This window comes from Aptenodytes patagonicus, chromosome 7 (genome assembly GCF_965638725.1).
Source record: "Aptenodytes patagonicus chromosome 7, bAptPat1.pri.cur, whole genome shotgun sequence".
Classification (NCBI taxonomy): domain Eukaryota; kingdom Metazoa; phylum Chordata; class Aves; order Sphenisciformes; family Spheniscidae; genus Aptenodytes; species Aptenodytes patagonicus.
This window is the reverse complement of record NC_134955.1, coordinates 59,151,331-59,267,773: the sequence shown is the minus strand read 5'-3', so window position 1 is coordinate 59,267,773 and position 116,443 is coordinate 59,151,331. Positions and strand designations below refer to the sequence as shown.

The window sequence follows — 116,443 nt, the reverse complement described above, 5'->3', positions numbered from 1 at the left end:
TGTAGTCAGTTCTGCGACTGAAATATCTTACGACTTGTTCTTGACATACTCAATAGTCCTGCAGCAAGCGCTTCTTTCAATATATGAGCAAATGTCCCAGCCTGCCCTGGGAGCCAGAGGCATTCAGGAAGGACAGTTTAAATGCTTTATGTTTCAAAATCGTACGGACAGCTTTCTTACAATTTCCTAATTGGATGCATGAAGCTGCTTCTTCCTTCTCACTCTCCAGTTCTCATCCAGAACTAATCTGGGGACTAAATTTCTCCCGCTGCCATTTCTGCACACAGGCATTGTACCCTCACTGGAGTGGAGCATTTAGGGGAACCCCAGCATTTCCACATGCAGTTAAACAAACCCAAGAGCTCCCATCTCAGGGCAGAGCCAGGGTTGCTGCTGCCCCTCGACATCCTCAGGGGCTGCTCTTGCGGTTCTCAGTGATGCCTTGCTCATATTGTACCTTTACTCCCCTTCAGCACAAACCCAAGCCAGTATTCTTGCTGTATCCTGGATCCATTCCTCACCTATCACTTTATTAATCCACAGAAATGACAGGAATTAGTAGAAGCAGGCGAACACTTGTCTCTCAAACCCTGGGATTCAGCTACCAATAGGGTCTGCACATAAAATCATCGTTATGTTGTGCAGAGCAGAGTCAGATGTGCTGAAAGGCCATCCCCAGGCCATCACTGCAGCAGCTAATGTGGACTAATCAGGGATCCTGGCATTCTTGAAGTACAGTATCAGTGTATAGCTAGTTACATTTTATCACAAAATTATACTTAAAAGTTACAAAACCTTATTAATTATGAGATGTTAAACTTGCACGGAATAGATCAGAGAAGCCCAAAGGCTGCAGAGCTGAAAATTAAACCACCATTGATATTATTTTTATTTCAATTTAGAAAGCAGCAGAAGCCTAAGAGAAATCTGTCTCGCAGCAGAGCCCACATCTAAGGAAATTCCACATATGGTCAAATGCCAAGTTGTTTCTTTTGCAAAGGGCAATGTGGCAATCGTATTTCCATTTGGTGAGAAGTTTTTTCCTTCGAGCTGAGCTTTTCAGCAGGGGAAGGGGACGGAGAGAAAGCAAAGTATGCTTTTACTTTCAGCACACATGCATTCAGAAACCCGGCTGCTCATTTTTAAAAGGTTACAGCTCCCTTCCCGGCTCCTCCCCGTGGGCACAGCCTGGCCAGCCACACCTTCACCGCCGGTCCTCCCTTCCTAAGGTCTCTCTTCTTCGGGGAGGCTGCTCGGATTAAAGTGAGCCCTTGGAAAGGCACACACTGCTGGCACTGAAATAACTGAGACTCACATCTACCTATCTAAAGGCAGAGTTTGGCCCGGTACTTTCTTGCCAATTTAATGTTTCTTTTCATCGCTGTTTCCTCAAGAAACAAGATTTGCACAGTCCCTTCGGTAATAAATCCTCAACCCACCGGCTAGTTCCAAGCAACAACGAAGTCTGAAAGGTGTTGAAGTTCCTGCAGTTTCCAGAAAACATCTGGGACTCTGTTAAAGGGGAGAGGTTGGACTCAGGCTGCCTGACTTGAGACAGGCTGGCAACGTGAACCAGAGTCAGTGTGTGTGGCCAGGCTGGCCATGCAGCACACACAGAGCCCCGAAGCTGGCATGCATGTGTCACCTCCATCCCTGCCAGCGGCACAGATGGAGTTATGGGGACATAGAAGGAAGGCAGGGATCCGAGAGGGGAGGCTGGGCTGTGAGTCAGTACTGCAGTGGGGGCTGCTGGAGAGGCAGTGGGGGATTGCTGTGAGGTGGTGGGGATGCTACAGATAACCCAAGGAGAAAATGGGCATCGCTGCAGCTAGAAAAATAAGGCACACAGGGAGGACAAAAAATTCATAGCAAGCCAGCATTCGTTAATGCCGCAGGGTGCAGGGGCTGGTCCCGTCCCGGCAGGCAGCCTGCCCAGGGCCCGCTGCCCACCGACTCCCTGCACCCAGCAGGGCTGTGCTTGGCCTCAAACCCATCCCTGCCGGGCTCAGCCCTTTCAGGAGGAAGCTGAGAATGCATCTGTTTGTTTCTGGAAGTCACCTTCATCACCTTCAACTTCCTCCTTGACCTTCCTGCCTCCACTGCCCACCCGCCCCGTGCCGCTCAGAGGCAGGAGGCGCAGATTTCCCAGCTGCAAATCCTCCTCCCCGGCTGTTTCACTGCTTTGCCAGGTCACCACCAACCTCAGTGGAGAGCCCCCATCTCTCCTTTCCATTTCCCCCGCTCACTGCTATTTATTGCTCAGCGGTATTCAGGGGAGGAATGCAGCCTGTCCCGGGGAAAGGGCTGCTGCCGCCGGGACTCAGCAGGCTAAGTTTAGTTCCTGGCTCTGCCAGGGATCACCTCTGTGACACTAATCCAAAGATTAAATTTCTCCCTGCCTCAGTTTCCTTCTGTAGATAGCAAAGTTTCCCTTTGTAACCTGTCTGGGGCAGGAGCTGGTTTATACTGCTTGTTTATACTGTGCCTATCACTGGAGCTCCTGCCCTGGACGAGAGGTCAGTATACTTCTATAATTAGTATATTCGTGTTGTGTTTTCATTAAAGGTCTTGTTACGCTTTTGATATGAAAGACAAAAATACCAACTAGAGCTGAATTATAATTCTTCATGTTATGCTTTTTTTGTTTTGTATGGAGTTCCATTTAAATTGTAATTAACAAATAAAATGACTCTGGGATTACTTTCACAATTCTAGATATTGATGTGAGAGCTGATGTGGCCACAGACAGTCTGTCAGTCTTAGAGCCCTTCCCGTAGGTTCCCCAGGAAGAAATCAGCCTTTGGAGATGTAACCAGAGCTACCGTCAGTGTTTTGGAAATGAAATGACAAGAGTCTATGAGCAACAAGAAAAGAAAACCCGCTATTTATGGACTGAAGACTTGGTTTGATGCTGTCTCTTTAAAAAATCTCTCGAACAATACATTAAAAAGCAAACCTCTTCTATCACATACATATTTCATCTGCACCTTGGAACTGTAATTAATGGCACAGGAGGCTTCATTTGACAAGCTGTCCTCAGGGCAGACTTTTTACTTCTATCTACATCAACAGCGCTCGCTGCTACTGTTTCCCTCGGCAAAACTCCTCCACCGCTTCACCCCGCTCCTTAGCGGAGAAGCGAGCAGATGTGGGGCTAATCCACGTTTCTCTCTCCATTGATGAATACTTCCCTTAGATACAATAGGACTAAAGAGAATAATTTTTCAAAGGTGGAAGAAGATGCACTGGGACACACACAGCAGGAGGTGAAGAGAAAACTCCTGTTTGTAAAGCCTGCCTGCTGTGTGAAATAACCAATGCTAATTCAAACTGAATACGATCGAAATTAAACACCATGGGCCAAATTAGTCCCTGGTGCAGCACCAGTAAACCAAAGGCAGATGATTTGATTTCACTGAACTTACGCCAGGATTGAACTTGACCCACAGTGTTACATGGCATCTAACAGTACGGCCAGGAAACCTGAAATACATCACACGCATCCAAACACGGGTGTTCTCGTTGTGGCTGGTACTCTAACGCATGCGGCTAGTTCTTAGCTCTTGAGCCCTTGTCATCCCCAGTAAATATTTCTGGTGGTCATTTACCTTCATCTTTATGAAAAGGTTACAGAAGCTCTCAAAAAATATGAGGAACAATAAAGCAATTGGGCTTATGTACCTAATAAATATGGGATAAGCTGTATTTTTTCTAACCAATTCAAATGGGGGGAAAAAAAAAAGAAAAAAGGAAAAAAAAAAGTGGTAACCTTTATGCAAGATCTGCCCGATGTAACACATGCTCATACGATGTGTACTGAATCCATCACAAAGCAAATCAGCTTGCAGCAGGATGGAGATGCACAGACATTAACGCCAGGAAGAACCGAGGTGGTATGAACCATAGGATCCCAAAGGCTTTCAGACACCGAGTTATGGATCTTATGCTATGAGCAGGAAAGAATTTAGGTTTCGCTCCTTCCTTGGGCTTTGTAGCATGTAAAGGCTGAGGCTGCTGAGCCCGGTTTCTCTGTTCGAGGGGAGATGCGGCACTGCGGTGTTACCCAGCAGCTCTCTGCAGGGCCACGTGCCACCTTGGCAGGGAGCGTTTCCAGGCTCGGCGCAGGCTGTTTGCACAGACTCTGCTCCAGCTCGTCCAGGGGCCGGGCAGCCGCACAGCTCCTGCTTCGGCAGCACTGAAGTCAATGGGAACTTTGCCATCAGCTCTCAGGGTACCGGGCCAATACCCAAGAGCAGGTAATACTTACAGCTTGGTTATAGACCTTGTACTTTCCCCTGAGCACTTTTAATACCCAAAAGTAGAATTTCATGTTTGGTGTTCTGGCTCTAAGGTTTACTCTGCTGATCATCTGCATTTGCTCTATATTGAATTATTTCATCTGGAATCTGGCAATAGCTAACACTGCTAGCTCTTCTTATCAGTGATCCAGATACATAAAATCTCAGAGGTGGGATGGCTCTGCAAACTCAATCTATTGGATTAGGTTTTTATAAAACCACAGCCAAAACTTGACTTTTTGTCTGGCTGTGTTTCTAGATTGCATCTGGGTTTTATTTGGCTTTTGGATCTTCCAAACAAGGATTTCATTCTTTCGGGTAATTTATCTACAGCTTGTCATCCACTACCTACATCTCTTTCCCTGTATAATATAATACTGCAAAATACTGCTTCATGCTTATGTCTACAGCTCTAGAAATAGTCCTTTTATGAGTAGCATCATTGAATTTATCAGTATTAAATGTTACAAGATTGGCAATACGCAAGAATGAGGAAAACTATCAAACCTTGACATTCTGAGACTCATATAGATACTTGATGTTTCCAAAATGACTCCCAAAACATGGGCACTAATACAACCAGTGAGGTGGCACAGGTTATTAAATCAGTGATGAAGAAAACATAAAGGAGACAGACACATCAGTATTGGACATGGGGGTCTTACGAAGAGGACAGAGAAGCAAGACAACAGAAAACCATGATTCCAAGATAGAAAAGGCTATTTGGGCTTGGTACCCAAAAGCTGCAAGAGCTAAGGGTTGTCATTCTCCTGGTTAGCCACCTCCTGCTGGCAAGAAAGGAAGATGTAGGAAAATAATGAACTGGAGGCAGTTGCAAGCTGTAAATATTTTCTTAAGGATTCAAAGTCTTACATTTTTATAGATAAGTGGGTGCTGGCTCTGGTCAGCCCAGGGATGCTGGCCTTGCAGCTGGAGAGGCACAGAGGTCCCTTGCATGGCACACAGAGGGAAAGAGGCCCCTTGGACTGGGCTAGAACCTCGAGAGAGCCCCAGCACTGCCATCACCTCCCCAGGGTTGGCACTGTTGAGTGATTTAGGCGCTGGGTCTGCTTCTGGGCAGACTGGAGGTACTCATACCCAGGAGCATGCTGCCCGCTGCAGGCCTCAAGGGAGCTGGGAAGGAGACCCAGCCAAACCAGGTCCTTTTGCCTTGACTGGCCCTTAGGAAGGTGAGTTATCATTTTGCAACCATGCATTAGGATCTGAGCATCTCTGTGAGTCCAGCGTCACCCGTGAAGTCGCCAAAGCCTTGCGAGGATGAAGTGGGTGAGGAAGGGCCAGGACCCACCTTCCCGGGGGCAGCACGGCCCCACGCGACCTTCTGGAGCACGTTCACCATTCAGCCCAACACCGTTGCAGCACACGCTGAAATGTCAGGACAACAGCTGGATCTGCTCGTCTGCTGGGTGCCAGTGATGGTGCCTGTGGATCTGGTGACAGGGCTCAGCTCTCTCCACGTGGGTGCTGGGTTTCTCTCCCCACTCACCCTCGCCTTGCTGCGATCACCCCACCTGCAGCGTACGCCACCACGCACTCCTGCTCGGTCTCTATCACAGCGCTGGAAAAGAAGAACAGCAATGCTGGTGTGATTAAAGATAATGAGCTGCTGATTAGCACTGGAGAACACAACTGAAAACATTTCATTTCAATTGCCTTTCTTGTTGAGTTAATTAAAGTAAAACACAAAGCTTCTCAGCTGAATTACGATGCCTGCTTGGCTCAAAGCACTTTGACTGAACAGGTTTGCAATTAATATTTGTGTTGACTTCCACCTGGCATTAACATAACAAAAGAGACTAATAGCACCTTTCAGATGATTCCCAGTGACGTAGCTGCTATTTGGACTGTTACCAACTTGCTGCCGGGATGCTTGGGCTGCAGGGAAGGTGCAACACAGTCCTTCTTCCACAAGCACCCGCGCAGACTTCCATGCTAATGGGAGATGTCCACTGACCACCTGCTCTACGGTATTTATGTTGAGCTTTATACAGTGCTTTAATATCTGTCAGCTGCTTAATGAGACTTTGTTCAGGAGGTCCCTGCCTTTGAAAATGTTGTGGTTTAACCTCAGTCAGCAACTGAGCACCACACAGCCGCTCGCTCACTCCACCCTCCTCCGTGGGATGGGGGAGAGAATTGGAAGAGCAGAAGTGAGAAAAACTTGTGGGTTGAGATAAAAACAGTTTAATAATTTAAATAGAATAAAAACCTAATAATAATAATGAGAAGAATAAGAATATAGAAAGCAAGTGATGCACAATGCAATTGCTCACCACCTGCCGACTGATGCCCAGCCAGTGCCCGAGCAGCAGCCCCCCCGGCCAGCTTTCCCCCAGTTTCTATACTGAGCATGACGTCCCATGGTATGGAATGTCCCTTTGGCCAGTTTGGGTCAGCTGTCCTGGCTGTGCCCCCTCCCAGCTTCTTGTGCACCCCCAGCCCTCTCAGTCGGTAGAGCATGGGGAGCTGAAAAGTCCTTGGCTAGTGTAAGCACTGCTTAGCAACAACTAAAACATCGGTGCGTTATCAACATTGTTCTCATCCTAAATCCAAAACACAGCACTGTACCAGCTACTAGGAAGGAAATTAACTCTATCCCAGCTGAAACCAGGACAGAAAACTTTGGCTGTAGCATTAGGGAGAGTATTTTTGATCCCAGACTGGTGGTTCAGAAAGTCTGGGGACATGTTTTAGTCTGAGAGCAACACTGCAGTCTGTAAGGCCACGAAAGCAGAAATGTTCATACTGTTAAGATAACCCATTTCTCTATGTACGCTCTTGAGTTTATAAACCGCTTATAAACCCTGTGGACATATATGACTGCCCTCTCCTGGAAGATGATGGAGTTGCTAGTGCATGTATTCTTCCAACCAGATGAACATTAGACCAACGGAAATTACACTTTTTGCTATTTTAGAGTCATATCATATACATTATATGTATATAACCTACATATATAATCTATATACTATGTATATAACACGCAAATATAATCTATATGCTATGTATATAACATACACACGCATACATATATATGAGGCAAAGGCACATATACCTGAATTTTCTGCAGTTCCAAGTGCATGATTATAATTGATTTACCTCTTCTTCATGCAGCAGTTTATAAATATACCTGCTCTTTCTTCGGCTACCAATATTATCATCTTACTAGATTTGCTGAAAAGCATTTTAGTAACCGGTGCAGGTATACCCATCTCTAAGCTACATTCCCTCTCTCACCTATACATTAATCATAGTGATGACTGTGCTGAGTTTAAATGAAGGATACACATAGATTTCTTGTGCTTTTGCAAATTGCCACCTATTTTTTTAGCAGTTTCATGACAAAGCGTAAATAGAATTTGTCTGTCTGTAAAGAATTAAGTAATTGATACAGGGAGTTTTAACCAAAAAACAAATTTAATGTTTTTATAAATGTTAATTGAGTGAAGAAAATTGTATTTGTTTCTGTCTAAATTCATATTTAAAGAGTTCCTTATAGCCAGGTGGTAAGAAATCACCAAGAGCAGCAAAGTCTCGTACTGTTATTACTAAGCATTATTGTTTTGCACAGATACGAGCTTTTCTTCTGGGCAAAGCTCCCACCTGAACATTTCATTTACCAAGGCAGATTTCAAATGCAACCCATAGCACAAAGCTCCGTCCTCGCACAAGTGGCTGCCTGAGCTGCACAAACCTCGCCCAGCAGAGACTCCGTGGGGGCTGCTGCAGCCGGGGGGGGGCTGGCTGCAGGCTCAGGCTCCCGCTTGCCGGTAACCGATGCTGCACTGACCAACATTGCTGCCACCGTGTCGTGCATTACAGTGTCGAGGAACAGACGTAGCAGCTACCCACTGTAAAACAGGACTGCTATTGTGTGGCAGAGGAGCGAGGTAAAAGCCTGGGTGTAACATCTCACAGCAGCACAGCCCACTTACCCACAGCCATGGAGCAGAAAGGTCGGGTTTACGCCTCAGATCAAAATGTCTGGCCTAGTTCTGACTACCCTACGAAAATGTCTGCCATCGCTAATTAGTCTCCGGTGTGGGAAAGAGGATGTGTAGTTAATCATTTAAGAAGCTCATTAGGTTTGCCCCATATTCAGTATTACATTTGCTGAGGTCTTTATGTGCCTGCAAGCGTCTTGCAACATCTCCTACAAACAGGTTGGCATCTCTCAGTAACACTGGGGGAAGTAACAAAACTAATCAAATTCATTATCCCTCCTTTACATTGGTATTACTTCATTAATTTTAACACCCTCCCTTGATATATGCAGGTATAAAGGAATTCTAGACACCTGCGTTGCTATTTCTGGAAGCTGACTTCAATCCAGAAAGGTCAGAAAAGCATCTGTGTGTTTATTTAAGTGTTCTTTCTTTTTTACGCTTCCAAAATTACTTTACAATAACTCATTTTAAGGCATTTTACTGAAGAAATAACCTAAAGCAGATAGATTTGCTTTAACAGCAAAGGAGCGGCATATTTTAAAATTCATACTAGAAAGCACCGAATTCAATGAGAGTTATGGGCCTGCCTGTGTCTTAGGTTTATGCATGGTTTTTAAAAAATTGGCATTGATACTACAGGTACTACCACAAGGACAAATTCACTAAAAGAAGCAGGGATGAGCTGCAATGCTGCCATCATTCATTCCCCATTGGGGAGGTGGGGATGCGGCAACCCATGGGATGGGAGAGCAGATGCAGCCCTTGCCCTGCTTCCATCCACACCATGGCTGTGCCGGGAGAGCCTCTTGGTGATTGATGGTGTGAACATCAGTGAGTTGGGAAGGGGCAGGCCACCACGGTCATGCTCTGAGAGCCTGATGGCTGTGTTACATAGGACTTCTCCCTATTTTACACATCCTCACAGAAAAAAACCCAACTCTCAACTGTGTGGAAATGTTGTAAGTAGAATATTTTAAACAAAAGAGCCCGTGTAACGGTGTCAGCTCATGGGGTCACATCAGGGATGGTTGGTCAAGGTAACAGGGGAGCAATTGCCACAGTCGCCCATGCTGATATCCAGCTTTTCCCTCTGCAGGCCCAGAAAAACTGAAAAATATCTTATGCCCTACCAAGCTGGTAAAAAAGCCAGTGCTGAGTCTCTTGCCAAATCAGGTTAATCTTTCGTGCAGATGCAGCTGGTCGTCAAAACCCAGCATTCTGCTGTGGGTGTGAGGAGCTACTCTGCAAAGAGACGCTGGAGTGAGATGGAAATGGGGCAGTTGCCTCTTCTGGGCAATATCACTGGCATCAGTGGGGAAAAAAGGGAACAACAGGTAGAAATGCACAGCAAGAGCAAAACAAGAGAGCAGACAGACATAAGCTCCATTAGCTCATTAAGGGTGGAGATGTCGGCCTGCTGGGAAATTATTGTCCACTTTATGTCTTGATATTGGAAAGAAATTAACTAAAAGAGCCAAGGCAGTTTTAGCACTTGAGCTACTTAATTATGCCTTTTAAAGTTGTCTTTGAAGCCACAGAGCGAAGGATGAATGAAACGCTCTCTGAAGGTCCTTATTAGTCATTCCCTTCTCTGATGGCAATAATAATTACATCGTCCTACATCGGAAGGAGTGTTCCTAGCGAATCCCCATACTCCTTGATAACATTTCCAGCAGGGCAGGCTGAGATAATGATGTGGGTAATTAGAGCTCTGGCTGCAGGGTACGAGAGCCGCTGAGGTCAGCCATGAACAGAGCATCCCAGCCTGATCTCCAGAGGCTTAGGCCAGATGTGAAAATCCCAGGATTGAGGGAAAGTCCAGCTCAAGTGGTTTGACTCCTGTTCCCCTGTGTGCGGACTCCAAGGGAATTTCCTTCCTTATTGCTGGCCACAGGCAGAATGGTAGGTGAGACCTTTGTTAGATTTTTAACCACTAGAAAACATCATTATCATCCTTCAGTCTATCCTCCTGCATAACGTGCTGCATGACCTACAACACAACCCACTAATACTGAATATCCTGACTCTGTTAAGCCTTGAAACCTATCTAGTAATGGCCCCTGGCAAAAAAGACCCATAAAAAGGCAGTGGTGTCTCAGCAGCACTTTTGTGCCACTGATGTTTCCTCTGGCATTTGGCAAAGCGAAACTGCACAGAAACCACATCCCGCGAGCACCTGCACATGTGGCAGCAGCAGCCCTGGCGAGGCAGCACACAGGCAATGGCAGATTGCAATGGGACTTTCCCCGGCAGCACCTGACACAGGCATGAATAATAAAGGGACTCATTAATCATTTACAGAATTGCTGTTCCTGTGGATTCATCGATATTAGAGACTCACGCTGAAGTCTTTCTCTTTTGATCCCACTGAGCACTTGCTTTTTGTGCTCGGCAAGGTCACGCTGTCCCTAGGATGGGGAAAGTCTCATCAGGGAGAGGGAGGAGGTTTTGCAGCCCACAGCTCAGCCACTTCGGCATCCCTGCCTTAGCTCGCAAATCGCAGCATTTGTCCCAGTACAGACTGGCCGTGAACCCAAAGGGACATGTACTCTTCAAATAACGGGAAGAAATGTGAAAGGAAGTAAAAAAAAGAAAACTCATGTTTAAAAATGTAACTGTCCCTCCACCCATCACCCCTCAGTGCTCCGTCTCCTCAGCGCACCCCCCTCTACTGCCCTCCCAGCACCTCCTGTCCCTTCCTTCCTCCGTCCCCCACCCCTCTTCTCCACCCCCAGGGCAGGGCACGGGTCCCCAGGCCCCGCAGGACCCCCCAGCTCCGCCTCAGCCCTCCTTCACATACAGCCCCCTGTACCGCCCCGGGGCCCAGACCGGCCTCCTGCGCTACCCCCAGCTACCCTGCCTGCCTGCTCTGCCTGTGCCCTGCTTGTTCTGCCCTGCCCGCACTGCTCCGAGCTGCCCTGCCTGTGCTGCCTGCCTGACCTGCTCTGCCTGCACGCCCTGCCCGCGCTGCCCTGCCCGCACTGCTCCGAGCTGCTCTGCCTGTCCTGATGAGAGCTGGGCTGCCCCGGCGGCAGGCGCAGCCCCTGTGCAGGCAGCCCTGCCTGCACCGGCCGATCCCGGCCACAGGAGGGGAACGCTGCAGCACGCAGCAGGCAGCTTCCCCGGTTGCTCCTTAGGGAAGGCGGAGACGGTACCCCCAAGCCCTTCACCGCGGCGCGGGCACGGCAGGAGGCTGCGGCTGCGCCCCCCGGCCCCGGAGCCGCCCCCGGGAAAGGCTCTGCAGGTCGGGTGCGGACCCCCCAGATCCCAAAACCGTGATAGCACACCGGTAAAGATCCTACCAGCTTAATCATGTGTAAATGATGTGAATAAATGCAGGCAACCCACCACTATTATTCCGAGCAAGAAAAGTGTGTGTAATCAGATCAGCGGTGTGTGTCATACATAGCATGAGACTATTAGGGAGTTAAGTGTTTCAGATGCCCAAACATGCAGCAAAGTCAATCACCGCGTCTAGATCTTGCCAGGTTCATGGTAACACATGCAGGACTGGGGAAGGGAAAATGTGCTGTGATTTCATGCTCCTGGAGCATTTGTCCGGCTAAGACTCTTCTCCGTAGTATCTAAAAAAAATTTCCTCATTAATGTAAATAAAAGATGCTTGTCTTTTTTCGTAGGCATCTCTAGTCTAGTTCGAAGATGCTTGGTTTCCATCTACAGTTTTCCATCTACAGTTCAAGCACAGACATAGTGTGTCTGCTCTAATTACTGCCTGGTTATATGCACATATCTTTCAGTAGCCTAAACAAAGGTTGGGAACCACTGCTTGAAGGCAAATATTGGGCTGGATCCGAAAGCTTGCTGAAGTCAATAGGACTCCCACTGGGGTTTTTATCAGGCCTATCATTAATTCCCTAATGAAGTTGGCCATTTATCTTTATTAGACGGACTCTTCAGTGAATTGATTTAATCTAGAAGACTTCTCCATGACAGATTTTCAGAGCCCCGTGTACTCCTGCCTCTGCAAGGAGCCCAGCCTGCCCTCTGCCAAGTGTGCTCCGCTTCCCAAGGAGCTAATCAGCCGGCCCATCTCCTCTCAATCAATAAGCATTTATTCTAATTGAAACCAACATCGACTGGATACCGACCAGGAATGTGAAATGCTCTGTAAATAATGTGCATGAGCCGGAGCCTGAGAGCAGGCGGTGGCAGGACTGTCAATGGGAGCGCTAACAGGGGGACATGCCACCCAGCACTCTGTCACTCTCCCAATGCCCTATTTACAGCTCTCACCAGGGAGCTCCCTGTCTCGCTTTGATGATGAATTAATTTCCTCTGACGGATCAACGTCTCAGTCCCGCATTGCAACACCTTGCAGAATGCATTGCCTAACGAGAATTGCTCATTAACATATAAATCATGATGTATTTCTTTTTGGCACTCCAGGCAAAACAATGGGCTGAGCGCTTCCCCCTCATCTAGCTTTTCCCTGGAGGGAGAACTTTCATTGATTGCTAAATGGAAGGTGGAAAGAATGAAATCATTTAATTGTATGACTCCTCTGATGTGCTACTGCTTAGACTTTAAGTAAGCATATGACTTCCCCAGCGTGTATGCCGTCTTCATGTTTTATTGCAGGATAAGGTATGATTTTTCTCTATCATAACCAGTTACAATAGTACATGTTCAAGTGTTAGTTTACCAACAATATCGGGATCTTCTGAATACCCCACCTGCAATGGGGTTAAAGCCTAAATTAACAGATAAGGTGCAAGACCAGAAATCTGTCATATCTGTCCAATCTTTTGTAGATGGATCTGTTTTCTCCGTGCCACAGGGGATATGCCCAAGCTGCATGGATACAAGGCGGCTCCAAGTCAGGAGCTGAGCAGCCACCACTAGCACCCCTCTGTGCTGAAGTTAATAAAGCCTTTTCATAGTCAGCCTGGGAAACACCAGTAAAAATACCTTCAGGCATTTAGTGTTTTATATCTAGCTCTGCTACAAACTCGGTGGGTGATGGTAGGTGGCTGCCTCAGTTTTTCTGCCTGGCTAGACAAGTTACGATCATCTGAACTAGTAAATTTTCAGTTCCTAGTATTTCGTTCACTATAGCAATTAAAGAAAGTGCCCCAAACTCCCCCCTTTTCTCCTTGGTTGGACTATGCAGAAACTCATTTCTGATCCCAGATTTTCATATGAGTATGTCATGGGCTGATAGCAAGGTAGCAGCTGTATCTGCCAAATCTGACTTGAAAATAAGGATAGGAAGCCCCACTTCATCCACTGAATCAGATGAGGCTTGTCTTGGTGAGAGATACACATTGTAGTTCCACTTCAGGCCTTAATAACATGGTAGGCAATGGACCATGCCGGCACCGCCCTCAGCAGCAGAAGGAAAGAGCTGTTGAGTGCTGGGAGCCTGCAGTGCAGCCCCCTTGGAGCATCTCCTTCCTCCTCCAGAGCTGCACGACAGACAGGGCACGCAGGAGCTGGCAAACCCAATGTCAGCATAGCTTCAGTACCTGAAGAAGTAATGAGCACTATGAGTTAGTTCACTTTGAGGAACGGCAAGGAAATCTGTTGACCAAACAGACTCAACCCATCCTGCATGCTCCTCCGACTTCCACACCAGTGGCACAGCTCATGCAGGAAAGCCTGTTCTGCAGCATCTCCCATTCCCCAGCACGTCTGGTCAATGAACCAAACTTCCAGATGGTGCATTTGGCATGAGGAACCTGTCTGGAGAGCACAGCAGATGGTCTTTGAGGAACAAGATGTGGTTGCTTCCCACAATACCTCATCCCAGACAGTGCAGCACAAAGCCTGTGAGTGTCCACTTTCCATTTCTGCGTATGTACTTTTTACTGGAGTCTCCATGGTTTCAGGGAAGCTGCAGAGAGGGACCTCACATACCTGAAATATTCACCTAGCCCAGGACCTGAGGCCAAGACGAGAAGCATTTCTGAGAGTCTGACCAGCCCCGGGGTGGACCTACGACAGCAATTCCCACCACAGCCTTCCAGCCGGCAATACACCACCCCCTGAGCTCAGGCAGCCCAGCCGCTCCCCAAAGCATCACCAGTGCTGCCCCATCCCCGCCTCTCCTGCCTCCTCCCAGCCCCAGCTGCTGCTCCGCTCTTCCTCTGCAGGCTTCCTCCTACACCACCCTACCTGTGCTCCTCAGGTTGAGGAAAAAATGCAGTTAAATCAGCACAGGTACCATCATCTTTTCCTCTCCTACCTTTTCCAGGTAAATTTCTAATTTCACACTAAAATCCATTGAGAATTTAATTTTTGCCAGTTTTAACAGAAAAAATAAGAACGGTTTCACTGTTGCAAATTTGTCTTTTTGCTGTCCTACCTTCTGTCAATGCTAGGCAGCAGCTTACCTTGCCTACCTTTAAATCGAACACTAAATACAGCCTCCCAAGTTAAACATGCACGAGCCAGCTAACGCTCCCTTCAACCTTCTGTTTACCATCCATTTGCAACGTTAGGCAGGATTTAAAGCAGGGATAATTTTTTTTTCTTGTTTTGTGTTTACATTAGCGAGATTGATATCAGTTTAATTAAATCAGCTTAAAATCAGTTCATAGCAGGCGCTATTTTCCTTGTGTAGACAACAGCAGAGCACAGAGCCAGCGTAGCTCCATCCAGCTCCACCGAGGTGGGGCTGAGCCAGCCAGGCGAGGAGGGGAGCCCACAGCGATGCAGCGCAGGGTGATCACCTCTGCCAGCAGTGCCGGAAGGAGAGCCTGGAAATTCCAGCAAGTCTTCTTGGAAGTTGTCCGAAAAGGTGGCCTTTGTTAACATGAAGGAAACGTTAAAATTTTTCGTCGCCACTGAAAGGAAGCCTGGTGCCATTACTGCAAGGCGGGCTATAAAATAGGAATAGTTTGTTTGCTGAGGCACACAAGGCAAGTTCTTCCTAAACCCCGGTGCCTTTTTGCAGTGTGTGCATCACCAACACCCATTTCTCTCACTTGCATGGAGCGCTATTTTCAGTTTTACAGCTTTTCTGAAGTGCTGTTTGCTTACCATCCAGGTCTTAGCTGGTGCACCAGCATTAGTCCACAGCTGTCCTGGCACCACCCGGTGATCTAGTCCTCCTTTTTTTTTTTCTTTTGTTTTTCAGAAAATACCAGAAGGACCTGGAGTTCTGCCTGTTTAAACTGCTGAATATTTCCTTCACAATTTTTAGCTGTGGGCTTGAGTCATGGCTGTGGATTCTCTTCTACTGACTCAGATGAGGGGAAGAATTCATCTCCGGTAGAAGGCTGGATCACCAAAGTGATTTACACCCGTCATGCATTTATCCCTTTAAAATTTACTGTGCATCACACAGACCCAAACTGCAAATATCTTGCGAGGAAATGAAATCCATTGTGAGTGACTTTGAACTCACCGGTTCTCTGGGGAGGCTTAGCCACCCTCACTCCTGGGACCAGCTTTCAGAAGGAGCCTCACTGTGACAAAGCTGCCCACCAGCTCCCACCAGCTGAGATGACCAAGGAGTGGAAAAAGTCCAAAGGAGGCCTGTGACTGGGGCAGCCAGATGCCTGGCTCTTTCCACCAAGCACAAGGACTTGTGGAGGCCATAGCTCTTGCTCAGAAGAAAGCTTTCGGCAATGCACTGCAATGCCGGTGCATGAAGCATCCAAGGGCACATCAGATCTCCTCCAGGGCCTCACCAAGGACAGTGCCCCTTCCCCAGCAGCCATCACCTCACCCTGGCAGAGCCCCTGCACAGCTGGGGAAGCTGAGGAAGAGCATCTCTGCTGCTGTTGTGGAAGAGCAGATTGTTGCCATCAGTAACCAGGCCACGAGTGATTACAGAAAAGATGCACGCAACCCCTTATAGCTGGGGTCATGCAAAATATTTAGCACTTCCATCATCCTGGCCTTCCTCACGGGGCTTTCAAAATACAAGTTAATGGGTCTGCAGAATCCCTTTGTGCAGTATTATATCTAGTGATTTTGGGTTTTCTGAGGCTGAGAGTTTTACTAGTAGCCACCTGAATAGCGCAAGCACAATAGCTAAGCATCCCTAACCAGGTGTTTCATCTGGTGTGCTTTCCCAGTCCCTCCTGCACGCCTGGTTGCTGGCACTGATGCTTATCTGACCATGGGGTAAGTCAGCTCAGGAAACTAAACTGGCAGAAAACTGACCTGGCAAAAAAAGAGAATTGCTTTCTGCCAGGTAAGCTCCTGCGCTGGCTCATTGCAGGGTCAGGGAGATGGGAGTGCCCCTCAGGGCGTGGAGGAGGTATCTTCATTCAGGGAGAGGGTGACTATACTAGCACTTACTGAGGTCATTTTAAAGTGATGTGGCAGCAGGCTCTGTTGCCCCACCATATAAAGGGACAACTAGACACCAGAGTCCATGCATTGTGATGAAATGGAGTAACCCACATGTTAAAATTTGAGGTCTTCCCTAAAATTCCTTGTAGAAGAGAGCTTGCATGTACACTTGTGTTGTTCACATTATGTTTGTGAATAGGTTTCCCAGGGAGGTTGTGGAGCCTCCCTCCTTGGAGATATTCAAAAACCATCTAGACATGGTTCTGTGCAAGTGGCTGTAGGTGGCCATGCTTGAGCTGGGAGGTTGGACAAGATGACCTCCAAAGGTCCCTTCCAACCTCAACCATTCTGTGATTCTGTGATTCTGTGTTGAAGTCCCATTAAATATAGTTCAGAAGGAGCTGTAAGCACAGGAGCCTCAGGGTGGAAGGCCCCAGCTGCCAGGGTGGAGAGCCAGAGTGCAGTTTCTTAATTAATGTGAGTCAGCGTCAGTCTGCACTGGTGATTGATGAAAAAGTGGGGTTTGTGGAGCTCCCTGGTTCTCAGCCGTGTTCTCACTGCCTCCCTGGCCTCCTGACCACACTCATGCAACCACATGCTCCACATCAGGGAGCTCCCCTGACTTAAAACTAATATATTTTTCAGGTTGGTTTCTGGCTCTCTAATGCCTGTTGATCTGGCTGACTGTGGAGCAGCCCCGTTGTAGGTGATGGTGCAAGGGAAGTGGTGGGAAAGCTTTTCCAGAAACATGGATTTGCATTTGCTTAAGTAGAGCATGAAACCACGCAGGCAATGGTGCTGTACCATGGTGCCCTGAGCCACCCTTGCTGCAGCTCTGCCCTTCCTCCTGTCCTTTCCATGTCCTCCTGCCCCTTCTCCAGCCTTTCTTTGCTAATATATGCTAACTCCTCAGCAACCTCCCCCCTCCTCTGGCACTTATCCAGCCAGCTTTTGCTCACTAACCTGGCATACTTATTTTCATTTCTTTGCTCAGAAAGTTTTCTGCCATTTTAGTGGGTGAAATTGGTTTTCCAGGTAGCAGGAGCTCCAGGTACCTGGCAGAAGCACAGAGGCAGGGACAGGGAAGGAGATCGTGAGACCCTTTTGGCAGTGGTGAGACGCTGCTTTGGCTTGGCAGAGCCAGAGTCAGACGCTCCTGTTTGTTCTCACTCTCCAATTTAATTATTTGCATTCTTTCCTGCACTTTACTGATAAAAATGGAGGTTTTTAAAAGGGTATGTGAACGGTGCTTGTAAGTGTAATCACATATATTTTTTTTCCCAGCCACTGAACCAATCCATTTAACAGCTCAGTAGCCCAAAAGGAAAGCTATTATATGGCTGGAGTGTGGATAAATAGTGAGTTGATAGCAGGGCTGAGATGCAAATCTACAGATAACATTTGACTTCAGGGGAGCCGGTTGAGGGGAAGAGGCTCTCAGAAGTCCTAACACCCTGCTGCACCGTACCTCAGGAGCAACCCTGGAAGAGCAGAGAGAAGAGCCAGCAGGCTAACAGGCAGCCCCTTCCCATCCCTGTCCTCATGTTTAAATGCAAATAAATGCTGAGAACAGAAAACAGAGAATTATTAAAATATATATATTCCTGCCATTCCTTGCATGTGATTAATCCTCTTTTCCTCTACCAGAGAATACATTAGTGAGAGTGGGCTCATAATACAGAGGCATCTGGCTGAGGGTAGAAAGAGCAGCATGCTTATGCATTATTAATGCTTTAGAAAAAAACAGACTTCCGTGGCCTGACAGTATATATTGAATAAGTATGGAATGGCCTTTATAGGATAATTAGCACTGATAACTGGCCCATTTTGCTTATCTTTTGCAATAGAATAATCTCCAGGATGAGGCATGTTTATTTTGTCCAACAGCAAAAGAGATTATGATTTGAAATAGCTTTTAATGAGCAGTTAGTGCCCAACACTACTTCATTCTTAAAAGAGAGAACGTGATCTGGGAAGCAGCACAGGGCGAGCATAATAGGGAAAATGCAAATCTCCACCTTAGCAACCCTGTAATCATAAACGGGGTCTTTAGGGATCCTTGGTTATCTGGGAACAACAGCGGTGCTGCAGTTTTGCCAGTGAAACAGGAAACATTTGAGGGAAACACAAAACTTTTTGGCACAGAGGAGCTGCATTTCTTTAACTGGTTTATGTCTTGACAAATATAATACGACATAAGAAGGCTAAAAACCCAAAGCCAGTGCAGTAAGGCAGGGGACCATGGGGGCTGCCCAGGTATGAGACACAATAATCAGGTTTATCTTCCTGCTTTGTCTCCCAATGATTTATCCGTTGGAAGGTAGTTAAATCAGCAAGAAACTGGAGGAGGCCCTGATCTCGGGAAGATAGAGCTACATTCATTCGTGCACTGCTCCTTTTCAAAGGATGAAGTGACTCCGTGAGTATCTAGCTCATAAATCAGGGGGGGCGAGGAGACAGCCCATCTCCCTCTCCCTAGCCTCTGACATGAAGGTTCAGCAGAAGGATAGAGTCACATTTCCAGCAGCACAGGGAGTGCACCAGCCATATCTCTTAGTTTACACGGCCGAGTATTGGCACAAGGCTCCTTAAGTAGGATTCATTTCACATGTCTGTGTCTGAACTGGTCACCCTGAGCTGCTTCTACAGTCAATAGGCACTCTGAGGATGTAATTCATCCTGTGCAGGAGTAGATCTCTAACAGAGGTCAAATGCATTGCCCCAGAAAGGGCCTGTTTCTCTCTGTTGATTACAAAGAGAGCCGAAACAGCTGCCTCCATTGTAGCTGCCCATGAAACGCTGGATGGGACCCCACCCCTGTGGCAGAGGTGGCTGGGCACAGCATCCCATGTGCCGGTGGCTTGGCACTGCTGCAGCACAGGGCCATGGCCGCACAGCTGTGGAGAGCAGCAGCTCCATAGCGGAGGTGGCAGCTCCCCGGGGTACGGCGTGGTGGCACCCCAGCAAATGCCCCTTGCCAAGCAGGCTCATGAGAGCACCACGGCGGGCTGCCTCGGGGCCGGGGTGCACGTGGTGCCTTGGGGCAGGGTGTTTTTTCAGGGAACCTACTGTCTGGGTGCACAGGTAGTCAAAACATATCCAAGGCATCATGAAATCCCAGCCAAAACTGGGGCTCTGCTGAAGCAATAGGAGAACATGCATGAAATAGGATTTCTTGACTAGGTTGCAGCATGACGCACCTTTCCAGCACAAATTGCTACCTGGCCAGCTTAAGGAAAAGCCTCCTCCAGAGATGACAAATGCACAGGCACCAATCTGTCATGCACAGCCCCGGCAGGTTGATGCGGCGTGGAGCTGCTGTGCTCGTCCAAGGGATGTGCAGGTGTGCAGTGACTCCAGCCAGGCTGGGGACGGGCTGGGGTGGCTGTGCAGGCATCGACTTGCTCCCAGGACCATATGGGGCAGCTCTGCCACACTCCATGGTGGAGCTAAAATCTGGCCAAATCTTTGTCTTTTGGAAAGACGTGTCTTTCTGGAAAGCCATGAAACAACAGTAAAACAAGTTAGTCAGAAGCCTGCCACTTTTCAAGCCCCCGGGCGTGGTGCAGCTTGACAGTGGCTCACAGGCAGAGCCAAGCAGTCGCATCCACCATGCTGAGCCCCCTGGGGAAGGCACAAGACCCCACCGTAGCTGCGGAAAGCATTGAGGCAAAAACGCCATGGTGCAAGATTCACGCCCAGCGTGTGAGACTTGACGGGTCTGTCACTTCACAGAGCCAGGCTCTGTCCCCCGGCAAATACGGATGACAAAAGGATAGATGCTGCCAGACTGTTTGGCCTTGCTGTCACTGCAATGGCAATGACACTCGCCTCGAAACCCAGCAGCTCTGGAAGAGGAGTCCCAGTTCTTTGTCCTGCCCACAGGATGCAGCTCTCCCCAAAATGCACGAGACCATCTGGGTTTCTCAATATTTCCTGTCCCAAGGGAAAGGAGAAGCCCCAGAAATCCTCTTTTCACAACGCATTTGAGACAAGTTAGCACCTCTCTGGTTGGGAGAGTCTGAATATTTGGGTCACGCTTCTGAAGTGTTTTGACCCCCCTCTCAGCTGGCGTGGTCCTACCCGCCTCCTTCCCCCCGCTTCAGAGCCCTCTTTTTCTCGGAGGGGGCAAGGAAAGCAGTTTGCCTTGGCAAATAGCTTGCTATGAAAATGATGAATTCAAAAGCACGTGGAGCTTGTGGTTGAAAAGAAACCGTCTGATCAGCAGAACTCTTCTCCCTCAGCTTGTAAGGGCAGATTCAGTCTCAAAGCCAAGCTGCCATGTGGTTATAAAATAGAAGCAGGCCTTGTAAGAACCGATCTAACTTTCTTCAATTGTCTGTGCTTCTTTAATTATGTTCACCACTTGAAAAGCAGCGGAGCTGGCAGCTGATAATTAGGCTGAGCCTGCAGCAGCATGGCCAGTGGCCAGATCACATGGCTCCTTTCATCTGCATATTTATGCATTTAAAGGAGAGGAAAACTTTCATAACATTTTAATAACTAGGTTCTTCTGAATCCATAAATCCAGTCCTCCGGGCTTAGCCTACACTCTCTTTCTGATCTTACATAAGTGGAAGAGGGTGGGGTGTTTTGTTTGTTCTCCCCATTCTTTTCCTGTGCATGAACGTGCAAAGCCCATCCTCTCAAGTTCAGGGTCCTCCGGAGGATGGGAGGGTCAGGCAAGGTAAAACTGCACTTCTAAGGATGAAGGTACAACTTTGATTTGGTTCCTGGCATAGGAACAATTCCCCTTTCCCAAGATAGCTCATCTACAGACTGGCAGGACTGAAGCTCCTTTGCTAAACAATGGCTCCAAACAAAGAATCCGTGATATCTGTATTCAAAACAGAAGCTACAGTGCACGTTGGCCGTTGCACTTCTTAGCAAAGCACCATCAGATCCAGCCCTAGGTCGGCAATGCTTCAGACCATGGGCTGAAAGATGTCAAAACGCGGAGAGCTAGTCCCAGTCTGGGTCTGTGGGTGCTGGAGCTCTGCCTCCGCGCACGCTGCCAGAGACAGCGATGGGTGGGCAGCCTCCCTCCATGCAGTGCCTCCAACCTCCTCTCACGGGCAGACACAGTCCAGCAGTGCCCGACCGCTGCCAGCCTGCTGCACAGCTCTGCACTGGTCACTGGCCACCAGCCACTGGCCACTGCCCCAGCCACCGCCTTATCTCCTGGTGGGGCAGTGTCAGGGTGATGCTGTGAGGGGCTGTGACAAGGGGGACGCTGTTTCCATCTCCCCCGCCTATGGGTGGCAGCTCCCTTGACAGCCTTGGTGACATCCTGCAGGGTCCTTCTCAGTGAGGCTTTGCATACCATCCTCCCTCTCCGTGCAGCATCACCCGGCATGTGCATGTGGGCTTTTCCATAAGCGCTGAATGACAGCTGCAATCAGCAGGAAAACAGAGAAGGTGAGGATGAGAGCCTGATCGTTATGCTCCCATGTTATCTTAGTAAGACGGAGGAAGCACTGTTAAAATAACACGTCACATTTCTTTCAAAGATGAAGCACTTGGTTAAAATAAAATAAAAACTATTTAATGAAATGCAGTCCTTAAACACTATTACTTTTTTTTTAAATGAAAAGTTATTCTGTGCTGGAAGCGGCTTCTACCTAAAATACCCTGGGTGGAGCAAAGAATATTTCGCTGATTCGTAAGGGTCTTGGTAGACTCTTTAATTGTTGTTACCATATAGCAAGCAACCAAACAAGCCAATTGCAATGACTAGGCAATTTCCAGAGTAGGTCTTGAACTGGCCTTCAGCTGCGCCAGTAAAACTTTGGGGTTTGCCACTGCTCTAGAGTACGAGTGAATTCATGCTGGTGCAGCTGCTTGGTTTCAGAGGTAGTTAATGATCGTAGTCATGTAACAATAGTTTTTCTAGACAAAGTGAAATAGTCAAGCCTTGAGAAATGCAAACCATGGCATTAACTTCACTGGGAGGGACTGTGAATTGTTTCTTGTGTATTTAAAGAATCAGAAGAAACAAACAAAGGCGAGATTAATTAGGAGTAGGAGTTCATGACTCCCTCTCCAAATGAATGAGGAAGAGCACTGGACAAGATACAGCAGCAATGCTGAAATGTTTCTTGGCATTTTCCATCTGAGGTCTGAGAGAATTTCCTTTGCACCCAAGTGTCCCCAAGACATTCATAAACCGGCTCTCTGGCTACCCAATGTGATGATTAACTTGTGTCCCCAGGTTTCATTATCAAGTTTTTAATCTAAGCCTGAACTCTCTGATCTGTCATCTGAAGCAGTGAGGGAATTTGCAGCAGGGTTTTTCCCAGCAGAGAAAAACAATTCACTTGCTAAAAACATTATGTGGGAGATATAACTTACAGATACAAGAATTTGGAAATTTGGGTGTTTATTTTGTAGCTTTGGGGGTGGCTGATTTTTTACTTCATTTTGAGGCTGGATCTTACATTTCCAGTACTGTAAGTAAGGCAACAGATTTCAGCCAAAAAGTCTGCGAGAGACTCCCATTGATTTTGATGGCATTTCAGGATAAATACTGATAAACGTAACATAATGTAGGAATTTGCATTTTCTTAAGCCTTGTCTAGACTTGGATTTGGAAGGTGTGACGCACCATGTAAATAACACAACGTAGTTAAGGCATTGTGGTTCTAATGCACAGCTTTAACCCTGGTTGTTTGCAGGAGGCTATTAGTACATTGTATTTAGCACTTGCTAATCTAGAAATCTTCTTCGATGGTAAATGAAAAGAGAGGTTACAAATCAAAGGCAGGCTGATCTTGCGGTTACACCTTTCAGATGTGGCCTCCTGCTACACACAGGACTATTTCGCCTCTGGTGGTATAGAAATAAGGGCTCCCCAGCTGCACCACCACCTGTGTGTTGGCTGCGAGGGTAAGAGGCTGTGGGGCTGTGCGTGAATGTTGAGGGGGGGGTCTGCAGGGGTATAAGGAGTAGGTGGACTGGGATGGCACATGGGGAGTGTGGGGTGAGTAAATGACAGGAGGGCGAGACCTGAGCATGCAGCCGTCAGGTGTAGATTTGGGGCTGGGGAAGGATAATGGTTATGGTAGTTGGGAGTGAGTGAGGATAGGGCAGCTGTGGTAGTGGGTGCAGTGCAGGGACATAACTTGGTGCCCAGAAAGGCCAAGTATATATTTCTTATAAAAATCCATCATCATCTCTATCATCTCCTCCGAAGCTGCGTTGAGAAGTCTCCCCTACCAACAAACAGAGCACTTTTGTCAACTGGGCTGGCCAGTCAGGGAGGACTGAGGGTCCAAAGGCTCCAAAGCTCAAGCTGTTGCCTGGAGCTCTCAGAGCCAGGAGCTGAATTTGAAGCAGAGGAGTTTGGCAGCCGTTCCCTCCGGCTATCACCCCTCCTTGCTGCACCCAGACCTGTTTGATGTAATCTGATACATTTTCCCATTAGCCAAGAACTATGATTTAGGGCAAATCCACCACCCTGGACTAAGCATATGCTATAGAGGAGGCAGAGGGGCTCATGATTGCCTCTCATATAAAATTCTCTTCTGTGAATTCTCCTTCACCACCACCATCTCCACACTGCTGTTGGTGGCACTTTGGTGCACTGGGACAATGGAACCAAGGAGAAAGATTGCTGCAAGTGCTATAGTAATGGGGGAAGATTCACTGTGAAGTCCTACCAAGCCATCGTGATGGGCTATTCTGGATACTGTAGTTACACTTCACTAATTCCTCAAACAGGACTTCAAACCAGCTCTTTCAACCCAGTAGGACCAAAGTGCTCTGACGTCTAGCCACGAACATCAGTGCTTGGTACATGAATTTATAGGAGAACTTACAGAAATTAATGTTAACCCAGATGTGCGATTTGGGCCTACAGCTGCCTGTGATAAATTCCTGTTTCTATCAAATGCTCCAAACCAACTTGAAAGTCCATCTATTTGAATGCTGCTTAGAGCATCACTGAAGTTTGCAAAATATGTCATGTAAGAATACAGGCTTGACTTTCACTGTTATTTGAACCTTGTCTGATGCACCAGGAGTTGCTTTTTCTTTATTGGGCTCTGTCCCCCTCGCTCCGCTCCTCAATCTGTCATGAAGTCACCAGTCATGTAAACGCCTGTGCAAACATGAGTCATGCGGCATCTGTTGCTATTTATTAAACTGTGGTTTATATCTTTGGAGTACATGGTATTATCCTTTATGGATGTGGCTTTATCTCTGTTATTACAATATGGAACTAATTAAGAATATTAAAGTTTGTGTTTAAAAAAATGATATTCCTAACTTTTATCTATGGAGGCAACATTTTCATATCCATTCTCTTCTAATGGCAGCATCCTTTGGGAAGATGTGATAGACACATTTAGGTAAATATTATTCCTCCAGCACACATGGTTTCCATTGCAATCGATCCCCTGCTGTTTCCTTCCAAGCACTTTCCTCTGTTACATATTCCACAATGGTGGCTGAAATACTGATCAGCGATAGCAGAGACAAATTGACTCCAGCAACTGGGAGTTTTAAGGGCAACAAATGTTTATACCTGAGTTTTGCATGTACCGTAGTTAACTGAAATACAGTTTTCAGGTGTGCACTGAAATTTTCTCTGGCATTGAAAGTCTAAAGCTGCTTGAGGCAGTTATAATTTAATAAAAGGACGGAATGAATAAAGACTGACTGAGTGAGATGGGACATAAAGATAGTGCACTACAAAACAGCCACATGGGCCCAAAAGCTGTGGAGAAGATGCTTGCTCCCATAGCCTCCCCTTCAGGTTGTGAGCAGCCTGGGTGCGCCACACAGTCCTGGCACAGAAGCTGCACCTGAGCCACTTGCGAGCTGCCTGAAGCTTAGGGGTCACAAGCTGCCTACTGCAGGCTAGCAGAGAATTAATTCTACGTGCTTTTAAACTGGCACGGCCACTGGAAAAGGTTTCTTAGCAGATCATAACAGCAAGAAGCTGGGAAAAAGCAGGGTGGGAACCGCTTTTTCCAGTGACTTTGTTTCCTCAAAGGCATAGATGCAGCGGGGTGATAAAACATTTTCCCTCCCTGTGCCTCACCCAGCATTCACTGGGCACCATTGGACTGCAGTGGGATGTCACCCCAAATCAGACTGAAGGCGGCATGCCCACCAGGTGTTACCTGCCGTGGGGAGCTGCACAGAGGTATGAGGAAAATCGGTGCATACACTTTTACCAGTGTATTTGCGGCATCTTCTAAGTCTCTAGCACACAAACAGAGTTGGACATGAATGTGTGCCTGTGCCCTAGCTATTTGTCTGTGCTAGCGTGATGAATGTGCCCACGGGGATCCAGGCTCTAAGGATGCACCTTCTCATTTGCAGGGGGTGGACTACATGTCCTACAAAAGCCACTCGCTGTGGCAACAGCAGATTGAGCATTGGGATTCTTTGAAGCCTGACTTCCATTTTATTGATTTTTTTTAATTATTATTATTTGTTAAGCACTGTGTGGTCAAAACTTTCAAGGCAGGACGAGATGGTCTCTGCTCCCAGGCTCTAACTGCAGGTTTGATGCTGGAACCTACATTTATCCAAGCGACACTGCCATACCCTGCACCATCTGCTGAGGGGCTGGACCTGACTGCCTGGCAGGCAATCATACAATGAAAGCTTCATGGAAAAATCTGTAACGTGAGAGGAGCATCGCATGACTAAAATACACAATATTTTTTTACCAGGAGAGATTTTTAGGATGGGAAGATCTTTCTAACACTAACTGGAATCGCTTCAACTTTTGCATTCTCTGTTTCTTCCTCTCTGAAATGACCCTGGGCTGGCCCTTGCCCTTGCTTTGGGGAATGTACTTCCGATTTGTATCTCAGGAGGCTGAGATATACGGAATAAACTCTCATTACTTCTTGCTAATGTAAAGCACCACACAGCAGATGCCTGAAGCCCGGCTCAGTGGGGTCGATGTAAAACAATAGCGGACCCCTGGCAGGACCTTTCCTTTAATTTCCACAGGACCCACTGTAATGGAGAGAGCAGTCTGTGGCTGTCCATTTAAAAAGCCTTGCCTTCACAAAGCCTGCAGTGATGTGGCCATCACTAAGAAGAGCCTTCTTGTTGTGCTAACTAGGAATTCTCATTAATTGATATCACTATCAGAGTCCCCCAGCCCCAGTGTAAGCGCATGAGAAAGCCCCCATGCAATGGCATTGCTGTGGGTTAATAGAGTACTAACGAGCTGAAAGGTGAGATCCTGCACTAGGAAACACAAGACCAGATCATGAAAAACACAGCACAACCCCAGGCAAGAGCTCAGGCATCTTTAGCCTGGGGGGGGGAGTACCCCAGCTGCTACAGATGCCCACATGGAAATAGCCACGCTGTGGTAGGCTACAAGGAGCCAATGGCAATGCCGTAGGCTACAAGGAGTCAATGGCAATGTCCCGAGAGCTGTTGTTCCCACCCAGCAGTGTGGGCTAAGTGGAAAACTCAATGCGGCACCGCACAGAGGCTGCAGCGTGGCTCTCCTGCTCAAGGCCAGGGACCTTCCCCTGCGGGGCGTGAGGTCAGTGGTGATTTGGGCTTTCCCGACCGTACTACAGAAGAAGAGGTACCGTATGGTCACTGCTTCCAGGCACTCCTGGGAGTGGCACGTTACGTTGCCATCTTTTACAGCCTGAAATTATACTAACCCCCACCTATTTTTCAGAGGCCACATCTACATTTTTAGCAAAGGGCAAATGCAGGAGGCTCTTGAGACCAGACTGTCTCTTCTATGCCTGTGAGCCTGCAAGTGCAGCCACAAAGCATCCTCCAAGATCTAAGTGTCCAAGGGGCCTGGGCACATTCGTACACTCCTGAGCACACTCACAGGTTGTCCTCAGGAATGGGTGATGATGCTAGGTGAGCTGAAGGTGGGGAACACTTGCATTTGTTCATTTGGTTGCAGTAAAGACTTAGACAATTAAAGAGAAAAACTTTTCACAGCATGTTTAGAATAAACATAGTCATTCTTTATCACACAGAGTAATGCCTTATACATAAATAATTTTAATGTCTCGCTCTTTCACGGAAAGTAACAGAGAAAAACCTTCAAGGTTGATACATGGGAGCTGGCATTACAAATCGCACAGGGTCAAATGCAAATCCTGCATCCAAACATCCAGACATTTGGTTCGAGTTGACCTATACACCACCTCCTTCCCCTGCCCTGGACGGAACTGAATCAGGACCCTCCTTGGAAGACCACCCCCATCATCAACCTCTGGTTATGGATCCCAACCCTGCAACCTCGACCCATCGCTGAAATCCAGTCCTTTACATTTGCAGTGGTACGAAATCCTGGTCGGCAGCTGCAGAAGGAGCCACTGCCTTCTCCAAGGTGTGTTATCAATAGGTTTTTGGAGGTGACTGAACTAACTAAGCCTACCCAAGCTGGATCCCTTGCAGCTATTTCTATTTCTTGGCTGACAAGCTGGTTACCAAAGCAGCAAGGCTAGGTATTGCACAGTCTAGTGACATTTGACTAAAACTGGGAGCATTTATGCGGAACAGCAGTGTGGGAACAGATAAAGAAGCTAGCAGGGCTGCAATGAGAAATCTGAGCTTTGATCAAGGAGACAGCAGCATTTGACTCTATCTGAGCTGGCAAGGAGATCCCATCCCAAAGCTAAATAAAATATGTCATTCTTTTCAGCGGATGACATTCTTCCCAGTGGTTTGTTCCTCCCAGGATCATATTATGTGATCTCATTGTCTTTAAAGTCTTTCCCCAGAGGAAGCCGATCGTTTAATATAGACTACAGCGTTAGCATCCGGTATTAAATCAGTTGGGCTACTCTGAAATGAGGCGAGTGGGCGTCCTGGAAAGGAAATGAAAATGCAAGTTTAATAGAGGAGATGATAGGCTCACCTTGACCCATGCTATTTATTGCAAGAGACACAGGAACACACTGCTTGCTCAACGGAGGGTCACTCCACCCTACCATAGATGTGTTTTACACTCCCAGTAAACTCCAGATGCTCTCCAAGTGTGCACAAGGAATGCAAAATCGGGCCCCAGAGGCTTTTACATCTTGCTTTGCTTTACAGAGTTGTCTTAAGAGGGACCAGCATGTTCCCACAGCTCTCATTAATCCAGACGGCAAAGTTAGGCACTCTGCATTTCAGCCACACACTTTTGGCATCTTTGGCTGCAAAGATGCGCTGTAAAAATGTGAGGAAGAAAAATGTCAGCACAGGAAACATTAACAGACCGCAGGCACGGTGCGGGATGGCGGGGATCAGCATCCGAGCCAGGTGCTCCAGAAAGGGTCTTCTGTCCCACATGCTGCTTCTTCTGCATCCCCACCGCTGTTTTAAGCGGGGTTCCTTCCAGCCAGGCAGCGAACACAGCAACTAACAGCCGCCCCGTGAGGAAGCCAGATGTGATGCGTTAGGCACAACTCACACAATCCATTGCTGGTGTGAAACCGGCTCGAAGAGATTTATGTTGCATCAGTGTAAGCGCTCTTATGTCACTAGTTTGCCACATGCCAATTGCACACAAACCCACGGAAGAGCTGCATTTTTGGTAGTTTTGGGATTTTTTTTTTTATATGTCATGTGAGCCAACAAGACATGATTCTTAAACACTATTGCTGAAAACACGCATTTACCTCATTTAGCGTTTCACTTTATAAGTAACAATTCAGCCCATGATTGAAGTGTCGGCTAAATGAGGTAATTTATAATAATTCTGAAAACATGCTAACCGTAAGAGGCTATAATCAGAGCTAATTACAGGGACATTTTGGAAATCCATTGGTTTGGGGCTTTAGTTTTGATAAAGGGAATAACAACTTGTAAGCTATGATTCTTTTAAAAATAGTAACCACCTTCTTTTACATAGCTTCTTTCATCTCTAAAAACCCCACAGCTTTTTGCAAACTATACATACCACAGGAATTGTTTAGCCTAACACCAAAGTGAAGCCATATCTGCATGAAATAAGTAACTGTTTAACAATATCTAGCAGTCCTGTGCAAAATTTGTAGAGGAAAGAATCTGCAGAAGGAGAATATAATTTCCCTTGTCTGTCCTAACAAATACTCAGGGGATCCTTGGATGCCCACCGCAGCAGCCATCTGATCTTGAGAATAGGAAAGACAGCTTTTATATGCGCCCGTAGACTCAAGGCACTACGGAGGAGGGCAGCAGCAGCATCCCCACTCGCGACTGAGGAAGCAGGGGCACCACGTGGCAGCATCCTGCCACATTTGCCCAGGCTCACCTGTCCACGTCCTCCGCTGGGTGACGATAAAACTTTGACACTGCGATTGGGAGTTACAAATTGTGGCGGCTTCCTCAGCGCTGTGAACAGAGAGCAGGCATCCCAGGTGGCTGTAGGAGGGCCAGCACTTGTAGTCTTCTCCTTCCACCATTCGGAAGCCCTTTAGGGAGATGTAGTCTGGGAACAGAAAGAGGGTATTTAGGGAAACTCTTTAAGTGCACTTTCAGAGACTAGTTACAATATACACGCGGTATTTCACACCAGTGAAACTCTTAAAGAACTGTGATAGTGGTAGATTGAACTGACCTGCTTAGATGGAGTGGGTGGAGCTGCAAAGTTAAAAGAAACCCAAATCCTGGCTTTTAGCTCTGCAGGACAGCAACTCCTCCACAGATGTAAGAGAGGGGGCAGAGCTCTCAAGGGTGAAGGGACAGGAGAGTGACCACAGGGGTGGGTGAGAGGGGGAGGCTGCTGTGCAGACCCACCTTTCTAGCACGGCTCCGGAGAAGCCAACCTCACAACGGCCTCTCCTACAGCTCAGCCCCAACAGCAAAACCAGCTCATCACAGATCCAGCACCGAGCTACGTGGGGCATGCACTGATCCACCCATCATGGTGCCTCCCACAGGTAGAGGAGATTTAGGAAGCCCAGTGGGGGAAAGGGAGGCCAGATCCTGCTCCAGTGGCATACAAAAGACCTGACAAACCTGAGCAGGCGATGTTCAGGCTATTGTTCACTGACTGCTAAGAGTCTCTCCCCACCTTCCCACACCTCTAGGATGGTGATCATTTTGGCACGTTGCTACTGGGCTAGTTGTGAAGCCAATGGGTAGGTGTTGTTGGAAAATACTGGCAATTCCTGTTAAAGCTGCTGGTCCTTCAGTGCAAATGACTGGATATCTTTGTTCACAACTGTGCAAATTCCAGTTCTTTCACATATGAAGAGATTTCCTTCCACAAGCCACCATCACCACCCCACCATCGCAAGTGAACGCTCAGGAAAATGTAAGCCACAGTAACCACTGAACTTTTAAAGCCTTCCTTTTGATTAGCCTCATCTCCACCACCGAACTGGTCCTTTTCAGAGGAGCGCACCTCACAGAGGCTCATTTATCCATCCACAGGTCCAATAGGATGGTCTTCAGAAAAAAGAAATTTAGAGGGTACCAAGGCCCTAGCTACTCTGCCACACTCATCTCGGTGTTGTGACCTCCCCACTGTACATTCCCATAACAGCACGTGCTCAGCAGTCAGAAGCCACCAAGTGAAACGGGAGGTTTCAGTATCAGCCCAGAAAACTGACCTGCTGGTCCAGAGGATAAGATGACCCCGAAGAGGGACATGAGAGACTCAGTTTGCTACTCTGGTCTAGTTGCTTAAGCTACCCCAAATATATTCACTTGAAACACTGATGCACATTATGAGAAGAGTATTTAGAAGCAGGACAAACATATGTCCATATGTAGGCCAGATTGTCTGCACTGCATTTACTTTGCAAAACAATGCAATCTTGCATAGCTCCCATGAAGAAACAACAAAAGGCGGCTCAAGGAAAGATACTTTTGGTGCTTTTCCTAGTGACTAAATACTGCTTGAATGTATGGGAGATCAGAATTTGACCAGTTACCAAGTTCCTTGCTCCCTCAGTAGTTATGTTACTTAAAGAATTCAAAATCATGTACCTTTTAAATGAAGAGGTCTTTTCTGCAGATAGAGCCCAGACTTGTACAGATGTAAAACCTTTTCAAAAGCTTTCAGGGTTTCATTTATCCCATATCGTAAATCACCTACATTTAAAGAAAGAGATGACAAAGATGAGTAATTCCATGAAATACCATTGAGAGACTTATAATAAAGAATTTTATGAATATTAGCTGGTACCTGTTGCGTTCAGAATATCACTCAAAAAAGGCTGCAAAGCTGGTGGTGCAGAGTGTGGCAAAAGATAGGTGAAAAAATACCTGCAAAAAATCCCACAGACTGATTAGAATACAGTGGCTTAATTTCTCCAGTGATTAAGTTGTCTACATTTTCCCGTGACTCGATTATCCATATGAAACTAGTAAGTCTGCTTTGGTTATATAAGTTATGTTTGAGCACTTCATGGGCATCTCACAGACCGTACCTGTGAGTTGGGCTGAAACGCTAGTCCTTGCAGCACAGCGTGCAGCCGAGCACCACGTGAAATCTACCTTGCAAAGGCTCACGCAACGGAGCTTTCCCTCATTCCCCCGGGCCATTTTTGTGCACTAAGCAATAGATTTCCCATCAAAAAAAGACCTATATAGAACAAGACTCATGCAAGACTTTTCCCTTGCCCTGGAAAGGTTTGGCATTCTTATTACCCCTGGAAAGGCTGAACACTCCCCTATTCATTCCCTGAACCTTCTAGAAAACTCCTGTTCTACAAGAAACAAGTTTGATACAGCAAGGCTGTAATAAACTACGCAGGGATTTGCCCTTTAACACCGAGTCCTGCAAATACAAGCTCCCTTACTAAGTCCTTCTGTGTAAATATCCAGCTTCCCCCGGTACTTGACCTGCCAAGCATCAGCGGTGAGTGGAAGTCTTTGCGCCTTCAGCTGGTGGCCTACATGAAGTGCTGCAGCAGTCTCAGCCTGCTGCCCGTTACCTGTTCCATCGCTCTTCCATAGGTGCCCACAGTCTCCACAGGGAGACATGGAGTTCAAGGGAAGAATTAGCCAGCCTGTTCCCAACAACGGGGGCTCAAAGTTGGTGGGCTTTGGTAGGTAGCCCGCACTGCCACTGCTTTCGGCAAACGTAGCCTGTGGATGTCAAATGCCAGGGCTTGTTTGGCAAACAATAAATTCACAGGTGCAACCTTTGGGGCAAGTTTCTAGAGGGCGTTGGGGAAAGGGAGCAGCAGAACAAAGATGCCTGCATTCTCACCAGACAACTACTACGCTATTTTCCTGCCTTATAAGGAAAATGAACTTGCTTCAAAGCGATCCTTAACTACCCTTTGACAGAGGTGAAGGAGAATCACTGCATGGAAGAAACACGAGATGCTAGAGGCTACATGGCAGTGTGTGAGCTCAACCACGCCAGATTTCTCCCCCATTTCGCTGGACATACCGATATGCATTGAAAAGATTCTTCTTTTCATTTATTCCTTCACATTTCCCAACTGCAGAGCATTTGAGAGGAAAGCTTTTTGTAGGGAAGTCGAGTGTGCAATCATTATCTTCCCTGCATGACAGTTCCTCAGTGCTGGCATCATCTATGTCTGTCACTTTTAGGTTTCCATCCACCATAACAAACTGCCTTGGCTGGAAATCCAAGAGGACTATTGAACCCAGGGGGGAATGTGCCAAGTAAAACAGCAGTTTCACAAGACTCAGGCAAATCTGAGAAAGAGAATATGAATATGCATGGGAAAAACAGATGAAAAACAGCTATTAAATTGGAAGTAAAACAAAGGGGAGGGCATTCAATGAAATTAAAGGGGGAAAAAAGCATATAGTACTTAAAAGGTAATTATATGTATGCTACAAAATTTATTATCAACATTGCCACAGGATTTGACTGTGGTAAGTAGTTCAGCAACATTTTTTTAAAACATGCGTATACAAAGAGACATTTGCAGTTAGAGGAACTAGAGGAGAAAGATGTGAGGAAAACAATAGCAGCCTTCATGTTTCAGGAGCTATATTGATTTGCTAGCTGAAATCAGAAGGGTTTTTTCCCACTCTGGCATAGAATAAATACATTCCCCTCCCTTCCCCCATGCTGCTCCATACAGACTGAGGCTCCATGGTCATTAATACCAGATTCATGCCTTGCTGCATCACTCAGCAGTATGAATTTGGGCACACAATCGTACTTCTGAAGAATTAGCCAAAGCATGCAATGTATTTATTGCCAGCCTTTTTGCTTTTATGTCAACTTTCTGGCAGCAGGGAAAGGTCAGACAATACCTGATCCAGCAGAAAGCTCGGTAAATGATTTTTGAACAAACTAGAGCTAGAAGAGCGTATTTATACTGCACCAGCACTTTGTTCAAGCAGCTTTTTGCAGCAGTTTTCATTCAGTATCGGGAGCCCTGGCATCAGATAAACTGTATCGTCAGCTAGGTGTGCCAGGCAGACCCGCACCACCCCTCGCTGCCTCCGATAGCGATCTGTGCAGGCACGAGGGTTTGTTCATTTGGAACAGCTTGCAGAATCACTGGTATCTGACATGGCTCATCAGAGGGGAATCCCATCCGTTTGGATGACCTAATTAGGAAACAGGACTAGACAGTACCAGTGTAAATTCTGAATTAGTGTCTTCATCAGTCAAAAGATTATAAAAATCTTAATGCCACTGTACCAGACCTTACCACCAGCTAATCCAGCATCATGGGTTTCTAGCTCTACAGGAGACTTTGGCACATTTGAGAAGATGAGGTGCTGGGAAAACTATGTAGAAGCCAGTATGAAATAGTTTGTAAGCAGAAGCGGAACTCCACATGCCAAGAGAAATGACTCTGGAAGCTCTGACGCTATTTTAACTTCATTAGTGAGGCCATCATAAGAATCCCAGCTTCACGTCCTGCAGCTGAGCGAGCACAGTTGCCACAATTCTCCTCTGGCTTGGATAGCAAGGCTCCTCTTCAACATTAAGGACCACATGCAGGCAGGGATTTTATTTTGGGACTTTTGTTGCTTTTTTACTTTGCCCAAAGCATTTCTTATTGACATTAAGGTACCCATGCTTCTACTTGATGCTCTCTTTCCTCCTGGGAACCAAACAAGTAGTAGTGAACCCCCAACTGAGACCTTGAGCAAACTGTAATACAAGCTGCAACCAAAATAAGTGCCATGTCATAAGTCATTTATGTTCCTGGGGAGCTTAAGAGTCCCTGTGCAGGGTGCTTAGGAGACAAGGCAGATCTCACGAACAGGGATGCGATTCTAGCACCTACAGCAGGAGGAAAGCAATTTAGTAGTGTTTGTACCACAGTAATACCTAAAGGGCTAAGGTCAGAAACATCATACAAACACATGGTGAGAGACAGGCTGCTCAGCTTGCTGCCTAAAATAGGTAATACACAGAAAACAACAGACTCATAGCACAGGGAGGTGGCTTTCCCGAGTCAGACCCAGCCTGCTGAGGGGCCTCGCTAGGAAAGCCCCTCTGTGGAGTGGAACAATATAGAGGGAAAACTAGCAATATAGCGTAATACTGGGTATTAAACACCACCCCAGCCCTGAGCAAGATTTTGTGGCCATTTCCTCCCAGATGTAGCTCTCTTAACACGGCTTTAGAGAGAAGGGATATAACAGCGAGACGCCAGGCTAAGGCTATTTTAATGTGATTTAAAAGGAGTGAAAGCAAAACGGTTTAAGGACAATTTGTGGGAGCAAACAGTGTCAGCATGACAATTCCGTTTGCCCCAGCAGTTACCACGGGCTCTTCGCATTTACCCAGTTTGCGGTCTAAAAGTGACTGATAAAACTCCCTTTGCTTTGTTTTCTTACTTTAAATCTCTCCTCCCAGGGGGTCTGCAGAAGCTGAATCATCTCCAGGGGGGATCCCAGCTCCAGCATGGCTGTCACCCGTATTTCAGGATCTCCGCTATTATCGTAGCATTGACCGTGCAGCTGCCGGGAGGGAAGGAGCGATTGTCAGAGCGATGCCGCTGCCACTGCCAGCAGGTCCGGCACGCCCGGGGACGGGGCCAACACGGGCGGATCGACTCAGCCCCGGCACCGAGACGCATCGCTCCCCCCACCAAAAATTTCCGTACCGAGGGAGCGCATCCCGCAGGCCCCCCGCTCCGGCGCGCCCCGCCGTACCTGGACGATGCCGGGATGCTGCAGGCGCTGCAGCAGCATCACCTCCTTCAGCAGCTTGTAGGCGGCCAGGCGGCGGCAGCCCGCCGGCGCCCCGTAGCGCTGCACGCACTGCCGCACCTCCCGGCCCGCCCCGTGCACCGACTTGAGGGCGACGGCGCCGCCGCCCGCCAGCGCCGCCCGCGCCACCACCTTGGTGAAGCCCCAGCCCAGGACGCTGACGCCCGTCGCCAGGCTCAGGTCGCCGCAGCCCAGCCCGCCCGCCGCCGCCGCCGCCTCCCCGCCGCCGCCCGCCGCCGCCGCCAGGCGCCGCAGGTCGCGCCGCCTCTGCCGCAGCTCCTCCCGCAAGCCCGGCGGCAGCGGGAGCGGCGGCGGCGGCGGCGGCGGGGGGGAGCCCGGCTGCCCCTCACCGCCAGCACCGCCGCGGCCGGCCGTCAGCGCCAGCAGCGCCAGGGCCAGCAGCGCCAGCAGCGCCGCCGCGCTCAGCCGGGCGCCCCGCCGCGCCCGCCCCGCCGCTACCGCCGCCGCCATGGGGAGCGGGCTTGCGCCGCAGCGGGCTCCGGCCGCTCTGCCGCCCGCGCTCCGCGGCGGCGGGGAGGCGAGCGCCGCCGAGGGGGCGTGTCGGGCGGGCGGCCTCCCCCGGCGCCGGGCGCCCCCACCCCCGCTGGCCCGGCCCGGCCCGGCCCGGCCCGGCCCTGCGGGGCAGCCGCTGCCCGAGGGGGGCCCGCGAGCGCAGGGGGCAGCGGCGGCACCGACCGCCCGGGAGGGCAGGTCGCTGCGGCGGCGGAGCCGAAGCGGTTCTGGGAGGGGTAAGGTGGCCCGGGGTGGGAATCGGAGCTGCCGGGGGTGAGCGCTACATCCCCGCAGACGCTCGCCCCACCCTTCCAACGGAGGCTGTTTATAGCAAAACACGCCGATTTCACGGGCGCGAATTTCGTCAGTCCTACTAAAGTTACCGCAGAATGCAGCCGAGGGGTGTGAAACGGATTAAAATTAGTAAGAACTGAGATACCACGTTCCCGTGCCTTTGAAAAGTCTCAGGTTAGGTTTCTAAGAAAAGCAAACACTGGCAGTCTCTCTTACTAGAAGGATAAACCCTGTTAAGTTGAAGCAGCAATACACTGCCTAAAGCATGGAATTGTAATTGTTTCCAGAAAAAAAAAAAACCACCAAAACCCTCCTCCAGCAAAACCAGCCAATGCAGGCAGAAAATGCAATGTTATCATTTATTTGTGAGGAAATCGATCAGCCTGGTGAGAGACAGACAGCTCAGGGCTGCCTTCTGTGACCCATGTACCTGCGAAGGCGAGGAAAGCGTTGCCGAGATGGCTGCGAGGAAGCGGGACGAGGTGCCTGCCTCGGCTCTGTCACCCGTTTTATACACGTGTCTGCGCCGGGCACTGCTGTGCCAAAAGTCAGTCGAGTTAGCTTAGGGCAAAGGCAGATGCGGTTTATCTGCTTCTAATTTAGGTGCTACGCAGTTAGCTCTCCTCACTGAGTGGCCTGAAACACCAGCCCAATGGGCTGATTCGCTTTTCTATTTACCATTACGCTGCTGGGTTAGAAATTAAAATAACGCTCTGCCGCTCCGCCTGATTTGTTTCAGTTTCTGCCATAATTTCTTCGGTGGCATAACTAGCCTGAGAGTCCCTCCCCAGAAAGGGAGCGGGGTGATGCGCAGCCCGGTGCGGTAACCTTGTCCTGACAGCACACCTGGGTTTGGAGGAGGCACGTCTCACTTTTCCTCTGCTAGCCAGGGTGGCTGCTATTTCCAAACCGCTGCCCTGTCCCTGAGGGACCCAGCTCTGCCAAGAGCCTGCAGTTTCTGCCTGCACCAGGAGGAGACTGGCAGGACACGGTGGGTGAGATTACACAGGATTTGTCCTGGCCGTGAGCAATCAGTGCGACCTACAGTGTTGCCGCTGCCCTTGGACACGTCTCCTCCTCCTTGCCTCCCTCCATGTACAGCAGTGCCATTGCCTCTCTCCTGGCTCGCTCGTAACTCAGAACACACACTGCTCAGGTCGCTTTCTCAAGCTACCCCTGCAAAGGAACCTTTGTGAAACTGTCCTGGTTTCGGCAGGGATAGAGTTAATTTCCTTCCTAGTAGCTGCTACAGTGCTGTGTTTTGGATTTAGGGTGAGAACAATGTTGATAACTCACCAACCTTTTAGTTGTAGCTAGGTAGTGTTTACACTAGTCAAGGACTTTTCAGCTTCCCATGCTCTACCAACTGAGAGGGCTGGGGGTGCACAAGAAGCTGGGAGGGGGCACAGCCAGGACAGCTGACCCAAACTGGCCAAAGGGACATTCCACACCATATGACGTCATGCTCAGTATATAAAGCTGGGGGAAGAAGAAGGAAGGGGGGGACATTCAGAGTGATGGCATTTGTCTTCCCAAGTAACCGTTACACGTGACAGAGCCCTGCTTTCCTGGAGATGGCTGAACACCTGCCTGCCCATGGGAAGTAGTGAATGGATTCCTTGATTTGCTTTGCTTGAGTGCGCAGCTTTTGCTTTACCTGTTAAACTGTCTTTATCTCAACCCATGAGTTTTCTCACTTTTACTCTTCTGATTCTCTCCCCCATCCCAGTGGGGGGGAGTGAGCGAGCGGCTGTGTGGTGCTTTGTTACCGGCTGAGGTTAAACCACGACAGAAACTTCTCTGAGAAACTCAACTTTAATATCACGGCCTGTGGGATGGAGATTTTCAGAGATTACAGCAAGGCAGCTATCATGACCGGTGATCCCCAAGACTATTTTAATAGAAATAATGAATATAAGTGATCGATTATAAATAGCTTCCTTCCCAAAAGCCTGCAGAAAGTTTCTCCTCTACTTCTTGTCCGTTCAACACCACAGGAGCAGCGGGTGAGTGGGTGCGAGCAGCAGCACAGCAGCGGAGTATAGCTGCTCTGTAAGGAGTACAGCTGCTCTGTAAGACAGCAGGACAAATGAACTCTGATGAATTTAGGACATTTCCAGATGACAGAGTTTGGGAGGGAAGGCAGACCCCACAGTCCGACGGTATGTAAAATAATGTAGAAGATCTCAGGCCGCCTGTGCTTATCCATGCACGTATAGGTTAGGGGCTGATCCCAGAACAGCTCTTTCGGTAGCTGAATTTCCTTTGTTGCTTTTTAACCTTAATAGCTCTTTAATTACTGTCCTTATTTTCAAATCAAGTATACATCTGTGTCATATTAATGAATATTCATTGTCACTGGAGAGCTATTACATGCATTTTTACCTGTGTTTCCAAGGGAATAGATGCTAGCTGAGTGTAGTATTATCTAATTTCAGCCTGTCCTCAGCACTGTAATAAAATTAAGACCTATTAGAGAAGACTCACAGATACATAAAAATAATAATGATTAATTATTTATTTGCTTTATAGTAGCACTTAAGGATTCTTGCCAAGATCATGCCTCTGCTGTGCAAGGCTTCTTGCAGACAAAGGCACAAGCAGTGGCCTCGCTTGATGGAGCTGACACCTTGAACGGGAAACACAGCAAAGTGCTGCAGCAAGGATGTAACAGAGTACGTGGTCATTTGAGTGTCCTTTAGTTCCTTGGAGAGTTTGTGCAAACGAAAGAAGGGAGAGGAGGTAAAGAGGGAAGAGATGGAAGGTGAGGGTGAGCGAGACAAGGATCAACACGTACCAGAAGAGCTGAAAAGACCTCACAGAGTTGGACTCTTCCCTGGTGCTTGGTGCCAGTATCCCCTGTTAGGATCCTTGGGGTGGATCCAGCATAACTGCTTACTGGACACTGCTGGTGCCTCAGGCACTGGAGATGCTCCGCTGTCTGCTTGTAGCTTACAGTGCTGTGATCTTCTGAGGAAATGGAGGGAGAGTGAGGCTTAATTAAATAAAGTCTATTTGAAAAGAAGGAAGCAGTTCTTTAATATTTTTACAATGGGTCTGTACTGGAGGAACAACTTCCTCTGCACCGGTCCAGTAAGGACGCTGGCATGGGGTAAAGAGTCGAAGACCCTCAGCTGGACCTCAGTGTGGGAGCACTATAGATATGAAGCAAATCCTATAGATCGACCAAAAAGGAGGACAGCTGGAGCATGAGACATCAGTGTGGTGATGTTTCCACAGTGAAGTAGAGGAGATGTGTGGAAAGCAGCACTGCTGAGAGAACGAGGGCATGGAGCTAAAGAGGAAGGATGAGAGGCAGAAGTGCAGTAGTGGAACTAAATTGCCTGCTAGCGGGGTTAGCCTACTGGTACAGACTGGTTCTAAAACCAGGCAGTCTTCAGACTAGTACAGACTGGAAAAGTTAAAGTGCCAGGTATGCTCCTAGGCACTGGCACTTGATCTTCCCCGTAGCCACATTGTTAGAGCAGGCCCTGGCCACTAGCACTCTTCTGACAATTCCTGGTATGATCTGGGAGTCAAGATGTGCCAGAGACCATTCCTGATACGCAGGTTGCACACGCTCACCGTATTTTGAAGGATAAGAGAGCTCAATTGACACGGTTGTTCTGTGCCAGTCCGCCTCAGTGCCAGGGAAAGGTCCGGGGCATATTTCCTTTGTTAATATAGATGTCACCTAAGTGTTTTGAAGAGAGAGAGGGGGAAATAGTACCAGTCCTTGAGAAGAGGTGGAGGTCCTGCTCCTGAGCTCTGTCTCGCTCCTAGGAGCTCTGGGGGCCTTTGCTGGCTGAACCAGAAGGAGGATCAGAAGATGGTTTGTTCTGAGGGTACAAAACCATTGGAGAAGTTCAGAGCAGAGCTTGTGTATGTCATAGGCCCTTGGAGGGAGCAAAGAAGTGCTGAACATAGAGCAAACTGCCGTCAGGGAGGAGTCTACCTGCTCACCACAGCGGATGGCAAATAGCTTTGATCGTGTCCACCCCAGAGCCTGCTGAGATAGTGGAGCAGGACAAGGCCAGGAGACGCTTCAGGGCTTGAATGGGAAATACCTGAGTCAGTAGTTCCCATTTCATTACACACCCATCACTTCCAATTCAGAGACAGACGAAAAATACTTGATACCTTGCGTGGACCTGTGCATGGACACATGTGGGCATGGTGAGCAGGGCAGGGCTTGCCACCAAACATTTCACACAGAGGTCTTTTGTGAGAAGGGAAGGCATTGTAGGAAGTTTTCTGAGCCTGCTAGCTTTGATCTTTTTATGTCATTTTTATTTCCCATTTTCTGAGCCTCCCCGACTTGCAGTACCTGCAGCTGAGGGGCTGTGAGTCTACAGCAAGAAACTGAGGTCACAGGGAGTAAATCAGAGTAAAGGGCCCCCCTTTGGCTTCAGTGTCACCTGGGTGCAGCCTCCAAACCTCACCACAAAACAGACAGGCACTGATTAATTACAAATAGTGTCATCAAGTGTCCTACAGAGCAGACCAAAGCATTGGCATGGGCAGCAAGATGGAGAAACCTTAAAATGATCCTACTGAGATGCTGGCAGGATTGCAGTGTCCCATTGTGGGCAGTTCCCCCACCCCGCTGGTGCCTCCCTTGTCCCCAATAGCACTGGAGTGAAGAAGAGCAGACCCACTGCCTCAGTGAGGAAATGTTATTCCTCCTCTAAAAGTGCTTCTTTTGTCCCTAAGTCCAGGAGAACACAAAATGTTGCAATTTGGGGTAAAATCGAGAGGAGGTGCAACAGTTCTGCTGGACCCAGTACATCCCATCCCATCCCATCCCATCCCATCCCATCCCATCCCATCCCATCCTTCTCTTGTAATGCAGCAGAAGGAAGTTTCTGCCTGACTTTATTGCCTTTGCCAGCATGTGAGTGCTGTATGGAGGAGATGGGTTGGGTATGTAGTGTGGACACCTGGTTTGTGATTGTCTTGTCTCAACAGCAGATGTTGCTTAGATCCAGGGAAGGCCTCCTGTTGCACCTCTCATCGTATAACCACACTGAGTACAAATGCATGTGTAGTTATCCCGTGTGGGCACTAGGCCCACCACATGCTAGGGGCACCAGGTTTTCTGAAGATACAGTGGTTAGATGTGCTGCACACCCCTAGCACAGCACTCTAAAGCTGCTGCAGTGAAGAAAGCAACTGGGAGCTGGCCATGGCTGGATAGATGAGCCTGAAAGGGAACAAAATATCCCAATTACTGCTCTGCATACCTGGATCCAGCAATAGAGGACAGTACCTTATGCTTTCTTATCCACATTCTTTCCCCCCGAGGCTATAGATGGGGCAGAAGGCTGTCCACTGTTCAGAAAATACCAGGCTGTGCTATAATTGCAATTACTGTGATTGAATCCCGTGCTTCTGAGCTTCTCCTGGCTTCCTGCAAGGGCTAGGAGGAGATTCCTCTCATGCAAAATTGTGGTGATTTTTCCCATTTCCCTCCTGGCACTAATGCTAGCTGGGCTCCTCTCTGGAAACGTAGGTGAGTCTGTACAGGAGGTGTAGATGCAAACTGGGAGTCTCCTGCACTCCTGACTAGCTGGGGTGATAAAGGATCCCCTTCTCCCATGCCAGCAGTGAAGGAATTTGCCTTCCTCTGAAAGACAGAGGCTCCTTTGGCTGCATGCCCCCTAACTGGTTCTCTCCTGTCTCAAGAGGTCTAGGCAGCAGCATTTTCCCTGTTTCTTGTCTATGACACTGATGTAAAAGGGATAAAATCAAGCTCTTGGGTTAGCATAAATACCCTGGGAAGAAATCCTAGGGGGAAGTCCTCGCTCTGAGCACGTACATGAAAGTCCTGGGCATCAATCCAGAAGAGGGAGGCAAAGAGTTTATAGGCCTGGGAGGGGGATCAAAGAAACCTGCAGCAGCCATCCATCAGAACAGGAGGAAGACTTAGACACCTCTGATAAAGGCTCTTGGGAGTGAGTACCGCCACTGGTGTGGGGGCAGCCGCTTACCTTGCCTCCTGCCAGCTGAGCTTCTGGCTGCCTCCAAAGAGTTCCTCTCCGTCTGCAAGCGTGCACATCTGGGGCAGGGTGAAAGCAAGAGAAGCTGCTGGAGGGCAGGCTCCTACCTGCAGGATGCAGGGGCAGGAGCCATCCTGAGCAGCCTGGCTTTGCAGTTCCATGTCAACTGAGAAACCTTTTTGCATCCAGCCTCCAGGCACACCACACAGGGCTGTGCTGGGCCACGCCTGGGTAGTACCCAGGGAAAAATCACCCCACCAGCCATTTCCGGATTTTTCTTTGCTTTGCCCCAGAACCAGGAAAAGGATAAGAAGAAAATTAGCTGCAGGTATGATACTTTCCTACAAGCAGCTGGGAAGAGCACTGGGGAGACAGACCTTGGTCTGCTTTTTTGCCTTACTGTCCACAATTCCTAGCAGAGTGCTTGGTGCGGATAATGATTGCTTGCCCCAGAAGTGAAATAACATGTTCCTCTTCCCCATAATAAGGAGAAACTGTCCTTTTCTGTGGTGTCCAAGAACGCTGCAGCCCCCAGGTCTTTTTATAGCCCATGGCAGGGATAGCTGTGTCTCCCTAGGCACTTCTGGCCTGAAGTTTCTCAACAGGATTTGGCAGAGCCTGTGCCAGCACCCAGTTGGCATACAGGGCCCCAGGGAGCAGCTTTCCTGGACCTGCTCCTTTTTTTTTTTTGGCAGACAAGGGATCACCTCCTGGCTGGGGGTGCAGGATGAAACCATGAGAACACTGCAGGGTGTTGGCACAACATCACAGGGCATCATCTACTCCTGCGGTACGATGCCCTGGAGGAGCCAGGACAGCTTGTCTCCTAAGAGAAGGAGCTGTCAAGGCTGAGGAATGCTGCTCCTGTTGGGTGCATCAACAAGGAGAGCTTGCCATCTGCTGGAAAGCGATCAGCATTGACAGGTGACAGTCTGGCGAGAGGTCTTGGGTATAAGAACAGGAGAAAGGCCTGTGTCAGCAGTCCTTGGAGAGCTGGATGGCATTTGGGCCAGAGAGAGCAGGAGGAGCACCCTCTGAGGAGGGTAAGCACAGAGCAGGCAGGAAGCTCCGGTCTCAGGCAGATGAGGTCTGACAAGACTCGCTACCATGCTACCAATCTCCTTTAAACCTCCTTGGAGGTGTCCGTCACCATTGCAGAGGTAGCAGAACTGAATACGTGTTTGTGCGACTAATGCGTCTCAACTCATTCATTAGAAGGGCAGAGCAGAGCTGGCATGGTGGCGTCCCGCATCTCCACAGCACGATTTGCCAGCGTGTCTGTCAAGCTGTCTGTGTGCTGTTCACAGCTTCCCCCACCACTCCCTACACAGCTGAGATACCTCCCTCCCTTTGACATATTCTCAGGATTCAGCCTTTTGTTATGCCACCAGCACATCTAGCCCGACCAGCACCGAGCATCCTGCTCCCAACCACATCAGCTCCCAGGAACACACATCCAGCTGGAGAGTCCTCAGTTTTTCCAATGAGATTTTATTAATGTCTAGGAGGATATAAGCAGATCTCCAGCACAAGGGATTGAAGAGCTGGTCTACCAACAGATGGACTAAACCTTCCCTACCAATACAAGTATTGGTACCTCTGGGTATGTCATATTAATACATTGTATAACATTGCTTATGTTATCAAAAGCTGCATCAACCTTACTGGCCTGCTATCCCACTGCTGCACTGAATTAGACGCTGCACAACAGGAGCAGAGCCAGGGAAAGCTCTGGGACGTTACTCTCCTGGTGTGGAAACCACCATGGGAACTTGACAGTGTACAGACTGTGCTCTTGCCCTTTTAATTCAAAAAGGTAAGAAGTAACAGTGGCAGCACCAAATGTCTTGAATTCCCTGTATTTCATGATAGATGAGGCCCAAACTCGTATTAGGTATTTCTGGAAGGTGCCATTTTCACATGATCATTTTTTCCCTAGCAGAGCCAGGCTGCAAGCCTGCACGCAGAGAGCAATTTTGGCACATCTGCAGAAGAAGGGGGTGCAGGACCTTCTCCTGCCTCTGGCCCAAGTTGCAGATGCGTTTCTTCAGTGGCAATATCATTTTAAGCAGCATTTGGTTCCAGGCACTTACTTCCCACCCTGCTGTACCTACTAGACTGTCTGGTCCAAGCGTTTGTGTAGCTTCATGGTGAGCCAGATGGGGAAAATGATCCACGTTAAAATAAACCCAGCAAGACCCCCCCAAAAGAACAGTGTCTCAGGAGAATGAGCAGAGGCTGTGGGGATGGGTAGGAGGCAGCAGGAGAGCCCCTTTCTACAGCATGGATTGTGAATTTCCACTCTGAATAATATTGGAAGAAAAGTAGGAGAGACTGAAGGAAAATAAGGCAGAAGCAACAGGGAAAAGTGTGGCCACAGTCTCTGATTTTTGTTTCAAATTGCTCCTATCAATCATTCTTCTCATTTAGAGCAGGGATGGGAAAATTGCTTTGACCAAGAGAATAGCTCCAAACTTCTCTTCCCAAGTTCAGCCCAAATCCTGTGTTCTACTAAATTTTCTGATTTCATTGTGCAAGTAGGAAACTCCCCAATCAAGGGCTTACTTAGACCATGTTGTGTCGTAAGTAAACTTAGTGGAAACTATCAGCTGGGATTTGAGTGTAGGTTTGTGTGGAGCTCCAGGGATACTCCAGTGAAAGGATGTTCTTTTCCAAGTCTGGTCAGAACCAAATAGTCCCCAGGAAAATAACAGGCTTTGCAATTCCAGGTACGCTTCCAGATCAAAGATGCTCACTAGAGTGACTCTCCTAAGGTTTTCTTCAGTAAATGATGAGGAAGGCTAGGAAAAATTTCAGTCTAGTAATCCTCTGAAGGGGCCTGCGAAATCTAACCTTTGGTTAGTGTGAAGATCTTCAAAATCAGAAGAACCGCTACCACTACCATGTCATGCTCCCCTCCCTGAGTAGTCACGCCTGGCAGCCTCTTGCCAGGCTCCTTGGCTTTAATTTACACATTACTCCATCTAGTGGCCTAAAGGTTCCAGCATCCAAGAGTTTAAAACTCTGCCCTGGTACCAGCTGGAATTCAAACCTCTGCAGCAATTTTGCCATCACCACTTTCGCCTCCATCTGTTAAGAAGAAGAGCAAAGTCATCGTCAGTGACAGCAACTACAGCTTAGACTGCAGCTACTTAAAATCAGTGTATTATGTCATGCTGCTTTGTCAATATAGAGATTTAAAAGTTAAATGTTACTCTGTTAATGCAGCTGGCTGAGTTTGGGCAGGAAGAATAGTTGCCTGGAGCTTCCTGTATTTGAAGACAACTGACAGGTGCTAAGATCTGTCCCTGTGTTCACGTGTTAACCCCATTTTGGAAATCAGAGGTAAAACCAAGAACTTTAACCTGAAGATTTTGAGCACTAGTGCTTAGATGAACTCAAAGCACAGACCCGAAGAACTGGCCTCCTACTGTCCTTCTGAAATGCTCTCTGCCATGCTCGGGTACTCATATACTTCATTAAATTGTTCCTCCCATCCAGGCAGTCCCCTCCTCGCCTTCTCAGAGCCAGTCCTGGCTTGTGCCCTTCTGCCAGCTGATGTTTTCCCTGCCTTGACTCTGCCAGCTGCAGCTACAGGATGGTCCCTAAGAGCCCCTGCACACCCTCTGTGTGTCTGGCCTCGGCTGGCAAAGGGATGTTGACTGTGATTCCCATCAACGGGTTTGGATTCAAGCAGGGTGACCCAGGACAGTTCAGAGGGAGAGCAGCCAGCTGTCCTCTCCCCTGCAGGCACATTGGCTGCATGCGGGCATGGGTAACATGGGACCAGTTCAGTACATGTATGTCTGCTCAGGTGATAGTGTTTGAGAGACATGCCCTGTCCTGGGCATGGTGGGGATCTTCCCTCTAGAGGGAAGAGGGTCAGCGCACCATCCGTGTGGCCTTTGGTCCCCCACCACCAGCCACAGCCAGCACACCCTGAGCTCGCTGTGCTCGCTAATGAAGCGTCATTCCAGGCCCCTGCTTACCTGTGCAAACACCTGCCCGATGCAGGATCGGGGTCCCAGAGAGAATGGAAAATAGCAGTAGTATGGCCTACAAAGAAAAATGTTCAAAACTCTCAATCTGACAGCTTGGTTATAAAGAAGCAAGCAAATATTTCATCACAGCAGCAAGGAAATGGTCTAACTACCACCTTACCTAGCTGACTTGTTAAGACAAACTCCAAATTAACATGTTTTTGGTTCAGAGCAGCAATACAGCTCCTAAGCAAGTTTCCTCATCATCTCCACTTACTATATGGCTCAGCTCACAGAGCTGTTTTGTTGCGTGCAAACCTTATTTCAAAGCTGAATGTCAAGCATACTGTAAATGCTCTCCAGCCCGTCACGGGGATGTAACGATCCACCCAGTTATTGCTCCTTTGGGAGCTCTGAACCACGTGTGTGAGGGGGCATTTCTTCCAGAAGACCAGACTAACTCTAGGCTGAAGCAAAACCCCTGACTCATGAAGTAGGTAGATGCAGGGATCAGCACCAACTATTCAGGTCACCGATGCCTCCCATTGCACTCCAGCCTACTGATGCAGATACGGCTTAGGCTGCCTGCCCACGTGGCTGAACAGCATCTCCTGTCCTTCGGCCCCTTGTCCCCTCTCTAATGCGGAGACACTTTCAGCTTCCTGGGGCCAGGGCTGCCACGCATTAAAAGTTTGTATTGCACTAAGGCAAATACTCAACCTGGTTTTGGTCCAAAGCTTTGACCTCATATAAACGTTAAATAACACTAGTATTGGTCTTTTTTGTAAGGTATCATGTGGTCCAAAGAACTTCTGAACAAAAGCTGCGCATTATTGCTCTCTATTTGCATTTGGGTAAGGATTTAGCGTTACTCATACTGGAATGGAAAAACAGTTTTATTCTACTTTTTCCCCCCTTGAAATCTCTTCCTGTAATGGTTCCTTATTACATATTTAATAACCTGGGAGTAAAAAGAAACTCACTTAGGCGCATCTTTGCTAAATCGGTCTGGATTGAAAGTGAGTGGATCCTTGAAATACCTTTCCATCCTTCCCATTATGTAAGTGCTGAACTGTCAAGAAAGAGTTTATTTGCGTTAGTCAGGAGCAGCACACTGAAAATGCCTCTTTGCTGTCACAGGTACAAAACCATAACTGCCTTCTACTCTCCAGGCAAAAAACAATCCAGAGTCCAAATTAATATCTCAGTTTTGCCCAAGATTTCAGAGAGGCCAGTAGAAATATACCCAGGGAGTGTTTTGGCCATCTGATACATGGATCCATTACATTTGGATCGACTGCAGCAGCTAAAAGCTGCCAATGGTGGATGGGACTCACAACAAGCGTCGTGTTTGCAGGAATTCTGACGCCGTCGATGACGTGCTCCTTCTCCATCCAGCGTATCGTCCCTGGGAGGGGTGGGTACAGCCGCAGTGATTCCTTCAAAACCTGCGTCAGCAAAAAGCACAAAAGGTCAGTTAGTTAATACAGTGTAGGAAGCAGAAATAAAATTAATTACCTCCCTATGGCCTTTCACTTTGGCCAAATGGGAGCTTTTGACTTGGGGAACAGATGCTAGTGTATCTGCCTTGGACTCCTGTGGGCAAAATATATGGCTAAGTCAGCTCCCTCAGGCCTGGTTCTTTCTTACGACTGGTAAAATACAGAGAAAAAGAAGCAAGAACCACAAGAGATACCATGCATTGAACAGATCTAACACCTCAAGTCAGGTCAACAACTAAGTGAAAAAGTACTGGGAAGCAAATTCAAAGGGAATATCTAAGAGTGAAGTCTCATGCCCCCGATGAGCCATTCTCGGCGCCGGCTGCCACGAGGATGGGTGGTTGCTCCCACCTCCTTCCCATTCTCAGCACTGCACTCCCGCTCCTGCCTTTGTCCTGCTTCTGCTGCTCGGGGAGCTGAGCCAGGTCAGAGCACCAAAATGACAAAAAACAACCTGGCAAAGGAAAATGAATAGGAAACAGTGAGAAAAAACGGAATGAAAGAATTTCTTTTGGTGGCAGTGAGCTGTAAGAATGGCTTATTTCATCAAAGTGAAACCTAATTAACAGTGCACATTAGCATCGCACTGCAAATGCAATTAACGGCGTGTATGCACGAGTGGATTAACGAAAAAGAAGCGTAGACAAAAGGATTCAGAATTGCCCGAGCGACAGGAGAGGAGTCCCGTGGTCTCTGATACTCCAGTGATGGACTGGCTCTGACCAAGGGTGACTGTGATTTTGGTTGTACAGATCCGAGCTTGTTCTGTTAAATAAACGGTCTGCTTCGAGAGGATCTCATGTGATGTCCTAAAACTGAAAGGCTTAGATACCTCATCCTAATTGGAGTGGTATAATTGTGATGGTGTTTGGAGAAGCCTAAGGAAACCTGCTGATTTCTGTAATCACACAGAGATGCCTTTTCCTTATGAGAAATACACCTTTGAAATCTATCCGCTGTCAAAGCACAGTGATTTATGGGATGGGATATGGCAAATGGCAAAACACCATCACCCACCTCGACAGGGCAGTTTAAGAGAAAAGCGACCATGGCAGACTACTAAAATCACAGGGAATTTAAGCAGGGAGAATAGCTACCAGGACTGTGATTCAGCCTTTCCTGAGGGCTACTGGTGTCTCCCATCTTGTAAAAAAGGATATGCAACACAAATGTTGGCGAGTAGCCAAGCCCAGGCTTTGCAGTTCATTACCAACCAGCATTTCTATACACAAGACCTCTTTTAGGACCAAACTTTTTTTTTTTCCCCCCCGAGTGACTGAAGAGTGTTTCAAGACTAAATAACAAAAAATTGAAATTGCAAAATATAGCTGTTATTTTTGGATGTCCTCAAATCCCGCTGAGTTTATGGTACATGATGAGATCATAGCTGGAAATGCTTTAACAATAATCAAACAAAAATAGAGCTGTGAGTTTGGGAAGTGACTGGGACTCATGCACAGGTGGGACTTGAAGTTGCAAACTCTTCTTAAAATACAGCTATGGTTTCAGCTTAAACAGGTGGGGATTAAGCAACTCCGCTCTAGCTCCCAGCTTGGTAATAATTAAAGCAAGCAGTGAAGGAATCGTGTGGAATTTTGGAAAGAAATTCGAGGAGCATCCTTCCCAGCAAGGCTGGGCTGCTGCAAACGGCTCACAGTACCTGCTTGCTGACTTTCTGGGGACAAATGCCATCAGGATCAAATATTGGCATTGCTCTTAAAATTTTAAAAGTGTGGGGCTCCTCTTGGTAGTCCCATGAGATGGCAGGAGTGCTACCAAACAGCTCTGACTGGTATTTTACCTCACTCCTACAGTACCTGCGATAAGTAGGTGAGTTTGCCAAGATCCTCATAGTCAATGTCTCTCTTGGCACCAAGAACTTCATCCACTTCAGCCTGAAGCCTGCAGTTAAATTAAAAAATGTTAGCTGCAGACACCCATTTCTTGCTAGGCAAGTTGGCAAATTACATTTTTTACTTTCCAGACATTGAGTTGGACTTTGACTCCTATCCTCAGGCGAAACGCTTACTGATTGATTCCCAGCCAGCCTACCCAAACCTGTGCCTCCTATCAGGATAGAGCAATGTGTGTACAATGCAGCTGAATCAAGCAGGACTCAGGACCAGCTTTGTATAAAGGCTTTGAAAAAAATCACTTAAGATGAATTATTCCAATTCCATCTAAGCTTTTTTAAAATTTTAGATATATTGGGACTATGAAACTGTTTATTTTGGAAGGGAGGCTAGAATTTATTGGGAATTGATCCTAGCTTTCTAATAATCCTTATAATTAAGTTCACCTTGAAATTAACAGCAAGCTGGGTTTGCAAATTGGAGTGCACATACCTTTCCAGTATTTCAGGATGCTGAGCCAGTGCCATTACTGTGAATGACAACTGATTGGCAGTGGTTTCATGACCTAACGACACCAGAAATGAGTTTAAAGGTTAGTATGAAATAATAACATGATACAAAGATGGTCTACTAGTGTGATTGTGAACAGGAAACTTTAAAAGTCAGGCTGCGAATGTTTCATTTCAAGTATGCTAGAAATTAAAGGAAACACTAAAAGGAATGTAAATTCTATGTAATGAGCTTTCAAGAATGACAAGAGCAAGACATAGCTGGTAAAGATAAGAGCCGTCTTGCTCAACTCAATGCTGCAGTGGCTGCATATGGCACCTACTGGTTATGAGCTCCTCAACAGAAGGGCCAGTGAGGTTCAATACTTGCCTGGTCATATTATGGGACACATGGTCCTGCCGAGAAGCAAGGATTTACTGGTTTTGAGGGAAAACAGAGCTTCTAACCATCTTTAAAATGTCTGCTTTATGCGGGTAGTTTTCATTTTTTCATGGATAGGCATATGTATTATTTTAAAGCATGACAGAAAACAGACTTCTGCAAAGATGTATTTGTTGCAATAATGTCTTTCATGCGAAAGAACAGTGTTTTGACCTCACCTTCTTAGGAACCTAAATCCTACTGACTTGCAAGATCGGTTTTTCTACGTTGTTTACCTCATGCATCATCTTGGCCCCTCCTTTTTCTGATAGGCTTGACAGTGCCCTCTCCTACCAAGCGTGGACTAACGCTCTTAAGGCAAGAATGGCATTTAATCGTGTGGGTGAGGTGACGCAAAGACACGTGGAATATGTTAAAGATGCTTTCAGTGGGGTTTAGCAGGATCTGGAGGAAGGGCCAGAACCCCGCAAGAAATAGCCTTGCACCCCAGCAGGCGGTGCTGCCCTCTGCACCGCAGGTTGGAAACCACTGGCCTGGAATTATTTGCTGTGTTGATATGACCGAAGGAGGATAACATATCATTTGCCTATAAGAAAACTAAGAATTCTCTTCAGACCTTGCCCAGCTGGTCCTATGCCAGTGTAATACTGCTGTCTTCCAACCAAGTGACTCCTGGTTACAGCAGTGTCACATGGAGTGAACAAGGACATTAATCATGACCCTGTAGATGGCTCAAGAATGATTACAGCTTCCCGCATGACATATCCAAACGTTAAAATATCTACCAACCTGCAACAAAGAAAGTGATAAAGTTATCCAGAATGTTTTCATCATCTCTGGTTTCCTCCAAAGCTGTCAAGAGAGAAAAGCAAATGAGATTAGAAAACGTCCCCATGCCCCAGCTGGAACGGCCAGAATGCTCTGCCCTGTTTTGCACATTTTGTCTGAGGTGGCATCAGGAGGGGATGCTGAGCAGGCAGCTCAGCGGTGACTTGCAACCAATATTTGATCCAACACAAAGAAATGGGGAATTTTCAAAGCAACTCTCACTGTCTTCAGTGTGAAGAAACCCTCCTGAAGACATCAGAGGATCAAAGTTCAGATCCTCAAAATAAGCCTCCCCAGATCTCATGGCAAAACATGCCACAGATGAATTAAATCCAACAGCAACGTGTCCCCTACCATCTCCTTTCAGTATCTGCGTAAGAATATCCAGCGTGGCTTCCTTCCCATCCTGGATGGCGTCTCTCCTCTGGTCAATGCACTCCTTCCCCACACGCCGCAGCAGCCTCACGCTCTCCTTGACCTCCTTTACCAGCTTCTGTTTCCCTGGCATGTACTGAATACAGAATTTCTTTAGTCATTTTATTCCTTTTGCTGGTAAAAAAATATTGCCAGTGTTATTTTTCAAGTGGGCACCTGGTTTTCTGCTAAATGACATTTGTCACAAGAACGTCTGCTCTCCACGGAACAAAGTGAACGTCCCCAAGGTGAAGGGTTTGGGCTGAAATGAGAAATATTCCAATCTGGGCATGCTGACGTCCTGCCTTGTCAGAGCTGATGTTTTGAGCACCGTGAGCAAAATTCCTCACCTCTCCATGGAGAGAAACTGCAGCATGCGATACACAATGTCACCTCTGGGCCCAAAAAGGAAAACAGGAGCTCTAAAAGCCTGAACTACAGCTTTCATGAGAAACTGTGGAATGATTCTTAACTTAAATACTTCAGATTACATCCATAATTTCCTAGTATATGAATTTTGGTCGAAAATATGGGGTTTTTATGGTAAAAAAGTTCAAATTTCTTCCACCTTGGGTGAAGGCTGCCTTCCTTCTTGGACAAATGGCAAAAATCTCAATTTTTGCAGTGATGGGTGTGAAAGTGTGAAAACACATGAGAAGGACACACGTAGGGGGGAAGAGAAGGCAAAAAGACAGAAAGGAAGCATTAAACGGTAATGTTAATTTTGCAAGTGTTTTAAAGCACTAATGAATTTTATCTTAACACACATCGGAGGGAAAGAGCTACCGATGACCCCTTCCCCGTCATACATGGACCTCGCACAGCTCCGGCCCCTGCAGGAGCAGAGGCTCCAGCTGGACACGAGGCGAGAGGACTGAAGTGAGGTGCATACAGACCCGCATGAAGGGGACGCGCATCTTGGTCATTCCCTCCAAAACCACGGTCACAGCATGCGGGAAAGGCGTCTGGTCATCGCTCAGTGCATTTAATTCCAAGCCAAAGGCTACCTGAGGAGCAGGAGAGAAAAAGGCAGCAACTCGCTGCATCCTCCTGGCTCCCTGGGGCTGGGGTGAAAGAGCAGGACAGCCTCACACCGCCGCCTTTTCCCCTAAAAATACCTCAGGTTAGATCCTGCCTTGCGGGAGGCTGCAAGAGAAGGGTCGTATCTACATTATGCTTCCTCCTCATTTGGGGTGATTAATAATTTACTATTACTCTCCACTCATCCCAAACTGTTTTGCACAGAGAAGGGAAAAGCCAGCGTAAGGCAGACTTCGTGCTGACATATAATGGTAATAATACAACATCCACACGTGAACAAGCACTGGTGTGCCCCTTTTGGCATGGAGGGGTGGGAGGTATGAGGCTGTAAGGACTTTTGCAACGGGTCCCCGTCCTGCAGGCCACACCTAGGCTGCGCAGACCCTTCCTTAACTGCCCCTTGCTATGGCTCAGCCCAAATGGAAGTGGCACAATTAGTTCTCCAGCTCTTCTGGCAATGCTGGGAAAAGGTCTTGTTCCCTGGCTCCGGCTCCTGATCCCGTCCTGCTGCCGGTACCCGTTACTTCCATTCCTTCCTGCCAGTCACAGAGGAAACAAGAAAGTGGACAGCTGGTACCTTTGCAATGATATCCATAGTCACCCGGTTCATCATCGTCAGCATGCTAAACTCTTCTTTTCCATCTGCCTTTTCCTCTAGCTTCTCCATCAGCTCCTCTGCTTTTTCATTAAAAGTTTCCATCAGACCAATCAGGTAGCTGAACAATTAATAAAAATGAGTGATGAGGGCTCTGGAGAGGACATCTTTGCTCAAGCAAAATTATCTTCATTATTTCCCATTGAAAATCATAATGGCTTTTTGTTTTTTAATTTACAATAAATTTTCCTTAATACTTTAAAAAGCAAACAGATAAAATGAGCTAAATTCTTCTTATAGCAGCCCCACTCCGTCCTGCCATGTAAACGCTGGCTGTCATGGCAAAGGGCTTTGCCTTTGCATGCTGAGGCAAATGGACTTTACCTTCAGACCCTAAACGCAATGCATCAAGGCAAACCAGACCAACCCCCTACTTATTAACCATGCCGTATCTCCCATAGGGAATCACTCAGGCAGGTGAATGATGAGGCTTGCCCACTTCAAACCCCCGAGGTCCGTTTTCCGACAGGATAAGGCAGCCGTCACCACACTCCTGGATACGCAACCCTGGGACCCTTCTGCTGTCGCTGAGCTCATACGGGTGTCACTCCCGCATGGGAAGTCTGGTCAAATTATGCTTGTCATGGAAATGGTGCGTTGGACTCTAAATGAAACGTGATTTTGGCACTAAATGTTTTTTTTCTCTTTCTAAATATCAAATAATGGATCAATGACAGGGAGAATCATGAAAATATAGTAGAAATAACAGCTAGATCATCCCAGAGATATTTGCCTTACGTTCGGCTGAAAGCTGGATCCATTATCTTCCGCTGCTTGTGCCAATGCTCATGGTTGCAAACAGTTACCAAGCCATTCCCTAGAAACCTAGCATTTAGGAAAACACAGAAAAGAACAGTTTTCAGCAAGGGAGCCAGCCAAACCCTGTGTAGTCACAAAGATAACTCTTCCACATCTACTTTCTTCTATTTTTCCTATGTGCAGGGAGTACCGTGGTGCTTTGAGTACACATTTGTTACATCACTGTGGACCACAACTGAACCGCAGATATGTTTTGCCTGGTAGGTGTGGACTGCTAAGTCCAGTAAGATACTGGTTCATTACAGCTGTTATCCAAGTAATTAATATAATAACTGGATTATTATATTTTTAAAAGCTTCAGGCTAACAGAGAAAAATCCCCTTTTTTGTTATTGAGCTTAGGAGCTGGAAACTCCCATGCATTAAGGAATAATTCAGTGCTCTAAAATCTAAGTGACAAGTTTGATGATGGTCTTGAGCAAACTATTCTGAGACTAACTGAACATCCACAGGGGGGAAAAAAAAAATATGATCAAGGTAAAAAAAAATCCAACATAACCTCCTCCCTGACTGGGAAGACATTTGACTTGACACATAATTTAGTAGGTACATGTTGCTTACATATGTCTGGAATTAGTCATTAATCCCAACACTAAGGTAAATGGTCTGAGTCAAAGTAAGTGTCATGCCTGTGACGTTATTTATCTTTCACTTATTTTCAGATCACAATGGCTTCAGATGGGTTTCGCCTACCTCTCACCAAATATGTTGAAGATACGACCGTACACCAGCCGATCCTTTGGGTACTGTGGTGACATCAAGAACTCCTAAAATCAAATCTCAGGTCAGTGAATACCGAGTGCAATCCGTTTCCCAGACAAAACATAAAAATCCACTCACACGTTCACTCTTCTCCTCCTGTAGCAATAACCTGAAGACTGGATGAATTATTTGGTATGCCCTGATTCCCCAGTTCCCATGCTGCTAGCTTGTTTTGCATGCCTCTAGCACTTTTTGCCCAATGACCCAAAATCTCACTCTGTGGTTATTGCAAAGATTTAGAGGAAGAAATTCAGTCCCTTATGCCTCGCTCATTTGAGATACTAAGCTCTTGCAAAGAGTCTGCTTTTCAGAAATGGTGGATGCTTGCTCTATCTGCTGTTTAAATAAAGGTAACAAAGTAAATCAACTGATCAAGGAAGAAAATAAATCAGGACAGCCCGGAGAGCAGAGCACCTCATACTCCTAACCCAGCCAGAGTCACCCTCTCCGCAGGCACAGGCTGGCTGCACCGCGCTGTCCTGAACACCAGGGACCGCCTCTCTCTTTCTGGAGGGACGGGCTGATCGCCACTGTCGATTCGGCTTTATTTTGCAGTACCTTCACTCCTTCGGGACTCAGAATCATTACTGAGACTCTGTGAAAGGCATTAAGCCGTACAACAGGTCCATATTTCTCTGCCCTACAAGAAGAGAAGGAAAAAAAAGAATTATGGTACAAACCACCAACATATAACAGTTCAGACCTAATAATCTCCAAGGACCAAAGCAGCATGTACTGGGAACTACTGCAGTCTTCAGTGAATAAAGTCATTAAGAGAAAGATCAGTGCTCTCTCTCTAGCTCCTCTACCGACCTTCTGAATTATGCTATGTATGTAATTCGGGGCCTCTGTGCCTTCACTTCCAAATTTGTGCTACAGGGCTACCCCATTCGATGTTACTGATGTGTCGCAACTTACCACTGCAGGAAGAGATCATGCATAAACTCCTGTTTCCTCAGCATTCTCCACAAGATTGGCAGATGTCCAAATAAAAAGCTGCAGAAAACGAAGGTTAAGAGTGTCATGAGGATGCCAACATAGGGTTTTGTATGGATTGCAACCCTTGTTGTTCAGTGATGCAATACGAGTTTTGCTCATGTTTTCCTCCTTGTAAGGAAAGATAAAAATAACACCTAGCTGTGCCAATGCCCAGCCCTCACGTGGGTAAGCTGGGGACCAGGATCAGGCTGGTGCACTCGTGCAGCCAGGAAGACCAGTGCAGAGACGCAGGACAAGGTCTTTTTTGCTGCTGTATTACAGGAGATGTTTGGGTCTGGGTGGGAGCTCCCAGCAAAGTGCTTTGCTCTTTGCCTAGCTGACTGAATCTCCGCTGCAACGACTACGATTCTGTACATGCAACAGACATCTGCATTAAATATTCTTTAATACATGCTCAGCCCTGATAAGCGTAACTTCGGTTCTGTCAATGGAGTTAAACTGAATAAAAGTAGGCGCACACTCCTTCTTTCTAAAGTCATGTCACCTCAAATCCTGAAAAAAAGAGGACAACCTAGAAGGATAATCACTGGTTAATATGGAAACTGCAGAAATGAATAAAAAGGGTTAACTCTTCAAATACAATAGCTGTATTAAAAAGTTAGAGATCAATTCCTTCCTTCGGCTGTGAGTGGTGAATTCCCACCAGCTTTGCATACATCTGAAGGAAGATTTGGCCAAGCTCCTCTCTAAATGAAGCAAGCTGCGCTCAAGATCTGTTTTCCATTTGAGAGACAGCCAGCCATGCTATCATCCTTTCCAGCATAAACAAGCTATAGGGGGAAAAACAGGCTCTTATCTTATTTCTGGTGGAACGGGTAGGCACTTAAAATAACAAGCACTCAGCAAAGTTACCCAACATCTACAGAAACTTTTAATCCTTCACTTGTTTGACTCCTCCATTGTAACTGGACTCCAAAAAGATGTGAAAGCCCCCAATATGACAGATGAGTCCTTCGTTAGCTGAAGCTCCAGAAACCGCTCTATCTGCAGCGCATGAAGCAAGGTCCCACTCATGGCTCCTCTTGTGTGTCACATGAATCCTCAGAGATATTTTTCATCCCCTGTCCCATCACTACCCAATTAAGTCAGGTGTTACAACAGGCCTAAAACATTCATCCGCTAATGAGAAGTCCCAATTACTTACTGCATGCCACAAAAAAACCTAAGCAAGGACTTGATTTGGGATATATGTGACACTATAATCTGAAAACATGTATTTGTAAAGAAATCCTTTTTGCTCATTTCTTGCTATTAAGTCTTTGATATGAAGCAAACCTTTGAAGAGATGACCTCCTCCCTATTCATGCAGTAAAAACAACACAAAGCCACTAGGACTCACTTTTCCAGCCTGTCCTGCACAAGTCTCCTTTAGAGATGTGCTGTGTTAGTTCTGATAAAATAAATCAGCACAAGGGCGTTAATGTCATCTTGTCATCATGCAGCCATAAAACCTGAGACAAAGTCTGAAGTTTTGATAAGATTCTGTTGTACTTCGTTCTAAAACAAGGCTTTCTTAAGCTTTTATCAAAGCGAAAGAGACAAGGGCAAAGGGAAGGTCATGCATCTGGGACAGAATAACACGTTGAAACGATACAGGCTGTGGGCTGGCTGGAGGGCAGATCTGCTGACCACAACATGGGGGCTGGTCCCGGTGGGCAGCAAGCTGGACACAAGCCAGCCTTTGCTTCTGGTGCTGCTCTTCTCCAGTTTGCCAGATACAGTCTTCAGCTGAGAAGCGTTTAGATTTGGATGAATCCCATTTCAGAGTAATTTGGGTTGGCAAGGACCTCTGGAAGCCACCGGTGCAGTCCCCTGCTCCAGGCCAGTCAACGTCGGAGCTATGTTAAGTGGCTCAGGTCCTCACCCAGTCACTTGTACCAGCGTTTGAGCACCCTCATGGTGAGGGTGTTTTGCCTTACACCTAACTGGGATTTCCCTTGCGGCAACTTGTGTCCATTGCCCTTTGTCCGTCATTTTGCAACTCCAAGGAGAGTCTGGTCCCATCTTCTCACAACCACCCATTAGGTAGCTGAAAACAGCGAGTGGATCCCCTCCGCCCTTCAGCAGCCACTTCTCCACCCAAAGCAAGCCCAGCTCTCAGCCTCCCAGGCATCCTGGCTGCCCTCCGCTGGACTCGCCCCAGCTTGTCAATGTCTTTCTTGTACTGGGGAGACCACCACCACACACAGCACCCATCTTTACCTTTTTTTTTTTTTTTTTAATAAGTGACTTTTCAGAGCTGGAGGTATTTGATTTTCCCTACCTTGGACATTTAAGAGTGGAAGTGTTCGTGCAACAGGTACTGAAATGGAGGTTTTGGACTGTCCCTGACAATTTATACTTTTGAAAAGCTATCGCATGACATACAAGCTTCCACCTAGACATAACAGTACTAGAAACCTTCTTGGGAAGGATCCTAGGCTGATCACCAACATCAAGCCTCAAACCCTGAAGAAGGAACAGAAAAACAGCCACAGGGTTACTCAAGCTGCCATTACTCCAGAGTGTTACTTCACACTTCAAAATGAACATAAGGACAAGCAGGTTCAGGTATGACAAGATCCATCCTCTCTCTAATCTTAGTATCCAACCCTGATTACACAAGTAAAACTTGGAGTTAGGCAGCCAAGGTTGGTGTCCCTGTAGGGCTGTGTAAGAGAGTGCTGATGCAGTGCCTCTTCCCACGGCATGTTATGGAGGGCACGTGCACCCAAAGGTGAGGTTGAATGGGAAGCCCACACACTCCTGGAAGAACCATGTCTCCTTGTGACAGCACTGCCACTGCCTTGCTGGCAGCCTTCTCACTGCCCTTTATCACTTATGACATTTTTTTTTTGGCACAAACCGAACACCTAGCTCATGAGGGAGAGCAGGGAAGGTGCCTGGTGGAGTCAGTGTCAATGTACTTCTTGGAGCTGTGCAGGACAGCAGGCTGTGCTGGTCCAGTGCAGAGAGCCGCTCCTGCATGGCTAGCGCTGCCTGTCAGGTCCCTCTTTGGCGTCATAAGCAAACGCACAGCAAAGTTTAGATGGGCAACTCTAAACTGCTCGTTTCATGCTGCTGTGGCCACCTTGAGGCGACCAGCCAGGGAGATGTAGGCCAGCACATCACATCCCACCCCACCAGCCCATGGCAGCCAGGCAGCGCTGCAGAGCAGGGCGGTGGGATGTCCGGTGATGCCCGATGCTGCCAGCCTTCCCCGGGAAGCAGGCACATATGCGCATTGTTCCCAGCCAGCCTGACCTCCTGGCCGTTGCAGTTGCCCTTGCCCACATCAGCAAGGTCCTGGCCCGTCCCAGCAGGTCACCCTGCAGAGATACGGGCTGGAGCGTTTATCTTCTGCTCTGACATTTTCTCACGGCTCCAGCCGGGGTGCGAGGTCCACCGCTCCGGCCAGCCACGGGAACGGGCGTCGGGGCTAACGCCAACGGTGGGAATCGCTCTGCAGACGCCTGAAAAACCCACCGCAGGTCCCCGTCTCCTTACCCCGCCCCTGCCTCGCCCGCCCCTTACCTCTCCCGCGGGGCGCCGGGGATGTGGTCGTATTTCGCGTGGATGTATTTCACGTAGCAGCAGTACAGGCCGAAGGCCAGGAGGGAGAGGGCCAGCAGGAGCCCCGCCGCGGCCCCCAGCGCCTCCATGGCCCGGGGCGACCGGCTGCCAGCACCGCCCCCTCCCCGGGCAGCGGGCGCCCTGCGCCGCCGGGGCGGGCCGCGAGAGTCCCCGGCTGTGGGGAGGGCTGCGGGCGGGGCCGGCGCCGCTTAAAGAGCCCGGCGGCGGCGAGGCAGGAGCCGGGGAGGCGGGTACGGGTCGGGGAGCCCCGCTGCAGGTCCAAGTACACCCACACGGGGTAACTGCCTGGCAGGAGTATACGTGAGAGTGTGTGTGTATGTAGTTACGTATGCATGCTTCCCTGGGTGGAGGTGGTGCTTTGCACCAGTGCGTGAGGAGGTCAGGAAGGGTGCTGCGCCTCCATGTGTTTGCTTACAGAAGTGTTTTAGATAAGACTCATCACTGAAGGCTCTTGGAGAAACTAAGCTGTCACAAGACAAGGAAGGTGGAGGCTCTGTGTTGACTTTTGGCTGTTTAAAATACAAGATACAAAGGGAATATACTGCTGATGCCTGTAGGAATCAATAGATGAAGATTTTCAGAGCAGTCTGCTTTGGGCCCCGTGTTACAGAATGTACTCATTCATCATCCAGATATGGGAATGAGAGGTGATACAGTTTTATTCAAAATGAGCGATCTAAAGCTGACTGGCACAAATTGCATAAGGATCACAGGACACAAGGGACCAAGCCATAAAATGGTGGAAATTCATTTCTGGTAAATGAAAAGTAATGCACGGGGAAAGTTAAACTGTGTATATATGTACACATCCAAACCAGTTATATATATTCAGTGGTGGCACCTGCTCAGGAAATGTCAGTTTAATGCTCAGTACAGACCAAAGAAGCAAGCAGAGCATTGGCAGTGATTAGAAATGGGAGGGTGAGCAAAACAAGATGCCTGACTGTATTAGTATATAGAGGACTCTGTAAATCTAGAGCACACCCACTGTGTATGAATACCACACGCGTTCTTTCTCCCAGCTCAGCAGAGGTGTAGAAACAGAGATGGAACGGGTTAGGCCTCCAAACTGGAAAAAGGATGACTGAGGGAGGTTATGACAGGGGTCTGGAAAATCATCGGTGGTTTGGAGATGAATAGAGACAAACTAATCATTACTTTGTATAATTCAAGAACAAGGAGGCACCCACTGAAATGTTCCAGCAAGTCTAAAAGAAGACGAGATTTTTCACAATAAATTGTTAAATGGAGGAACTCATTGCAACAGGCTGTTGTGGAGGCTGAATGAATAAATCATCTCATGAGAAGCCAGGGAAAGTGATGGAGGATGGATCCAGGTGCTGCCACTGGTCTCAGCAGGAGCTCTGCACTCTGGGGATTCCTGGGAGGAATGCCAAGACCCCAAATGGCCCAAGAAGACCCCCGAATGGCCCAGGCTCTGAGGATACACAAACCTCCCGCTGCATCCTCCTGTCTTCCCATCCTGCCCTCAGCCCAGCAGCCTCTTAATCCCTGCAACAATCTCCCATAACCCCCTCCCCCTTCTTCCTTCCTCCTTTGAGACCTGCTGCCTGCAACCGAGGCCCATCCCCATGCTGCAGCCCCTGCCAGCTGGATCTCGTGCCCAGTCCATCCCTTTGAAGGCTGCCCACCTTGCATGCAGGGTGGCAGACACTCCTCTCCATCATCCCCATGGCTCTGACTGCAGCAGGAGAAGGAGAAGCAGGACACCCTGCTGCCCTTTAAAGAAAAGCAGCACAGCACTTGCCTGTCAGGCTTTCCCAGGACAGCTCTGTTCATGCGCTATTTCTCCATACAAGCTTTACTCAACTGGCTGGAGAGGGGATACTAAGCTACTTGGACTTTTATCATGTCTATTTTGCTGCCTGTGGGTCTCTGACGTTTCTTAGCACCATATGGGGCTGCTGCAGGAGTTTTTGTCCCCGCCGTTTCCAATGGGGTGCCTTTCCCCTGCTCCCCTCCCACGGCAGCTCCCATATGGCCATCCTCTCCACAGCAGGAGGGAGAGGATGTAACTCATGGCACCCCCTGTTTTTGTCCATCTGATGCAGCAATCATCTGCCAGGCACCTCCAAGAGTCAGCTCACTTTGGTTTCCAAATGGAAGCAGTGACTGTGCTAAAAGGCCACGATCTGCAGGTTTTCCTTGGTTTTCTTGTGTCATTTCTGCTTGCGTTTGAGACTAGCAGATCAGAGAGAGCAGAGAAAGGCTATCAAAGCAACAACAGCACATGATGGTGTAAGATGAGAGATTTTTATCTCTATTTCATTTTTGTTTGAAACTAAATAATTTTGAATGGGCTGTTAGTGTCAGAGAGGCAGCAGGGAGTCAATGGTGAAGGGGAATTTAAGGAGCACCTGTAGCAGCCAGGACTCTGTGTGTTGCTTATGCTGCTTTCCTGTATGGATGCGTGCCCATGTATCCCTCACTAGCAACTTAGAGGCTAATACCTACTGGCCAACTTCAACTAAACTTGCCGTGGAAACACAGATCACAAAATACTTGAAAACCAGGCAGATGAAAGGAATTGCACTGGCTTTGTAGTGTGAGCTAGGCTAAGAAAGAGTTGGTATTGCAGACCTTAGAGGATGATGGGGATTTTCTTTTGAAGTCCCCAGGAACTGGTACCTCTCCCAGCAGGCATGGCCAAAGCTTGCCCATGTTTGGGTTTCTTGGCCTGGGCAGGGCAGGAGTTGGGTGCCGTCAGCCCAGTCAGTCACCAGGGAGGCAGAAGGACCAGAGACTGATCATAAAACCGTGAAAGCTGTGAAAGCCTGTCAGGAGCGCCTGGGCTTTTACTTTTGGGTGGCCACCACGCTCGGCGGAGGGGAGGAAGGACACCCGAGGTGCCCTATGAGAACAAATACACCTGATCACTTCATCCACAGACTTCCAGCCTGCGGGTGGGGAGGGCTGCTCCGCCGGGCACACTTGGTGGCCAGCATTGCTTTTCTGGCTTCACATTGCATAGCACAAGCGTTTGATGGTAATGCCACATTACAACCTCAGAGAAACACTGACTTGTGATAACGGTCAACTGGTACAAAATGTTAGAAACATTTCTGTATATGTCAGTATAGAATGGAGCAAAAGCTGGTTGTATATTTTAAAATATTGTTTGGATTTCTGTTACATTTAATCTTAACATTGATTTTTCTTGAAGCGGTAGTTCCTTCTTTGGCTTGAAGTAATTGCAACAACGCTGGAATGATTTTCCCCTCTGTTTTGGGTACACATGCTTTCACATAGGTTTTTTTTTAATCTGGAAATTGTGGTGGTGTTATATTCTCAAAGACCAACAATATTATCTAACTACTGTTTCTGTTTGTCTTAATTGAAACTAGATTTTTTTTTGCCTGTTAAGGCTGGGGTTTTATAACCTCTTGTTTTCAGAAAAAAACCCTACCATTCCTTCCCATTGGTCAGGCAATATATATCATGATCTCATGATACAACTACCCATCACTAGGAAAGATACAGCTAATCACAAGAATAGCATCACCCTGAGAAAGTGCTTAAAAACTAAAGTTAACTAATGAAACCATGTCTTTAAAGCCACTCAGTGAACCTCCTGATAAAACATTGATTTTCTGAGTTTCATCAATGTTTTTTTCAGCATACTTCAAGAATACATCATAACTACCTGTAAGGTGTTCTTTCATTTGAAATCACTCTCAGAATAATTCCTGTGGAAAATTCCTGCTTGTACCTTGTTTGTGAGCAGCTCACAGAGAGGTGATAAAATATTTGGCATTTTATACATTTTGATGGGGTAGACAGGGCATGTGATATAGTTCTGATCCCCAAGTAGATCAGGCAAGCTCTCAGAATAAAGCTTCTCATGCAAATATAATTATCAGCTGATAACTCCCCTTCCCTAAGTATTCAGCCCTGGTAGACTGCAGAAATTACCTTATATTTCAGGCTTTAAAGATAAGCTTTAATAAAAACTTCTGTTTGTATTCTAACAAGCTTTAATACAACCTTTTATTTCTATTCTAAGATGTTTCTATACCCTTGAGTGGAGGACATGATACCAAGGGACTGTCATGTTTATTATCTGCAGGGGAGCCACACGCTGCACTAAGAAGGAAGGAGTGCGGGCTCGGGCACGCTGAACTTCCCCATCTGTCACCTTTCTGCTGGGGACTGAACTGCCATCGCGTGGACATTTTGCCAACTTGCACATTCCCATGAACACAGAGAGCAAGAGAGACTTGGGAGCAGAACAGAAGAGCAGAGAGCTGGGAACCATTAACCGGTGTGAAGGTACGAGGTGAATTTGAAAAACTGATGGGGCATAGGGTTAGTCCAAATTCCTGCTCTCTTTTGCTTGTCTTTTCATAGCCATTTAGTTTGAAAACATCTACTGCTCTCTCTGGAGAGGTCCAGCATCATATAGGCTGTAAGCGAGGACAGCAAGGAGAGGGCACAGCGTAGGCATCTCTTGTGCTGGGAAATGCCTTCAGGAGCACACACTTAGCCAGAGGGCTGGGTATCCTGGGGCAGTCTGAATTTACCAATAAAATACATTTCTAAATAAAGAGCTTTTAATTTTATTGTTAAATGTCTCCATCTGTTGTGTGCTACTGGTTAAGTGCAGATGGTGAGTAAATTAGTACCTCTCCTGGAGAATTTACAGTCTAAAACCTCACCCCCCTGCCTAAAGGTCCATATGGAACTAGTGGGTGTCTGGGGCTAGCATGAGCACGGCACTTCATCCATCTCCAGCAGAAATGCAAACTTCAGGACTGTTTTTACTAGGCATGGCCTCCTTTCCTAGGCAGAAGCACTGCCCAGGCGGAATCCGAGGACCGACTGCTATTTAGGGATTTCGGTCCTTCTGCCCAGCTCTGGCAGCTCTGCCACACGTGAGCAATACCACATGAAGCACTGCCTAGGTGCTCATCCGTGAAGACTTGAGGATTTAGCCGTGTCCGAGACATGGGGTCCCTAATGCACATGGTCATGCAGATGTTATGCAGGGATGCAGATTTTTGTAGACGGGCTGTGAAACATCTGAACATTTTGTTTAACTGAAGGCAAATAATGTTCATTGTGTCTGTACAGAGTGTGCCTTCACCTTCCTCCATTTGATCATCTCACGTAGTTGCTGTATTGTGGCAAATAACTATTTGCTTTTAATAGTGCAAAAGATGAAGTTCTCTGCTCCAAGGATTGGAAAATCCAGGACAGAAAATGTATATTCTCAAGCTTTCTTGTTGGATGATTGCAGCGCAGCTTACTATTGAATCTAACATAGCCTGAGGGTTCAGACAGATTCATATTTTGCATATCTTTGAACCCAGGATACGAACGCCACGATGCCAGCAGACAGTCATCTGGCTCAGAGCAACGCTGGGTGAGGAATATAACCAGATTTCAAAATACTTACTGAAGTACACTCCAAAACCCACCTTGTTCTTCTGATGGCCGAGTAAGACTATCTGATTTCCCTGGTTTTTTACTATTATTATGACAGCCAATATGAAAAGTAGCGAGGCAGATGAACTTATTTAGAGTAAAACCATACAGAATTTTTTACCAAGTATAGGAGAGATGTTTACCTTAACCTCCGTCCCCTTAAACAGTCAGTGATTGCTTCTCTGTTACTAGTCATTTGCAATGTATGGGGAGATATTTGCTGCTGTGTGCTTAGGGTTACATTCATTCATACACCAGCTCAAAGGAAAAAAATAAAATGCATACTTTAATGTAAACATTTGGTTATTTTTATTATATAAAACAAATTGCAATATTACAACTAATACTACAAAATACGGACTTAAATTGTGTTACTAGCACAATTCAATACATGACCCTATTTTAAATCCAGTTATTAATAAAATTAAAAGAAAAATGTTACTTGCAGAGAGGAAATGAGAAAGGCAAAAGCCCAGCTAGAACGCAATCTGGCCGCTGTCGTTAAAGACAACAAAAAAAGTTTTTACAAATATATTAATGACAAAAAGAGAGCCAGGGAGAATCTCCATCCTTTATTGGATGCGGGGGGGAACATTGTCACCGAGGATGAGGAAAAGGCTGAGGTACTCAATGCCTTCTTTGCCTCAGTCTTTAACAGGCAGACCAGTTATCCTCAGGGTACTTGGCCCCCTGAGCTGGAAGACAGGGATGGTGAGCAGGATAAACCCCCCATAATCCAAGAGGAAGCAGTCAATGACCTGCTACGCCACCTGGATGCTCACAAGTCTATGGGGCCGGATGGGATCCACCCGAGAGTGCTGAGGGAGCTGGCGGAGGTGCTCGCCAAGCCACTCTCCATCATTTATCAGCAGTCCTGGTTAACAGGGGAGGTCCCGGATGACTGGAGGCTTGCCAATGTGACGCCCATCTACAAGAAGGGCCGGAAGGAGGATCCGGGGAACTACAGGCCTGTCAGCCTGACCTCGGTGCCGGGGAAGATTATGGAGCGGTTCATCTTGAGGGCGCTCACAAGGCATGAGCGGGACAACCAGGGGATCAGGCCCAGCCAGCACGGATTCATGAGAGGCAGGTCCTGCTTGACCAACCTAATCTCCTTCTATGACCAGGTGACCCGCCTAGTGGACGAGGGAAAGGCTGTGGATGTGGTCTACCTGGACTTCAGCAAGGCCTTTGACACCGTCTCCCACAGCATTCTCCTAGAGAAGCTGGCGGCTCACGGCTTAGACAGGTGGACTCTGCGCTGGGTCAAAAACTGGCTGGACGGCCGGGCCCAGAGAGTTGTGGTGAATGGAGTTACATCCAGTTGGCGGCCGGTCACGAGCGGTGTTCCCCAGGGCTCAGTTTTGGGGCCGGTCTTGTTCAATATCTTTATCAATGATCTGGATGAGGAGATCAAGTGCACCCTCAGTAAGTTTGCAGACGACACCAAGCTGGGCGGGAGTGTTGATCTGCTCGAGGGTAGGAAGGCTCTGCAGAGGGACCTGGACAGGCTGGATCGATGGGCCCAGGCCAACTGTATGAGGTTCAACAAGGCCAAGTGCCGGGTCCTGCACCTCGGCCACAACAACCCCATGCAGCGCTACAGGCTTGGGGAAGAGTGGCTGGAAAGCTGCCTGTCGGAAAAGGACCTGGGGGTGTTGGTCGACAGCCGGCTGAACATGAGCCGGCAGTGTGCCCAGGTGGCCGAGAAGGCCAATGGCCTCCTGGCCTGTATCAGAAATAGTGTGGCCAGCAGGAGTAGGGAAGTGATCGTGCCCCTGTACTCGGCACTGGTGAGGCCGCACCTCGAATACTGTGTTCAGTTTTGGGCCCCTCACTACAAGAAGGACGTTGAGGTGCTGGAGCGTGTCCAGAGAAGGGCAACGAGGCTGGTGAAGGGTCTGGAGAACAAGTCTTATGAGGAGCAGCTGAGGGAACTGGGGTTGTTTAGCCTGGAGAAAAGGAGGCTGAGGGGAGACCTCATCGCTCTCTACAACTCCCTGAAAGGAGGTTGTAGCGAGGTGGGGGTCGGTCTCTTCTCCCAAGTAACAAGCGATAGGACGAGAGGAAATGGCCTCAAGTTGCGCCAGGGGAGGTTTAGATTGGATGTAAGGAAAAATTTCTTTACTGAAAGAGTGGTTAAACATTGGAACAGGCTGCCCAGGGAAGTGGTTGAGTCACCATCCCTGGAGGTATTTAAAAGATGTGTAGATGAGGCGCTTAGGGACATGGGTTAGTGGGCATGGTGGTGTTTGGTTGATGGTTGGACTTGATGATCTTAGAGGTCTTTTCCAACCTTAATGATTCTATGATTCTATGATTCTATGATTCTATTCAAAAGTACGTAACTTTCGTCAGCATATGTATACATATATTATGGATATAAAATGCATAGCAGTAGGCCAGTTCTGGTGGGTTTTGTATCAGTGTAAATAATCATTAAATCCAGCCAAGCCAAAGCTAGCAAGGGCAGTTATAATGTTTTTGGAAACAGAAAATGACCCATTATTTTAACCTAATTATCAAGGAACAGGAAATTGAAAAGTGGCATCGAGTTAGTAACAAAACCTTGACCTTCTGTCTGATGCTGGGAAAATCAGGTCCCCAAGCACAGAGTCCCAAGTCACAAAACCTGCTGGGGAAGACCAGAGCATCTTCACCACCGACCCAGCAGCGGCTGCTGGGGAGCGAGGGCTGCGGCTGGGCCAGGCTGGGGGAGGACACCTCCAGCCGACGGGACTCTGTGAGATGAGACTGCACGTCAGCATGCTGTGGCATGTCACAAGCTATGGCATGCAGGAAGAGGCAGTTGAAAAACTGAAGCAAGATCTTTCTTCCGTGGTAAAGCTTGAAGGATAATTTCCTTTCCCACTGCTCTTCCAAAATAAAACCTCGGGTGATGCAAGATCTTCTCAACCTGCCTTATGCAGAACTGCAGACGCCCTGGAAGACCTTCGCAGTTCAGGACTTTCCCCATCATCCTGTGCATAGCCTGAGCCTCTGGGGTCACAGCTCCCAAAACAGCCCCCGCTGCTTCCTCCAGAAGCTCCTTTTCTCTCTAAGGTGTCTGTAAGTGTCATACTGGAAAGGTGGGCACAACACAAATGGTCTAAAATCTTGGTTTAAAGAATTCCTACATGCATAGGAATGAAATACCTTGCGGTCTGCAACTCATCTGGCATCTCCCTAAAACCACAATACACCGTACACAGGAAAAGGGAAGGGGGAAACAAAAAAGTGAGCAGTCCAAATACTAGTGATATCACTGTGTTCAAAAGCAGGTGCAAAAAAATAAAATAAAGCCATCATTTTGTCTCCCTATACTTTTGATCAGCTCCAAAGAGGTTTTTGTTTCTGTAGCATTCAGAAAACAAATTGTCAAAAGGCCTACGTGGTTTTGCAATGGGAAGCTCAGTCCTTTAGAAAAAACAGCCACCTTGGGTTTAGATTTCACAAAGGCTCCGTCTACGCTAGTAAATTAAACAGAGTCATTCCTTGGTTATAAGGCCAACTGGTAGTGACTCCTGACCTAGCCCAGGGTGATCTGGGAGGGTGCAGGTTAACCTGGGCCACAGGTGTGCTGGGGACCGCACAGCTCATTGCCTTCCAGTGCCAGGAAATGTTTCCTGGTGCCCCTTCATTTACCAGGAAAAAAAAATCCTTCATTTGGGGCTACTGACAACCAAATGTACTCCAGTCTTTTCTGGCTTTGGGGCATCACATTCTGACTTGATCAGGATAAAGTCTTTTGCTGTGTGCAAAGAAGGTGCTGGACCTTGGCACCTTTCAAGGCCATCAGAGCCACATTGCTCAAGCCTGACATGCACTGTTGTACTGTTGTCTCCTGTCCACGCCTGGCAGATGTGGACAGGAAAACTCTCAGAAAAAGTAACTGCTCATAATATATGAGCTGACCTAAAACCAGACCTTTTGCCACAGATTAAGGTACACTGGATGCAGGAGTCAACCATACCTTTGCAAAACAAAATCTACAGTGGGCTTAGATGTTGCTTACCCAACACTGCCAAATACAGACCTCTGCAGTGATTTTCACCCTGAGTCGGCTGTCACCCCATTCATATATACTGAGGTCCATAAGGACTGGAAGAAGAAAGCTGATCCTTCTCAGTCAGTAAAATTTTCCAGCATGGAGTGGGCAAGTAATTGGCAAGATGGTTAATAATAATGAAAACAGTCCAAGGGTTTAGTCATTGCCAACAGGTAATGCCCCTGAGGAACAAGCTACTTGATGTCAGTGCTTACAGCTGGCTGAACACTAGAGACGGGTTTTTTCCCTCAAAAATAGCATCCCTATTTACCACGTTATTGTTAAGGAATGATTGCCATTTCCATCGTAGCTGCTTTTCTGACTACATTAAAACATTGCTCAAGGCAGCTCTATAGCTGCACCTGTGCCCCAGAGTAAAGTCTAGACATGAAAAACCCTGGGAAAGTCATGTACAAGGCAGCAAGGTATTGACACGTCAGATGGGTTTGAGGTCTTATTTAACAGAGGAAAAACTATGATTTCTTAAAATTTAAATTTGGGATGCAGTTATTAGTTATCAAACAATGCTTACACCTCTTTTCATACAGAAAAGTGTGTGCTTATGTCTGAAAGTATCTAAGGGGGCCAATGCAACTCACATGCCAAGCTGACCTTTTAAAGAGGTCTATTGGCACCTTTCAGAGAGGAAAAGCAGGCTTGGATATTGGTATGTTGTGACTGGTTTTCTCCTCTGCACTTCTGAGTTTCTATGTTGATCATAACCAAACAGTGCCGGGCTGAGCTCACGCACAGCGGGACGGATTCGTACTGGGGACCCCTCATACAACCATATCGACGCTAACAGGTTAAAGAAGAGGCAGGCTCTGCTTGGTGCATTCCTGGAAGTGTTTTGCTGGGTTTGGGCTGTGGGCCAGCAGTGCACGAGCTGCTCCCTTGGCCATGCTGAGGCCCAACACAAAGGTGCTGACTGGTCGGAGGTGGGGGAGAGGCTGGTAGGGGAGATGAAGGCAGAAGAAACACCGTGGCACCATGTGAAGCTGGGCCCCCAGGCTCATCTCTGCACCTGGTGCCAGTGTCGCCCACAGTGCCACGGCTGAGCTTTCTGAACTTGAATCATGGCTTCAGTGTTACTTAATTACAGGCCGCTGTGCTTAGTAATGTGATGTATGATGTGCCTCGTGCTATTCATACCCTGCAACCTGACACAGAGAAGCTGGGCAGAGCCCAAGCTCCCCCCACGTGGGGGATGTCCTCATGGCATGCTCCTTCCAGGGCTCAACACCCAGAAGGGTTTTGCCAGCATTTGAGTGAGCATCCCCACTGCAACACCCTACTTACTTCACTCTCTCCATTGCTTTGGCAGCAAGCTCTAAAGTTTTTTTCCCAGATACTTGTGGGAGAATTTGTCTATCATCGGATGCCTTGGAAAGAACATGGTAAGTTCAAATGATTTTGGCCTGAAGATAATGTCTATACCACAGGCTGCAGCGCAGCGTGGCGGTGCTCGGGCTGGCTGCTGGGCACCAGAAGCAATGTAAGTGAAAAAAACCCCTGAGGTCTGCGCAGAGCTACTCTGCCTTGGAGGTAGAGAAAAAGAGGTGGCAAGGCTGGGTCTACACTGTTCCCTTAGAGATATGCTGGATCCTCTATGTGATACAGCTGTGCTAACATAAGGAAAGGAAAAACGTGTAAGGAAAAATGCAGATGTTCCACTCTCAGTCACAGAGGTGAATCGGGAGAGAAGGTAATAAACCATATTGCTACTAGACCAAAGTCTGGGACTGCCACACAGCACATGCAGAACAGCAGCTGCACTGTGGTAACCAGCATTTTTCTGGGTTATTTTAAGACCTTTATCCTGAGTCAGCATCCAGGTGGTATACTGGTATGTTCAAATGTAGTAGCAGGGTTTATCAGATTATCTAAAGCTCAATTTGTGTGACACCCTGGTATATAAATGCATTTTTAAATTAAGAAAAATGCTATCAATAAGAACCCTATTAAACAGCAGATGATATATCAGGTATTTAAAAGTACATGTACTTCTGTGCTTTGAATAGTACAGGCTTATTATTTAAATACCAGGGAACTAGACTGACAAATACCAGGATTTAGAGTAGTTATGTTTTAAACTTGGAAGGGACCACGATGGTCAGAAATATCTTCCCAGCATCATAACAATGTACTGAGCTGGCAGGCACAGACACGCGTACCGAGCTGGCACACACCTACTTGAATGCTTTCCCCACTCAGTGTAGGCTGGGAGAAAGGATAAGAGGGAAAAGAAACCTTATTTGCAAGTCTTGTCTCTTCCTCTGCAGGAAATATTTCCCGTGTGAAGGCTGTGGCACCCACGTAAAGCCAGCAGCAAACACTGGGGGTGTACAGCTCTGCCGTCAGCCGGGCCACGGCAAAGCTCGCTCTTACTGACGGCTGCTCTTCGTGGGCTGGTTTCCATATGCCTTTAGCTGTCACCAGAGACTGTGTGCCACTAAATGACTGCCAGCCGGGGGTTGGCGGCAGTCACCACCAGCAATATGCAAGATGTAGGTGGCCTCTGCTTATGCTCAGGAGGCTCAAATGGGCTACAGTAGCCATAGGGTAAGTAATAGTTAAATCAGACAAAGAATACTTAAGTACCTGGAAAATGATGGTTAAATTCCTGTCTAATTGGTCTATGGCAGACATCCTCGAATCATCTCCATTTAGAGTAACTTTTGTTGTGCAGGTCTTTTTTCTACCCAGAAGTTTTTAAGCATAACTATGACCAAGATTCTCCTTAAAATCTCGCAGCTAGAGCTAGCTGAAATTTGGCTAAGGAGCCAAAAGAAGTGGAAGAGGAATTTGGAAGAAGAAAGATTATATCTCCACTTTCCACTTTCTTCCAGCCCTCTAGTCCCATCAGCTCAAGAGGTGCCAACTCTTTTAACAGAAGAATTTACAAAGGGCGCTCTTGTTCCTGAACATTTTGATGTGCCTGAAGTGAATTTCTGCACTTTAAACAGATGCATTTGCACCTTCACTGCAATGGGAAAAGCCTAATGACATTCTGGTGCCTGATGGCATTTGTAGGTTTTCCAACGACATAAGAGCAATATTTTGCAAAAGGCACTTCATACATCTGTTCTCCCCTTTATACTTCATAAGAAGTAGGGAGACAGAGCTATTTTTCTGACCGTCTGCTTTTGTACAGTGAAGGTATTCTTTAATATAAAAAGTATATAATGGGTATATCAGAAAGTTCAAGAAAAACTATTTGAAACAAATTCATTTAACATATACATCAATGTTTTAGACTTAAGAGGACACTGCCAACTTGTAATTGGGGAATTAAAATAAACATCCACAGTACGAGCTTTAGATACAAGGTTTTGCTCATGGACGTTGCTGGATGCACTAGTCATTTTACATTTGCTTCATTTTGTCTTTCTCATGTTCTTGCCTGAGCAGCAAGATAAAACCTATCCTGATTACATCGGGAAAAACTTAACCAGGCAAAATGCTATCAAGCACAGAGAGACCACAAGAGAGGAGAACATGTGTCTCCAATCACCACTCAGGTGAAAAACACATTTCAGTCAAAATGAGTTCTGTGGGTTTTTTAATATCCTTTAAAAAGGGGTAAATATTACAGGATTATTACCCCAGTACATTACCTTTCGTCTAGTCATTCACACCTGTGAAAATTGAATGCAAAACCACATGACTTCACAACATTTGGGAAAGTGGAGAAACATGTACAAAGTATCTTCAGGGTTAAACTGGATAATGATCCTGTTCATGTAAAAAAGGCCAGATTTTCCTTTCGCTTAGGCTATTGTAAACTGAAGAAGTATTTTCCAGGCAGTATGCTATGACTTCTAATTTATCTGATTTTGCTTAGACGCAGTTATCTTTGATAACCAATAGGCTTATACCAATATAAAGCATTACAGAAGAATCATTTTCCTTTAAACTAGTGCATGGAAAGTTAAAAAAACCCTGCTTTTGTATTCTGCAAAGAAAGGCACAGATTTACACATACTTAGAAACTACCACTCAGAGATGGCAGGTGGCAAAGCCACCTTTGCAGGTGGCAAAGCAAGCCAAACAACACAAACACTTCCATAAGCAAGAGTGAAACGTGGTCATTTGGGAATTTACTTTTTGGCAAGACACTGTGAAGCATGGCTGGGGAATGCTGTATTTTGAAAGGTGAAAGGGCAACAGGATGCATCTTTTTTCTAATCTATAATGGCTGATGTTTGGGGTTTTCTTCTTATAAAAAACCCCATACAAACGCAGTCCCTGCCCACGACATACTCAAGTCACTGCTTCATTTTACTTTTTCTTTCCCTCCAAGGCAGATGGATGGGGATGAACACGAAGAAAACAGCAAGATTACTTCAAACAGACGCAGCATCCTCAAGGCAGAGCACACCCTCCTCAATACTGACGCTGGTTTAGAGGGCCAGGCAAGAAGGGGACATGCTCTGAGTCCCGCCAGCTCCTCTGTCACCAGTCTGCCACCTCCTCCCGGCTGCACACCACGCCGGCATCCTCCTCGTGGGAGCAGTTGTGCGTGCCGACGTCAGCGTGGTCACACTCCAGCAGTGTCTTCTCCTGCCCGGAGCACCGGACGTCATCCAGGAGAATGCGAAGCGAGGTCCCTTCCCCAAATTCTGCCTTCTTGCTGGCCCGCACCACATAGGGGAAGCCCAGCTGGCGGCACACCACAGCGGCGGCGGGCAAGCTCCAGCCATCGTCGCACACTGTGCCCCACTCACCGTTGATGTAAACCTCCACCCGGCCCCGGCTCCGGCCACGGCCCTGCTGCTCCATCAGCCGCACGGCGCCATTTCGCAGCGGCAGGGCTGTGCTGGGGGGTTTCTTCTTCCTGCGCTGCCCCCTCCTCTCTCCTCCCTTCCTGGGCTTGGGGGCCCTGCCGCTCGGCGCTGGGGTGGTGGGTGTCCTGCTTCGGTTCCCCGGCGGCAGCAGGGCTTGGCCCACCCAGTCCACAGCTGGCGCACGGGTGGTTTTGAGGTCTGGCCTGCCTCCCCATGGGGCCTCGGTCATGGCCTTCAGCTGGGGACGTGCCGTTGGTGTTTTCACAATAAGCTCTGTTGGGGGAAAAACCCAGGAAACCATGAGTCTGTCACTCTACAGACACTACTTAAAGACAACTGTACGAAACCAGTGCTGATTTTTGACTCACTTAACTCGTTTCTTGGAATTTGCTTACTTGATCCTGTTGGGAAGCAACAATGCTCCCGGTGAGCCAGTATTTCCTCAGCGAAAAATGTCGGCTGCTTTTAGTTAGCAGAGAGGACTGCAGGGCTTAATGCCAGCTAGTACGCCTCTCCCAAGAAGGGAACTCCAAGCAGTTTATTGGCAAAACCTCACCCTGGCCATTAAAGGGTGGGCGCTGGAGTTTCACGGTCAGAAGAGGAGTTCCCCACTGTACCCTTCTCCCCCGCTGAAAGCATTTTAAAGACAGGCACTATTTCTGCTCTTCTCTTCATTAGTAGCGATTGGATCGTTACCAGACCGAGAGCGCCGGCCTCCCCACTGGGCCAGATGCTTTATTCAGAGGCGCTGAAATCAGGAACATTCAAAATCAATTCTCTCTGGCAACTGGAATGTGCAAAAGGAACGGAGTTGCCAGGACAACACATAAAACAGGATTTGGGTTTGTTTTTTTTTCTTCCTTATGAAAAAAAAAATAAAAAAGCCTTGAACTCTGAAAAGCTTAAATTCTTTGCTGTCACAGTTTCCAGGCGTTACTGGACTTTCTTATTCACATGCGCTCTATTTTTAGCTTAAAAGTAAGTTTTAGCTTGTCAGAAGGAAGCAATTCAGAATTACTCAGAATAACAATCTCCTGAGCTGGAACGACGTCACATATATTTGCAAAGGCATCACAACTTTTTGAATTATATCCTAGATTTATCCATTCTCATTCATCATTTTCTTTGTAGTACAGAGATGAGGAAAAATATGACTGTCTTATTTGTGCTTAATATCTATTGTCCCCAAAAGACAAACCCTTGCAGCGGTCCAGTTTTTCCATATAATGCTCTTTGGAGAGGAATTTTATTTGTGGCATGAAAACATTTCCCTTCTTTGGAAGCTGAGGTTCTGAAGGCAAGAAACAAACGTGAAAGCCTTACCTGTGCACACCTAAGTTGCTGGAGCCTGATCTGGCAAAGCACTTAAAAATCCTGGAACTCATATAATGGTATGTAGGACTGCATGAAAGCTAACGGCCACCTGGGAGTGCTTTTCACCTCACTGAATCAAGTTGTTATTATGTATTACTCTTCCTCAAGCTATTTATTAAATACACTTCCAACAAATGCACCCGTCCAGCTAACGCAAGCCCCATGCCTTGGCCATTCTGTTACATTCACGCTAAACACTAACCAAAACAGCAAAATATTTACGGCTGCACGTCCTGTTTGCGTGCTCCTGAATCAAAATCTGCATGCTTGGTTTTCACCTACACGTGAACTTAGTTCTTGAGACACTTAGCAGAATCTCTCCCACTGTTTCTAAGTTTTATTTTATGATGAAAACTACCTTGTAAACTAACCAAAAAGATTTAGTTATATGTGTACTTTAAAAATCTGAACTTTGGACTTGCATAGAGAGTAATGCATAAGAAGAAACAGAGACAAAGCTGGTTGAACACGAACCAAGTAACTAATGTTTGGAAACTGCGTGCACAGCTTGCAAAGGAGAAAGTTTCCGAAGACGTGCTGAGGGCTCAGGCATGTCAACAGTTAATAATTAGCCTTAGATCTTGTTCCACCTTAAAGACTCAATCTTGTAAAGTGCTGAGTGCCCTCATTCCTCCCTGAAGTCAAAGCTGTAGGAACTGTCAATGACTCAAATGCAGTGTAACACAATTAATGTAATTAAAAATTAGAGTATTCTGACATTAGAGTTCCTACAGTAATACTAACTTCATGGCAAAGTTGTTAGAGTACTGCCTAGGTACTTACGTGTGTAAACAAAATGCACAGAGGAAAAGAAAGGTGATGGTGCCTAATCTAATTTTGAGATCCTAATAGCGTATTTAGGGTTTTGCATTTAACATAAATAGTACTTGGCTTGCTGCAAACTTAGCTACATCCTTGACTGCTCCAGCTTTAGCAGTACAATACTTCATTCAGTATGAAGCAATCAAAAAGCCCTGGAGGGTTTGGATAAGCCAAAAGTTCACCCGAATGGCTGATTCTTTTGGGAGCGTTTTCTCATCCCATATTCTCTCACTTACAACTAACAATGACTCAGCCCTCATCTTGCTCAATGAGCTATTTCCCAACCCTTTAGCCATCATATCCTTCGGCTCCTGAAGTGCCCCTCACTACCTGAAGGCACTGCAAAAAATCACTTCTCACTGAAAAGCACCATCGAGCACAGGATCTCAGTACAGAAACAGTTGTGGGGAAACCAGGTTGGTGGCAGTGAAACAGGTGCGATGTAGCATGGAAAAGGGAAAACGTACAGGGGCAGAAACTACAGAGAAGATTTCACATGGCCAGGAGAGGGGAAATACCTTATGCCTTATTTGAACCAACTCTTCAGATCCAAAACAGCTGGTAAGAATTAACTTTGAGGATACTCTGAAGAGTGAAGTTCTGGGTGGTCTCCACGCATACAGAGATAGTGCGAGCCTGGAGTTTATATTTACTGCCAGCTAACATGCACCAATAATAAACAGCAACAGTGACACTTACTCTCCTTTGGCACAAACGGGATGCGCTTGCTTTTTACTTTCACTGGCGATGGGTCAACTCGGCATTTTCCTGGTGGTGCTCTCCTGCGAAAAAAGGGACACACAGTGTACAATTAATTCCTTTCCCCTGGCATCGTGAGCCTTTGCTTCCCATTGTTTTTCAATGAATGTAATGCTCACTGGAAAAAAAAAATGTCTGTTTAAATGATCCAAGTAATCTCTTACAGTAGAAAACATAATTAAACAATCACATATCTCTGTTGATCCAAGTCCAAGTATTCACAAGGCAGTGGAGTCCTCTGGCTGTGTTTTCACTTGCTATTGCTGAATCCATTAAGGAAATAAAACATTGGCAGGTTCAAGCATTACAGAAAGAGATTAATCAAACTGAAAATAAAAATCACAAAACTAGACAGTATATGTTGAACATCTGACATAAAGGTCGTGTATGCAAGGCTGTCTTCAGAGAAGCAAAATAGCACACTATTATTTGTACATAAAGCCCAAACAAAAGACTAACTACTACAAAAGTAGTACCAAAAATGCATTAGTTTCAAACAAGAGCTCCAAGTGTCTCCTACAGAGGCTTCCTCTTAGCACAACACATTATTTTGACACAACTTTGTTTGCCATGGAGGTATATCTCACTTCTGAGAAGTTACATCCAGTTCATCATCACTTTTTCCTATGCTGGCTGGCTCGTTAATCTGCAGCCTTCTACAGAGGTTTTCAAACTGGTTCAAAAATGCACGATGTTTGCATTTGGAGGGTATAACTCATTTGTCATTAGGACTGTTTGCATTTGCATTTCTGTGGAAGGCAAAGAGCTCCCCTCTCAACTACTGCCACAGGGACGTTCCCTACTTTTATGAATTTTCCTATGAGTTCTTTCTTATTCATATTTCTGTACTCGACACACTAGAGAAACTTCTTTTTAAACTTAAACTTACGACTTTCTTTTGAATTCTACTTGCTTTATTTTTGCAAAGGTTGCATAATACCAACCTCTTAATACACAGTTTACAGGAACGCTTCCACTGTCTTAGATAATGGAAAATGCTCCTGACAGAGGAGGAGTCGGAGGAAAACAAGCGGCAGCTCTGGGGGCTGTTTAATTTTGGGGTCTGGTTCCAACATAAAACAGAAAATTGTTTTGTTTCAAAATGCTCAGATAGCTAAAGCTGTAAATGTAATCCTTTTAAAAATATAAAAGCTACAAAAGTTTCACTCTACATGTCTGTCTGAAAGTATTTTGGTGTTTCGCCAATAATAGTAATGCTTAAAAAACAAGAACATGGAAAAAACAGCTCTAAGTCTTCCCATAAAACACAACTATTCCCTGCCTTGCCCAGTCTGAAGATACGTGCACATGAGATCCAGAAGGTGTACCAATGGTGTTATTTCCTTGTGCAAACCATTTTCGTCTTTGAAACACAAAAAAGAATGTACTTTTTGACTTTTGTTTCTGGTTTGCCTGAGAAAGCACTGCAGGTCGCGCTGGGTCAGCTTTGGCTGCAGCTGCCTGGGCACGGGGCCCTTAGGGGAGATGCAGCTGGCTACAGGGGATGGAGAGGAACTGAGAATAAACACCTTGAGAAAAACTGCCTCTTTCTGGGTAGGAATCTAGAGAAACTTTGCCTGAGAAAGACAAGCCACCCATAAAATACTCCTTTAGCTTTCAGGAACAAATCTCCCAACCCACATAGCACCAACAGGCCCCATAACAAGTTGGTGATCACCAGGCGGCGTAGACTCCCACAGCTGCAGGAGCAAAGCAAACTCACAACGGGTTGCTCCAGCTGTTCCTTGATCAAGCTCCACAGAAGGGCCCAGCATGGAAGAAGAGCTAGTCAGTCAGCATCGTTCATCACATCCACACCTGGACACACTGCACCACACTCAGGCTTTGCAACAAGAACATCTCATACCTAGAGGTGTCCACCACTTTGTACACCACTCCATGGGGAGCCGTGGCACTTGGTATGCCGGTAGACATAAAGTAAAGTTCCCCTGGGAAAAAAAACAAACACAGCCATGAAAACTCTCCGTGGAGCTTCTGCCCTGTACAGCACAAAGGCATTAACTCTGCATCACAGGTCAGAGAGCATCAGGAAACCTGGGACCAACGTGGAGATCTGGCTACTGGAGGAAACAAGGCAGGTTCGTATTTGGGTTTGTAGTGAGAGTTCATCTGCAGTCCAGTGGCAGAAAATACTCTTAGTGAGTGGGAGCTTTTACATATTGTCATGAAATATTATTTGGAAAAATTTCCACTGCAGGTTCAGCTGCCCAGACTTTAGCTGTCATCTCAGTCTGATCAGTGTCCTTTAACTTCTCTAATGCAAAACAGTCAAACCCTGAATTCCCTTTGTCAAAACAATATTAAAGGAAATTAAGAATGTTCGCACTGTCTCCTGCTCTTTTGGATGAAGCACTCTCGGGATGAATTACAGAAGAACAAGATTTTGCTTTTGCTTTCTCTAGCACACTCACAAAGTGAGATGTATCTCACACGAAAGGCATTTGGTTTGTCACAGCTCTGTCAGGTCACATGGATAGGGCTTGACCTTCAGCCAAACAATGTCCATCACTATTTATTTGACTTATTTTCTCTTAATTGCATTTCCATCCTTCTCCTCCTGTTGTGCAGGGGAAGCTGGGATAAACGGTCCCTCTGGCACTCTCCTTTCTCTTTTGCCAGCTCAAGTGCTTGAGCGGTGCAATGAAAAGGATCGGAGAGAAAAAATAAATTTGCAATATTTCAAAAAAAAAAGAAAAAAAGGGAAGAAAAAGAGGCAACTGAGACCTGCTTAGTGAGTAAGGCAGATTTCTTTGGGCATCCTATGGGTACCCCAAGGGGAAGAAGGGAAGGAGCAGAGGGGTCAGAGTGAGCAAAGGAAGATGTGGGCAGTCAGTGGCAGCTCCTGCTGGCTGCTGAGCCTCCCTCCTCCTCCCTGCTCTCATACGCTGCCCTGGCTGAGCTCCTCTGGATGCTCCCAGGGCAGAAACCAGCCACCCCTGGCCACCCCTGGCTTGTTTCTTCCTTTTTCTGGTGGGCTCCATTAACCACAGGCCAGAGGCAGCCTTGATCCAAACAGGGATGGGAAACACCTGGCACTGCATCTTGCAGTGCAGTGATGTGTGCTTCACATCCCACCCCTCTTTCCCAGAAATTATCCGGCAGAAATATGGATGCTCAGGCCATGAAGCACACAGGCTATATCACATGTGCGCCCTACAGACATAGCACAGTGCCTGGGGTGTCCCTGACAAGTTCAGCTGCCAGGGGATGGGGCTGCTGGCTTTATAATGGCTGTGCAATGAGCCAAAAATATAGGTGTCCCCGCCGCATAAACACATCCACCGCACCAGCCAGATTAACATTCATCAGAGCAACAACCCCAAAAAACAAATGCTTCCATGAAGAAAAGCTTGTTAAAATAAACTGTGTGATTAACTTATAAAAAACCAGACTCGCAGCACACCAAAAAAGTGAAAGAGAAGACTGTTCACTGCAGATAAAGAAAACTCACTAAACTGTTATCAACAGATTTCTTTCCATTATAATAAAGCAAACACAAGGCAAATAACTACTTCTGAGAACTGACTCCAGCCCAAATTTCCACCCAGCTCTATTATACTTAGCAAAGTACGTGTGAAAAGCACGGGGCAGAAGAGGGGCGGCAGCATTTCACCCCCCCTTTGCAAAGACTCTGCCCACAGGTGCAGGAGGAGGGAGGCGCCGCTCCCCAGGTACATGAGCAAGGGCTGCAATTAACAGCTTGATACTGGGCTTGGCAGCCCTCTGCCTTGGCATAAAGCTGATTAAACCAAGTTCTTCTGATTTTAGGGTAAGATATCCTTCTCGCCACAGCACTGCAAAATAGCTCTACCTTCCATGAACATTAACCATTAAAGAAAATGGATTTTAACTCCAAAAAAGATAAAATTCCGAAGTCAAACTTTTGAGCTAATACTTAATTTGGATGATTTGCATTAACATGATAAAATTTGCATTTATATGATCTGCCACGCATGTTGCATTTGTGCTACATCCACACCTGACACAATCTGCAGGAAAAACAGAAGTTTAAAAATTGGGGCATTCTGGAAGCGGGTGCTTGTGACCACAAGCCAGGACCTCCCCACAACAGGGCAGAACACAAACTCCTGCATTGCCGAGTCGCACATGAGGCTACTTAGCATTGCTGAGTCCTTCTCTCCCTGTCCCCAGCCAGGAGCTACATGCTCTGCTGTGGGGCTGGGCAATTAACCATATCCTTGTACAAACAAGGTAGCGACCACCAGCTTTCACCCCAGGGCTCTTTATTTCCTCCTTTTCAAATTGCAGCAGCTCCCTCCTAGAAAGCAAAATGTCTCCAGTCTTAAAAACACAGCTATGCAGAGCTTCACTGAGACTACATCCTTCAGTCCTATGCAAGGCAAAATCCTAGCTGGCATTAATAAAATATGGACTTAAGCAGCCTTTTGCTGATGCCTCACTCGAGACATAACGTAGGGCTTTCATTCTGCTTCACCTCGAGAGGTACAAATATTCCAGGCCAGGGTGAGCAGGTTCGTAATTACTGTTCATTACATCTGCTTCCCTGCATCCATTAATAACACCAACAGCCTTCTTGACTAGCCGAGAGCATAGACTTACTCTCACTTGGGTATCAGCTTCTCAGCCTCTCAGGACCTGCATTCCCCACGGCACGGCACGGCACTGTGAAGAATGAGGTTTCTTTTCTAATTGTATTTGCCTTCTGCTGTTCCCCATCCCTCCAGACCACAGGTGTGAGGCAGCAGCACACCCAGACTCAGTCTTTCCAGGAACTGCCTCTCCAATTCCCCCTGCAGTCACTGCGTGGCACGCTGGCCACTGGAGGAGGTGCCTCAAAATTAGGACTGTGACTTCAGTTTGTTATTTGGGAGATGTTGGGAATCTCACCCACCAGCATTTTAAAGACTGATAGACTCATGCTCTGCCTCTCCACCACCCGCTGCCTCCCAGGAGCCCTCTCTGACCCCTTCTCTGGTGTTTTAATCCAGAGAAACCACAAGCATGCCATTCGGTACGATATAAAGCTAAAAGATTACCTGCTTCATCTTCAGCAAAAGAGATGATGTATTGATAATAGTTATTGATAAGCCCAGGGAACACGCACGTTTGTCCCGTCCCCATGCAGATTTCACTGTACTGCCATTCTCCGGTAGCACGATCCTCCTTCAAAGACATCAGGCGTCTGCAAGGCAAAAAAGCACTTGCACCAAGCAACCAAGAAGATGATTTATGAACATTAATCAGGACACCTGAAAGGATGTTTAATGCTTCCTACCTGCATTAGCTACTATAGGAAGTGTAGCTCCTCCAAGAAATGAAAAATTGTTAATATTAAACCACATATATTATACACCCCTGCAACACTTTGTCTTTCAGGGGCAACACAAGCACAAGAAAAAATTATATGGGAGGGTTTAAGGGATGTCAGACCGGGGGAACCTTGCCAGAGATGCATAGCACTTGGCTTCACTGTAGCTCTGTGGCCTCTCTCCTGTGCCCATGACCAGTGCATCAGCCGGGGCAGGCGGTGCAGGGGCTGCGCGCGAGCGGCCTGGGAGATGCAGATACAGCAAAGGCAGAGGAGGTGGGGGGAAAACAAGGCAGTCTCATGCCTGCCTCATCACAGGTTTGCAGCAGACTCACTGACGGACAGTATTTTTTTTCTTTCAATATCTTCGATGTCTGGAAATGTTGCATCAAAGTGGGGTTTTTTTTAGGATGCATTCAAATGCTTTTTTACACCACTTCCAGGACTCTAAATGAACATCACATCTTTGCCCCTTTATTTGTACTGGCATGATGTGAATCAGCAACATTGACGGCTGCTGGAATGCAAAGATTGCATTCCTGCACAGCACCACGGAATAAAGGTTATATAAAACGTGCCACGTGAGCCCCCTGTAATGAGCAGTCAGGCTTTGCCCAGTGCTTGCAACCAGCAAGTAGCAGTATGTCCTCAGTGGTTAGACTGCAGGAGCACTTGCAGGCAGGCGTAGTATTGCTGGAGGGCTTTTGCTGGGGGTACAGCTTAGTGAGTCTCTGAAGTATTTACTTACCCACTCATAAAATCACCAAATATGTACAGGCCATTCAAGTTTGGAGACTCGCAACCCCGATAGACATAACCTCCCGTAACAGATTTCCCCATTTTGTGTGGATACGCGTAAATTGGAAGCACATCATCTGTAGAGAAGAAAAGATCTGTGACTTGCTTTGTTTTACACATGATGCAGAATAGCTGTTTATCTAGATAGTTCTGAGACTAGCACGATAGAGTCAGGTTCATTTGAGCATCTTCTAACTAAATGAACCGCCGATGGAGTCATATTTAGTTCGATTTTCACCTTGTCAGAACCACGTTCGATAGCCCTGTCTAGCTGGCTGTGCTAACCAAGGACAAGCTAGCTCAGAGAGACTGGTCAGTGTTTCACTTGCAGTATAAGCTGAATCCCTGATAAGCCTCAGTGCTCTCTGTCACCCAGACCTCACCGTTCTCCTGAGCCCTTCTCCTCCCGCTACGACCCAGGTCTGTTAGTGCCGCTTCTGGCCCACTTCTACACAGCCTGGCTGGTTTTGCTATGAATTTGCAGGTTACTCGTAGAGTCACTGCACCCATGCAGGAGATGTTTGCTCAATGCAGCTTTGTTTCGGTGGTGAAAGGGAAAAAAGAGACGGGTAACTCCAGGCTGCAGGCACTCATGAAAAGATATGTCAGATGTCAGCGTGAATAGCTTCTGTTTCTCTGAGGCAGGGGAGCTTAACCTGAAAAGGGCCATCAAATATTTATGGTATGGCACAGGCAAGATGTAGTTCTGGCACATTCATTGTAAAATGCGAGTTAAAACACAAGACAGAAGCAAAAGGGAGAGAAATGTCCTGATTTTGAGGGTCTCCATTGGATGCTTCCTCCCCTTTCTTTTGAAACTCTTGGGTTACAGGTATCTATCTCTTCATGGTACCCACCCCTCCTCTTCCTCACAGCTTTTCTCCCTGCCCATGTAGCAGATGCCTCAAGTAGCAAAGCCAGCAGCTCCACCAGTGGGGAACTTGCACCAAGGGCATTTCCTCTAAAGCAGGTGTTTTCTACACTTCAGCTGCACTTATCATTTTAAAGGGGCTGTGACATTTCACTGTTCTAACAAAAGGGTCTCTAAAGGCATCAGAAATTGTTCTGAATCCCTGGAGACCTCAGTAAAGTGCTTGCCATGAACGCTCACGCAGGCGCTGTCAGGCAGGAGAGCACTGAACAGGCTCTCTGACAACTGCTTCAGCAACGGGAGTGCAAAAAATCTGCTCCTGCTCTCAAGTTTTTATAAAAAACACGTAATCACTACCACTGTACTTGTAGCTAAGTTAATAAAAGGAAGGAAGTTAAGCCAAATTAATAAAAGGAAGGAAGTTAAACACCACCACATAGCATACAGAAGAGGAAAAAAATCAGAATCTCAGCTAGTACAAATCAGTGCCAGCCCACTGCCCCCCTGGATCTCTGGGGAGATGCTCCAGCACAAGATGTGGTCCACATCAGACCTTGCAACACAATACACTCTGACTTCACATGTGCACCAGAATTTAGCCAGCCAGCAAATACCCTGAATCCAGGTTTGAAAAGTAAAAAAAAAAAAATTAAAAAATTAAGCTTTTCCTTTTTTGCATAGCTAAAAGAAATAAAACCACACTGTGCATTCAGTTACCTGCAAAACAGGCAGTCTGCGTACCGGTTGGCCAGCTAACACAGTATGTTTCCTTCTTTTTTTTAAATAAGGACACTACTTGTGAGTTATGGAGAAAAATACAATTGCTCCATTTTTTTCTCGCTTCTGCAGGAAAGCTTATTTTATGTGGAAAAGATGAAATTGTCCCACAAATCACAGAATCACCAGGCAATTTGGCTAACAACACAGATCGCCTAGTAAAACAACAGCTAGCGCATTTCATTTTCCTTCTAACTCAAAAATGGTAACACTTGGACTTTCAATATTTATTCCCAAGTCAGTTCCCTTCTAGACTGAGACTGCATAGATTTACATCTCAGAAATATGTGTTTTCCACCAAGCAGCCAGGCTTTGAAGGCAGGAATTAAAAATGACGACACAGAAAACTGCACGGTGTGAGACATAGATAATTTACAGAGAACACCTATTTACCCATTGAAGAATTGGCGCAAAGTTTTTTATCGTAGCAGCTGAACCCTTCCCTCGCCCTCCAGCCATAATTTTTCCCTTTCTCGACAATGTCGATTTCTTCGTATTTATTCTGCCCCACGTCTCCGCAGAAGAGCCTCCCTTTCCCTTCCTTGGTGTGAGGTTCGCCCCTATCAAAAGAGCAGCGCCACATATTTCTCACTCCATACGCATAGATTTCGGGGCGAGCCTTAGGGTTGTTGAGAAATGGGTTGTCAGGAGGGATTCGGTACAGAGGCCCGCGGTCGTTGTTGTTCACATCGATCCGCAGCACTTTGCCCAGCAGGGTTGATCTGTATTGGGGGAAGAAAGGGGAAAAAAAAAAAAAAAAAAAAGAAATAACACTAGACCTCGGCTAAACATACCTTCTCACTCAGAGGTGGGTTTTTGGAAAGTCCAGGGTTTCATTCTTTCTGGTTTGGAAAAGACAAACCTTTAAATATCTCTGAGAAACCAACCATTTCAAGACCATTTCATTTGTCCCAGGCCACTGAACAGCCTTCAGGTGGCACTGACTTCCCACGACCCACTGCCCCATGGACGCACGCTCACGGCTTGGAGCTGCCGTAGGGATCAGTCCACTCTTCCCGTTTCACGGACCCGCCCTCCACTTGCAGAAACCTGGGCTCTGAGCAGACAGCTGGAAGGCTCAGCCATTTATTGCTGCTCACAGGGAAAAAAAGACACACCTCGATAACCTCCCCTAAGGAAACTGGAGTTACACGGGAGGTCTGTATGCCCACGTGTGTGCACAAGCATCAGCGCAGGCATTAGGTAAAAAGTAAACCCGAGACAGAAAATCCCCCCTGATATACCTCTCCCAGTTTCTCTTCTCAACCCAAGGGTGACAGGAGGGACACACAGTGCACACAAGTTTTTAGGGGCTCTCACTTGTTCTGCGCGTTTCCAAAGGTCCCAAAAGGATCCCCAGCCATGCCTCCGTCTCCAGTAAAAATATAGAGATACCCATCATCTCCAAAGAGCAGCTCTCCTCCATTATGGTTGGAAGCAGGTTCTTCTATTTCCAGGATTATCCTAACCGAAAACAGGGAGGAGGCATCACCTACTGCACAAGCCCTAAGCAAAGGGCAGAGCAATGTCACTCCAATGTTGCCCTTGACACATGGAAACGGCTACAGATCAGTTTTGATGCAAATTCCTCCATATCCACGTTACTGAATTTTACTTGGGCGTAACTGAGTTTCTAACCTTAAATAATTCCAACATATTTTCCAGATTACAGAAACACCAAATTGTGTAAGAACGAAAATCTGGGAAATCACATGACAGAATATACTTTTAATTAATTATACTTTTCCTCTGATCTTCCTTCCTCCTTGTTAAACTTCTTTTTTTTTCTTTTTTTTTTTTTTTTAAGAAAAGGCATCTCAGCTTAAATCCGATTGTAAACTGCAAGAGAAAGGACTTGTAGTCCATCTGTGGATCTGTACAGCATTTGGCACAATCCTGACAGGCGCTTTCAAGGCGAACCTAAAACTTTTCAGACATAAAGTAATAGTTAAATTCTTAAAGAGAGAAGAATCCTTAAATGCTAATTACATCCACAAGATTTTATGAGCTTCAAGAGTGGTTAAAAGCAGCCCCACCAAAAAATTAACGTTTTGACAAAGGTTATTCAAAGCAGTACCAACAACCTTTACCTTCATTTTAAAACCTAATTCTTTCTTACTTTTATCTGTTTATTTTACGCACCTGGCATCCCTTTCGTAGTAAGGGTGAAATATATAAAAGTATAACCTTATAGAAAGGTAAAGCCACAAATACATGCAGTGGAGGTTCCCAGGTTTAATAACTGAAGTTTATTTTACTCCAGCTTCTAAAAAAGTCCAGATTTCATGCTGACGGTGCCTCTTAATAGCAGCAAAACCGAATTATAATTCTCACTTATACCACCTCGTTTTTAGCGAGGTTTTTTTCCATTCTGAAAGTACTGATAGTTTGTGATCAGATTGTAAATTGTGGGAAGGAACCCAACTATGTAATTATTCTGTCACCTGCTGCTAAACATCACCACTTCTGAGATAAGGTAACTGTGCACGAACGCACAGACTCCAGCCGGCAGCAGGAGCGAGGGAGGATCCTGTATGGACACAAAGGTGAATCCTCCTCAACCTCCCAAAGAAGATGGAAGAAAACAAAACACATTGAGCAAAAATCTGCAGGCAAACAGACATACGCCTTCCTGCTAAGGCAATGCACACCACGTGTCGGCCGAAGCTGCCTCTTGGGCAGCATCTCAGGATGAAGTCAGTGGGAGCCGTGCCTACACAAGCACAACAGGACCACAATTTTGTTTTCTTAAGCTTTCGCCGTACTAAGCATCAGCTAAATAAGCACAGAAAATGTTACGAACGTAGAGCCTGAGGATTTTTAAACAAGACAGCTCATGGGCCTTGACATCTGCAGGTTTAAGCTCCTGACCTGCTTTCCTGAGGACCACTTTTAAACTGCCCTTACCTGTCACCTACAGTGCTGCTTACACTGAATTGCTGTCATTGCTTTATAAACCAGCATCCCCTTTCTATCATTAGGCTACGTGCATTTTTGAGCTAGAATCATCCACTGCTGAGTATCTGGAAAGCCCTAATATAACCCACGTAACAAAGCAAAAATCTTAACATTAATAATATTTAAGGGTCTCTTAAAACAGTGGTTCTATTACGTGGTTCTGCACCAGGTTATAAATCTATAGACTGTCTCCACAAACAAACCTCTAATTGTCTGTACATATTAATGTGGATCAACTGCAGGATCAGACTCAAACAAATGAAATTTCCAATCAAAATGCACTCAGTAATAGCATAGTGGATTGCATTTTTTTTAATTTGCTATTAAATTCGTAATATCACAGGGTTGAGCTGTCATTCAGATAAAGAAATCCGTCTTTGGTCTGGTATCACTGAGTTTGCTTATGCTGATTTTGGAAACCTCTGGCTTCATAATGAATTTCACTTATGCTTTGCAGAAGTCTATTTTAAAGGGTAATAATTACAATACCAAAAAACCCCAACCAAAACCCAACCCCCAAAATACTAACTGTAAATCATGTTTAATCCATGTTCAGTTAAATCTTCTGACATACCAGAACTGAGAAATATAAATGTTTTATCCCCGAGCACTCAGTTCATCCACGGAGGACAGGCATATTCTCTGTCTCAGTAAGCTAGACACAGACTCGGACTAACTTGCTACCACGCTGGAATGCAAGAACAATATTAAGCTAAATAAGTCTCATTCATTAACAGCCTTTAAAAATGCACAAGCTGCCCTCTGAGATCTTAAATACATTTGCCAGAGAAATGTGTGTACAATACCTTTCAGAACTATGGTCCAAAGCATTCATGTCAGCAGGAGAAATTCTGAACTCACTGATTCGGATTCTCTCTTCATAACGAACTTCAACTGAATAGTAGACATACACTTTACCATTAAATTTGAATTTAGGATGGAAGACAATACCTAGAAAACCTCTCTCGTCTCCTTCCCAAGGTGAGGTAAGTACAGCTTCGCTGATGTTCAGAAATGGCTTTTCAAGCCTGGATCGATCGGGGAGGTAGGTCCACACCAGGCCAACCTGCTCCGCAATGAAGAACCTGTGGGTGCCATCGTTGGCGTGCACCATCGCAACGGGATTGCGCAGCCCGTTGGCGACCTCCACAAGGCAGAGCTGGAGACAGCCCTCCGCGTCGGCGGTCACTAACCCCAGGTTTTGGTTAAGGTTCTGGTTAGACAGCAGGTGTGGAAAACAGTAGTCTGTGTCCTCCAAGGACAGGTAGCGGCAGAATTTTGCCATGTTGTTCTCCAGTGCAATTAACTCTTGGTCTGCAGAGAGATAGCGAAAAATGGAGCGGCATTTTTGCCACACTTGCAGACAATAGTCTTGGCAAAGTCCTGGTATCGTCCGCACGGGGGTGGAGGGATCCTCGGCGTCATACAAGTGAGCTGCATATGGAGAGCATTCCTAGAGGGAGAGAGAAAAAACCTCACGCCATTTCTTGGAGCAGATTTGAAACAGCTGAGCAGCAATACTAATTGGAGAAATTTCACCTTAATTACAACATATGTTATGGTTTATTCTGAAGATATATTAATAGAGGAAAAGATCTTAGAAAGGGGGTTTATCTCAGCATTCACAGAAATGATCTTCAATATTCCTGGTGAAAGCTGGCTTCCTCATGCTGTTATTCATTTATTCCAACCATAGCACTAACTCAAGAAAACCAGCAATGACACATATCTTGCTACATCACCCTAGTAGACTGTACTGGGGAAAAAGAGACTTTTCTATCTTGGATGCTCTGACTTTATCTATGAAATAATGAGCAGATTCACCACAGCACAGAAGCAAAACCAAAGAGTTAGCTGAGAAGATTCAGGTCCTGCATCTCCAGGCTGAGGAGGGAATGAGAAAGGTCGGCGGGGCCAAAGCCTGCAACTTTCATACCTCGTCATTGGATAATCCAGACATGCACCTCAAACACAGATGTGATTTACAGGTTGGAAGGAGCGGGATAAGAAAGTGTAGGAGGAGAGGAGGACACCCATCCTTCGTACCGCGCCGTGCACCCAGCCCTGGGATGCTATCACTGCATACACCATCCTTGCTTGTGTCCAGCTGCCTTTGCTGGTGGATCTTTGCCTACAGATACTTTATATACCTGACTAGAAGAGGTGAAATGCATATCACGATCACGACACTAGTCACCAAGTTCTGTGGGGGATGTTCAGGCTACAGGATTTCAGACAGTTAGCACCAAAGGCCATAATCCAGGCAAGGTCCACTGGGAGTGGCTGCATCACAATCCTCATTTATGGAAATCGCCTTGGAAATCTACCTAAGGACCGAATGAAGTTCACATAGTTCATTGTATTCCCCACTACGAGAACTCCGACAGGCACATTTTCCTTATGTAAAAAGCCACTGCAATCCAGTAAAACTGTCTGTAAATTACAAATTGACCAAAGTGACTCAGTTCTGCTTTGCAAGGGCTTTTCCTTGTAATAAACACACAATATTTTCCAGTTGTAATGCATCTTCCCGACAAGCATCTCAAAAGTGCTCTCCAAACAACGTAACATGACTCAGTGGAGGCTCAGTTATTTTCACAGGGCAGATAAATCACTGAGGCAAGAAAGGTAGGAAGAGAAGCTATCCTTCTTGAATAAATTCTGCATTTTTTAATTCCTAGATGGCATTTCTTCCAAGCAAAACAAGCTTAGTTAAAAAAAAAAAAATTAGGGAGCTGTTTCTAAATCTATACGGAGCTATTTCTTAATGCAGATTACAGCACTATTCAATAGCTGAAAAGATATAACATCTGAGATACTGAAGTATTTAAATTAGCTGCTAAGTACATACAATACTTAATTTTTATTTTATTTTCCATTACATACCATAATAAACTGAGAGACCATATAACAGATCATTAGTGCACAATAAGCTTTCCTCCTGGAACGTCAAGCCATTCATTGCAAAATGAAGGTTATTATGCCTTCAAATGAGCAGCAATTAATGTGCTAAAAAGGAGACTGCGCGTGACACAAAACACTGAAATTACACGGGCAGATTGGGTAACGGCACCCGGCTCGGTTACACGAGGTGTGCCAGGGACAGAAAGAGCTGGAGCGTTTGCCGATGCAGTTGTTACGACTGAAAATTTGGCCTTAGAAAACAAACTGAAATGAGACAGAAAGGGAATGTGAAGGCAGGGCTGTATGGCAGCTCAGTCCGTGTCTGCCTACGGAGGTTTCACATTCAGAGAGAGGAAGGCCACCGCTTGAGTACCGGGGTGTATCTGGTTCTCTGAAAGCCTCCTTCAAAGCAAGCAGTGATCTTAGGCATTATCAAGCAATGTCCTGGCTTCAGCATCAGAATTAAAAATAGCACAGAGGTATGGTTTCCCTGCCCCTTTGCTGCTGCGGGCTGTTCACCCCAGCCTCAGCTGTGTCTGAATAGCACACAACGGTGTAGATGACTGCTTCACTCCTTACCACGTTCCTGGTGGCATATGGCTATTTACAGTGGCATTACGCTGACAGTGATGTTCAGAGATCTATCACTAGCCAGACAATACCCAAGGATGCGTCTAGGGTATTTTCCAGCCACATTTGGAATATCTTCCAACTTCTATTCCACAAGAGATGGAGCATGACTCCTTACCCTGAATTTCTCTGCTTCTGAAGCAAATGTTGTGGTCCTTCACCCTTCACATCGTCTTGTCACATTCACTAACTCAAAACACCAAGAAAATCTACACTTGGTCACAGCCCAACATCACTAATAGATCTCAATTCTCATTTCCAAATGACATGGTCTGTTAATTAATTTTAAACTATGATGTGGTCCAAAGTCCAAGGAAACTAATGGGCAGATGATCAGTAACTTCAGTAGGGCTGGAACAAGTTCATACTATGAAAACTCATCAGAAAATAAAACAAGTGACATTAAGACAAGTTAGCCAAATCCATCCTATCTATTCCAGGAATTCAGAGGCAGCTATTTATCTGAGGAACTGCAATAGTCTGAATTTGGATGAACACCCACATCAAACAATGGCTTATTTATTGCTGCTATCAGCCTGGAGGAAGCAATGGGACTCCTCAGGAAAGCGTCTAACTTTCATGTAATCCCTGACCTTCCCTGTCCACCTCCATCTGGAAACTCAAGCCTTTAAGCAAGCTGTTCCCTGAGAAGCGGAACGAGGCATCTGCTCTCCCGCCGTTTGGTGTCCTGTATCCCACCGCACAATAATCCACATCTACTCATGTCCCCTGAGACCTGCTGCCCCCATCAAATTACTGCCGGGTGTCGAGGCCGTGGGGCAGGCAGGGGGATGTCCCACCGCAGTCCTCCTCTCCCCCACGGCCAAAGGCATCCTCTCAGCCTGCTTCTGGGTGAGGAGAAACCCTATTTTGAGGCTGGGGGATCATGGGCAGCACTGAGGGAAGGATGTTTCTGCTCTTCCACTTGCCCTTCCACAAGATTCAGAAATAGCACCACGTTGCAAATCACAATTTAAGAGAAGGTAGCAATCCTCACCACAAGTACAAGCCGAGACACTTGTCAAAATAATTTGGTCACATTTGAGAGACATCACAAATTGTGAGCAGAAAGAGACAGAAGTGTGCTGAATAAGTCACAGAAACCCACTTATTCATTCAGGTCTAGGATATAAATTGTATATATAACAAATGAATGGAAGCAGAGTGTTCTGGAGTGTTTGCAATGCCTGAACTTCCATTTTGTGCTTGCGCGGCCAGAGGTGGTGGTTTGTAGCCACAGCTGGGCTGGTGATGCACTGAGCTCATCAGAACATTTCAGTGAATCATTTTTCCCACACTGAAATATTTCACTGCTTCTGAACAAATTTTCAACGGTCGGGTTTCTGATGTACGCAGGAGACTTACTTATTGCTTCCAGAGGCAGAGGGAGTGCTTAGCAGGCACTGCTAACTGGTTTCCTATCTGCAAATGGACTTTTGGACACCGCTTGTTTCGGGAATATATTCAAAGGTTTTTTGCTTCCAGTACAATGTGAGATGAAATAAAAGTCAAATCTCTAGAAGCTGTTGTGGAAAAGGGTTGGCTTTCTTTTCACGCTTTCAGGAACACAAGAGGTACCCTGCAAAATGCTAAGAGCAGGATTTCTGAAAAGCCACTTTGATCCCATCTGAGCACAGCAGACGAGACTCCACTGTCTGAATTAATTTAAGATTTACACTTGCACAGCACAGAGCTGCCACTGCTCTGTCTCAGGGGCATTTTCATACATATGAGGCCACCGCCGATGACAGGGTCAGACGCTTTGCTCTGCGCAGACTGTGATCATCCTGTTATCATATCTGGCCACAGAACATCAACCCCGAGTGGAAATTTCCCCCGTGCAGGATGGCCGCCACAGAGGTTTCTAGGCCACATCCTCAGGCATTACTCTGCACCCGTCATCAGAACTTAGCACCTGGCACACGCTAAAAGCCTCTCAGGATTCTGTAACCCAGTATAAAAAAACACCTGATCCCATGACTTGGGCGTAACAAGGAGCATGTTTTGTGCAGGCTGGTCCCCTCCTGGGTGTCTTCACCAGGGCCAGGGGTCTAACCCTGGCAGTGTGAAGGGAGTCTGCAAATCGTAACTGCCCACACACCCACCTCACAGCACTGCCGCTCATAAATTAAAGCAGAACAACATCCCTATTCCCCTTTCAAACACCTGCCAAAGGCAGAAAAGTCCACTGGGAAACCTAATGATGGACAGTCGCTCCTGACAGTGCCTGGGAGCACAGGTCTAGGCTGCTGCACTAATCCCTGATGCACCCATATGTGGGCCAACGCATCTGTGCCTGGGCCCACGCACTAATGCCACGGCTGGTGCACCTGTGTGGTGGTCCATGTATGCCTGCCTGGGCTGGGCACTAACGCCACGGCTCACATACCCCTGGGCTGTCCAAAGCCCCTGTGCCTGTGCTGATGCAGCCCTGCATGGGTGGATGCAGTCATTCCTGGGCTGATGTGCCCATGCACCCCTGTGAGGTCCAAAATACCTGTGCCTGGACCAGTGCACCCCCCCACACAGACCAATGCACCCACGCCTGGGCTGAAGCATCCATACCTGGGCTTGATGCAGCCCTGCATGGGTGGATGCACCCATACGTGGGCCAAAGCACCATGACGGGGCTGAAGCACCCATGCCTGGGCCAGAGGACCCTGCGTGGCCAAAGCACCGTGCAGGGGCTGAATCCCCTGTGCTGCCGAGTCCCCCGTGCGGCTGATGCCCCCTGTGCAGTGGAAGCCCCCCGTGCGGCTGAAGCCCCCTGCGCGGCCGATGCCTCCGTGCGGCTGAAGCCCCCCGTGCAGCGGGAGCCCCCCGTGCAGCGGGAGCCCCCGGGAGCCCCGTGCGGCGGGCGGGCGGGCAGGCGTGCCGGGACGCCTCACCTGGCAGAGCAGATCCTGCAGGTGCCCGGCGCAGGCGGCGTAGGTGGGCCCGTCGAGGCGGGCGCTGAGGCGGTAGAAACGCTGGAGCAGGGCGCGGTCGCGGCGCGGGTCGCAGCAGCCGAAGTCGGCGTAGCGCCGGCAGAAGGCGAGGCCCTGCGGCGGCCGGAACGGCGGCTTGAAGTCCAGGCACTGCGGGTGCGGCCGCGCCGGCCCCGGGGCCAGCGCCGCCGCCAGCAGCAGCGCCAGCGCCGCCCGCGCCCCACGCAGCCCCCGCATGGCCGCCCCGCGGGCGCGGAGGGCGGCGGCGGCAGCACCGCGCAGCGCTGCTCCCCCGGGCGGGCCGGCGGCGGGGCGGGGGGGGGGCTGCCGCCCGGCCCGGCTGCGCGGAGGCTCGGCCGGCCCCGCCGCCCCGTTCCCCCCGCGGCAGAAGGGGCGCGGAGAGCGGCCGCCCCGCCGCGCCCGCCCCGAGGTCTCCCCGCCGGCGCCGCCGCGGTCAGCGCGGGGACGGGCGGCCCGGGCTCTGGGCGCCGGCCGGGCAGCGCTGGGCTCTTAGGGACGCGGCTTCGTTCACAACATGCTTACGTTTCGGTGATGGTTTTGGAAAGGCGTTTTTAGTTTGATTCCACCCAGACCGCAACCTGGCTGGTACTTGGCTGGATAATCAGCACAGGGGTCATGCTGGAGTATATAACACTAAAATACGTCATACTGGAAACAAGTTCCTTAGGCTGACTCCTCAAGTGTTGACTGCTGGGCTCGGTTCTGTCGCTGGATGTTTTGTATGACCAAAATACGACAGGTAATAGCACTCTGAGTTTATACAGCCGATGGATGTATTTGAAACCAAGAAAACTTAGCTTCGGTACACCTGGTGCTTCTACGTCCTTTGGCATCCTTTGGCAATCTCGTCCTGGGATGAGATTCTGATTTGATTCATCTTTGAGACTGGAAGGGAGAGGTCTGGCGTAGTCTTTACACCGTGTGGCCCTACATAGCCCAGGCAACATATTCCCCTTTATGAAGATACTCCTCCCGTTCAGAATGGTGCTCCCTCCATGCTGTCCAGGTACTCCCTGCCCTAACAAAATAAAATTGCGATAAGATTTTCCTTACCTTAAAGCGCTTCATGGCATACCCCAGGAAAACTACTCCAAATGCTGGTTTTTTGCATATCCTATCATCCTATCATATATCATATCCTATATCATATCATATGTGAAGTTATCAGCTAGTAAGATCAAGTCCCATGTAGATGGCATTTTTTTCCTGTTAAACGCAGCTAGCCACAGTGTATCATGTATTTCAATATTAACGTGCAGACTGCCCATAAAAGACAAAGAATGCAGAGTTCATGCTGATACGCTATTTTTGACTCCTGCCTTGAGACCAAAGAACTGCTGTACAGTGCGTATGGACTGTAAAATCACTGCATGGCTTGGAACGTCCTGTCAGGAGACCATATGTGTTACAGCATTTAATACGAGTTTGTTTTTCTCTCCATATGCTTATGTAATGCTGCTAAGGTCACTAAAAACTTTGCTTATGTGCAGGCAATACCTGATGGTCTCACTTGAGAATTCTCTGCCCTTTCATTTTTGGTAATTTAGAACCACTTTTTCATGGATGACCTTGGTAAGTGCATTGGAAAGCACAGGATCTAGCCGCTGCCCCTGAAAACTTTGCATGCTGTGCAAAAAAGGAGTATGCAGTTACGCAATCCCAGATTTGTGTAAAAACAACTGATATAAAGGCATCTTCCTATTCATCCCAGTTAATCTTTTATTCCTGTGGTTAACACTGGCTGTTGTCTCAGTGTTTGTAATGATTTTTAGCCATTGTTAATTAACATCGCAGCAATGCTTAAAATACAAAGAATGGATTGCAGTAACCAAACATATTCTGTGATAATGAGATTTATCCTATAGCCTCTTGATTTGCTATTACAGCTCTTGATTAGTTTGGCATCCATGCAGCATTTCAGAAATGAAAGGAAAATTAAATGATGCACATATTTAGCAGAAGAACTATAGATTTGATCTGCTCATCACTGCAAAACAGCGTAAAATACCTTTAGGAAGTCCTCTGGGTGCATTTACAATACAATTCAGACAGGGCAATTTTTTGGTTACCCCTCAGGCTGGGGACTGCACAGCGATTCATGGGCAAGGCAGTGCTGAAACGGAGACCATAGTGGCCTCAATAACGAGCTAGTTCTGTCAAGGATGGCTTATTTTACATCTTGTTGTGAGCTGTATTTTGAGGCTTCCCAGGCCACAGGCAGGAGCTCATGGGCAGTGTTTGAGGGATCTGTGCTGTGGTGGACAGGAGCACACAGCTCTGGCTTTTCTTTCCAGCCTGGAGACTTGCTGTGGGATCATTCCCAAGTTCCTGCCTTTCTGCCTGGATTCTCCCATTTGTAAAATGAGGCTAGTCCATGCTCACCCACCCCATGTCAATCTTTCAAGGTGTAGTTTACTGATATTTTTAATCACTATTTTGTTATTCTTTATGAGTTCTCTGCCGATCCATCGCTAGAGACTAAGGTGAGGAGGGGAACTGTTGCCCTCGACCTGAAATGCTAAATTTGAAGTTGCCCTTGTTGCTACCTGAGGGCAATAACATGCATCTGTGGAACAATTACAGAATGGGGATGGGGTTTGATTTGAGCAGTATTCACCAAGATCATGTGGTAGTTTGAGAACTTACCACTCAGGAGGTTTCATACTAAAATGACTCATTTTTAATTTGGATAATTTGAACACTCGTCTTTGTGCTTATGACCTGAATCAATCGAGTATTTTGTGCTGTATAACAGCTATTGAAAACATGGGGTTTTTGGGGTTTTTTTTGTTTGTTTGTTTTTTTGTAAAGATATTGGATTGCTCCTATTCCCACTGAAGTCCATAGGAGTTTTACCAGTTGACTTCAATTAATTCTCAAAATCAACGTTTGTATTGATGGATGAAATTGAAGAAGCCAGTTGTGAAAATGCAGTATTTGCTTGCACACAACACAACATTAAGGCAGAAAAAGCCTACGTTTATAAAATGTCCACTGGTTTGGGGTACCAAACCTGAAATCCTTAAGACAATTAAAGCAACTGATAGTTGTAGATACTCTGCAGCTCAAAAAGTCAGTTTTATATTCCTCAAGCTGAGCTCCTTGAATGTGCAACATCCAGATTTCTTTACTCTTTCTGCATAGGTTAGAATTTGTTAGCATTCATGGGACAGAGAGAATGTGGGCACATTGCTTAGAAATGTAATCAAATTGCATTTGATCAAATGATGAACATTTGACCCAGTGTCTGGAACTCCATCTTCAAGTGCAGTTTGGGTCAACAGCGAGCAGTTTAATGCTCTAAGCTTTAACAGCCAAGGGACATACTGCTCCTACCCAAGCCGGCTGTGAACACCATCCGTAGAAAGGGATTAAATAAAGAGCTATAACTCCTTGTAGGCTTTGCTTTCTCATTATGCGTCTGATCGCGAAACCCTTCTGTTCCTCATTTGTCTTCTACGTGTTTTATTTTCCTTACTGGCGGAGATACTGAGAACAGATTTTTATTATGAGAACAAAAGAAAGAAGATGTGTGTGTGCATGTACACAGCATATGAACATAAACCCACAGATGCGAGCAAGGTAACGCCTGCCTTTCAACGAACAGAATCCACGCTAGGCAGTGTGGACGTGATCTGCTGGCGTGGAGACTGCTCATTCACACAGCTTTTAGTATTCTACACGAACAATAGAAAAAATATATTAAGTCTTTGGAAAGATGCAAGAATAGTTTTACACCACAGTCAAAACCAAACGGGCATCTTCTCATTTAAGGTGATTTGTCAAGGAACAGAAGTATGCGCTGAGCGGTAGCTGAAGTCACACTGGCTGTGATAGGCCTACCGACACATTTTGATATTAAAGAAGCATTTAATGCAAGAAACCCAAGGAGCCAGCCCAGTGCAGGCGATTCACATGCTATGTCGAGAATACTATCAGAGGATTCGATAAGCAGAAATCCTGCTGCCTCTAGACACGCTGGGATGACTCAGATGTGGAATGAAATGTACCACTGCAGCACTGAAGCCCTAATTTCTCCTGGTAATGGAACCACGCGAGTCCCTCATATCCTTTAATCCTGTTGTGATGAAGCACCTCCTCCTGCTTCAGCAATACCCTCTGGTGCACATTCCTGGGCTCTGTGTCATATGTCACAGCAAATGTTTGTACAAAACACTAGGGCAGCCCCGCAGACAGTGTAAATCAGCAGAGCTCAACCGTAGCCTTGCATATGATATCCAGGATGCCCGTATAGGTGGCATGCTGCTAAATGCTTTTCCAGTCCTTCTTATGCTCGTTGTATACACAGGCAGGATGTAAACATCACAGTTTTTCAGCAATCGGAAAACTCCCTCACTTCTTTTGCTTCCCAACTTGCTACCATAGAAATTCTATTGCAAGGGCCCTGAAGAGACCATATGGACAGTAAACATTCCTTATGTGTTGCACGTACAGAAAGAACATATTTTCTTACCGGCTCACACAACAGCAAATCATGCAGAAATTATGTTTTTAAAATTACTACTATTTTCCCTGCAGTAACAGCAATACAACAATAAGTAACAACCCTTGAATAGTTTCTATTTTACAGCACAAGGATCTTTTCCCCTTTTTGGTCACAAGAAAAATAATAAAGGCATTACAATGTACATTTCTTTTCAGAAAGTGTTGTATTGATTTTATGCAACATCTGAATACTTTGTGTTGTAGATTACATATAACCATATAATTTGTCTGTAACAAGAAATAGGCCAAAAGACTTGCTCAGTGAATTGTACAAATGAGCCTTTCCTCACCAGTGATCCAAGGCATAATAAAATGCTTTTTTAGTTCCCTCTGAGAGGTGACAAAGCTCGCTTACAGAAGCAAGTATATTCCACTGAAAGAAAAGGTGATTAATCGTAAATTGAGCCCATATTGAAAAGGAAAAATCCAGTTTGGATCCATGCCTTTGTCCCAAGATCATTCAGTCCCATCTCTAGTTTGGAGAGCACAAGGGTTTTTTTGATTAACAACCACAAAAATGTTACTTTTATGGAACAAAGCTAGCAGCAGCCAATGCTGCCATTACTCCACCCCTACTGAAGGACAAGGAGCTAATAAACAGGTTGTTCAGATATTTTCTAATAGCTGAAAATAGAAGGCATAACCAATAAAAGCAAGCTGTAACTTGAAATATTCTTCCCCAAAGTAATCAGGTCTTGCAGCAAAAGAGAATAGATGCTGGTCTAGAAACAGAGAAGTTGCAAATTTAGTATTTCTGAAATGTTTCTGACTGAGCAACGAGGTACATAACGTTGCCAGCTCTCGCAAACCCTCATATATGCTTTTCATAGAACACATATCTGGGGACCAAACAATCTTTCGGGAAGGACAAAAGAGGAAGGAAAAAAGCAGAAGTTACACAAGTCCATGTAGACAACCTAGCAGGCTCTCTTCTGGAGGGACAGGGACCATGGAAATACAGACTACGCGTAGCGTAGGGCCCCTGCAGAATCCTGACCCAAATTGGCAGCTCTTGGCTAGTTATGTCCCTTGCATAACTGCCCCAGTACTAGCAGGCAGCTAGTAACCACACTGCCACTGGTTTCCAGTCAAATCCAGTGTCTTCATGAAATATGCAAGGAATGACATTTTCTGCTGAGGGAATATGCAACATTTCAGTTTATTTAGAGAAGTATGACATTTAAAGAAGGCCAAAGGTGTCATGCTCCTCCATCCACTGATTTTGTGCCTTTTCTTTCACGTTCTCTGGGCAAAGTCAAGAAGAAACGCGTGTGACTGTTTCCCTCCCAAAGCTGAGGAGGGCTTTGGCCCCAGAGCTGCTGTCTGCCACCGTAGGGTATCATCAAGCATCTCTCCTGGTAACAGCAAGTGCCACAGTAGTCTGAGGACATTGCAGAGCTGGACTGGCTGGCTTCAGAGGGGCTTGTAGCCTCAGACAAAACCTGCTCTAGGTGCAATAAATGGAAACTCGAGGGAAGTTCTGAACAGGTTCAGATTGCTTCCCTCTCTGTTGGCTGTTCTGCCCCGCAGAAAGGGCTGTAATGGAGCAACAGTACTGTAGACTGTTAAATTCTTTCATAGCCTAACTCTGGTGGAAGTTCATGACGAAAAGCTTTTTACAATGAGTCCCAAGTGGGTTAGGTGCCTGCCTTCCATTGGTGTCCACGTGGGCTCACTGTCTGATGTGCTTCAGCATCTTTGGCATTCCCACTGTCCATAGGTGCCTCTAGACCTTTGCAAATCCAGCTCCAAACTCTTATTGACTTAAATCATAGGATTAAACCATAAGTTTTTAAAAAATGGCATTTTCAGACAGAGTTATTTTGCCATAATCAAAAAGTCTCATCTTCTGTATATCAGTTATGTTTTATGACTCAATCTGACATAGCTCAAAATGCTAAAACAGATGTGGCACTTACAAAGCGATGCAGCAACGTAACAGTGACAGCCAAAAAGGCACGACTGCATCGACAGTCCAAGGCTCAGGTACAAACTCTAGGTGTTGCACAGAATTTTTATTTTTGCAGAGTTTTCTAAGATCTGTTGGAAATAACTATAAATTGAGAGCTATATTTATTTGATGTTTAATTCATGAGCAATAGTATCTGTTGCTCTAGGGGTACGTGTGTTTAAAGTAGTTTCTACCCTTGGCTCTTCCCTGGCCTCCCCCTTGGCTGCAGCGTTTTCAGTGGGGGCCTGACGGGTGTCGGCGGTCGGCAGCTTTGGCCATTGCAGGCAGGAAGGAGCAAAGCTCAGGAGCAAAGGGGTTTTCCCTGGCAGCGACCTCCACAAGCCCTGAGCAGGTCATATCTGGGAAGTGGTGGTCTGATCACCTCCCACGGCCCCAATGGCCAAGCAAGGGGGAGGTCGGGTAAGGAGGTCTTGAACTAACTACAGCTAATATATGTCAAAATTAACAGCCTGAATTACACACAGAGATAACTGGGAGGTCACTGGAGATCACACAGCAGTGCTATTTCTGGATGCCCTTGGGACGTGCTGCAGTAACCCAAGCTAAATTGAGCAGAGCCTGGTTCACTGTACCAACATCTGGGTCAGGAGCAGAAGGAAATCTCCTCTGAGCAAGCATCAGCGGGAAAAAAAGCATCGCTGCTCCTAGTGCTTTGGCTATCCATCAGCTGCAGAGGATCCGGTGCCGTTTCTAAACTCTGACCCTGTCTTACGGAACCCAGGCAACGCCCCATGAAATAGCCACCATTTATCCCTTGACTGAGAATAGCTTCTCAGGGGCCCTCAGTTCTTTACTACCCCCAAATGCTCTCGTGTGGGGAGCAGAGAATGTGGCCTTGCAGGGTCACTCCAAGCCCAAGGCAGGCCTTGAGGTGCTCCAGGATGTGTTGTCTCCAGACTGCATTGGAGGAGATGGTTGGCCTGTTGGGATAACGCAAATCTTGTAGCCACGCTGAGCTTTCATGCATGAAGCTCCACTAGGGTACAACCACTTCTGTCAGCAGAGTCTCGGGCAGGTTGTGGAGATGCCCAACAATGCATAGCCTGCTACCGTATGGATATATTCTGTATCTGATGTGGCAGAGCTAAAGGGATGGATCTGGGTCAAGTATTAGTGCTTTTTTTTCTGTTCTTTATGTAATGTGTACAGTGTTTTGGTCTCTGGTGGATCTAAATCCAGGTTTCACGTCGGAGTCTTTGCCTCAAATCTAGTTCAGTAACACCTAAGAGCTGTTACCATACAAATAGCTGCCATGTGAGCTGTATCCAAAGGTATCTTCATTAGCCTCTCTTCTAGCTTGCTCAGATGGGAAACTGGCTTGTCCACAGCCCTGTCCTCACGAGAAAGCACTCATGGTTAGCCTGCTCCCCCTCCATGCCTCTTCATCCAAGTGTACAGCATTGCCAGCTTTCTTCTCTGGAAGCTCTGAGCAAAGATTTCCTGAATAGCTCAACTAAAGATCCTGTCTACAAAGCAAAATGTTGTCTGCATTTATACTTCATGTTGCATGACTCCATCTCCTGGCAACCAGGGGTAAATAAAGCCAGCTGCTGTTTGGGAGTCTCAGGATCACTCTTGGGCTTTTCCTGTTGCACGGAGCGTGTGTGTCCCCTGGCTGTGCCAGTGACATCCTGGGGATGTAAATGGGAGCTCACCACAGGGCTTGGATGCCTCCAGTGTGAGACCCTCCCATGGTCAGGCCAGCCAGACATGGCCAAACCTCTCTCTATTGCAACTGCTGTACACAAATTAGGGGTGCTTGCCCCATACCTGTGTGGATCTCACCTTTGATGCTTTAAGGAAGTTGAGTCCAGCCAGTGGTGAAGGGGTAGCCTGGATGTTGAAGATTTGGATTCAATTCCCTTGTAATGAGACCACCATGTATTAAAGGTGCTTGTGACATGCAAGGCAGGAGCCTGGAGTACATAGTCTAATTTCAGCATTTAGTCTCTCCTTGCCCCTGTTTCCATCAGTAAAATAGGGAGACAGTCCTTCCCTAATTCACAACACTCTAATATTGTACCAATGCAAGCCATAAAATCACCCAGGAGTTCTCTTTCCATCTTCTTAAATAAAGATTTTATTCATTTTGGACAAGAACATCTTATGAGACTTTGAAATACAAGTAATAGAAACAAATATTGTTAATCATGAAAATAGAGACGCTATAGAGAAGTAGTAACTTACGCAGCAGTTCACTACAACGATGTGAAAGGCTCCTAGAAATGGAAAAATTCCTCCTTCACAGTGATGACTCTTGCCCTTTAAAAAACAGCCAGATGAGACTCTTTCTACCCACAGGGCTCTCCTGCAGTGACAGCTACATTAACCTTTGCTGACAAGCACTTCTCTTTGTTTGTAAAATCAGCTTAGTGAGGGCAAAATTCTCCCAGACTTTAAAATGGTTACTATCAAATGGAGATACGCGCTATGCAAAACAAAACAACCTTGTGCCTTACAATTACTCGTGTGTAAGTACTTACTGCTCTGAGATCACTGGATGGGCTGATACAGGATGATGTCTGGGCATCTGTCTGCTTTAGCTAATACTGCAGAACAGATGTGAACGGAGGAGAGGACACTGGTTTTTTTGCTGCATTTCTCTCCCTGGGCATTTTTCTGTACTTATCACCACATTGTTTGCGCAATGAGCAACACAACACAGGAGCAGTAATATATGCTTGGATTATTTTTCTGTTGCTATTAGAGCAGTGCTTCAAAATTGCAGATAAAGCCAGCGCGCTCCCTCCTGCGTGCGGACATGCATGCACATGAACGCACGCTCCCTTCCTCTCACCCTATTTCCCCCTATTAATTTCACATCCTTCTTGCTTATACGTCTGAGCTGTCCTTTATATGCGAGAAACTCCTCCCGTGCAAAGGGAATTCTTCTGGGCTTGGGCAAAAGGAGGCTCCGCCAGTCTCCTCCCACCCTGTCACAGCACCAAGCCTTTGAAACTGGGTCACACGAGCTCTGCCACCTCGTCAGAGTCAAACTTTTATATCACCTAGGGCCGTTTCAAAGACTTCGTAGCCCCATGGATTGCATTTAAACCATGCGGCGGATACAATTTTGATGCAGTCGGTAATTCTGTAATATTTCTATGACATTTCTAATTGCTGACCAGAAAACTCCAGGACTAGGACCTTGGCATAAAATGCAAGTCAGGCTCCCAGTCTACTCCACCCCTGTCAAAAATCTGTCATGTCCAGGAGACTAGATCTCAACAAGGTACAGGAATCCAGTACATCACTGAAAAGATAAAAAATGCTTAGGATAGAATAGAATAGAAAAAAATTAAAAATGCATAAAAAATGCTTGAAATTACCTTTTTGGGTAATTGGCTAATTTTGCAGTGTAAACACAACACATTCTTATACTGTCTTTCTTTTAAGGCTCCACTGCCAATCCATGACATGTATTGCAAAACTCCTACTGAGCTCAAAGATGCAAACCTGGCTTTCAAACCTGCCTTTTCACCGTATTTGGTGGGACTGGAATTGCCCGAGTCAAATAATTGACTGTTAAAATCTTAAAGTAAAACATGAAGTTGAGTGTGAGAAAGGAGCAACCTTCTGCTGCAAAAGCAATGGGAAATGACTTAGCTGCAAGCACAGACGCAAATCAACTGAAGATACTTTTCTAATCGCTTCCAAATTAAATTGTTCCTATTATTTGCATTATTCTAGGATGTTGGACTCGTAGTCGTCTTTGTAGAGATGCAAAGTTAACTGGCAAATCAGGCAAGGAACGCTGAATTTCTGAGAAGCTCATTGTCTGTACTTAGTATTATCAGGTGAAATTTTGGAACTGACTCGGTCTTCTACATGATAAAATTTAATTGTATAGTACAGTTCATTAGGGAAGAGGCCCATGAACTCTTGCTGAAACTAAACCAAGTGCCTTGTGAAGTGTATTTATGAAAATTTGTTTCATGGTGCTTAGAGGGAAAATGATTTTCTGTCTCCTGTATACACCACATGAAGGACTGCCAACATCTTGTTTAATGCAGGTATAATTCCATTATTTTGACACTGAACAAGAAAAGAAATCCAAAATAAATACAGCTGTGAGAATTCAGACCCGTTTTCTGTTGATCACGGAGGCACAGTCTTCACCCGTGTAAGTCAATGGCAGCACAGCCCCCTACTTCATTTGGGCCAGGATTTCAGCCAGGATATTTTGTCCTCTCAGCTTGCAAGTGAGAAAGTTTAAAATAACCCACTAAGAAAGGAAAAGACCATGGATAATGCAGCCAGGGTGTGTCACTCAAATGGAGTTTACAGCTGTACACTATAGACAGCTCATAAGCCGAAGCTCCTATCTCCAAAACACAGCACAGTCCTTTGGACGGTGAGTTCCTTGGGACTGAAAGCAATTTGTTGGGTGCTTGTGTTCAGCACCCAGCACAGCTGGCCCCAGTTCCCAGGGATGGATCCCAGGTGCTACTGCAATGCCTCCAAATATTAAACCTAACTGTGGCGTACAGGAAGGAGGTTATGAAAGAGAAGATTAAAGAAGGTACAAACTAGGATTCAGGAAGAGTTTTTCAACGTATGTGCAGTGATGAGCAGCATTGAAATTAAATGAATGATAGGGCTGACGTACCCCTAGAAAGCATTACAGGAACACCGGCAGTTCATGCAGGTGGGGGGCCCATGGGCTCAGGAGAAAATGCTGTAGGTGCTGCAGGCTGGTGGTGCAAGCAAGCCCAGAGCTGCCTTCCCAGCCTGACCGGCAGCTCTGCTGATTAAGCTATCAGAGGTGGGATTCAGAAGTAATCTTGCTTGTCCCTGGGTCAGCAGACACCGGGAGGAATGAGAAATAATCCTTCCCAGAGCGTTCAAGGCTGAGTTTGCAGAAGGGAGCACTGAGGAGGATAATGGCTTTTTAGAAGTAATCAGCAGGAACAGAGAAAAAAGCATTCATTCAACAAACAGGGTTGAGATGCAGGTCCTGCATGACTGCATGGCACATCACTCCTCGACCGCTGCCGTGAGCGGCCTCTCCAGCTGCCACCATCCCTTGGGTGATGAAGGGGGCAGAGGGGCTCAGCCTGCAGCCCCAGGCTCCTCCATGCACTGGTTCTACCAGCTGGGTGCAGTTGGCCCCTTGCACTTTGCTGGGACCACGATGCTGCAGACTTTGGGTGTTATCAGTACAAGCCAGCTCAGGTCTGGCTAATATTGCTAGCTCCAGCTTGCCATTAGCCAGGCCAGAGCCAGGCTTGCTCCAGCAAGACTCGGGGATCTGCGCTGTGCTTGGCAGTACTGCGTTATCCGTCTTTTTTCCTTTTCCGTGGTATCCCAGCCCCATACGAGCCCCAGTGCTGAAGATCTGATGTGCTGCTGGTGCCAGCAGACAGCCCGACCCCTCCTTCATGAATTTGCAGGCCAAAGATGCTGGGAGGGGCTGGCACCCAGGGGAAATGTCACTGACAAGATTATAGACCCCCGGTTTGGGAGACTGAGATGCTGCTTTTATTAACAGACTATTTACGGATGGGAATCCAAATGATTCCAGTTAATAGAGCTAATGAGACCTTAAACTTGTGCAAGCCTTTTTTTTTCCCCAGGTATCCCTGCCCATTTAGCAACGTAGCATTAACAACATGGCTAGCGGTGCTCAGCTACAGGCTCTAAGACTTCTTCCTAAACAGTACGCCCCTTTACTAGGAAAAGAGATCATTTAAAAGGAATATACCACTCATGTCCCTCCTGGTTACCTGTCAGCTCTGCACAACCTTAAGATAAGTAAAGCTGTTCTGCTGCTAGAGGTTCCCAAGCCTCTTGGCCCCTCTGCGCCCATCTTGCTCAGACTCCAACACTTTCTGGCTGGAGCCTGGTTTTATTTTATACCTCGTTAAATTTTGAGCCCTTTTTTTGTTCAGCACCAACAAATAAATCTGATAATTGGCTCAGACAGCAATTACTTTGGGGATGTTTTTTATTTTATTTTGGTTGGTTTGCACCTAAATTGCTATGAATAATAAAACACCAGTTCAATTTCTCAGCTTTAACAGACGCAACCGGCTGCTGCGTTTACTTCACAGTTTCAGCTACAAATAAAACTAATCAAAGTATGTAAAGAAACCATGGTGTCAGAAGAGTGCAGAAAAGGGTCACTAATAATCTAAAACTGTGGTCAGAATGTCTGGATTTTAAAGCCTGAAAGAGCCATGGGAGGGGGAGGTTATTTTTTTCTACACTTAAACACCTAAATTCACATGTAGAAATGTTTCATTTCTGCAACTCTTGTGACTTAGACTATCCACAGTTTCTGGAAACAAACTAACAGAGCTTCAGACGGGTATTTGGGAAGCAGGGTGATTATTATTCCAATCTGATCCAAGATCTAAAAGACTGTCTAATTTATCATATCAAGGTTTTCTGATGAGTAGTCATGAGGGAGACTTCAAAGGTCAGGAGAAATGAAATGCAGATTTAAATTCAAATTAATCAGAGGCAGACTCTAGACTGGCTTACACTTACATAGGTAAACATTCACCGTGGGCTATATATCACTCCAAAACATGGAAATATAATCTTGAGCTGAATTTCAGAGCAGTGAAGAAAATGTAAACCATAGGAGAAAAGCTGTGATTGTAGGTGAAAACCAGACAGCGGCTACTGGGGAGCAATGGGGCAGGGAAAACAGGTGGATGTGAACCCTGAGAGTACCCGGCCAATCCATATCACACGCTGGAGCAATCTGAAAGCTGCTCTAACTAATGCCATCGTTAGCCTCAAGACAGTTTTCCTCAGTCTGACCCCCGACTTGCTCCTTTTCTGGGATTTGCCCCTCTTGCAGGAGTGGGAAGGGATCCTTCAGGACCTGTTGCCACAGCTTTGGGGATGGCTGTGCCGCAGCACAGAGACCATAACGCTGCCCAGGTCTGAGGCTTAGGGGTTTTATATGAGCTGTAGAAAGTTTGGAAAGTTTTGGTCAAAAGTTTGTCAGGCATATAGAAGCTCTGGTAGATGTGTTTGCTTTATTTATCCCATATGTTTGCCCATTAAATAATTCAGAAGATGTTATATTAAACAGACTTCAGAGAAAAGTGATGGAAGTGCATTTGCTGAAGCAAGAGCTTGTATGAGACATTCCATAAAAGAAGCTGGACTTTTAAAGTCAGAATGGATTAAGGGCATGAATTCATGTGTCCCATGAGAACTTATTACTTATAAACTCGAAGGACATTCAGAGACCTTCAGAAAGAAGGAGCTCTCACGCTTGAGTTTAATTTTAATATCATTGCAGTTGTAAATAAATTGTTTTTATAGTTGTTTCAGTGTAAGTGAGTAAGAATTTTATCTAATCACCCAATTAGCAGTATGGGGGTTTGTGTAAAGAATGAGGAATTTATTAGGGATTATTTTACACACTACTGAAGACAAAAAAAAATGTAGCTGTAAAAATCGTGCCTTTCTTTTAAGACTACAAAAAAAAAAGAATTTAAATTATACCAGATAAATCACTTTGAAAAAAGCCAAATATATTTTTCCCTGTCTGTGCCATTGTTATAACATAATCAGCTTGGACACTCATAACAACCTCATCAGGTTCATGGTTGATTTCATGTTCTCATACAGTAATAATCATATTATGATCACTCTAACTACAGTGTTGCTAAGGCTGCAGGAAAATGATAATTTGCCTTAAAGTAATGCCTTCAGTAGTGTGTAAAAGAAAGAAATCCAAACTGGAAACTTTCCCATTAGTCCCCAGTTGCAGGTGAGGATCTTGTTCCCCAACCCTGGCTGCGGACGCAGCCGGGGCGGTGAGGATGAGGATGAGGATGAGGGGGTTGGTGATGCAGGGGCCTTGTGCTGCTAGCACCGCATGCTGGCCTGTCCTTTAGAATTTATTTTTTTCCAGAGCCTATTTTGCAAAGTGAGCTTCAGTGTGCCTCTTCTCCTGATGTCTCGGGTAACACAGACCCTATCCTCTCATCCTACTCTATTTCCCTTTTCCCCCTCATTTTCACAGAGAATTCAGCTTTCCTTTGGCAATCCCAGTTACGGGGAAGTCGCCCTCCGTAGCGGTGATTAAGCATAGTCAGCGACTTAAAAACAAGAGTCCGGCTCTTAGCTCCCACTAATGAGACAAAAAACCAGGGCTGTATAAATGATGTATAAATGGTCACTCTACTTTCACTCCTCTCTGATTTTTCTATAGCAGAAATAATGTCTCCCCTAGTTTTCTAGAAAAAGCTTATTTTAAAAGTGCTTTTGAGCTGTTCAACATTATTCCTGCATTGCACATGAGCTACCCCTGTTACAGGTGTGTGCAAAATGTGATAGAATAGAATATTTCCGTTCGAAGGGACCTACAACAATCATCTAGTCCATCTAGGCTGCCCCTATATGATGGACTGCTTTTGCCCAGCTCAGGGGCAGCAGGCTTTTAAATATCACCCATCAACCATGCCTGCTGCCAGTGAGACGCTTTCCTGCAATTCTTCAGCAAGGTCTGACCACTCGTACGTGGTAGGTGAAAGACGACGACTGATCTGAAGCCTGGATCTCATTTGATGAATTCTGCTAATGAAGTAACATGTGGACAGGCAACAGCTTTCATTAGTTGTCCAGTTTTTTCCTGCAGTAATTGCTATGTGTTTAGGTTCATAGCCAAAGTTATGCAGGATTGTAAGACAGGGTCTGAGAAGGGGAAATATTAAGCTCTCTTAGGCACCAGGGTGCCCTCTCATCATAATTTTAGTATTAAATAATGATGTAATCAGTTAACATGTTTTTCATTAAAAAGATCTGATCTCATTTATCAACTGCAAACTAATTTCACCTTTCCCCACCTATGAATTTAAGATTCATTTAAGACTGATCATGCTGTGAGTGAAAGCAAGTCCTATTCTTACTTAGCTAAAGGAATATTTGCAGCGTGCTTAAGCCTAAGTTGCATTTCTTGCTGTATCAAGCCTTTTGCATTTCAGTTGTCAAATGCAAATATATAAAAGTTGCAGTTCTGAGATTTTTAAACCTCTAGTGTGTCGTGGTTTAATTTCAGTCGGCAACTAAGCACCACGCAGCCGCTCGCTCACTCCCCCCCACCCGGTGGGATGGGGGAGAGAATTGGAAGAGCACAAGTGAGAAAAACTCGTGGGTTGAGATAAAAACAGTTTAATAATTGAAATAAAATGATAATAATAATATGATAATAATAATAATACACAAAACAAGTGATGCACAGTACAATTGCTCACCACCCGCCGACCGATGCCCAGCCAGTCCCCGAGCAGCGGCCCCCCCGGCCAGCTTTCCCCAGTTTATGTACTGAGCATGACGTCCCATGGTATGGAATGTCCCTTTGGCCAGTTGGGGTCAGCTGTCCTGGCTGTGCCCCCTCCCAGCTTCTTGTGCACCTCCAGCCTTCTCAGTCAGTAGAGCATGGGGAGCTGAAAAGTCCTTGGCTAGTGTAAGCATTACCTAGCAACAACTAAAACATCGGTGCGTTATCAACTTTGTTCTCATCCTAAATCCAAAACACTGTACCAGCTACTAGGAAGGAAATTAACTCTATCCCTGCCGAAACCAGGATATAGTGTTTTGGTTTTTTTAAATAAAACTATTAGCCTAATAGTTAAAGCACTTCAATGATGTGATCAAAAAAAGTCTTCTTACTTTGTGTTCTCTTTGGCTGCTGTAGATACAGATCTGCCATCTCTTCCCTTATACAGAAGACTCTCAGTGGGCAGGGACAATTTCCCTAAGATTAAAGTAGACTTTTAGAGTCTTTTAGCACCATCACAGTAAAGAGCAGGAGCAATAACGAGTGTGTGAAGTTGTTGAAAAGTGTAGGCTTGGTACCTCCAAAGGCTTAACCCTTCCGTTTATGCCAGGGGTAGCGAAGGGAAGGGGCAGTTTAGCATAAAACACTTTTCCTCATCAGCGCACCCCACTCCTGGCTTGGACCATACTTCCAAGCCCATCTTGGTGACTAAGTAATTCATCTCTTTCATATCTACTAAATCACTGTCAGGGATGAGGCTGATAATTGGGTTCTCTTTGTGGTGTTGAGATGCAGACACCTGTTAATGAGAAAGTTGACCAAGGACACCGACCCAATTGACACCAGCTATTTAGCAGCTGTCAGGCGGTAATGACTCCCAGTTGCTGCCTATCTCGCCTGGGTCTGAACCAGTAACCCAGAAACAAAGGGCTCATATCTCATTATTGCTGGTCCCTCGAGCTACGCCATTCCCTCGCAGCAGATGTCTATTGCATTAGTGTCAAAAAGAGGTAATCGTGTCTAAAAACCTGCACTGGAAGAAGTTTGTAAAGGCACATCTGTCCAGCACTTAAAAGCACTGTCCTGCACCCGAAAAGGGCTGGGGCAGGCTGCTGGGTGACAGGGACATGCTGCAGGCTCTATCACCTGCGTGGGCTCCTACTTTCCTGTATCCCTTTGCGTCCCAGTGCCCAGTGTACTTCCAAATGGGAAAGGGGCTTCAGGTCTTTATTATATTCTTATTAAGACCACTATGTGTGGCCTTTTAAAATAGATGGGGGACAGAGGCAGGGGCACCAAATTACACACAGGTATAAAATCCATTCAAGTTAGCCTAGCTGCTCCCACTTATCCCAAGAGAGGATTCAGCTCACCCAGTGAAACTAAAATGAATAGGCTTACCTGTCTAACATATCTGATAAGTACAAGGACTGCAATATAATCTGCCTCTAAGAAGATACATGAAAATATCAGCAGCCAAACGCATTTTGGTTTTGGTTTCAATTTATCAGGAGTCTGATCCAGCTAGTATTCAGCAGCAAGCACTAGCCAGGCTGTATTTACAAGCCCCAAAACAGCCTGTTCCTGGGATAGAAATGGCAATAAACCATTACTTGAAGAAACTACATGTAAAAATAGCCCTTGCAGCTTCCTCTCTCCCTTCCCCCAGCTTTCAACCAGGTGATGCTGAGCTTTGCCTATGGAAACGAACAGCTCCTGCCCTGGTAGGGATGCTGCTTCCAGCGGGGCTGGTGCTCGATGGAGGGCAGGGTCCCCTCGCAGGCCCCATGGTGGCTTTTCCAGTCTGTCAGGTCAGGTAAGTGAAGCAAAGAACAAAAGCACGACTGTGTGCAGGAAGGGGCGGCAGCAGTGACCTGTGGCTCCCGCAGCCCACCTTGCCTTTGCCCTGGCCCCCAGCAGTAAGGAGAGACCTTTGCTCAGGGGTTAAAGGTAAGGACATGCTGCTGATGTCGGTGATGAGGTGTAACTGAGAAGAGGAGTTGGCATGTCTCTGAAAGCTTCTCCATATGATTATGATTATGATTATTATTACAATTTCTATGACAGTCGCTTCTGTGGCCCCTGGTTGCAGACACCAGCCCATGCAGGGTAACAGCACTGACTGCAGAAAGGCTTCCTCCCCTGATCAGCAAGTCTCAAGGACACCAGACTTGCGTCTAGGAACTATTTGCTCTTGATTATCTGTGCAAGAGCAGCAACAGCAATCCTTCTGTACAGTAAACTGTGCAAGACGTCGATGTGCTCAGCGATCGAGGGGGTAGGAAAGGGATGTGCAGCTCTTGTGCCATCACAGATATCGCACACACGTGGTTCTGGGTGCGGCTGGCAGCAGACAGGATCAGAAGAGGCTCTGATCACTGCTCTCTGCTCCCCAGGCACTGGGCTGGCTCCTGGGGGATATTTTCCTGGCTTCCTGTGATGGAGTTAGACCTAATCTAGATCCCTGCCCTAAACTGCCTGCCGGGGAAACTTCCCCCTCTTTTTTTTTCATCCCTCTCTCTCTTTTCATTACTTACACAGCTTTTGCACGGAAATATGCCTCCCAGTTCAGGTAGCGTGAAAACTCCCTTTCCCACAGCCTCTCTCCTTCACCGTCCTCGGCAGGTCCCTCAACTGCAAACAAAACAGAAGTACCACGTACAGCAGTAACTACTGGTTTTCTTGACACAGAGAAATTCCTTGCTTGGGACTGTTTCTGTAATCAAATATTCAAAGCTAGACTTATTAAAGTAAGCACTGTTAAGATAAAGCTTTGGAAGCTTTATGGACAGACTGGATCCAATCTTTTGCTGGTGGCAACACATGCTTGTTGCCACCACCCTGCCACATTTTCTACTCTTGAGCCACCGGTTGAAGGCCAACCCAGCTCAGTAGCAGACCAGTTGCACCAGTCAGCAGAGAGCAGAAGTCCACAGGGCCCAGCTGGAAGCACCAGGAGGGTTGTTCAAGCCACTGCACACTTTAATGGGCAGGTGACCAGACCAGAGCAACTTCACCCGTAGGGCTGGTCCTCACGGGCGATGCTGTTGGTGATCCCAGCAACAAGGCCAGCCTAAAGCACATGGGGTTAAACTGCAGGGAGCACATGGGCGTAGTAAATTTGCTTTGATTCGCTCTGTTCAGCTGGAACTTCAGTTTCCGGAGTTGTCAATTCTGGAAACTTTCCTGAGCGTTCCATACAATTCTAATGAAGGCAAAGCAGGGAGTATGGCAAATAAGCTCAAATGTGCAAGCAGAACTGATGAATTAAGGCTGGTACATCCTGCATGCTATCAAAATCAATGTACATCACGGTTTAAAGGAGTATCTGCAGAGCAAAACTCGAGTTGTACCCAAAATGTGAATCCTCAAGTTTGTCTGCTCTGGAAATGAAGGGAAGAGACTAAAAATAAGATCATAAAGATGGGGATCTTTGCTGCTCCAGCTGCTTGGTGCTAGAATGGTTCCTGGGTCTGACAGATTATCTCCACACCATTAAAAACGATCAGAGCCCTAAGACTCACTTTCAGAGTTTTACTTCTGCGGCAATGAGGATTGCCACGGACAATAATATGGGTCAGCGAGAGGGGAGGGTTTGGAGCGGAGGTAAACTGCCCAGTGGAGAATGAGCAGTGAATACAAAGGCACAGCAAGCTGCTAGCTGGAGGGAAAAGCCCAAGCCAGACCAGCGCTTCTGCGACCCACTGAGCTGGGGGGAAGGCAGTGCCAAGTGGCATCATCACGGTGACAGGGGCGCAGGAAATTTAATGACAGGCAGTGCCATGCTGGGGAAGGCGCCGAGCCTCGCCATGGCAATCTGATTATGCCGCCACCACCTGGGCTTCCCCCAGGCTGCGGTGGGGAGAGCGTGGCGTCCTGCCTCCACTTTGTATTCAGATGGCATCGCCGTTGGTAACGGTGTCCCTGTCCGGCAGTGGCGGCAGACATGGCAGAATGCAGAGAGGCAGCAGAGCCACCTGCTGTGGCCACCCAGGCCAGGGAGGGGATTTTGGCCTAGCCAGTCGGTGTATTGACTGAGAGGCGCACCAGTTAGGAGGTCTGAAATGACACCACCTTCCTGCTCAGCTCAAATTTGCAGATACACATCACGCGGTCCCCAGCCCCAGCCATGCAGCTGGCAAGGTATCGGCATTCGCAAGGTGTCCCTTCCCCAGCACCCAGCCCAAAATATCAGGCCCAGCGAGGGTCACAGGTCCAAACTAAGGGGTGGGAGGCATCGAGTAGGAAATGAATCTGTGAACTCCAGGGGATTTCTTATTTTCACATGTGCAAGAAGAGATGAGCTGGAAGCGCTACATTTTTATCTGCATTGCAAGCGTGATTTCCCAGAGGGCTTTCCCTCATTCAGTTTGGTGTGATGATGAGAGCCCTTTGGAAAAACGTGAGTCTGGCTTCGATCCAAAACATCCTCAGAATTTGGGAATCTCTGATGCACCAGCACCATAAACAGCTTATCTCCAGCCTTTGCTTTGAACTTAATTGTTTTGAAAGGCAGTTGTTATCAGGAACAGAAAGTGAGCCATAGACTGAAGACCTGTGGCAGCAACCCGGGGTCTTCCACAACATCTCATAGAATGAGTGCTGGGGAAGAACACTTTGTCCCTTTTTCCAATCTGCGTCCGATTTCGGTTCATTTCAAATACCACATAAGGCAAAGGTAAAGGGTAATGAGTCCGATCGCAAGGAAATCACCATGTTTGGTGTGTCACCCCACATCTTGTAACACTATTGTAGCTCTCCCTTGGAAAGACTGATGACGGGTTTTGCGTAAGAAAGAAGTTTGTGGAGTTTTTATTTTTGTGTAGGATGTACTAAAACTGGATGTTGTCACTTATGCTACTGTTCCTTTAACTTGCGCTGCTTGACACTATGAATTATTCAGATATCTCTATGATATATAGAAGTGGTGTCAGCATTTTAGGGCATGACTCTCCTTTCTCATCTGCTATAAAATCCCAGTGGCTTCAGTGAGCTATAAAAGGCAAAATAGGTCCTCAGCAGCGTTGTTGTCTTGCAAGCAGAAAATACACTTTACTACTGAGTGAAGGGTACCAACAAGCCTAGCTTGTATTGTAAAACTGGGTATTTGTATGTCCTTGGTCCATCAATACAACCGAGAGGTCATTTGTTCATTTGGAAATGAGAAATAAGAGTGTAAAGAAGACAGGGGATAGTGTAACATCGTCTGTTTTCTCTATTGCAGAACCACTCAGGTTTCATCGACCTCATGCTGCTAATACCAATGGCCTCATCTGCTTGAATAGCGAGGTGTCTGTTCTGTAGCCACCAGTGCCAAGCTCAGTGCCTGGCCCAAGCACAGAACTGTGCCACGGAAGAGGAGGATGTATGTGGAGCAGAGCGGCAGCAGGGGAGCCCAGAAGAGCCTGGGAGGCTGCTGCATCCCTCAGGGCACGGGCTGCTCGGGGGCAACCTGCCAGGCTCGGAGGCTGATCAGGCTACAGCCACTCGCCATGAAACTGAATGCTCCCTGGGAACACTGCTGATATTTTTCCATTCTTGTGTTAGTTTTTCTCCTGTTTTTACATCAATGATGACAAAGATTATTCTGTTGAAGCTGGTCTAAATCCATCGTCACACATGGAACAGCACTCTGCCTCACCCAAAACATCTGCAAAGGGTTGTTGGAGTTGTAAGGAAAATATAGAAGCAGTGAGAGAAAAAAAAAAAGGATGTAATATGAATATACTCTCAGCAAAGCCAGTGTTTAAATCACCAGTGGCTTAAATGATGCAGGTCTAAATCCCAGCAGCTTCCTGGGCCTTGCGCAGTGGGTGGGTGCTGCGCCCCCAGGAAAGACGTAACTAAAACTTGGCAGTGGTGTTTTTGTCTTGCGAAACAACCTCCTGCAAGTACCTCCAGGCTGTGGGGACCAAGTTGTGCCCCCATATACAGAGAGCCCCCTTCTGTGACCTCTGCATGTAACTCAGGGCTGAATTCGGCCTCCAGGATGTACCCTGATGTCACAGTAACCGAGGGGTGCAGTTTAGTGATGCCGAGACAGATGTAGAACCTTACCTTCCATTTCTCCCACCTATTTGTTGCATCTCCTGTGTTTATAAAGGAGTGTTTACAAAAGGCAAAGAGGTATCAAGCTATTTCTGGCCTTCTTCCCATGTTAGATAGGATGGTAAATATTTTTGGAAGGGATGTAAACCTTAATGCTTCTGGGAAGAAGCCAAGTGGTACCAGATGGTAGAGAGGAGGAAACTCACCCTATGGGCAGGTTTTTCACAGTATTCTCATAAGCATCTGGTATTTGCCACCGGCAGAGACAATACAGGGGCCAGTGCTCTGATCCAGTCTGCCTGTCTCCCCATTCCTGCTACTGGCTGATTTCTTACCTATTCAGCAGAAGTTTTGTCAAATTTTTATTCCTTGACACACACTTGGATTCAAGGTCTCAGTGCCACTCCTCTTCAGGTAGATGATGGTGGAGGAGATGACTCAGCTCACCAGCACATGGCCTCAGCGCACCAGCACATGGCAATTCTGGTGATTCAAACGTTGT

General features: G+C 46.8%; 3 protein-coding genes across 3 annotated transcripts; all 3 read right to left on the bottom strand.

The window, feature by feature from the left end:
• Positions 1 to 27,482: 27,482 nt before the first annotated feature.
• Positions 27,483 to 42,581, bottom strand: LOC143162954 (extracellular tyrosine-protein kinase PKDCC-like). Its single transcript, XM_076343528.1, is given in 12 exon segments — positions 27,483 to 28,347; positions 29,757 to 29,933; positions 31,439 to 31,543; positions 31,638 to 31,717; positions 32,853 to 33,124; positions 35,240 to 35,362; positions 35,558 to 36,188; positions 36,220 to 36,319; positions 36,322 to 36,376; positions 36,379 to 36,500; positions 39,321 to 39,391; positions 42,412 to 42,581. Coding segments are annotated over 12 exon segments (2,010 nt in total). The 3' UTR covers positions 27,483 to 28,243.
• Positions 42,582 to 43,891: 1,310 nt separating this feature from the next.
• On the bottom strand, positions 43,892 to 59,840 carry CYP46A1 (cytochrome P450 family 46 subfamily A member 1). Its single transcript, XM_076345428.1, has 15 exons — positions 59,677 to 59,840; positions 56,083 to 56,160; positions 55,723 to 55,804; positions 55,096 to 55,169; positions 54,323 to 54,409; positions 53,507 to 53,645; positions 52,785 to 52,895; positions 51,829 to 51,985; positions 51,436 to 51,498; positions 50,248 to 50,320; positions 49,720 to 49,804; positions 47,738 to 47,848; positions 47,384 to 47,472; positions 46,410 to 46,476; positions 43,892 to 45,510 (listed from the first exon to the last, which is right to left on the bottom strand). The coding sequence occupies exons 1-15, from the start codon at positions 59,802 to 59,804 to the stop codon at positions 45,349 to 45,351; spliced, it is 1,506 nt and encodes a 501-aa protein (XP_076201543.1). The 5' UTR covers positions 59,805 to 59,840; the 3' UTR covers positions 43,892 to 45,348.
• Positions 59,841 to 73,307: 13,467 nt separating this feature from the next.
• HHIPL1 (HHIP like 1) lies at positions 73,308 to 94,384 on the bottom strand. Its single transcript, XM_076345427.1, has 9 exons — positions 94,109 to 94,384; positions 88,493 to 89,139; positions 86,049 to 86,192; positions 85,122 to 85,450; positions 83,031 to 83,157; positions 82,011 to 82,156; positions 78,839 to 78,920; positions 76,912 to 76,994; positions 73,308 to 74,289 (listed from the first exon to the last, which is right to left on the bottom strand). The coding sequence occupies exons 1-9, from the start codon at positions 94,382 to 94,384 to the stop codon at positions 73,685 to 73,687; spliced, it is 2,439 nt and encodes an 812-aa protein (XP_076201542.1). The 3' UTR covers positions 73,308 to 73,684.
• Positions 94,385 to 116,443: the final 22,059 nt, after the last annotated feature.

Excerpts from the sequence above, each read along its gene's own strand:
- HHIPL1 (XM_076345427.1), bottom strand. The coding sequence starts at position 94,384 with ATGCGGGGGCTGCGTGGGGCGCGGGCGGCGCTGGCGCTGCTGCTGGCG. Across the intron at positions 76,995-78,838 it reads AAAGTGGTGGACACCTCTAG|GAGAGCACCACCAGGAAAAT; the intron begins GTATGAGATGTT and ends CTTTTTTCGCAG. Across the intron at positions 74,290-76,911 it reads CCCGTTTGTGCCAAAGGAGA|AGCTTATTGTGAAAACACCA; the intron begins GTAAGTGTCACT and ends TTCCCCCAACAG.
- CYP46A1 (XM_076345428.1), bottom strand. The coding sequence starts at position 59,804 with ATGGAGGCGCTGGGGGCCGCGGCGGGGCTCCTGCTGGCCCTCTCCCTC. Across the intron at positions 47,849-49,719 it reads AACTCACCTACTTATCGCAG|GTTTTGAAGGAATCACTGCG; the intron begins GTACTGTAGGAG and ends TTGCTGACGCAG. Across the intron at positions 45,511-46,409 it reads TCGGGCAGGTGTTTGCACAG|ATGGAGGCGAAAGTGGTGAT; the intron begins GTAAGCAGGGGC and ends TCTTCTTAACAG.